The sequence below is a fragment of the Erpetoichthys calabaricus genome, chromosome 11, assembly GCF_900747795.2.
Source record: "Erpetoichthys calabaricus chromosome 11, fErpCal1.3, whole genome shotgun sequence".
Taxonomy (NCBI): Eukaryota; Metazoa; Chordata; class Cladistia; order Polypteriformes; family Polypteridae; genus Erpetoichthys; species Erpetoichthys calabaricus.
Genome location: NC_041404.2, coordinates 143209271 through 143323202, shown reverse-complemented (window position 1 = coordinate 143323202; position 113932 = coordinate 143209271). Strand labels below are relative to the sequence as shown.

Genomic DNA, 113932 nt, shown 5'->3' with positions numbered 1-113932 from the left:
AAGTGTCAGTAAGTACAGTGATGTGCTACACAATTCAAAGGAAACTGGAAGAAACTCTGATAGGAAGAGATCTGGCAGAGCCAATGTTACAACCCAATCAGAAGACAGGTTTCTGAGGGTCACCAGCTTGCGTGATGGATGCCTCACAGCACAACAGCTTCAAGCACAGCTTAACAGTGCAGGTCGACAAAAGACAAGTTAAGTTTCTAAGGGAAAACTTTGTGCTGCAGGTTTGACAGAGTGAGTCGGAATAACAAAGCCATTCCTTAAAGGACAAAACAGGGCCTGGAAATTCCGGCTGTGGACTACTGCAGACTGGAAGAAAGTCTTGTGGACTGATGGATCAAAATTTGAACACTATGGTTCATCCCACAGGGTGTTTGTACGCCGTCGAGTTGGTGAAATGATGGTTCCTCAGTGTGTGACACCAACTGTCAAATATGGAGGAGGAAATGTGATGGTCTGGGGTTTTTGCTGGAGGAAGAGTTGGTGACTTGCATAGAGTGACTGGCATTCTGATTCAAAAGGGTTACAACACTTTGGCTATTACATCAGCAAAGGTTGGCTATTTTGATGAATCAAAAATTAATTACATTTTGTACACTTAATGATTCCAAGACTTTTTTTTGCCATTGTTTACTTGTTCTATGCCTAATTCTTTAAAGCATTTAAGACATTAAACTGTGTGCATTTCCATAAAAAACTGAGGTGTTTAAAAAACGTTTGACCGTCAGTGTACCTCTGTTGATCAGGTTTCATCAAGGCCAATAATCTGATTTCACTAACCAGAATATGGGCATTTTAGAAATGATCAGGGTACTGTGAATAATCGGGTTATAGAAATGCTTGTAAACGCACGGACTGTTAACCTGTGAAATTTGAAAAACAGAAGCATTCAGTCTTGATTCAGTCTGAAAAGTATATGCACTTGGATTAAACCGCGATATATACTGTAACTATAACAATTGTTAATTATATCGGGATATAGGTTTTGTCCATACCACCCACTCCTACCAAAGCACTAGATAAAACAAGTTATTTGTAAGTTGGCAGTCATAGGACTTTATCTTTCTTGTAAAAGTGTTTTTTGAGACACTGTGCAAATTATACAGGAATGTAATTAGATGAGACAAAGCAGCAGAACAGGCAAAACAAACGACAGCAGAGGCTTTGAGAATTTGCAAACAAGAATTTAAAAAATGTCCTACACAGATATGCAGAAATGATGCCAGTCGGCATCACGCTTCATTACAAAATAATTAAGACAGAACTTCACCTAAGCCCCAGGCACTCGGTGCTCACACACACGCCACACGTGTGCACACTCAAACAGGCCTTGCATTTTTCAGGCTTGTTATTAAGGCGATGAATATTCAGCAGACACCACTCCTCTGTCGCTTTTCTTTTTTAATTGTAACACGAAAGCCAACAGACTAGGGGGCGGGCACACTCACTGTGGATTTTTAAAGGAGTTAACCAGATGTAGGGGCTCCCTGCACCTGCATCATGGCTACGGGGAGCAGGCACAGGCCACAGCACTGCACGCACCACCGAGCTGACAGGACACAAGCACACAATAGCACATGTATTCCACTAATTACCCCTCGACTCCTATTCTAACTGTCCATTTCCTTTGATAAAGTCCCCTAAGTCACACCAAAAAAAAAAAAAAAAAAAAGCATCAAGCTGATTTGTCCCACGCCGACTCTGAACATCCTCAGGGGCTTTCAACGTGACGGTTTTCAAAGTCGGGCAGTGGGGCACAACGCAAGTAAGCATCCTCTACACGAAATGTCAAGATGTCTTCACCCACCTCCTGCCACACCAAGGCAAAATTCCCCACTGGCATCCTGAAGTCCTCTCCCACAGATTGTAATAGGATCACTCGTGACACTCCTCCGTGCCAGTTGGGGTCGGGAAAGCTGCTGCCCTCTGGTCAGGTTCCATTCGGTCTCCAGGGTACAGAGAGGGTCAGTGGATTTCGATGTGAACCTGTAAGAAAGAAAGAAAAAATCAAATTTGATCAAAATACAACAAATACAACAGGGGTCTATTTGGTGTGAACATCTCGGGAGCTTCATCATTGTTATACCGGTACCAAAAATGGTACTACACAATTTTTAAAACAGCATTATGCAAAAATTGCTAAGCTTACTGCTAGAGCTTGAAGTGGACCAGAATTTTACCATTTCAACACACCTCTGATCAGGGCTGGACTAGGAAGCTTCTTCAGGCCGGGAATCCCAAGTCTACCCCAGGCCAGGCCACACAATATGCATCAGTTTTCTTGTACAGGCACAGACTCAAAAAACCAGCAAACACCACTTTATCTTGGAATTTGTTAAGAATGAGGAGACAGTAGATTCCGCTTGTATACAGACATTTCACTCTTACGTATTAGCCTCAAAACAACCTCTGATAAAGTGTGGGACAACAATTCATAAATAAATAAACCATAGTTTAATAATATTTATAGCAAAACAAATGTGCAAAAAGCACTGAACCACAAAAAGTAGTTGTCAGTGGAATCCCCTGAGCAGAGATTAGGTTTGCAGTTTCAACTGTGAGTCTGGAATCTCCACAGCCGAGCCACGGTCAGTGTCTGGATGGTAATGCTGAATACTCTTCCACAAAGTTTGAAGTGTTGGTCAAAAATGACCACTTTGAATTTCTTCAATAGACAAAAGACTCAAAAAACATCTCAGTGCTGCAGAACTCTGTCAAGCATTTTTTAAAGAATGTACTTGGTAAACAAAAAATCATTTTGTGTAGCCTGTTCAGTCACTTTATCATAGCACTAAGGTTTAACTATCAGAATGTGAGAGACGCATTTTAAAAATATTAAAATAAAGTCAAAACAAGGCATGTTCATTAACTTATCATGAAATAAAGAACAACAGATACATTTAACAACACAAATCATTCCACTCACATACATGTTTCATTAATCCATATTACTAAACGAGAATGGTAAACTGGAAGGCACGGACCCAGGTACACAGCGATGGACGCAGGAGACATAGTGAGCAGGCGCCTACAGCGCGCGTCTCATAAACCGCAAGTGATGTCTGATCCACCGCGAACGAAGGAGTGACAGCTCAAAAACGAAAGAGCTCAACTAACGAAGGAGTAACGGCTCAAAAACGAAAGAGCTCAACTAACGCCACACAGAAAAGAGGATTCTGCACTGCACCCCAGAGTCAAACGGAAGACACTACGGAGTCCGCAAAGGTCCACAAAGATAGTACGGAAGGCGCGAGAAAGTACGAAAGGCGCAGGCGCCTACAATGCGCTTCTGAACTAAACGTCCACACTACACAGCGTGGTCCGGGTAATAAGAATAAACGAACTCTCTGTATTAAACGTTCGGCATCCTCACACGTCCAAACCATATAGCGTAAGTGAATCACATTACAGTGATGCATTATTAACAGTACACCCACAGAAAACGCTCCGTATTAACAGTAAGTGCAATTATCCATATTATGAACGGTAGACAACGGATAACTAATGGAGTCACGGTCACGGCTCCAAAACGATCGAGCTCAACTAATGGAGCTACAAAAATGAGCCCGCATGGAGAAAATCATTAAACGTGGGCGCCTACAATGCGTGTCTGAAACCGCAGAAGCAAAACTATCTCGGCTCCAAAACCAAACAGCTCGACTAACGGAGCTACAAACACGAGCCCGCATGGACAAATACAATGAACATAGACACCTACAACGCGCGTCCGAAACTGCGGAAGCAAAGCAGGCACGGGTTCAAAATGAAAGACCACAACTGACGGAGATACACAAACAAGCCCGCCTGGATAGAATCAATGAACGCAGGCGCCTACAACACGCGTCTGAAATGCTGCAAGCAAAGCAGGCACGGCTCCATGACGGACATACAGAAACGAGCCCGCCTGAATACAATTAATGAACGCAGGCACCTACAATGCGCCTCTCAAACAGCAGAGGCATTAGATAAACAGCAAAGAAAGGAACGACAAACAGCCGCTAAACAATTCCGCCAATTAGCTGACAACGCATTCTGTAATGAGTCCACTATTAATGAACATTCATTAGGATTAATGAAGATCATTTGCTGTCATTGTCATTCACTTAACTTCCCTGAAGAAACAACTGGCACTACAACTAATGAGTTTACACGTTGTTGTCAAAAGGGTCAGGTCAGACTGCCTCCTTTAGATGACTTTCCTGAATATCTACGGAAGCTTCTAACTAACAATGTACCCGAAAGTAAAAACTTTATGGACTGCATTGGATCCTACAATAGTTCATTTGCTTTTGCATCTACCGGGGTAAATATCAGGCCACCAGCTGGCAATGGCCCATACTGCTTTCACGTATGTGGACAACTATTACATCGGATTGGAACAGTGCACCCTGAGCCAAATCACGAACGCAAATATGCACAAATCTACGTGTTAGATCCAGATGTCGCAATCTATCAACGAATGACCCTTCCTGAAAACAAGCAATGCACAGAGCTGATAATGAGAAACGTCGCTGAAGTCATAAACAGTCACCCATTAGCTAAGTCTACACAAGTACTTACAGGATCACATTCTAACAATACTGTTTTGATTCCTACAGTTGACCTTCCAAGTTCTGACCTGGAATTACCTTTTACACTTAAACGATGCCAATTTCCCATTAAAGCTGCATTTGCCATGACAATGAACAAATCCCAAGGACAAACCATGGACAGAGTTGGCATATACCTCTCTAAGCCTGTATTTGGACACTGACAACTTTATGTAGCCTTCTCAAGAGTTCGGCGTTCATCTGACATTAAGGTTAAAGTTGTAGGTAGGTAGGTAGGTAGGTAGGTAGATACTTTATTAATCCCAATGGGAAATTCACAATAGATACTCCATACCAAGGAAAACTCATTCAAGGACAACACACCATCTTTACTACAAATGTTGTGTATAAAGAAATATTCCAATATATCTTTCTAATGTGGCATGCTATGGGTTCTTTACTTCCTTTGTTCGTCATCTACACCTTTACACTCCAATATATCTCATACATACATCAATGTATTTCGGGTTACCCAACACCAGGGGTTGGCGAGCGAAGCCCCCTAGTAAAAAAATAAACATTTTGTGTAGCCTATTCAGAGACCGAGAGAAAAAGGAAAAATAAAGTTAAAAATGTGACCATATGCTACACTTCCTTACAATGTAAAACAAAAATAAAACTAAATACACAGTAACAAATACCAAAAACCCATACAATATCCAAATATAATTCAAAGTATATTATAAACTTTTAAACAATCTTCATACATAACTTATTATAAAAGCACCAGACGTATGCACCTCTCATAATAGCGCTCCTGTTTAACACAAAGTCAAAACTTGACTTGAACAAAAACAAGAAACCATCTGTTGTAATGTGAAATTTTGCATACAGGTTGATAAATATTTTGTATGTTTTTACTTGTAACTTAGACAAAGCAATGTAATATTAGTGTTACATTATAGATAATAACAGCACTGGTTTGATGGTTTAAGAACCCCTTACCCTCTTTTAGGACCGAGTCTTTGTAATTTTACGACAGGGTTGGGGTTAAAGTGCCTCACACAAGTTTGGCTAATATTTCTCTGCAGGACTCCCACTCAACACCCACAAGAAAGTCAGGCTGCCTAACTGCCAAGCTTTACCTTAATGTATGGTTTGGAGGGCAGGTGTGAAGTATGGCTGTTTGGAACTGTCTTGTATCAGAAGCCTTTAAGTACCATGATGCCCTATTGGCTGTAGGGGTTGGACAGAAAACCTATAAATTTGCTTGCTTTACCTCACTCTCTCTCTCTCTTACCAAACTTACCAAAAGTGCCTCAGGTTGTGCAATATCATAACTGTAGTGCAAGTTTACAGTGAGGTAATTGTACTTATAAGTACAAACAGTTCTACAAGGAGCACTTGATGGACTGATTGAGTATGTTTATAGTTCTTGGGATGAAACTGTTTCTTAATCGCGAGCCCACTCAGATACAGTGATATAAATAATCTGAATGGTGCAGTAAGTGTAATATGGAAAAAGATAATCCGCTGTGGCAACCCCTAACGGGAGCAGCAGAAAGAAGAAGAAGAAGGTGCAGTGAGAGTAACAACGCTAAAGCAGCTATTGTATTTAGAATAGTTTGACCATTCCGTGGACCATTATATTGTTACTGGATAATTACAATCAGATGCATTAAACTAATAAACGATATGCGGTTAATTTCAGTGCATTTATAAAGCCGCGTCAGGGATGTGGATCTGAAAAAGAAAGGGTAACCAAACAGGAACAGTAGCACTGCTTTGACGCTGGGTGCCGCCAGTCTGCAAAACCGAGCGGAGAACTTGCGTACGCCAGGGTATGAGGTACTGTGGAAATGTGCGTGGCTTTACACCAAGTTTAGGTTTTATACATCGTGATTTGAGCATGGAAACGTTCATACGTAACATTTCTGTGCATATGCACCATTTATACATGAGCCCCCAGACCTTCTGGAACAGATGAATCAATGACAAGAGTTCTTTGGCCACAGTATCAATAGACATAGTTTGACAGCATTTCAGGAAAAGAACCTCACACTAACTGTGAAGCATGGTGGTGGAAATGTTCTGATTTGAGGTTGCTTTGCCGCCTCAGTCATTGAGTCAACTATAAAGAATAAGCCAGAAGTAATGACACAAACAGGCAGGGACAGGGATAAGCAGATGAACAAGGCGACCCATTGAGAAAAGACACACTGCCTGAGAGACAACAAACATGGGGCTCAGTAGTGACATACAAAATAAACAATGAGAAGCAGTGACATACATATAGAGCCAGGGATAAGTGGTGACAGATACACAGACAGGTAGGGACAGGAATGAGCAGCTGAACAAGGAGACCATTGAGACACAAACAAACACGGGAATCGTTAATGACATACACAGAGCCAGGTGATGAGATGAATGGTGACAGACACAGACAGGCAATGTCATAGCAACAAAGGGTTACAGACAAAAGCCAGAACTGAAAGGTGACATACAAACTGAGCCAGGAAATTAATGACACAAAAAGATAGACACGAGAGGTGAGTGATGCACAGACGCAGAAGAGTTAGTGGCAAGGATTAGCAACTGAACAAAGAGGATCATCGATACACACAAGCAGTCGGAGAGCAGACATCACACACACACAAACTGGACAAGGGGCAGCAAACGGGGTTCATAGTGACATACAACCTAAACCAGTGGTTCCCAAACTCGGTCCTGACCGACCCACTGTGGCTGCAGATTTTTATCCCAGCCAAATTCACAATTAATAATAATAATTGATCTCATTTATTTAGCTGGTCTTTTTCCCCCTTCTCTTATTCTGCCTTTAGAAAAGCACAGCAGTGTGATTTTTACCTTTATAAGACATTTAGAAATATTTCTACTTTTGCTTTAAAACGCTTACCTCTCTTTTGTTATTTTTTTGTGCAGTTTGCACCGTTCATTGTATCCTAATAATGATAATTAAAAACAAATGGAACGGACAGGCAGGTAAACAACACTGAATGATGAAAGGCTGCAACAACCTTAGCATCAAACTCACTAATTAGTAGATAATAAATTAAACAATCAGAACACCTGGAAAAGCAGAATGAAAATCAGGCTGAAAATTGTTACAAAAAAACTGCCCCCTTATAAATGCTTAGTACATTATAATAAAAATTTACCAAAAATTAGTTTTGTTATTTCTCCATTGAATCCAAAACACAGAAACTGGGAAATAACAGCTCACTTAATTGGGCTAGGAGTCCAATTAAAAACAAAAGTTGGTTGGAACAAAAACCTGCAGCCACAGGAGGTCCGGTCCCCAGGTCTGAGTTTGTGAAGCACTGACCTAAACCATGAGAAGCTGTGACATACATACAGAGCCAGGGATGTGTGATGGTGACATACAAAACAGAGACAGAAGTAATGACACACAAAATGAGTCAGGGAAAGGAATCAGACACAGACAGACACAAACTGAGCAAGACACACGCACAGGAATGATTAGTGACATACAGTACAGACTGAGCCAGAAATAATGACACACTGTGATACGCTTGAATGGTGACAGATACACAGTCAGGTAGGGTCACGGACAAGCAGCTGAACAAGGAGAACCATTGAGAAAACACATGCAAACCAAAGGAGAGACAACAAACATGGGGCTCAGTAGTGAGATATGAACTAAACAAGGAGAAGCAGAATTTCTAGGCGCAGCCAGGGTGTTGAGGGGGTCCGGCTTGGTGGACTCAGGATTGGGTCACTGCTTTTTGCAGATGATGTTGTCCTGTTTGCTTCATCAGGCCGTGATCTTCAGCTGTCTCTGGATCGGTTCGCAGCTGAGTGTGAAGCGGCTGGGATGGGAATCAGCACCTCCAAATCCGAGACCATGGTCCTCAGCCGGAAAAGGGTGGAGTGCCCTCTCAGGGTTGGGAGCGAGATCCTGCATCAAGTGGAGGAGTTAAAGTATCTCGGGGTCTTGTTCACGAGTGAGGGAAGAATGGAGCGAGAGATCGACAGGCGGATCAGTGCGGCGTCCACAGTGATGCGGGCTCTGCATCGGTCTGTCGTGGTGAAAAAGGAGCTGAGCCGCAAGGTAAAGCTCTCAGTTTACCAGTCAATCTATGTTCCTACCCTCACCTATGGTCATGAGCTATGGGTAGTGACTGAAAGAACGAGATCGTGAATACAAGCGGCTGAAATGAGTTTCCTCCGCAGAGTGTCTGGGCTCTCCCTTAAAGATAGGGTGAGAAGCTCAGTCATCCGGGAGGGGCTCAGAGTAGAGCCGCTGCTCCTCCGCATCGAGAGGAGTCAGATGAGGTGGCTCGGGCATCTGATCAGGATGCCTCCTGGACGCCTCCCTGGTGAGGTGTTCCGGGCACGTCCAACCGGGAGGAGGCCCCGGGGAAGACCCAGGACACGCTGGAGGGACTACGTCTCCCGGCTGGCCTGGGAACGCCTCGGGATTCTCCCGGAAGAGGGAAGTCTGGGCATCTCTGCTCAAGCTGCTGTCCCCGCGACCCGACTTCGGATAAGTGGAAGAGGATGGATGGATGGATGGATGAATGAATGAATGAATGAGAAGCAGTGACATACGTATAGAGCCAGGGCTAAGTGGTGACAGATAAACAGTCAGGTAGGGACACAGATAAGCAGCTGAACAAGGAGAACCATTGAGAAACCAACCACACGCAAACTGAAGGAGAGACAAATCGACTGCACACACAAACATGGGGATCAGTGGTGAGATGCAAACTAAACAAGCTGAAGCAATGACAAACACAGAGCCAGGGATAAGTGGTGACAGACACAGAGAGGGAAGCCAAAAAGGGATATAGACAAAGCCAGGATAAAAAGGTGACATGGACTGAACAATTAATGACACACAGCGATAAACGGTGAAGAGCAAAGGTACAAGGTACACACACACACAGAGCTGGGGTGACTGGGGGCAGACAGAGAGAGGCACACACACAAAGAGGGACGGGCAAAGACAGCAATGGGGACATAAAAACTGAACAAAGATAGGCAATGACATACAAAGTCATTTAATATGATGCAGGGGCATGCAAGCATCAATCACACACACACAGTGGGAGCACAAAATAGCAATGATATACACAAACCACCATATTAAAAAACAAAAAAAAAAAAAAAAGTTGGATTAATGGTGGCGTGCACTGAGTGGCCAGTTTATTAGGTACACCCCCACTTTCACACCAGTGCCAGGAGGTGGGGAAAAAAAAAATCACGCAGGTTAATTATTTACTTATTATATTATGACAAATGCACTTTGGATTAGAAAAACTGAAAGTATGAAAGCAGACTACCGCTTCGGGAAAACGGCACGACGAAAGACACAGAGTGGCTAGGCTTCGTCAGCAAGTCAGTTGCCTTGGCGACAGTTGGACTTTCCCTTGATCGGAAGTCCCGCCTGGAGCTCAGTGCTGATGGGGTAAGCACCTTGTAAACCCTGAACTAGACAAGCAGGTTAGAAAATGGACGAGAAATCAAACCAAATGCTGTGCCTTGTAACTGACAAATACAACTGATGCTCCTAGAAGGCCACCTCACGTTCACCAGCCCATCTTTCCCATCCCTGGCGGCAGTAGGTTCCTTTTTGAAGCCTACACAGAACATCTACAGGGATGTCGAACTCCAGGCCTGGAGGGCCGCAGTGGCTGCAGGTTTTCATTCTGACTCTTTTCCTAATCAGTGACCAGTTTTCACTGCTAATTAACTCCTTGTCCCTTCATTTTATTAGCCCTGTTTTTAAGGATTCAGTCCTCTGAATTGATTTGTTTCTTTATTAAATGGCAGCCAAACAGAAATGAGACGTGAAACGAGCCAACAGATGACCAGCTAAACTGGGATTTCAAACTCCAACCAGTTTCTTAATGAGAAGCCAATTCTTGCTGTTAATTAAACCCGTTATTTAATTCCATGGCTCGCTGCTGCTCTCATTTTGCCACAGCAGACATTTCCAAAATTATTGATGTTTCTGTTGTTTCTAAGACCACCGTCAAAATGTTTTGGTGACCCGAGAGATCAATCTTACGAGACCTTCACATTTCTTTATTTTCAGATATTGTGCGATGGGCACAGGTGAGCAGGTCATGTGGCGGCTTGTTTTGTATCTCATTATTGTTTGGCTGGTAATTAAGGAAAAAGAGACAACTAAGGGACCCGAGTCAAGTTAATTAAAACTGGGGCAAAAGAAGTTCATTAGCAGCAAAAACTGGTCACTAATGAAGAAGATGGTTAGAATGAAAACCTGCAGCCCTCCAGGACCGGAGTTCGACACCCGTGATCTAGAATTTAAAGGCAGTGTAATTAATGAACCCCATAATTCAGTTTTAGGGTTACGGAAAAACTACAAACCATCCCAGCAGTACTGACAGGGGTGGACAGGCCTGGATGAGAGTTCATTTCAGGGTGAACTCACACTTACATCCCCACTAACTCTCAAAGTGTCAATTCAGTGGCACCAGGGTACATGGGGGTGGGGAGAAAGTCAGTGTGTTTACATGCACACACAAACCCAGGATAAGCTGGCAGAAGTGGGATTTCTTAAAAATCCACGTTTACATGCACAAGTGCGCTTATGGAGTTCTGTTCTGGCAAAATGCTCCAATGTCAGACTGCACAAAAAAAAAAAAAAAAGTCATCATGACCCCCCAAAACAAGAAGGCAGCCTGTGTTCATTTTCTTGTGTTTTATAAATTAGTTTAGTCCTTCAGGTAGTGGGAAGTAAATAACATCCATCCCACCATCCCCTTTTTACATCCTAAGCCACCAATAATTAGCTGTATGAACGCTGGGCCACTCTGTCACCTGATCACATGGATTTAACATATTGATAGCAAACAGCTGGATGAAAACTAAATTGACTCTTTATTAATATGTTTCTGTTACCAGATTGTATGCAGCATACTCATTTCTTGGCTGTGTGACTGAGCCCTACAAAGAGGCAGCATAGCCAGTGCTGCTGGGATGATCACAACACACTTTTATTGAAGTAAAAATTATTGTGTTATGTTACTCATTACTTTAAAAAGTAATCGGACAAAGTAAGGCACATTACTTTTAACGCAGCAATTTTTACTTCAATAAAAGCAAGTATTGTGTTATGTTACTCACTACTTTAAAAAGTAATCGGACAAAGTAAGGCACATTACTTTTAATGCATCACTTGCAGCACCGCTCCTGAGATAAAGCTGTTTAACTTAATTAGCACTGCACACTCGGCTTATCAACAAAAATTCATAGATTTCTGAAATATTGAGACATTAGTTCAACCAAGGTAAGATATAATGCAGTTAGTCGGGTGAGCATTTGCCTTTGGAAATTTATCCTCAGGAATCTTCTAACTTTTGCTGCTGAAAGCATGCGCGAAGCTAAGTAGGCCAACAGAGTGCAACGGACATGCGCATTTTTACTTTCTCGACTTCAAGCATTCACACGATTTTAGTAGTAACCTCATTTTTTACTTTCACATTGGCAACTGCACACATTTGCAGGCTTCACGGCTATGGGCATGATGCACACAAATTTACGGAGTGGCTAATAACCTCCTAGGCACTCCACCGGTTTTATTTACCCTACTGTTGTAAAGATATCCATGTTCATTTGCTGCATATTTTCATTATTTTGATTTGATATTAGCTTAAAAAAAATAATCAGGTTTTGGGTTGCAATTATGCCCATCAAAGTGTAGTGCAAGTCCATTGGACTCCCAAGCCCAGGCGTGCAAAGTCAGTGATGCAGCTTAGTGAAAAAATAAAGGTGTTAGAACTTTGTTCCAGAATGTTGGTCGCGGGTTTGGTTTTGAAGAATCGATGGCTCATTACACCAGCAAATAGGAGGGAAGGAAAGACTGACTAGAGACCATTGAGAGGGCTGAAGCCATCATTGATCGCACTCTCTGGGTTAATAGACAACTCACCTCCACTATGCTCCCATACTCTAAGGGCCTCAAGCCCTTAGCAAAAAAGGTCACAGAATTCTAGGGAATGACTAGTGATAAAAAAAATGTTATGCATACTACCAATTTTATTTTGTGTAGGGCATCTTATGGGTTATTTCATGGTTATTGTGTTATGAAAAGTGCACATTATCAGAATATAGAGCTGTAAAGAATTTTTATGCAGTAAAGTGTATTTTCAGCAATTTCTAGAGAAAGATGACAATTTTTGGTGGTTGTGGGTACCCAACACCCTGTTTTCCAAAGGTTCAATGTGTAGGTTGGTCCACCTTATCCACAGGATATGGTTCCAGGCTTGAGATCCATCCCCCCCCGATGCTCAGGACCTATATAAAATAACAGACTATTGAGCTCACAGAGCAAACACAAGGGCAGGCCGTGACTCGGCAGCATCAGCCTGCACAGGTTATTTAGCGGGCATGTGCAGATTTCAAATGTTTTTTGTCGAGAATATTCTGGATTAATTTTATTTATTTTTTTTAATAATTTCAAACCACAGTTGGTCCAAACTGCAGATGCAGATGACAAACCCACGAATAAGATGGGACGAATATAGTAACATTCACATCTTTGATTTCTGTGACATTCTTTAGGACCATTATCCATCCCCATGAAAGCAGAGGATTTACTGTACACACACTAATTATATATCATATACATACATACTCATTTGTAATGTGTTTGAGTCTAGATATAGGCATATAGCAAATAAATAATAATAAAAATAATGAAAAGGCACACCCAGAAAAATGGAACGATGTAAAGTTAATAACTTGTCTCCTGCCAGTACAACTTTTTCTGAATAGTCACTCAAGAGATGCCACTCAGGCAAACCAGAGCTGAGCCCCTTGTGTGTATTGGGCAGGGCGTCAAAAGTTTCTTAACCCAAAGCAAGGGCCCAGACCCCTAAAACCACCTTCTCCAATCAGTCTCGAACTCCTGCTTCTACCGTCTGTACGGAGGGGATGAAAGCGCAAGCATCAACTACCATCTTCCGTTTTATCCACTCACCCTCAGTGTGTGAGGAGAGCCTGACAACAAGACCTCAATATTTAATTTAACTCTTCTCGCCTTTGCCAACACGGCCCCTGTTCCACGACGCTGATCGGACTCGAGCCGCATCCGACTTCAGCAACACGGACGGAAACAAGACAAGCACGGGCCTCGCACCTGTAGTCGTACGTTGAACATCATGGAGGCGATGAGGTACAAATAGGGGAACTTGATCCGGAGTTTCCAGGCCAGCTCAAAGAAAATAAGCAGGGTGCGGGTGAGCCCTTTAGAAAACGCCCGGTACGATCTGCCGGCAGGTCCCGAAAACCGGACGACCAAATCCATCAGACCCGCCATGCAGGACCGCACCAGGTGGGACTGGGTGGAGGAAACGGTGCCGTTTTGCCCCACTTAACTACAACTACCGAACTGGACACAGATGGCCATTTAACGTGAAAAGTATCCGGGCCGATTAGCAACAACGAACTAGACACCTGACGCGAAAATTCAGGAAGTCGTGTTTCGTCACTTCCACTTACGGGACAGCCCCCTAACCCGGAAGGCTGGTGTTAACGTTAGTCTCGATTCTTCTATTTTATTTGATTTATTTTGTTCGTTGTGTTTTCATAAATGGCCGAAAAGAGCAAAACACGTCCCAATATTTTAAAACGAGACCCAGATTTTGTGTTTGCCCTGCACTGACTCTTGGCAAGAAACTTAGGGGCCGTGCAGGGTGGCTTAACGAAGGGAATATGGGCAAGAGCAGAGAGGACTTAGTATAGCCTACAGTATGCTTTGGATTTGATGAAGAGCTACGTAGACATGCATCTGAAAAAAAGTGGAAAAAGAAAATAATTTTCCCAGAGGTTTTCATTCTGCAGATTAGAAACTCTGCGTTTATAAGAATGCCTTTTGAAAGCTTCGAAATCACTTTTGACTCACCGGTACGAGAACGCCAACCCGACATCTTCTTGATGTCTGATTATGCAACGAGTCGATCTTTTTGGAGTACCCTTCTATTTTTGGCCCTCTAGACCCGAAAAAACAATTTTAGGCCATTTTTGAATCATATTTTGTATAGGAATCTTATGACAAAGAGTAAACCAATACGTGTCTCCCAACAAATGTGATCGGAAGGACTTGGAAGTTGTGCACACCACATCAACCGAATACAGGGGTTCACCCCCTAATGGCATACGCGAACAGTAGAGGTAGAAGGGGGCCGTGCACAAGCATGTTTCTATGAACTGATCCCATTGGGGTCGTTGGCCCCCTTAGGGTTTCCAGATCAATTGACATTCTTTCAGGGGAGCCCCCCCCCCCTTGGGGCTTCCACTTCTATGTGCACACTTTTGGAGGGGTTACGTTTAGGATTGACTTCCAGGAGACTGGGACTTGATTATAGGAGTCTGGGGCTGGTAATATAGTCATTTGGAGTGTCGTTTTCTGCTATGTCATATACATGTGCCTGGGAGACAACTTCAGGGCTCGTCAACTTGTAATTCCATCCGGAGTCAAGGTTGCCGATGTCTTACTAACGCTTCTCCTCTCATTCCCTCTGCAAGGTATTAGAAATACAGAATAAGTACACTTACTTTCAAAGATAAATATCATGTGGCTTTGTAGGACTACCACATCATCACACTCCTTCCGATCACTCACTTCACTCCAATCGTGGGCTGCATCAGGAGTGGGCAGGAGGAGGAGTATAGGGACCTAATCAATGACTTTGTTAAATGGTGCGACTCAAACCACCTACACCTGAACACCAGCAAAACCAAGGAACTGGTGGTGGATTTTAGGAGGCCCAGACCCCTCATGGACCCTGTGATCATCAGAGGTGACTGTGTGCAGATGGTGCAGACCTATAAATACCTTGGAGTGCAGCTGGATGATAAATTAGACTGGACTGCCAATACTGATGCGCTGTGTAAGAAAGGACAGAGCCGGTTATACTTCCTTAGAAGGCTGGCGTCCTTCAACATCTGCAATAAGATGCTGCAGATGTTCTATCAGACAGTTGTGGCGAGCGCCCTCTTCTACGCAGTGGTTTGCTGGGGAGGCAGCATTAAGAAGAAAGACGCCTCACGCCTGGACAAACTGGTGAGGAAGGCAGGCTCTATTGTTGGCATGGAGCTGGACAGTTTGACATCTGTGGCAGAGCGACGGGCACTCAGCAGGCTTCTATCAATTATGGAAAATCCACTGCATCCACTGAACAGGATCATCTCCAGACAGAAGAGCAGCTTCAGCGACAGACTGCTGTCACTGTCCTGCTCCACTGACAGACTGAGAAGATCGTTCCTCCCCCAAACTATGCGACTCTTCAATTCCACCCGGGGGGGGGGGGGGGGGGGGTAAACGTTAACATTATATAAAGTTATTGTCTGTTTTTACCTGCATTATTATCAATCTTTAATTTAATATTGTTTTTTGTATCAGTAAGGTGCTGCTGGAGTAAGTGAATTTCCCCTTGGGATTAATAAAGTATCTATCTATCTATCTATCTATCTATCTATCTATCTATCTATCTATCTATCTATCTAACCTTCCGTTTTAAATTACATGACTCAGACACGGCAATCAAAATTTTGTCATACAAAAAAATAAAAATTCACGGCGTTTAAAATCTGTAGGGGGCGCCTTTTTTACCCCAAGGTCAGCTAGTTCTGCACGTGACAGGGAACGGGAGCCGTGATTTGTGATAGCAGAGCCGCCCCCACCAAGTGATGATGTGCCAGGTTGGTAACATCACGTCAAGAGAGGACTACTGAGTCAACAAGCTGATTTAAACTGGAGGCTCAGTTATGGGATGTCCTCTGGAACTACTGGAGGTGGTAGTGGAGCAGAGAATGAAGACAAATCTGGGTACCATTATGAACAGCGCTGACATCTTCTCGGTGACACATGAGCATTGTGGAATTCCAGTCAACACAACTGTCAAGAAAGGCTAGAGGGTCTCCTTCGTACCAACGAGAATGTGCCTCACTAGGACTGCTCTCTCATCTTTTGCCAAGCAAGAAGATTTTTTTTTTCTTTGTTCTTGTGTGTTTGAGGGGTGGTTGTTGCTTGTTGCAATATTTACAGTTCTTCTGTAAAGTTTTATCCATCTATCTGTTTTATAGTGCCTTTCACATGCATCTATCTACTATATAGTGCCTTTCACATACAACTATTTCTGTCTTGTATAATGCCTTTCACTTCTATATTGCTAGTGAATACAGCACATTTTGCAACTTTCATATCTGTCTATCTATTATATAGTGCCTTTCACATCTGTCTATGTCTTAAGACAACATAGTGAAATATTAAAGGTGCTGCAAATTAAGTGAATATAGCACCTTTTGCATCTTTCATAGCTATCCTTTATATAGTGCTTTGAATATCTATCTATCTATCTATCTATCTATCTATCTATCTATCTATCTATCTATCTATCTATCTATCTTATATAGTGCATTTCACATTTACCTGTCTCTGTCCCATATAGTGCCTTTCACATCTATCTATCTATCTATCTATCTATCTATCTATCTATCTATCTATCTATCTATCTATCTATCTATCTATCATTTTATACTACCTTTCATATCTTTCTATCTGTCCATCACTCCTGCCTCTCAGAGGTACACCATTGTGTTTCTTTTGTGGTTCACTTATTTAATGAAGGTGTATTATACTTATTGTAAAATAATTTATGATAATAAACTACAATATAAAGTATAGTATAAAGACGCTTTATGAATTTAAATAAAACCTGATCAGCAGACAGAGTGTCTCTAAGCCAGTAACGTCAGCTGAAGGAGCTTTCTGAAATGTTGAGGCTGCCAGTCCTACTTCTTTGTCTTAAAGGCCACCCTGCCTGCTGGTTTACGCAGGTCAGTCAAGTATCAATCAAAGTTAACATATCATCAGGTTATATTTTATATTCATAAATTCTTTATACAGAATATTTGTTGCCTAAACAAAAGTCTCGACATAGAAATGAAACAGACATTCTTTGATTAATTTAAAGGCAAATTGGTTTCACTTCACAAAATCTGAAATAAACACAGAGAAGCGGAAGCTGAGGCGTTCCTGTGAACTTGGTGTTACACCACTTCAGGGAAATTTGGTTTCTTTTAAGGGGCTTTGCTAGATGACAGGGCTCTTGTTGTTCTGCGGCAGTCCCGAAACTTAAGACCACAAATTTGCATGTCGGTTCTCCTGTGCACTCAGCTGTGGTGCTGCTGAATTAGGTTTAGGGTTAGGGGATCGTCGCCTAAGATTGATGTGGTGGCACAGTGGTTAGCGCACTGCCTCTCCTACTCCAGCCTGGTTACTGTCTGCGTGGACTTGGCATGTTCTCCCAGATACCCATGAGGGCCTTTCCCTGGGTAGTCCAGGAAATTAGAAAATATTAAATTATGTGAAAACTATTTTATTTAAGAAAATATTTGTAATTATATAAATATATATTGTGACTGGTAGGGGCATAACAGTACGCTAAACACAACCTCACAGCCCCAGGTTCAAAATGAACATTTATTTCACAGATTACCTTTGACACGTTTCTCTCTGTTATCACAGGACAGTACACCAGTGTAGTTCTTTCTCTTTCTCTTCTGAATCCCATCCTGGTTCGAATCCCATAAATGCCAATAGGGACTCTGCTCTGTTGGGCCCTTGAGCAAGGCTCTTAACCTGCAATTGCTGAGCGCTTTGAGTAGTGAGAAAAGCGCTATATAAATGCAAAGAATTATTATTATTAAGATTTCTGTCCTCCACTTCTCCCCGGTGAGTATCGTCCATCTCCTCTCCTGACTCCGACTCTTTTGGATGAAGCAGAGCTGCTTCCTTTATCCAGGGCCCAGGAGTACTTCAGGTGCCACAACACTATTCCTTGGTTAGGCAGAAGTTCCTTGACGTAGGGACTGTTAATCCCTGCACCGCCCCCTGGCTGTTACCCATGGAACCCAACAGGCCTGCCCCCATGGGACTACAGTTCCCAACATGCCCTGTGGGTATCTGTAGAGGTACTGCAACTCAGGGACACTGCCATCTAACATTTAGGGGGTGTAAAAAAAACTCAGGTAGGTTGCTAACCTCCCAGCCAGTAAAGGATCTTTCATCAGCTACTTCCGGATGCCAGCATATCCAGTTCTGTCCATTTCCAGGCTACAGGAGGGACCACCCTGCCTATTTGTTGGACTGGCCTTCTGACCAGGTAAAGAATCTTGAACTGACCCTACTGGAATGCCAGCTCATGCCTGCTGTCCATTTCAGCAGTATGTATTTATGAAAAAAGATGTAGTGATGAAAACTTTCATATTTCAGTGATAAATGTAAATGAGTGGGATGTGCTGCCAGAGTACAACACAAGTCATCGATATTTGGCTTAAGGTTTGTTAAAGACGGCCTCAATGTAAGATGTCATATAGAAAAGACTGAACTTTATGCAATGTGCACTTTAATCACGTCTGAAACATTCGATTTTTAATTTTAAGCTGTGGAGTGGAGGGGTAATTCAAAGAAAAATGTGACTTTGTCCCAAATGTTATGAAGGGCACTTTAAGAGAAACCAAGGGCTCATCACCACCCCTGACAGAGCGTAACCTAAATTGCTGCAGTTTGTTGCATTAACAATCACTGGTCATTGCTCAATGTCAGTAAACAATAGGACAACTTTAGCAAAGCAGTACTCAAACTATTTCAGTCATTACTTACAGAGGAGAGACCAGGTGTACAGGTTAGATATGAAAACATACAACCTGAATGATTCAAATCAGGTTCACACAGCAAGCTTTGTATCCTGTAGCTTTGGTTGTTGCTCTTTGTTTCATTAAACCAGGGTGTGATGCCTCAGAACGGAGAGGCACTCTGTAGGTGGCACAATCTGACCAAGTGGTCTACTCTGTGACAGTTGTTTCTCTACTCCTCCTCCTCCTCCTCATCCTGCTTCTTTTAAAGTCCTTTGAATTTAAAGTGTCATACTGGCTGCCTTATATAAGATCAGTCAAAAAAACTGGGACAACTGATATGTTTCCATGGTCTGCTTTGATTGTTAATTAGGTTATTTTTGAAACATGTTCTTCTTAAAGGCTCAAGCCTCCACTTCACATATTCTTACAAGCATGCACACACACACTGGTCGCCTTATCTAAGCTTAAACATATACATTTTAATAAACAAAGACGCTCTGTAACAATTTTATACTTACTTTCCCAGAATTCTTGTTGGCCTTTTTTGCATACACTCAGAATTTTATCGACTCCCAAATTTGACCCTCTTGCAAAATGACCTCATGAATGAATATTCATGAGCCCATGAGCTCATTTGTACCTGCTTGCTATTTCAGTTACAGAACATTTCCCACATGAGCTCTGAGTCATTATCTGAATACTTCTAGAATAAAAAACACACTGAAATAAAACACACAAATGAAATATTACGTATCGTGTTTTGCATACTGTAAAAGCACCATTTTTCAATGGCATTACAGTGAGGACAGCAGGGGGTGGATACCCAGAGGTCTGTGTGTTGATCCCGGGTACTCCGTGCTGTTAAAACATGGTGTCGTCCTTTGGAGGAGACGTAAAATCGAGGTCCTAACTTGGGGTGGAAAAGATCCTTGGGCATTCTTTGAAAAGAGAAGGGTTTATCCCGCTGGCCTAGCTTAATTGCCCACCACAGCCTGCTCATGCTGGCCCCCTAATCGTCCCTTGTCTTTAATTGGCCGTTTCTCTCAGCCCTTCACCATCTATTGGCTAATGTGTGCTGAGCAGACTGGCACAAGAATGGCTGCCGTCACATCAACCAAGTGGATGCTACACATTGGTGGTAGTTAAAGTGGCTTCTCACTGACTATGTAAAGCACTATAAGTAGTTAAAAAGGTGCCATATAAATGTCATGTGTTAGTTATTATTGTGCCTGAGACATTCCTCCGTAGATGGCACAGTGGTTAGTGCTGCTGCTTCACACTTCCAGACCCCCTGAGTTTGAATTGCAGTCTTACATTGAAAGTCTGTGCGGGGTCTGCATCTACCACATCAAAGATGTGTCTGTTAGGCTAATTGGCATCTGCTGAGTTTAGTGTGGGCAAATGTGTGTGACCTGGCATGGGCTGGCATCCCCTCCAAATGTTGCTACTTAATCTGATACCCAGTCCCACAACCCTGAGTAGTAATGGATGAATGGACATTTCATATCAAGAGCAGCAGCTATCAAATAACGCAAGAATAAAACACAATACGAAGAAAACTGGTCCGACGCATTATTGTATATAGCGCCTTTCATAGTGAGCACTTGCACATAGTAATACAATAAATGGAAAAAGAGTGAAACATTCTTTTCTGCAGCATCCTTTAGGTCTGTCGTTGTCACATACTATTTTAAACACCAAACACGGGTGCGATACAAGATAAAAACACGTCATATACAAACCCATTTTATATAGTGCCTTTCTGTGGTAGTCACCGTAACAGGTTTTTTTTTTGTTTAAAATAATAAAACTTTAAAAAATAATTTAGAAATTTGAAGTAGCCCATACATCATTTAACTGTGTTGTTTGTTTTTATTTTAATTTTTAGTCTATCTTCCTTTTAAGTACGTAGTTTAAGATTCGTTATAACATAGAAACAAATAAATGTTTTACCAAATTAAAGTGTAGCGATTGTACACTTACACAAAAATTTCCATCCATCCATCCATTTTCCAACCCGTTGAATTCGAACATAGGGTCACGTGGGTCTGCCGGAGCTAATCCCAGCCAACACAGGGCACAAGGCAGGGAACCAATCCCGGGCAGGGCGCCAACCCACCACAGGACACACACACACACACCAAGCACACACTAGGGCCAATTTAGAATCGCCAATCGACCTAACCTGCATTTTTAAAATAAAACTTTAAAAAATAATTTAGAAATTTGAAGTAGCCATCCATCCATCCATCCATTTTCCAACCCGCTGAATCCGAACACAGGGTCACGGGGGTCTGCCGGAGCCAATCCCAGCCAACACAGGGCACAAGGCAGGGAACCAATCCCGGGCAGGGTGCCAACCCACCACAGGACACACACACACACACCAAGCACACACTAGGGCCAATTTAGAATCGCCAATCGACCTAACCTGCATGTTTTTGGACTGTGGGAGGAAACCCACGCAGACAACATGCAAAGCGAACCCGGGTCTCCTTACTGCGAAGCAGCAGCGCTACCACTGCGCCACCGTGTCGCCCTTCAAAAAAATTATTTTTCTTATTTTTTTTCTATAAAAAAACTCGCTTTGAGTTTTAGTCCTTTGAAATAATATCACGGGGCACAAAATTTCAGTGTGGTATTTGTTATATTAATCCGTAAAGATAGTTAATTGGTCGCGGGTCTGAACACCCTTTTTAATTGAACTTTCAATCTAAAATGGATGACTATTTCGTATTTATTAGTTAAACAATAAATGATTCATTTTTTTTGTTTTTGCTTGAATAATGATACTTTTCAAAAAAATCCGAGCTCTTGAGTATAAATGAATCGAAAGATTAGGAAAGCGGCAAGCACGCGCGCTCCCGGGAGAGACGCCGTGTCAGGAGCGTGCACGTCCCTGAAACGTAGAAGCGCGTGCACGGACCCCTCGCGCGCCGTTCCCGGGATGCCAGGCAGCATTCCTAAAGGAGAGGCAGGAAATGACTGAATTGGGAGCTTCGCTTCCGTTGCCTGCCCCGCTCTCCGAGTGTGTTTTTGGGTGGTGGCTGTTTGCGAGTGAACTTCTAGTTCTCAGACTGCGGAAAGACTGTATGTGTGTGCCGGACTCGCCTGTCTTTATAAACACGCGTACACATATTTAAGTTTTTTTTGTCTCCAGCTTTTATATTTTTTTGTTCCTGTCGTCTGAGGAGCTACTGCTGCTGCGTTGGTGGACGACGCGAGCGATAGCGAGGACCAATGCAGGCCATCAAGTGTGTCGTCGTCGGCGACGGGTGAGTGAGTGACTGACTGACTGACTGCCTGCCTGCCTGCCTGACTGAGTGAGGGCTCTCGGATTTTTTTCTCTTTTTGCCTTTTATTACGCTGTTGTTTTGTTCAGTTTAAGCGAGGAGGCTTTGTACAAAGTTGACGCCGGCAGTAGCGAAAAGTTACGGCGTTTATGTTTTCGGGAGACGTGGAGGGAAGCCACTCCTTTCAGCCTTGCCGGCTGCGTTGGGACTGGGCGCACCAGCCGGCTTCCGTGTATCCATCTAGGAGAAGAGGCCGCAGGAAAGTTCGCGGCCTGAAAGGTGGGCTCATCGTCACCCAGACGCCCCCCAAATAAAAAGTACGAGGGAGTGTGTGTGTGTGGCTATCCCAAATACCATAGGACACACACACAGAAAAAAAGTCGAGGTTTGGGTGGCGGGATTAGGATTATACTTTATTTAAAATAAAACGGATTGTGTCATGTATGGGCACCTCAGCTTTGTGATCGTTAATTTTAATTGAATTTCCCCGTAAGTGCGGCATTGAAATAATAATACATATGTTATTTGAATGGGCCTGTTTAAATATGGGAAAAGTAGAAGGGAATCGGAGAGGGGCGGGCGGGCCACCGGAGTCCATCTAGTGTGGAAAACACAACGCCCATAAAGCGCATGAGTGAATGCAATCTGTGAAAGGCGCTATACACACCAAATTTGTATGAAAGAATTTATATTCAGTAAATATACTGTTCACCAAATATCGAACTGAGAACTTGTGCGATGTGTTTTTTTTTTAATTCTAAAATATATTGGTGAGGTTCTACTTGTTTCATAGACCCCGGGGTCTGGGTTTAACTCCTGTGACATGACTGTCCGTCCACCACCTTATTTTACGATTACTGCAGGAAGATCGTGACACAAATCGACATCTTCTAAAGCTACTAATTACTAGGAAGATAGTGACACAAATCGACATCTTCTTAAGCTACTAATTTTCAGAGCCATTGGCAAAGCTAGCTTGGCACCACTACGGTAAAAAAAATTATATAGCGTTTTATTGGATGGTTTAGACTGGGTTAATAAATTTCAGTCGAGGGTTACAAACTGGAAGTTTGCATGTCTTACTGGAACATTACCTTTTTATCTTTTGTTAGCAAATGCCTTTATTAAGAATACTTACAAAAGGCAATTCAAATCAAGTTTGTCATTGTTTTTCCACAATGAAATTACTTGAGTCAATGCCAAATGCATTTTAAACACTTATTTAAAAAAAAAAAAAACATTCTGTAAACCAGAGTATAAATAAGTTAACAAGTAAAACAGTACCTGTCAGCTGTTAATTTTTAAAAACTGTGATTTCATAAACATTTAATGTTAATATATCTGTTTCTCTTCCAGTCACAAGTCTTCCAATTCAGTGATGAAAGGCTTAAAGTTGTTTGCTCACCACCTTTCTTTCTCTAAGGATATATATTTTCTTTAACCATTCGCATCTATCTCGGTTTCTACTGACTATTTTACTTTTGCTTAGTCCAGTGGTCCCTAAACTTGGTCCTGGAACCCACTGTGGGTTTTTGTTCCAACCAGATTCACAATCGGTGATGATTGATCTCCTTTAATTAGTTGGTCTTTTTCTCTCCTCTTATTCTGTCATTAGAATTTTTAATTATTTTTTTTTACATTTGTAAGGCATTTAAAATATTTTTATTTTTGGAATAGCTTTAAATTTTTAACTTTTTCTGTTTTCCCATTATTTTGCCATTTTTCTGTGTAGTTTGCTCCCTTCGTTGTACCCTAATAATGACAATTAAAAAGAACCAGAGCAGACACCCAGGAAAACATTGAATGATTAATGGCTGCAACTACTTGAGTCTCGGACCCCCAAATCAGTAAATAAGCAGAGAAAAAATTGGGGTGAAACTATTGTTAAAGTAAAATATACATAATCCCACTATAACTGTTTAGTACATTTTAATAAGAATTTACAAAGACTTAGTTTTGTAGTTTTTATATTAACCCCAAAACACAAAATGGGAAATAACAGTTCACCTGATTAGGCTGGAAGTCCAAATAAATGCAGAAGTTGATTGGGACAAAAACCAACAGCCACTTTGGGTCCCCAAGACCAAGTTTTGGATCCTCTGGCTTAGTCACTAGACATCACACTTACCATAATGTTTCTTTTGCAGCATTTATTTTGCCCACACCTTATTTGCTTTTTAACTTTGTGTGTTCTCCCCATGTCTGTGTGTGTTTCCCTGGGTGCTCTGGTCCCCAATCACTAATGTGTAGCATCCTCCAGGATGAAGGAGGGATGAAGTGCTGTAGTTCATGACCATGGTAGTCAATCAGTTACCATAATGTTTCTTTTGCAGCATTTATTTTGCCCACACCTTATTTGCGCTTTAACTTTGTGTGTTCTCCCCATGTCTGTGTGTGTTTCCCTGGGTGCTCTGGTCCCCAATCACTAATGTGTAGCATCCACCAGGATGAAGGAGGGATGTAGTGCTGTAGTTCATGACCATGGTAGTCAATCAGTGGTCAAATTTAAATTGTCTGCTTAAGTTGTGTATATTTGGAGATGTATAGTGCTGGTCTCTGACTAATACATTCCGTTAATTTATGCTCTTGTGACTTATTTTGAACTAGCAATTACCCAGTTTCTCTGAAAATGTACACATGCTAATAATGTGCATTGTATAGTTCTCGTCTTTGTGCTTGTGGTTGCTACTTCTAGTTTAGCGATGTTATTCCCACATCCCTTAAAGTACAGGTTTGTTAGGTACACTCAACAATTTAGAGTTAACAATGTGTTTAAGTGGCGCAGTTAACAATGTGTTTAAGTGGCGCACTGTGATGGAATGATGCCATGTGTAGGGTTGATCTCTTGTGCCATTCTGTGCTGAATAGCCCTCTGCAGCCCTAAGTTACAATTAAAAACATTCATTTAATCTAACTAACAACCTGTTGCATTAGTCACTTTGTCAGACAGGCTATAAATAACTATGTAGAATATATTTACGTGACACCTTGTCTATCATTGTGTTAGTTTGTCATAAGCTTTAGTTGAAGAATAGATCAAAGGAGCATGTTGCAGATAAACCGACACATTGTGTAGCACAAGTTCACAAAATTTAGTCACTTCACATTTATTTAGCTGATAATTTTAAAAGCAGCGTATGTATCTGATACTTGCACTACTAATGCTTCCACATTTTTTAAGCACTTGTAGAGTGAGTGACTTGCTTGTGGTCCACCCATGATGATTATTGGTGAGTGATGAGCAGGGCTGTGGTTTCCAGTCTAACAGTTACTGTTATCGGGTTGTGAGGAGAAATGTATCGACTCTGACTAAATGTGAATTGGACTATAATGTTAATTTCCAATTTCATCTTATTTGGCTAAACCATTTTTTTTCTGCTGCCCTTTTGATAAAAATATAGCCTTTCATTGTGCAAGTTTGCCTTTTGTTTAAATTTACTCAAAGTAACAGCATCACTACAGCCTTTAAGCCTAACCTTTAATAGGTTAGAGCAGTCCGATTCACGTTTGACAGTGATAAAATGTCTTGTATTTCGTGCTATGTGCCTTAAATCTGCATTGTAATTATTGCAAATGAGTAATTGCAAAAGGAGGAGTTGGTGGTACTATAATTTGAGGAGATGGAGTCATAGGTTTTGTGTACTCACTCCACAGCCCTGCCGAGGAGTACTCAACTGTTACTCGATTTGGTAAATTGAGCTTTATAAAAGTAACATGAGATGCTTAATCCAGCTTAGGGTCGGGTGGGAAGAACCCTATTTTCTCTGCATAGGCTTTCTTGCTTTGAACCCTTTTTCCCCATTTTGCCACTACTTTAAAACTGTAACACTGTTGTGGATTTAGGATAGCTTGGAAAGTCTGGATCACTTGAAAAGGTTCACTAGTTTAGCTTTTAGTTTGGTTGTTTAAAATGAGTTTTATAAATAAAAAGTAATGTTGACCAAAGTGCTTCATGTTAGGGGGAAAAGAACTACATTCTAAGACAGGATAAGGTTAAACAAAAGACAAACTCCATGAAGATATAAAATGAACCAATTCTAGCTAAAAAACTAAAGGGAAAATGTAATATGTTTGACCTGGATTTAAAATAGTCACAGTTGTCAGACCTGATGTGTTCCAGAGCCTTGGGGCGACTGTTGCAAAAGCATGCTCACCTTTAAGCTTTAGTTGAGCCCTCGACACCACAAAGGGTGTCTCATCAGGTGACCTAAGCTGGTGAGATGGAATGTAAAGGTGTAAAAGGTTGAAGAGATGGGAAGGTGCTAATCCATTTAGGCACTTAAGAACAAAGAATAGCACCTTAAACCCCAGCAATGTACTGGAACTCAATGAAGGACGGATAATCACTGGAGAAATATGATCATGTTTATGTGTAACCGACAGAAGTATTGCAGCAGGGTTTTGGACCTGAAAGGGACTGCTGGGTGACACCAGTGTATGATGAGTTACAGTAATAAAGGCACAAGTTACCTTTTCAAGGTCAGCAGTAGACAAAAAGGGTTTGACCTCCGCTAACACTTGTAGCGCGGGTTGTGGTTTGGGAAACGGGACTTAAAAATGGTTTATCTAATTTAAGGTTACCATCACATCCCAAGTTCCTAGCACAGCATTTTATCAGTGGTGCTAGTGAAACAAAATTGCAATTGGAGGCACTACAAAAGTTAGAGAGCCCAAACATCATATTCTGTTTTCTTTACAGTTCCAGGATTTAGTGTCTTCCACACTGTCCTGTAAGGATAAGTCGGAAGCGATACCATATTTTTTTTTTTTTTAAAGATAGACCCTGGCAGAGGGGGCATGTGCAATGAAAACAACTTGGGGCCCAGAATGAGAGGGGCAAAGGCACACCAAGAAACTCCTGCCTGTCAGATAGGACCTGAAACAGACCAGGTGGTTCTATATACGTGGTTTTCATCAGATAGCAAGTTGTGTTCATAGTGGTACTTTTTTATTCGTATGTTAAGTTTCTAAAATTTATGATTTGGAAAGTACCAAACAGTTCTAAAGGTTGGTTTGTCCGGTACACTCCTGTTGACTTTAAAAAGAAATCTTCAGCATTATAAAGTTGAAATAAATTTTTTTTTTTTTTTTTTTTTTTTATATATATATATATATATATATATATATATATATATATATATATATATATATATATATATATATATATACAGTATTTCAGAAAATTGTATCAAGTCAACTTTTAATATTTAGAAACGTTGTACTTGGAAATGAATCCTTGAATGACACAGAGACTTGTGATCAGAAGACATCAACATGGGTGAAGTTTGCTCAATGAGTTAGACATTTTTTCACAGAAATAGTGTGCATCCTGTAGGTGTCCTAGAATATTGCATCACATAACATCAAGACGCAAACTCAAAAAAGGCTTTGATGGTTGGTTACGTCTGATACAGCTGGCTTACCCTCCATCGAAAGGTGGGAGCTCTTAAAGGCAAATGTGGTGGGTATTCAAATAAAGGTCATCAGTCTCTACATTTAGATTATTACACTAGAGTACTGTGGGCAGTCCTGGTGACTTTGCAGCTCCCAACACAATGCAGTGGGGGGGAAAAAGAAGCCTACAGGCATTAGAAGCTTTGCACAGGAAGAGCAGCTATGTGTATGTATGTATCCTTGGCCTTGCAAAAGAAATGGAGCCTCTTTAGTCTGGGACAGAAAAGAGTGGGGGAAGTAGTAGTATTTTCCAACTTATTCTCCCTCTTCTTTCTCTTCTTTTCCTTCTTCTATGTTGGGTCGATGTGGTCAATCGGCCCCCTCTAAACTGCTCAGCATTGCACCTCCTTGCCAGTCAGGCTCTTTTCCATCAAATCTGCTTTTACTTTATCCATCCACCTCTGCTTTGGCCTCCATTGTTTTCTCTTCCCCTGTACTTCCATTCCCATCACTCTTTCTCACATATTCCTTGTCTCCTCATCACATGTCTGTACCACTTCAGCCTTCTTTCCTGGGCTTTCTTAGATACCAGATACAGTACATCTCCCACTTTTGTTGTACCTTGAATTATCTCATTTATTCTGGCCTTTTTTTTGTAAAACTCATTTCTGCCATGTCCAACAACTTCTCCTGCACTCCCTTTACTCTCCGTGTCACAGGTCAACACATCATTGCTGGTCTTAACCACTGTCTTTAACCTTGGTATTCTTCCAACTAAATATTTGTGTTCTTTGTGTACATTTAACTGGCAATTAAAGAAATACTCCACCCCACAAAATGTTTTTAAATCCTGTTTTCATGGAGAATGGAGCATATAAAATTCCTAATAAAATAGGCTTCAATGAACAACAGAAAATATAAAAACATCCATGAAAAGACTTAAGTTACTTGTGTACCTAAATTCACAGATATCTAGTTGTACATTCACAACATCCCAAGCAAATGTATTTTTGGTAAAATGTTAAATAAAGCACTTCTGGAAAATCCTCTTGTGTAAGAAAGTGTGTTTAAGTCGGATCAGGCATTTAAATTGAAGATCTGCGTGTCCCCTGAACTTGGCAGCCTTTTGATTTCAAATCAAGTTCCTTGGTCTGGACTGTACTGTACTTCCTGTCATTTTTTTGCTTGGATTCGTGATTCATCTAGTGTAATACTTCTCAGTGATAGTGTCTGTGGTTGTTACATTCTTGGGTATTGTGTAAAGGCCCTTTTTGTAAAATTCACATTGTAAGCTTTATGCATTTCATATGTTGTTCATTGCTTAGACCTCATTTTAATTTATAAGAACGTATGACTTCAAGATGAGACCAGTTTTGTCCATCAGGCTTGTTTAGTTAGCTTAGAGAGAAACTTGCCCAATTCCCTTTAAATATTCATTTAAAATGTTAAGAAGATGTATGCTTCAATGCCAAAACTATGCTCCATCTTCAAGATTCTCATGAACCTTTGTGAGGGAAAACTCCTCCTTTCATGAGTGGTGCTCTCCATAATTTCAATATGGTATCTTCAAGTAAGAGTGTATTTAAATAAAGAAATCTGATTGGACAGTTTTTATTAATGCTTTTGAGAGTTTTGAAGAAGTGAATTAGATTCTTATGTAGACTTTCGTGCTCAGGAACCAAACTTTTTAATTTTTATTTTTTTTAAAGTTATCAGAGGTGGAACAAAACAAGCCTTTTGGACCAGGGATGGACTTGATTGAACTTGTCTTCAAAACATCCTGAGCTGTACCATCTTCTATTTAAAATAGTAGTATGTTATGCAGAATTGTGCACCATGGCACTATAGGTGTCATCTCACCTGAACATTATAGTGTCTGAGAGTAATGTCTTGATTTATTTTTGACAGTTTTTAGAAAATTTTAATTGTTCCTATTCATTACCTGTATAAGACATTTTTGACAGCCCCTAAATGTTTCTTCCCCGAAATTTTCTTGCTTTAGAAAATGCCAGTCACTATGGCATTGGATGGTTAAACTGCTCCTTCCAGGGATTCATTTTAAATTGTGTAAAATCTCAATTTCCTATTCTTACATCCCTCAAAAAAATGTCAGTTGATCATTTGTGGCTACCGCCACTACTACCAGGATGAAAGAATCAAGGCAAATGAAGTTGTGTTCTTTTGAGATGTCTATGCAAGTGTTGATTTGGCTTATCATATGCTGGTCTTTCTGGCATCGAACCATTATCACTCAATTTGCAATTTTAATTATTCTAATAAAGCATTAATTTTTTATAGACCATAGTTGCAGTGAAAAAATGTAAACCTTTTGTTTTAAGCAAACAGCAAGAACAGGGAGCAGTTTTTACTTTTAGAAGTAAAAAAAAAAAATGTTTCAAGTTTTCTGTAGCAAATTCTCAAATACAATAAATGACATTTTTCTAGTCTCTTTTTTCACAGACTTTTCCTTTAAATTGAGTTCTTCAGTCATTTGCATAGTTGTGATGATCATCCAGAGCTTTCTTTACGAATTGTTTTGCTGCCACCTCGTTGTTTGATATCCCCAACACATTTCGCATGCATCTCCACTAAATCAGAATCTTGATGATTAATTTATGTTGACAAAGTAAGGGTCTAAGGACATGACCCTGAGGGCTCCACTGCTGACCTCACCACATGTTGGAACATTCTTCTGTTATCTGTACTCCTCTCCAGCTGATTCAAGCAGCTTGGAATTCCTGAGTGGGGCAACTTCTGTGTTACGTTTTTATGCCCACCCTCTGTTTGTATCAGTTTGTTTCTTGCTCTAACTTGATTAGTCTGACGGTATTCCTGTTCTGAATTGGTGGATGTTGTCTTGTATTTTATTACAAAACATTTTTCCTGTGTGTTTGTCATACAGCAGGGTTGCATGCCTTCCTGGAGAACATTGCAGTGAGATTCCCATTTAATATTGTAATTGCAATTAAGTCAGGAATTTGACCAAATATACAAGTTCAGGGTGCATTACAGGTATTTGCTTGCATACACACATTTAGTTTGCCTGCTTCCATTTGGATCTCATGAAATTTCAGATGGCTTGCTTAGGGGTCACAGAGTAAATGAAGTGTTAAATAGAAGGGGACTGAACCAGGAGCCATAGGAGTTTTAGACGTTAGTTCTTTAGCCGCTGATACCTGAATAGTTTATCTGCCTCATTAAACAGTTGGACACAGTGCAGAACTACCTTGTGTTACTTAATCACAAATTTTGTTTGCTTTTCACATTTATTAAAGAGAAAGTGGCTAGAGGCCTGAAACATCCATGTGAGGAGGTTAAATTAGCTTGAGGAATCTTTAAAATGACTGGTGTTAATTGTTGCTTTTTAGAGAATACTAGCTCCGGGATGTCTTTTTTTTTTGGAAATGGTTATATGAATGAGCCCATTTTGGGCACCTCCAGGAGGTTGTGTTTTGTTGTTACATGCTCGTGCCTTTTGACATTGAGCTTTTATTGCAAAACTAATAGTGGTAACTTGGAATAAAGGCACTGCATTTGCTAACATACGCAAAAAGGTTAAAACTTGACAAAGGCTAATAGTGTTTTAGGATTATCAAATATAAAACTTAAGTGAAGTATGTCCTGCAGAATTTGTCACTTGAAATTTTGCTTTTTTGGCCATTGGTATTTAGTTTCAGTTTTATACATCTTGCTATCAAAATTAAATGCACGGATATTATTTTAATTAAAAAAAAAAAAAAAAAAATATTCATTGCTGCTATAGCAATCTGTAAACAGAATAGGTTTTAACTATTGAGGGATATCAGATGAAGTCTGTTTAAATATTTTCAACTTTTACAGACTTGTCTTAATTTGAATAAAGGAGGTGTGGATCTGTGCAGACAAAATGAAGTCTTAGGCCCCTGCACTTTCCAGAGAACTGTGTGCACCAACAAGTTATGTCTGCATAAACTTGTTCACATTGCCTGTGCATTAGAGCTGTCAAATTAACCAAAAAATATTTGAATATTCCAATTAAAAATATGCAATTGTATGAATTATTCGAACTTAGGTTAACAATTCTGTAAGATATTAAGAAAGCATGTACAGATATACATGTATAATTCATTATACTAGCAGCTGCACAGTCAAATGCCACCAGCCCAAAAAAAATCCTCTCCGCAGTACTCGGGCAATTTTTACTTCATAAATGTCACAATATGTTTGCAGTGTAGGGACACCCGCTGAGCACTACATGACCCATGCAGCATTGTTGAAAGCACTTTGAGTTATCAAAGGCACACGTTTGGGGGTTAGGGGAGAAAAATAATGTCATGGTGCCAACACGTGTGGATCGTAAGTGCTCTTTAACGGCTCATGATCATGAGGAATATGGGTCATTTAGTAAGTCCGGTGCTGGAAATTCTACTTTTTTCCTCCCGTACAGATGGCAGTAATATTTTAATACAAGTGGACTGAATATTTTTAATTACACCTCATTGTCTTAGGCATTTTGTGTCAAACAGGCAGCCATGCAAGGCAGAGACCACGACTAGTTCACATTAATATTAGGCCCGAAGTGACTCTAATTCAGTACCCCCCACACCCCGTGTATATGGACACACATGTCTGATCTTTTCAAATCAGATTTGTAACCATGCAACATGAATGGGAATTGCCAGATCAGGGTTGTGGTTTTTTTTTTTTTTTTTTTTTTTTTTTTGCGCCTATACACCGCACTGCTGTCATCAGTGAGTGCCAGTGGTGTGACAAAACAGTGGAGAGCCACAGCTGTTACCACAGTCACTGTCCCATCATTGCTGTTGTTTCTTGTACTGGTGCTGCTGTGCCTGCAAAAGCTAGCTGTTTGGCTTTTTTGTTTTGCCTTATCGACCTAATTGTGCACAATTGACAAACTGTTTGCTGTCCTCCAGAGCAAAATGTGATGCATACACTAGCTGCTTGCATGTCTGTACTGTCATTTTTAATCCAAGAGTCGTCCCTCAAATCTGACTTTTTTTTTTTTTTTTTTTGTTTGTGGTGTTGCAGGTGACTTGTGCACAAGCGTATCCGTGTTGCACATGTTTTCTGTTCTGTAGGACAGATGCATTCCCATTACAGTTGGATACGGGTCTCTTGTACTTAAGAAGGTGAACTGTCGAGATAGGCAAATCCGATCTAAGCCAAGAATTGGAATTGAACAATGAGGCTTTTAATGTGAATCTTGCATAATTGTTGGACACCGCACTTTTGACTCTTTTAAAGTGGGGATTTTAACCCTTTGTACTGAAAAGCCAAGCAAAATGACACCCATTGTAATAAAAGGAAAATCAGAATTTTGATTAGTTTCCACTTGTTTTGATGGGAAGGTGTTAGCATTTAAACAATAGTCTGGGATCTCCAGTTTAACAGTGAATGGGTCAGAATCGGATATAAAATTCTTTCAGAACACTGGAAAGGCATTTGGAAAAACTGCTCCGCATACACTTGTGGATTTGTATGTTTTACTATTAAACACGACACGCTAAGCCTTAAAAACTATGAATTGGCTGATCCTGGAAGTGAAGTCCAAAAAAAAAAAACCTGGAAAATTTCACGTCTGGAGTAACTCGCTGTCAAACAACTGTTTTGCAATCGAATGTCTTTTTTTTGTTTTTTTTTTTTTTCCCCACCAAATAAGACTTTATATATATATATATATATATATATATATATATAATGTTCAGTCTTTGAGCCCTACTGTGCATGTGTTGTCAATGACACTTGATACCATTAATACTAGCCATTAGTGTGAAAGCTTGCACACCTGTAGATACGGAAGCCTTTTCTCTTGGTAGCAATAATTGAACTCTTTCGAGTTTTTGAACCCCATAGTATAGCAGGTAAATCATTTTCTCTTGTCAATGAATATATATCTTTTGTTTGATTGCCACTAGTTGCTGGTGTAGGACTGAGGAAAGATGTTTCCAGATGCCGTTGTGTGTTAGTACTGGCATTTCAGATGTTTTACAGCTTTATTTTATCTTTAGCTGTACTTTCAACTACTTTGCGTATCCTGATAACTTTAAACCTGTAATGTTTCTTTGCGAATCGTTACTTCCTGGTATGATTGCACCATTGCTTGGGGGAATGTACAGCATAAACCAGTCAAGATAAAGAAATGGAAAACACTTCCTTGTTCAGTTCTTTCTTTCATGTGGTTGTTAAGCTGGGAGCATTTAATTTTTATGTATGTGTTTTCATCAGAGATAGTAGGTTCTAGTAAAGGAGATCTGATTCTGCAAAATAACTGTGTGTACTCTCATATGTTTTTGCTTGTAAGAGAGCAATGTGAAAGTTTTGATAAGCCTATCCTAGGATTATGTATATTTGAAGACCAATCTTCATAATGCAAGCTAGACCTGTCCAGGAGTGCCTGAAGAATGCAACATGATGCTCTGAATTTGCTGGTGACAGGTTGTGTCACTGTGTATGAGTGAATCACCAGTTGCCATTGGTATATAGCCATGATGTTTCTGTTCAGTTTGTACAGTATGTGTTATATTGTCATTGATGGAACATTTGGAAGGTTCAAGAATACAAGGCATCACTGGGTATTGGTAGCTGGTTTTTATTCCATCTACCCTTGTCACTTGGAGACAGTTAGCTGTTATTAAATGAACTTCTTGTTTAACAAACATGCATCTTTTTGTGCTTCATAATGTCAGAAATGCACCTTGAGCTATGCAAAAGTGGATTCTATTTTTTTCTTAAGTTTATCTGCACTCACGATATCAGTATTCCTTTTTAAATTTTTTGTGTGTTGACAATTTCAAGTGAATCAACACAAATGCATAAACTTTTCCGAAACAAGAACTATTAATGTACTTCCAAACTTCCATCCATTGGGAGCCTTTTTGCAACCTTCACTGAACAAGACGCCAGTCCTTTATCACACAAGGTTAGAGTTCAGTCAGTTGATAATAGCATCACTTTATTAGATAGATAGATAGATAGATACTTTATTAATCCCAATGGGAAATTCACATTCTTCAGCAGCAGCATACTGATACAATAAATAATATTAAATTAAAGAATGATAATAATACAGGTGAAAAAAACAGACAATAACTATGTATAATGTTAAATATTAACGTTTACCCCCCCTGGTGGAATTAAAGAGTCGCATAGTTTGGGGGAGGAACGATCTCCTCAATCTGTCTGTGGAGCAGGACAGTGACAGCAGTCTGTCGCTGAAGCTGCTCTTCTGTCTGGAGATGATACTATTAAGTGGATGCAGTGGATTCTCCATAATTGATAGGAGCCTTCTGAGTGCCCTTCGCTCTGCCACAGATGTTAAACTGTCCAGCTCCATGCCAACAATAGAGCCTGCCTTCCTCACCAGTTTGTCCAGGCGTGAGGCGTCTTTCCTCTTAATGCTGCCTCCCCAGCACACCACTGCGTAGAAGAGGGCGCTCGCCACAACTGTTTGATAGAACATCTGCAGCATCTTATTGCAGATGTTGAAGGAAGCCAGCCTTCTAAGGAAGTATAACCGGCTTTGTCCTTTCTTGCACAGCGCATCAGTATTGGCAGTCCAGTCTAATTTATCATCCAGCTGCACTCCCAGATATTTATAGGTCTGCACCATCTGCACACAGTCACCTTTGATGATCACTGGGTCTATGAGGGGTCTGGGCCTCCTAAAATCCACCACCAGCTCCTTGGTTTTGCTGGTGTTCAGGTGTAGGTGGTTTGAGTCGGACCATTTAACAGAGTCATTGATTAGGACCAGTATTTGGATTGGGAACGGGGCACATGTATGCACTTCAGTGTTCTGGCTGGGAACTGAATTCAGACCTCTGTGGCTGAAAGGCTGTAGTGTGATCCAGTGTGCTGCCTGGCCCAGCTTAATCCAATTTAAAGAAATGACACCACCAGAACAATTATGTAAAGAATTGAAATGATGTGATTGTAAGATTTGGAATTCTAAAGAAACATGGAAGGACACAGCAATGGATTTGGTGCCCAGTTTTGTGGACACACAGTTGGACCTCCTGTATTTTAAATTTTAATGCTTTCAAACAAACCTGTGGAGTTGGAGACAAAAGCAATTGTTGTTACTGGAGTCTGTAAAAATGTACCAACTCTAACATATGTCACAATTAACATTTAGTCAATTTCCAGTGTCACATACTAATATGATTAAACTGTTACGTTTAATGGGACTTCATGACCATCGTACTGCATCCTACAAGCCTGATATTGACAGCAACAGCTCTCCAGTATTCAACCCAGACGTTCTGTTTTTGAGGGGAGGTCTTTTGTTTTATTAGATATATAGAGAGATACAATATGTAAATATATTTTTTGTCTCCCTTTTGAGCTTTTGTAGAGTTTCATTTCCTCTCTGGGACAAATACCCATTTGTTTGTCTATCTAGGATTAATTCTAGACTTGTATTGACTGCTGTTGGGATAGCGTACGGACTACAAGTTTAAGAATATTATTTTAGTTGACTGAAGTATAATGGCCTGGAAGAGCCTAGTCATGTGATCCCCATTCTTAGCAGTAGCCCCTTTTGCTTTGGGGCTCCCTCTATTCATTCCACTCCACTGTGCAAGTTGGTTTCACTGGAAGGCTGTGTGGGTGGGGAGTTTTTCAGCTGTGTGTTGGTCAGGTCTGTACTTGCTTAATCTGCTTTGTTGAAGGTGCTGAATCCTTTGATAGGTTTGTATATTTTGGAGCAGAGGCCTTTCCTAGATTCCTTATGAGCTATCAGAATGACTATTTCACATTCCTTTGTATGTTATAGAATTTCTTTCTTGATTGCACTTCATAGGGTATAATACTGAATTTTGTCGCTCCATCATTGTTTGCTTGTTTAATTGCAACATACAGCCAACCTTCAAGCCTTCTTGTATTTGTTAGAAGCAAAATTAAACCAAATTTAGCAGTAGTCATGAAGCAACCACTATTCCTGAAAATTTCAGTGTCGGAATGTGGAGCGCTGTAACCAATATTAAGTAGTGAAATGAAAACTTGAGATTTTGGGACAAGTAGTAAGTTTAGTTTGTGTATCGTTGACTGTTTTGCTGCCAGATTCACTGTAAAATGTAATATTTGTAGTAGTGTGTTTCCCTCGTTTCATGATCAGATCATACTGTTTTTTAATGTCTCTTTTGTAAAGATTTATAGTGTCAATGTTTAACATAACATCTTGTGACCATTCGTGCTGGCAGTACACTCTCTGCTTGAACCTGGAACCATTGATAAAATGTAGCCGGGTTGAGTGGGACAAATGAGGACATGTACTTGAACACTTTGCACCATCTCTACCTTTGTTCTCCCAAATAAATAAGTCTCAGGTTACAAAGCCAAAAGTACAGTGCTCAAAGCTCTTCAATAAATAAATAGTATAGAAGGTGGCACCTTATTAGGGACTAACATTTCCTCTGCTTACCCTTCTCAAAGGTTCTCAGCATGAGGGGACATCAAAAAGTGCATGTTAACCTTTTACCGGCTTGTGCCCAACTGCTTCCCTTATTGTCTGTGCAGCTCATGAGCCCCGCTCCCCTTCTTCTGCCACCATCCCATGGTGTCTATGTGAACTCTCGGCGCACCTAGTTGCTCCCTGCTCCCCTGCATTGCTCAGGCAGGCAGTGACCCTACTCCTTAAGCACTGTACGTCAGCTCCTCTTGGGGCCATTCCATTCCTGACCGCCTGGATTCCCACTATGGCATCTGCTGCGCCATGATCCTGATTCCACACACTCCATTTTCTCTTACCTTCGTTCTGTTCTGGTCCTCCTGCTGTTTCCTCTTCCAGTCTTCATTCCTCACTGCCCACTGGCTTACCTTCGGTGATGACTGTCAATGTTTCTGGGTTCAAGCTGCCAGTTGATGTGAAGCCAACCCAAACCATGTCAAATCTCTATTTCATGTTTTCAAGCTAAGCTAAATGGGCAGTTTTCTGGTGGTATGGGCAAGTACAGTACATTTTAGGCTACTTGTCAGTTTTTCTAGACTTTCTGTTTGTATTGTAGGGTTGTATGGCATCACAACATTTTGACTTTGTCAAGCTCTCTTGCTTTTTAATGACGTTTCTGTAAGGTGTGGGAGTGCTTCTGGAGGTTGATATTCGACTTCTGTTTAGGAACAGAACATTTAATGCCTCTTGTCTACGTACCATGGGCAGATTACTGCAAGATTTGTGGCGTAATCCCTTGGAAACACCTACTGCTGCATGAGTGCTTTGGAAGCATTGAGTCATTTGACTTAACAACAGATAATCTGCTGAAGCACAGGCCGGCTAGCTCGAGTCAGTTAACTTGCTGGTGTCCCACTTTAGCTGCACACTTAGATATCGGCACCTGAGAAACTTGAATAGGCAAAATGTTGAATCATCCAGTTTTCTATGCCATAATTAATTTCTTAGCCGAAGGACTGAGTACAAAGAAGCAAAGTTTTTTTATTACAGAGCTCTGAATGCTTAGTCGTGTGCTCTGTTTGAATTACTGACTCATTTTGCCGGAAGAGAGCAGCGATAGGGGCTAAAGTTCATAACTTAGTACTCTCCCTCCATAGGCTTGGTATACATGTGGTAGAGACCAGACATAATTAAATGAAATAAATTGTATTTAAATTTTTCATGATCTTGTTCTGTAGCAGTTTTCTATAAAAACTAGCCATGGTACCTGTAGATGACAGCAAATATTTTCAAATTTTTATTACCTGTCTGTTCTGTGTGCACCTTAAGCACCTTTCTTCTGTATTCGCGTGTGTGAATGTCTCTTAACGGGTGCTCCATCTCTTGAGCATGTTCTGTAAAACTTGCTTCTCAAGACTGTCATAATTTTCAAAGCACCTTTCTCGCCTCCTCTCCGATTTTATACTTGCCGTCTTTGAAGGTGACACTGTTCAGCGCTCCTAATACAACTTCACTCCTCCTCGTTCATGTCACTCTCCCTTCCTTTTTTGATTGCATCGTCAAAGCCAAACTAATTGAATTGTTCAGAGTGATGGGTCACAGACCTTAGTGTTTCTATTATCCATATTACTAACCGAGAATGGTAAACCGGAAGGCCTGGACGCAGGAGACATAGTGCGCAGGTGCCTACAGCGCGCGTCTCATAAACCGCAAGTGAAGTCTGATCCACCGCGAACGAAGGAGGCACGGCCCAAAAACGAAAGAGCTCAACTAACAAAGGAGTCATGGCTCAAAAACGAAATAGCTCAATTAACGCCACACAGAAAAGAGGATTCTGCACTGCACCCCAGAGTCAAACGTAAGACACTACGGGGTCCACAAAGAGAGTACGGAAGGTGCGAGAGAGTACGAAAGGCGCAGGTGCCTACAACGCGCTTCTGAACTAAACGTCCACACTACTCCCTATTAAACGTACAGTATCCTCACACGTCCAAACCATATAGCATATGTGAATCACATCATAGTACAGTGATGCACTATTAACAGTACAACCACAGAAAACGCTCCGTATTAACAGTAAGTGCAATTATCCATATTACTAACAGTAGACAACGGATAACTAATGGAGTCACGGTCACGGCTCCAAAGTGAGCCCGCATGGATAAAAACAATAGACGTAGGCGCCTACAACGCGCGTCTGAAACCGCGGAAGCAAAACTGTCTCGGGTCCAAAACCAAACAGCTCGACTAACGGAGCTACAAAAACGAGCCCGCATGGACAAATAGTGTACATAGACGCCTACAACGCGCGTTTGAAACTGCGGAAGCAAAGCAGGCACGGGTTCAAAACGAAAGACCACAACTGACGGAGATACAAAAACGAGCCCGCCTGGATAAAGTCAATGAACGCAGGCGCCTACAGCGCGCGTCTGAAATGCCGCAAGCAAAGAAGGCACGGCTCCAAAAAGAAAGAGCTCGACTAACGGGGCTACAAAAACGAGCCCACCTGGATAAAACAAATGAACGCAGGTGCCTACAACGCGCTTCTCAAACAATGCAACCAAAGGAGTCACGGCTCCAAAACGAAACATCTCAACTAACAACAACAACAACAACATTTATTTATATAGCACATTTTCATACAAAAAGTAGCTCAAAGTGCTTTACATAATGAAGAAAAGAAGAATAAAAGACAAATAAGAAATTAAAATAAGACAACCTTAGTTAACATAAAAAGGAGTAAGGTCCGATGGCCAGGGTGGACAGAAAAAACAAAAAAAAACTCCAGAAGGCTGGAGAAAAAAATAAAATCTGTAGGGGTTCCAGGCCACGAGACCGCCCAGTCCCCTTTGGGCATTCTACCTAACATAAATGAAATAGTCCTCTTTGTAGTTAGGGTTCTCACGGAGTCACTTTATGCTGATGGTTATACAGACTTCTGGCTTTTAATCCATCCATCATTGTTGGAACATCATGGTGCTTTGGGTAGATGGTGGTGGCACAAGCCACCACCAATAGGACACCGGAAAAGGAAACAGAAGAGAGAGTAGGGGTTAGTACAAATTTTGAATGAATAATGAATAGTTATTATAATGAATTGGATATACAGAGTGTCAGGATTAAATTACAGTGAAGTTATGAGAAGGCCATGTTAAAGTAATGTGTTTTCAGTAGTTTTTTAAAGTGCTCCACTGTATTAGCCTGGCGAATTCCTACTGGCAGGCTATTCCAGATTTTAGGTGCATAACAGCAGAAGGCCGCCTCACCACTTCTTTTAAGTTTTGCTCTTGGAATTCTAAGGAGACACTCAGTTGAGGATCTGAGGTTGCGATTTGGAATATAAGGTGTCAGACATTCCGATATATAAGACGGGGCGAGATTATTTAAAGCTTTATAAACCATAAGCAGAATTTTAAAGTCAATTCTGAATGACACAGGTAACCAGTGTAGTGACATCAAAACTGGAGAAATGTGTTCGGATTTTCTTTTCCTGGTAAGGATTCTAGCAGCTGCATTCTGCACTAACTGCAAACGATTGATGTCTTTTTTGGGTAGTCCTGAGAGGAGTGCATTACAGTAATCTAGCCGACTAAAGACAAACGCATGAACTAATTTCTCTGCATCTTTCGATGATATAAGAGGTCTAACTTTTGCTATGTTCCTTAGGTGAAAAAATGCTGTCCTAGTGATTTTATTAATATGCGATTTAAAATTCAGATTACAATCAACGGTTACCCCTAAGCTTTTTACCTCCGATTTGACTTTTAATCCTAATGCATCCAGTTTATTTCTAATAGCCTCATTGTATCCATTATTGCCAATCACTAAGATTTCGGTTTTTTCTTTATTTAATTTGAGAAAGTTACTATTCATCCATTCTGAGATACAGGTTAGACATTGTGTTAGCGAATCAAGAGATTTGGGGTCATCAGGTGCTATTGATAAATACAGCTGTGTGTCATCAGCATAGCTGTGGTAGCTCACGTTATGTCCCGAGATAATCTGACCTAATGGAAGCATGTAGATTGAGAAGAGCAGCGGACCCAGGATAGAGCCTTGTGGAACACCATATAGAATATCATGTGTCTTTGAGTTATAATTACCACAACTAACAAAGAATTTTCTCCCTGCCAGGTAGGATTCAAACCAGTTTAAGACACTGCCAGAGAGGCCCACCCATTGACTAAGGCGATTCTTAAGAATATTATGATCAATAGTGTCAAATGCGGCACTCAAATCTAAGAGGATGAGAACAGATAAATGGCCTCTGTCTGCATTTACCCGCAAGTCATTTACTACTTTAACGAGTGCAGTTTCTGTGCTGTGATTTGTTCTAAAACCTGACTGAAATTTATCAAGAATAGCATGTTTATTGAGGTGCCCATTTAACTGCATAATGACTGCCTTCTCTAGAATTTTACTTAAGAAAGGCAGGTTAGAGATGGGTCTATAATTTTCAAGAGCAGAGGGGTCGAGATTATTTTTCTTAAGTAGGGGTTTAATTACCGCAGTCTTAAGACAGTCTGGGAAGACCCCCGTATCTAATGACGAATTTACTATGTCAAGAACATTATCAATAAGCACACCCGATACTTCTTTGAAAAAATTTGTTGGTATTGGGTCAAAGGCACAGGTGGATGGTTTCATTTGAGAAATTATTTTATGTAAATCAGGTAAATCTATCCTAGTGAGACTCTAATTTATTTATTATGGAGTACTGGGGTTTCGGGGGATCCTTAGTGTTGGGGAGATATACTATGTTATTTCTAATATCATTAATTTTTTGATTGAAAAATACAGCGATAGCCTCACAGGTTTTACTGGAAGTACTTAGGAGGCATTCCTTTGAGTTACCTGGGTTTAACAGATGATCAATTGTCGAAAATAAGACTCTGGGATTACTAGCATTGTTATTTATAATCTTAGAGAAATAGCAGCGCCTCTCAAGACGGACTGTGTTATTGTATTCTGTTATTTTAACTTTTAATATCTCATAGTCAATAGTTAGTTTAGTCTTCCTCCATTTACGCTCAGCTCTACGGCATGTTCTCTTTAAATCAGACACTCTTTGGGTCTTCCAAGGTATAACAATGCTAGAAGATTTTTTAACTGTCTTTTCAGGTGCAACTATGTCAACAGCAGCCCTCACTTTAGTATTAAATCTTTCCACCTTACTATTTACATTCTCCTCGCTATTATAGTTGGCACTATAAACGGACTGATTGGTTAGAATGTTTGTAAGTTTTAAAGTTGCTGATGAGTCAAAGAAGCGTTTTTTAACAATATGCTTCTCATGAGTGTTTTCTATCATTATTTCTATATTAAAAAGTAGAAGAAAATGGTCTGAAAGACCCGTATCAATGACCTGCTTTATATCAACTTTTAGTCCTTTAGTAATTACTAAGTCTAACGTATGACCTGCTTTATGTGTAGGCTGATTAACGAGCTGTCTCAAATCAAGAGTCCAGGAGGTTCATAAATTCTTTTACTTTTTGGTCACATTGATTATCTACATGAAAATTAAAGTCGCCGACTATTAAGAGTGCGTCATAGTTCGTAATTAAGATTGACATCAAGTCAGAGAATTCCTCAAAGAAAGACGCGTTGAATTTAGGAGGTCTATACACGGATAATACTAGAACGTGAGAATCTCCCTGAATAACAATGGCGAGATACTCAAAAGACTTGAACTTACCAAAACTGATATTTTTACATTTTAACCTGCTAGAGTAAATGTTTGCTAGCCCTCCACCTCTCTTTCCTTGGCGATCAGCACGAGTAAAACTGTAATCCGGAGGCGCAGATTCGATTAAAACAGCTGCGCCATCTGAGCTAAGCCACGTTTCACTTAGTGCAATAAAATCTATTTTTTTTTCACTAATAATGTCGTTGATAAAAAACGTCTTGTTAGTTAAAGCTCTAATATTTAATAGTGCCATATTCAATGTTTCGGAGGAGCAGAGATGAATACTATGTGCGTTATTGATATAGGGAACCGGAATTAAGTTATTTTTATTAGCGCCGCTCTGTGTGTATTTTTTGTTTAATCTATGATCTGTTTTTACAGTTTTAATACATTGTTCATCTAAAGTAGTAACTTTAATTAAATTATTGGCGTTTATGCCGTATTGCCTAGATTTTCTATGTGCATTAAGATTGGTTATTACAGTATTTATGTTGCGCACTTTTATGGAAGATTTTTTTAAACAATTATCATGACCAAACACAGGATTGGCATTTCGGAAGGGGTTAAAAGCAGAGATAGATAGTCAAGATAAACGAATTACCTTCGATATGTTTTCGGAGAGGACCCGGGCGCCGAAGCTGTTCGGATGCAGGCCATCTCGCTTGAAGAAACACGGTCTTTCCCAAAAGAGGTCCCAGTTGTTAATGAACCCGATGTCTTGATTCTTGCAGAAGCCCTGCAGCCAGTTGTTTAAACCAAGCAGACGACTGTAATACTCGTTTGATCGTCTGACGAGAGGGAGTGGACCCGAGATGAATATCTTTGCCGATGGGGTCCTCTCCTTTGTGTCTTTAATTAATGCAGTGAAGTATGCAGTAACGGACATATAGAAGCGAACCCGCCTGAATACAATTAATGAACGTAGGCGTCTACAACGCGCCTCTCAAACAGCAGAGTCAATAGATAAACGGCAAAGAAAAGAACGACAGACGGCCACTAAACAATTCCGCCAATTAGCTGATGACGCATTCTGTAATGAGTCCACTATTAGTGAACATTCATTAGGATTAATGAATATACTTTCTTTGTTCGTCATCTACACCATTACACTCCAATATATCTCATACATTCATCAATGTATTTCGGGTTACCAACACCGGGGGTAGGCGAGCGAAGCGAGCAGGGGTCAGAGCCCCCTTGTATAGTAGATGCAGGTGTTGATTTACTGTACTTTGTGGCATGTAAGAACTCATTTGATTGGTTTCCAGATGGTCATTAACTTCTTTTGTTTCAGCCCTTACTGTATAAATGCCAGCATCTGGGTTTGCCTCGTCCAGCCCTGTGTGAGTCACACAGTTCTTGAAAATATACAAATGCATGCTGAAAGTTTGTGTGAGGATGGGCCATTTATCACACATGCCCCACCAGCAGCTTTGAGATAAACAGAACCTTTTGTCTATGGTGTGTAATGAAAAGTGTATACTCCAGTACAATTAAACATGGCTTTACTTTCATTTGTGGTTGTATGTGTGTCTCAGGTTGGCCCTCATTACACTCTGTTTCAGCAATTTATAACCTCAAAAATTCAGCATGTGTCCATATAACACACAGATAATTTAACTTTCTAATGACTGTTTTCTGGATGGCTGCATGTAAAGCTTTTATTCACTAAATTTTGTTTTGCTCTGGACAGTTTCATTGTTTATTGTTCACTTGGCTATTTTATCCAAGGTGACTTGAAACATGATATGATTTTGTTACACGATTGATTACATTTTTTTTTTTTTTTTTCCATTTGAAGCACAGGTAGGTGAAGCGACTTGCTCATGGTCACTCATTGTCTTTTGCAGGGTATGAACCCATGTGCTCAAGTCCAAAAGCCTTAACCATTATGCCACACTACCTGTCGACTTGTGATTTTTTGATTAATTTCTGAGTCATGTCTTCATCACACAAATATAAAAGAAATTTTACTGGGTGAATCTTGCTGGCTTGCTTTAAACATTTAGAGGTATTTTGAACACAGGAGCATCATCCAGGTAGGCCTTCTCATTTCTGTAGTCAAATGGCTGTACCCATCATGCAAGAAAATTCCAATTTCAGGAAAAGCTTTAAAATCTGTTTGTCTTAGTATTTATACAAGACAGTTTATATTTTAACATTGAATATTTCAAAAGCTTTTGTAGCACCTTTTTTTCTGCACACAGAGAAAAATGCAAGGATAAATATGGAATGTGATCTTAAACACTTGTTCAACCGACAGTATTAAAATTTCTATATTCACTGTTTTGGCTTTGAGTGATGTATTGTCTCATCAATGTTGTGTGACAGTCAATATCATAACAGGCAGGAAATGACAGAGCAGGGTGTCACTCATGAGTATACCCATAAATGAGTGAGGATTGGGGTGAAGAGGTGGGAGATTGAATCGAGCAGGGGGCTATGGATATGTTTAACATTAGAGATTGCAGCCTTTACTAAAGTGATGGATTGTGTGTATAATAGTTATATTTACTTTCCTAGTGAATATGTGAATTTCCCCTTGGGATTAATAAAGTATCTTATCTAGTGGTACAGTGGTAATTCTAAGATCAATGAAAAACAGTAATAAAGGATACATGTAGCTTCTTTTAATATTGGTTGACATTTACAAAGGAAATCTCCTGGCAAAACGTATAGTCATGGGGTTCCTTCTGTTGGCTCAAGTTACTTTGAAAGAGTCCAGGAGGCATGGTTCCTGGGCAGGGGTGATGTCCTCCATCCATAGGTGATCTTCAGTTTTTTAGTGCAATGCCAGGGCTTTTATACTTTTCTCTCAGTCTTTGGTTCCAAAATAAGATCAGGCAATTGGGATACAAACTTTTGGTAGCAGAGGGTAAACTGAATTAGCACACAGTAACTGTTGACCATAAACCTGAGCGTCCATCTGTGGGCTGCAGCTACTCTCAATTGCCTGCCTGAGTTGTCTCCACTTGTCTCTTCCCATCTCATTTGTGCCTTCTCCCTGTACGGTTGCTTAAATGGCAGTATGCTTTGTTTCTATCATCTGGTTTGCATGACTTAAGCTGTCTATTCATGGCCTCAATTACCCATTTTAAGTAAAATAATGTGGGATAAAATGCACAGATCGCTGCGGCCACACTTCAAGCTTTTGTCTACAGAGACAAAAGCTGCCTTCTGATATCTGATGGCTATAATGATATAGTCCTGTCCAAATAAGAACACTGCGTGAAGGGCTCTGTGCTTGATGTCTCAATGAAGCAGTATATCATATACAAGGGCTGCTTTAATAATAAATCCTTATTCACCATAGTCTCTCCTCTTCTTTCCTTACAGGGCTGTAGGTAAAACATGCCTGCTCATCAGCTACACCACCAATGCCTTTCCAGGAGAATACATCCCCACTGTGTAAGTAGAACAGCTTTGCACTGACAAGTTCAGATGACCTGGCCTTACCAGACCCTTAGAAATCAGATTGTAGGTTTGAAGTAGACATTGGATCTGGGTCAGTGGACTGGGGCACCAGTTTAAAAGACTGTACATATTACAGTGGAGCTGGGTAATGGCATCCACCAAAGCAAGCTAGAAATACATTATCAGATTAATTTCCCTATGATGTCTTGTTACAAAACATGAATATCTGTATATGAAAGTTATGAACATTATTGTGTTCATTTTTTAGAGAGGTTCGTCCTTGACTTAAACCTTAAAGCCTGTGATTAAAAACGCACACAAATGTAAATCCAGGAACTTTTTTTCTTTCTTAGTTTCGACAACTATTCTGCAAATGTCATGGTCGATGGAAAACCAGTTAACCTGGGGCTGTGGGATACAGCAGGACAGGAGGATTATGACAGACTGCGTCCTCTGTCTTATCCACAGACGGTAAGTAAGCCTGTGTCAGGTTTGGATTTGGTGTTTAAAGTTATCAGCCAGCCAACCACATGGCTCTGTAGTCATTTCAAGGCTGACTTGGATGTGTTTGCATCTTAACAGGTTGTTTCCTTCCTTAATTGTATATGAAACGAACAGCTTTTCTAGTTTAGATGAGAAACATGACAGCATTGTTAGATTTAGTCCAAGAGTGACTGCGAATTTGCAATTGGGGGACACTTTTCAGGTTTAGTTCCCTTCCCCCTCACTGAAATCTGGTGAGATTTCATAAGTTAAAATTAAAAAGTCTACGCTTCAAATGGACATGTAGAGGTTTACATGTCCATTTTGGAATTTTGCAGGATTCCTCTTTAACAGTGATGACAGTGAGTATTATCTTTTCTGCAATGAGGCTTCAGTTATTGTATTTTAACACAAAACAAAAATTGCCGCTACTCTTCTGCACATAAAGCTACTGTCATCCTGTACAACCTTGCAGATTGATTTTCCTGCTGTGTTTGCCACCTCTAAGTAGTAGCAATAGCAGTAGAACTTCTCTGTGGCTTTCAAAGATTAGTGCCTGGGTAAATGATTCATAGCATTCAAAGGGGATGAGAATGAAGTTTGTGGTTTTCTTTGCTTTTGGGCTGCATGTGGGTACCAGGGGAAGCTAATGCTATTAACCAAATCACTCCTTGCCGTTTATTTCCTAATCAGTGTGAAGATGCTTAATAGAAAGCACTGTGTTGCCTTTTCTGTGGAGAGTGCTGCATGCTGCCTTTAGTTCTTAGTTTTCTCTTGTGGAACTCGGCTCCTTCCTATGATGTTTGTTTAGAAGGAGGATGGTGTAAAATGTGTTTGCTTCATTTTCTTAAAATACTGCCAGTGACATCCGGAGAGATTTTACACACAAGTGAAGTGAAAGTTGGTTTAGTGCTAGGGGTGTTAAATGCTGGCTGTGAGAACATGCAGCTACCAGACAAAACAATTTTCCATTAATGGCTCTTAAAACACACATTTTAGAAGCCAAATAAGATGATGGCACTATCGTAAAGAAATTTCCTATTTAAATGTCACTTAAATATAAACTGGAATGCTAGCTGCACTTGAGTCTTAATTCAACTCAAAACCAAACAAAACCGCTTTGTTTTTGAATTCTTGGGCCTTCCTTCCACATCTATAGATGTGGTGGCAAGGTGCTCCATGGAGTAATGCCCTGCCATGTACTGTCACTCTCTCATAGGACGTTTTGTGTGTTAGAAAGTAGCCAGTGGTCGACAAATGTGAGGCGTTCAGTGCCGATTCTTAAGTTGTTATAGACTTGTACTGTGCAGGCCCAACTCCAGACTACCTGCTTTTAGCTCAGACTTGCTTTTCAAACTGTAACCCAGGTTTTCTCCATAGCAGCTGTAGAAAACCGTACATCTTTTCAATCAAATGAATTGATTTCATAGTTCCCAAAATTCTTACAGCTACACCTACACATCCACTTCCTCCCATACAGTGGGGGAAATAAGTTTTTGATCATCTACTGAATTTAAGTTTGTTCACTTACAAAGAAATGAACAGTCTCTTAATTTTTATAGTTTCATTTTAACGGAGAGACAGAAAATTGACCAAAAATCCAGGAAAAAAAACATTGCATAAAGGAGAGACAGAAAATTGACCAAAAATCCAGAAAAAAAACATTGCATAAGTTAAATTGATTCCCATGTCATTGAAATAATTTGATCCCCTACAACCCAGCCAAGACTTCTGACTCCCACAGATTGGCAGTCAGTCGATTCCAAATACTCCTGATCTCAACTCCTTGTGTGTATAAAGCACACCTGTCCACAGAATCAATTTCTTCCATTTCAACCTCTCCACCACCATGGGCAACACCAAAGAGCTGTCAAAGGACGTCGGGGACAAGATTGTGGACCTGCACAAGGATGTCTTAAACATCCGGGCCTGTACATGTGCCTTCTTGAGCAGGGTGACTTGGCGGGCACTGCAAGATTTAAATTCATTACAGCGTAGTGTGTTACCAATGGTGTTCTTGGTGAGTGTGGTCCCAAGTGCTTTCAGATCATTAATTAACAAACTCCTCCTGTGTAGTTTTGGGCTGATCCCTCACCTTTCTCATGATCATCCTCACCCCATGAGGCAAGATCTTTCATGGAGCGCCAGACCGAGAACGATTGATCATTTTATATTTCTTCCATTTGTGAATAATTGTACCAACAGTTGTCACCTTTTCACCGAGCTTCTTGCTCATGGTCTTGTAGCCCATTCAGTCTTGTCCCCGATGTCAGCAGGTGATCAAATATTTGTTTCTCCCACTGTATTTATAAAAGCCCCATCCGCTCTAGTTTGGATTAGGACTGCAACGTTAGTCTGCTTTTCCTTCATAATCTGCCTTGTAGGCAAGCTGAGGCAGATTACTTTGATACACAGGTGGTCTGTTGGTACACCTGCAGAGAGGTGTCTGCCGTAGATCTTTGTGTTCTTCCTTCCTGGCATACCAGTCCTACAGTCTTCTTGTAATCTCTTTTGTGCCACTTTTATTTCATCTACCATGCATACAAACTGCAATTTTATTGTCATGTCTTTGAAGCTGTTCTTTTTTCATTAGTCTCGTGAGCAAAATGTATTGAATGGCAATACATAACAAGTAGTTCTAAGCCATAATGCACTTACAAGCTTTTTTGTGTCCCCCACACCAGACATTAAAAGATAAGCTTGGTATTTCTCAATTTGAAAGTTAATCAAAACAAAACCAACAATGTGCCACAGACGTACACTGTGATTTCTTCGTTCAAGAGGAAACCACACCAACAGTTTTCCCAGGAAGACCACAAATGCTGAAATGGTGTGCGTACAGGTCATCCTTTAAACTGGCTGACTCATACTGATAGTTTATAAGTCATAATTTAACAAAATATTTTAGAATATGTATATGCAATCGCAAGATGTAGCTTGGTACTCTGCATCTATCTTTGATGTATTTTGTACGTTTTCAAGCTTTTATTTTATTGATGCCCCATTAGCTTCTACAGTATAGCTTTTTTTTTTTTTTTTTTTTTTTTTTTTTTAAGTTTGAGAAAATGCTTATGTTTAGAACACAATTTCCTCTGGCAAATGCATATACCTTCATGTTTGTGAAAAAGTAACTTTGACTTGAGAAATACCAAACGAATCCTTTAAACTTGTACTGCTGTGCTGGTAAGGGTTGAGGCACACTTTTAGCCAGCACAGCCCCTTCCTTAAAAAAAAAAAAAAAAAAAAAAAATTGCGTCTCCCCTTCGGTGGGGGGGGGAAATGTATCTTTATATCCTTTTTAAGCCAACCAGACTCCTGTAGCCGTAATACATCTTCAGCCTCAATGTGATTTGATTGTCCTCACGGAGTTTGATTCCACCGTTTTCTAATGCAGTGGAAAATCAATGGGTCAATTTTTGGATTACATTTGTCACAGTGCAGTCTTGACCCCTCAGTATATGTTGGTTAAAATTAAGCCAGTCTTTTTTTTTTTTTTGGTAATGTACAAGGCAAACAGTTACTGGCTGTTTTGTGACGTTTCAGTTCATAGTAATATATGTCAAAAACTTAAGGATACAGGTGTGAGCTGATCAATGCCATCAAGGTTGGAATAGTACAGCATTACATGCATGAGTAGTGTGACTGATACCTGTGTCCCTTCATTTCTATGAAGATGTGACGACATTCAAATGTCCCCATGAGTTATCTGTACATGTGTGGGGAAAATCCTGTGGTGGTGGCCAGCTAGTGGGTTCATTCCTTTTATAAATCATTCCACCCCATTCCTTTTAATAGACTTGAACTCAAAGAGGGCACATCTGATCGTGTTCTTAAGCTTCATTACATTCATCCTCAGCTGTGTTTACATGGAGCTGGTGGCGTTTGTCATTGTGCTTGAGGCTTGTAAACCTCAGATAGGACAAATGAAGTAGAAGAATCCGATTCAGTGTGTGATTTTTATGGACTTGAACCAACTGTATGCATTGAGGGTTTGTTTATTCTTTGAATAATTAAAGAATTCCTTTGTTAAAACGGATGAATGCAGTTAGATTTAACAATGCAATGTCTTGTTCACATCAATGACCACATCCCCTCCCTAACCCATAAAGAAAAACTTTATTTCTTTTCTTTTTTTTTTTTTTTTAAAGGGATATGTAAAATAACTTGAAACTAGACTGTTTTAGAGCACTTGTAGGTAAAAAGTCACTGAACATGCAGGGTGTTTACATTTTAACACTTAGACGCGAAGGGCCTAAAAATTCTTATTTTCAGTCTTTCATGTGACATTGGGTGTGTTCTTCACTTTAGTGGCTTGAAGGTGCACACTAACCCTCAGTTTAACATTGTGAACCATGTTGGGGTTGAGGCAAGGAATTTAAGTTTAGATTAAATGTGCGGTGCTTATGAAATTTATGCATTTTCACTCCCAGGTCAGCTGCTATGAGCAGCTGGGCTCCTCTTTCGCAATTTTAATATTAAAGCAGATAGTTTTATACTAAGAACCACTGGCTTAAGAGGTTTTGTGCGACTCTCCCCCTTTTCATTGTGAAATGATCACGGGTGCTTCAGATTTAACATCTTGTTTTGTAAGTGGATGGTACTGAAGTGGCTGCTAAATGGATGGTAAGTAGTTTTTTTTTTTTTTTTTTTTAATTATTCTTGTATAAATCACAACCTACACTTCGTGTTTTCTGTGCACCATTTTCACTTATTGATAAAACCCAGGGAGAGAGAAACATGGCTTGTGGCCTGCATGATTTTAGTATCTCCTTAGTAGTAGTTTATTGAGTTGGCAGGTTTGTCTTGCCTTTTGCAAAATTTCTTGACACTCCAGATGATGATGTTTGTGTTTCTTGCTTGTTACAGGATGTATTTTTAATCTGTTTTTCACTGGTGAGCCCTGCATCCTTTGAAAATGTCCGGGCCAAGGTAAGCAATACTTAATTTTTTTTTTTTTAATTTAGACTTAAGTTTGCTACTGATTTTAAAATAAAACACTTGTACTTCTACACCACCGCCAACTGCCCCCATTTACGTTTTCTCAAATGCTGTTTGTGAAAGAGGGCGGCACGATGGCGCAGTGGTAGCGCTGCTGCCTCGCAGTTAGGAGACCCAGGTTCGCTTCCCGGGTCCACCATGTTCTCCCTGTGTCTGCGTGGGTTTCCTCCGGGCGCTCCAGTTTCCTCCCACAGTCCAAAGACATGCAGATTAGGTGCATTGGTGATTCTAAATTGGCCTTAGTGTGTGCTTGGTGTGTGGGTGTGTTTGTGTGTGTCCTGCGGTGGGTTGGCACCCTGCCCGGGATTGGTTCCCTGCCTTGTGCCCTGTGTTGGCTGGGATTGGCTCCAGCAGACCCCCGTGACCCTGTGTTCGGATTCAGCGGGTTGGAAAATGGATGGATGGATGTTTGTGAAAGCTTTATAAAAGCTGTCTTTCGTCGCAGGCATGTTCCTGTTGAGCGTATCTTAAGTCATTTGACTTTTTCTTTGTCTTTCAGTGGTATCCTGAAGTCCGGCACCATTGCCCCAACACCCCAATCATTCTTGTTGGCACAAAGCTTGATCTGAGAGATGATAAAGACACCATTGAAAAATTAAAAGAGAAGAAACTCACTCCAATCACCTATCCTCAAGGACTGGCCATGGCTAAGGAGATTGGTATGAGCATGCATGCACTCTTGACTGTTCTGCTGTAAACTAGTTGGAGGGCAATATGTTTGTCTGCATGCTCCCACTCTGCTACACTTTCCTCTTCTCCTATCCTTATGCAAGCCTTTCCGAATTGTGGAATACCGAGAACTCCTCTGTGTGAATTTGGAAAAGCAGAACCCCCCCTTGCACAGATGTGTACAAGCTCCCAGTCATTGCCTGGTTTAGCTAGGAAGTTGGTTGTAACATCCACTTTGGGGCACTTGCCCAACTATACAAGGTGTTGCTGAATATTTGCACTCGTCTCCATATGTAACAAACCTTTTTGGAAGGTTCACTCGGTGCGTTTACATGCATGCGCACACAACCAGGTGAATAACCCGGTTAAAGTAGAAACCTGCTTTCTTAATAATCTGTTTTACATGCACAGGTAATCTTCTGGAGTTCTCCTTTAGCAGAATATTCCAATGTCATTAAACTTCACACCAAAAAAAAAGTTAAACTTCCTCATCAGCTGCTGTACATCCATAAATAAGCGTGACGCCAGTGATAATTTTCTTGTTTTATAAATGTTCAGTCAGATTGCTGGTTTATTTATAGGTTTATTACTAGATTGCATGTAGCACACTCTTTTGTGTTTTGCTGTGTGATTGAACCCTGATTAAAAACTTGCATATGCGGATGTGTGCTGCTTGCCTTACACATAATGCAGGTGTTTTTATTTTATGAAAGTATTGTGTTGGTCCAGTTACTTTTAAAGTAACGAGTAATCTATGGAAGGCATGTTACTTTTAATGTATTGCCCTACTGCTCTCAAGATCGTGTTGTTGAGTTCAGATCAGTATGTCAGCTCAGCAACAGAAATTTAGCTCTTTCTGTAATATTCAGCAGATTGTTTCAGCCAGAAGGAGTAAGGCTGATTGCCCAAACATTTGCCTCTGGAAATTTGTTGTGGACATTCTACCCGTGGCTGCCGAAAATGAGGGTGAAGAAAATACATATGCAGGCTGACCAAGTGCATCGGGCATGTTCAGACTACAAAATCCTTAACAGTAACACGGATGAGGTTTTAGGTGGCCACATAATCGGATTATTTGTGGAACAATCTCCTTCCGTTAATCAAGTGTCTGAGGCTGACAACCTCATTTCTCCAACCAGAATAAGGGTTTACATGGCGTTATAGAAACCAGGTTTACGTGAGTAACTGGGTTATTGAAGTGCATGTAAATGGCTGATTTATGTGGTTGAGTTTTAGCTCACACAGAACCTGCAGAGACTGCTGAGTTAGTCCTGAAATAAAGTAAATCGCTACAGTGTGATACAGGCAGAGAGGGTACTTTATTAATTTGTGCTGTATTACTGTGTGTTACGTGAATTTCCCTTAGGGATTAATAAAGTGTAGATTATCATGCAAGTGCAGGACTCTGAACCATAGACAATATCTAATTATGTTCGACTGGCCAGAGTGAAGAGGCGCACTATAGGAGAGGCATTAATACAGACTTCATAGTGCATGATGGAGGAAAAATCTAGTGAATAACGGTGCCCCATTATTACTACACACAAAGTGAATGGGCCTCTAATTTTATCCCGTTTTTTACCCCTGTCTCCATTGACCTTTGTGTGCATCTGGTGTTAGTCCCCCGGCAGAAAACTACACAGCTTTGCCCATTGGTTACTGTGAACTAGAAAAACCAAATACCCAGGAGCTTGTCTCACACCTGTTAACGGACCTGCTCTTCTTCAAAAAGATGAGCTTGTTCTGGCCTTTTTTATATACACAGTAGGTCTGTGATTTCCACCAAATCCAGGCTACTGTTCAGAAGGTCCCAAAAGGTATTTATAACCCTGCTCTACCTCTTCACGCGTTATGGGAAGTGATCTCTGGGATTTGTTGGCATGCTGATGTCCTCCACCAACTCCTCTGTTTAGGTTACATTCCGTTTCTGGTTGTTCCAACTCTGCCACTTGATAGTCCTCCACTACTATTCTGTGCTCATTCTAGTCTCCTTTGTTGAGTTAAGGTTGTATTAAAGGAGTCCTCTAGGAATTGGACTTGAAGTCAGTGGCATAATGGGTGTCAAGAGCCTGGGATAAGACGAGAAGAGCTCAAAGTGTTGCTGATCACCATCTCTGAGCCTCGGATTTTTGCCTGTTGGGTATAGAGTGCAGGGTGACTTGTTGAGATGTAGCATTTTAAAGGCCAACAAGAAATGCTGGTGTATGGAAGATGGAGCCTCACAGTTCCAGTGTCCAGGGTTTTATTTTATTTTTTTTTCCCCTCCTCCTTTCTCCCATGTTTACATTTTCATAGTTTTCTGGTATTGTGTGCCTTTACCCTATAAACTGTAAATCTTCATGTCCCAGAAGGTTGCTATCCCAACATCTATTGCCGCTCTGACTGGACTGGTGACACAGCCCCCTTCGCCTTAAGTCTGAAGTCGTGTATAAAAACCCACATGGATTTAACAAAAATGTCAAACATTTAGCATGATGTGAATGTGGCAGGTTTCTCAGGTCTTTATTGTCTCAGATGTGGAGTATGTTGAAGTGATATGTAAGACATGGGGGGGGGGGGGGGGAGACAAATCGGTAAACTGTTTAGACCACGGGTGTCGAACTCTGGTCCTAGAGGGCCGCAGTGGCTGCAGGTTTTCATTCTAACCATCTTCTTCATTAGTGACCAGGCTGCAGGTTTTCATTCTAACCATCTTCTTCATTAGTGACCAGGCTGCAGGTTTTCATTCTAACCATCTTCTTCATTAGTGACCAGGCTGCAGGTTTTCATTCTAACCATCTTCTTCATTAGTGACCCATTTTTGCTGCTATTTAACTACTTTTGCCTCAGTTTTAATTAACTCGGGTTCCTTTAGTTGTCTTTTTCCTTAATTAGTAGCCAAACAATAATGAGACACAAAACAAGCTGCCACATGACCTGCTCACCTGTGCCTATCGCACAATATCTGAAAATAAAGAAATGTGAAGGTCTCTTAAGATTGATCTCTCAGGTCACCAAAACATTTTGACTGTGGTCTTACAAACAACAAAGATCAACAGTTTTGGAAATGTCTGCCGTGGCAGAATGACAGCAGCAACAAGCTGTGGAATTAAATAACAAGTTTAACTAACAGCAGGAATCGGCTTCTCATTAAGAGACTGGTTGGAGTTTGAAATCCTAGTTTAGCTGGTCATCTGTTAGCTCATTTCACTTCTGTTTGGCTGCCATTTAATGAAGAAACAAATCAATTCAGAGGACTGAATCCTTAAAAACAGGGCTGTTGAAATGATGGGAAAAGGAGTTAATTAGCAGTGAAAACTACTCACTGATTAGGAAAAGGGTCAGAATGAAAACCTGCAGCCCTCCAGGCCCGGAGTTCGACACCCCTGCTTTAGACCCTGAATTACAGGCCTGTTCCTCTGAGGACACACACTGATGTCTGTTGCCTGTTTGTTTATTTGTGTTTGTTTTTGTTTGTTTTCCGCTCACAGGTGCCGTCAAATACCTGGAATGTTCTGCATTGACACAGAGAGGCCTTAAAACAGTATTTGATGAGGCAATCCGAGCCGTGCTGTGCCCACCTCCTGTCAAGAAGAAACATAGGAAGTGCAAGATTCTGTGATTGCTGGCCAGAGAACAAAATGGAGCATTTGGATACTTTGGAACAGGCCATTTATTTCTTCTGTTGTAATTAATCTTTCTTATAATCTGTGCATTAACCTTAACCTTTCCAAACCCTAGTTAGATTTCATTTAGGTTTTGACAATTACGCTGCCTTTTTAAAACTTTACATTTTATAACTTGCTTAGTCCAGATTATTAGGGGATGGTGACCCACTTTTTTTTTTATTTTAATTTTTTTTTTTTTTGTCCCAGTTGTTGTTTTATCCCTGTTTACAGTCTTCAGATGTATTAAAGTGTTGCCAAAATATCTGCTGTTAACAAGCTATATAGAGCTGTAACGCATATGTCAATTCCAATTCCTAGTTTTCATTAAAAAATGAAAAAAATTAAAGGAGCGTTAACGTTGGTCGTGTTCTATGTATTCTTGTCTGCTCCTGGAAGTCATCAGGGGATTGGAGACCCCTGGCTGGCACTGACCCCCCCCCCCCCCCCCTACCATAACACCACCCGGGCTGAGCCTTCTGTGTTGGCTATGCACCTACTAAGGTCTAACTACAAAAAGGAAAATTGAAGCAGGGGGATGATATGTACTTCCATTATGTGAGATTTTACAGTTGCAGCCAACGTCCATTATGTGAGATCTTTTACAGTTGCAGCCATATTAGAACTGATGTTCACCCACACCCTGGTAGCCACGATGGCAAAAGTAAGAAGAAGAATCGGGTACAAGAGAGGAGAGGTGTCACTTGCTGTGAAATCCTGCATTTGCTCTCCTAATCAAACCCCTGAGGACGCCTGTAGGGCAGCAGACGTGTCTTTAAGGTCTTTAAGGCTAAAAGAACAGTCGTAGGGAGTGGGTGCCCCCTGCTGGACACAATACAACACCCCTCAGTTCCATTTCTGGTCTTGCATATTCATATTTAAGATTTCAAAAAGGGCTGTTATGTTATAGGCAATGCATGTTAAGACCTTACGGTGTCTGTCCCTGGGCCTGATCCGAACCACAGCAGTGTCACTTCTATAAGCCGCGGGTGTCGAACTCCAGTCCTGGAGGGCCGCAGTGGTTGCAGGTTTTCATTCTGACCCTTTTCCTAATCAGTGACCAGTTTTCACTGCTAATTGACTTCTTTTGCTTTAGTTTTAATTAACTCAACTCGGGCCACTTAGTTGTTTCTTTTTCCTTAATTAGCAGCTAAATAATAATGAGACGCAAAACAAGTCACCTCACGATCATCTTACCTGTGCCCATCACATAGTATCTAAAAATAAAGAAAGGTGATGGTCTCAGTAAGGTTGATTGCTCCGGTCACCAAAACATTTTGACGATGTTCTTAGAAAAATCAACAGTTTTGGAAACGTCTGCTGTGGCAGAATTAAATAACTGGTTTAATTCACAGCAAGAATCAGCTTCCCATTAAAAGATTAGTTGGAGTGAAATTGGTAATCTGCTAGCTCATTTCACATTTCATTTCGGCTTCCATTTAATGAAGAAAGAAATAAATTCAGGGGACTGAATCCTTAAACTCAGGGATATTAAAATAAAGGAAAAAAGTTAATTAGCAGTGAAAACTGGTCAATGATTAGGAAAAGGGTTAGAATGAAAACCTGCAGCCACTGCGGCCCTCCAGGCCTGTGTTCGACACCCCTGCTATAAGCAGTACAAATCGGAGCCATTTATTTTTTTGTTAATGTTCTTACTGTTCGCTCGCTCGCATTGGCGTCACACAAAGTTATTTATGCTTTTAACTCCTTCCATTCCTCTACTTGTTGCTTTTGGTGAATGTGCACCCGCAACGAAAAGAAATGCCTTAGTAAAGATTTCATCAAAGCTACAGAGGTGTAAATAAGAAATTCAGAGTTAGTCAGAATTGTGCAGCCGTCTACCCAGGCTTTGGTTAGAGGTGCCATCTTTAAGAAATGGACGCACCTACAGCCAATAAATTAATTCTGCAAAGAAGTCCGTGTGCAGTTTTGTTTATAAAACAGGGATTTCTAAATTACCTGCACATTGGACGAGTCTCTAGTGCCGTGTGTGTATAACACTTCATCTGTGACACTTGGCAGTCTACAGCGTACTTTCCATTAACAATGTCACCCTGTGTAGCGTTGAAAAGCACAGTATCACGCTGTGTCTGATGTATGCCTCACCCAGCAGTGACTATTCATGCGTTTTGCATGTTTTGAGCGTACAACTGGGTGGGTATCTGACTCAAATGTGAGTTTTGGTGGTTTGCTGTTGTGCAGCACTGATCACCATTGGCTTCTGTTACATCAATTTGTGTAAAAATGAGATTACATTTTTTTTTCCTCTGCCATCACTGCAAAGGCAGAGTGGGGAGCTCTGAGGGTAGGGAACTGTGCCAGCAATCGGAAGGCCGCCGGTTTGAATCCCATAAACGCCAGAAGTGATTTCACTGTTACGGGACTGCAGCTGAAGGGCCCAACTTGCAGGGAGAACTTGGCGGGTTAGGATTGGCACTCCGGTCGCAGTGTTCCACTCAAGCTGGTGTGGTGCCAAAGTGTCACCTGTTGCACAGCTGCACTCGGGTCCTAATTTGGTATCCTGAGGTGGCTCATCATGTGGTGGGTGCAGAAGTGTGTGCTCCATATCACTACAGACATAGAGAGGGAGAAGTGACCAAAAAAAATAAAAAGTTTTTGGGTGAAGTGTTTGTTCTTTTAAATGCAGGGTTTCTTAAAAGTGTTTTTTTGGTCACAACCCAAGTTTGCTCTTTTTAGTGTCGGTGAGAACAGAATTGCACATGCCTAAAGAATGAGATTAATGAAAAGTAAGAAAGCCCCAGGAGCTGAGCTTAACGACGGGTGACTCCACATGTTATGGGTGATGCTTACACCACAACAGTTGCTCTTTCTCAAATGTCATTTTAATCTGAAGTTTCATTTTTTTCTCTGTGAGGTGATTGCAAGTCCTGCCTGCTGGGGTGGCCCATCAGTGTTGTTTATTCGTTTGTTTTTGTCTATCTGTTGCCATTGTGCTCTGCAGTTTGTTTTCATTCATTCCCTGGTTTGAGGCACCTGCACATTTTTAGATCAGTTCATTCTTTGTGACTGGTAGTCCTGTAATGATAAGCAGAGGAGGAAAACCCGAGTCTTCATGCCTTCTTGAGTGGTTGACTTTCTTAGGGGTGGCAGGCCCTGCTCTGCATCCAATTTTGTCATTTTAGGTGAAGGTCAACTAACACATCCCTGTTGCCCACAAAGTCAGCAGCGGTTGACCCCAGTGCTGAATGTTCATCTTTTATTACTAAAACGAAGTGCACATCGGTTGAGTAGAAGCTCTTGCAGAATAGCACAGTGCTGGGCAGATGATTTCTGTTTGGGCTGGAAAAGCTTGGAAAATGGTGCCATCTAGTGGGTGACAGAAGTCATAGCAGCTGTGCCCTTACCATAGCCAGCTACTCTCTGAGCCAAGAACACTCGGGATGCTCATTTTAAATTTAAGATAATGCTGTCCTCGTTCGGCCTAAAGCCGTAATTTGTGAATGGTGTACTTGTAGCACCGCACCACTGCTCACCTGTGCAAAGTGCCAATGGCTTCTCCCTCTTCATGTGACTCACTAGTCATTAAAAGCAACTGTGGAAGAAATTCATATTTTCACACAATGAGTTCACAAGCAGTCCCAGTTTATCCACAAGTGTCCTTTTTGGTTAAAAAAAAAAAAAAAAACACCATAAACTCAATGCAGTAAAAGTTCAAAAATGAGTTTAAAATATGAATAAAATTATCACCACTGTATAGAGTTGTAGTTGTGAATTTTGTGAACGTTACTTTTTTTTTGTTGACGGTTTACATTTCCAAAGACCAGAACGTGACCAGTAATACTGCCATGTTATCCGCAGGGGTCTTTTATTTTGAACCGCACACGTACTACTTACCGTTTGTGAAGTCAGGCCGCAGCCATCCAGGGGGCTCATTTACATGTTAAATCATTAAAACAAATATGTTTTCAACTTTAGCGTACACTCCTATTCTTTTTTTTGTTTGTACGGATTCACATGATTCTGGTCTGTTCAAAGTGAATCAGTAGCCGAGAGTCGTGTGTACGATTCGCCTTCATTTGATTCTTGAACCAGTCATTACCAGCAGACGAGTCTCGTGAAGTGAGTCAGTACACACAATGCTTGTTCACTTGGGAATTAGTAATGTAATGGTCTTATTTGTGCATTTTAAATATGTTGTCATGCATTGTGTACAGCAGTGGTCCCCGGCCTTTTTGACAGCAAGGACCACTTTATTAGCTGCAAATTTTTCCATAGACCAGTCGGGGGGCAGTTTTATACACAACTTACATAACATTTCTTTTATTATTAAGTTATTAAGCAGTTCGCATACGTTTTCAACCTGAGGTGTTTCTTCTTTTTTTGCATATAACAAAGACATATGTTTTACATTTGTCATTCCTACAGACTGCACATCACAAACATTAACACTGCTATCTTTTTTTCGTGTCTAACGTTTCTATAGGAGGGTGATAATGAGTTTAATTCTAATGGATGATTTTCAACTGTTGACAAGCAAAAAGCAAAAGGTATCACTGAAAACCACAGACAACAAAAACAGCTGGATGATTCGTTCAAGCATTTCAAGGTCACTTCGTTGTAATGAAAGCATCTGCTGAATGTACTTCGTAGTAACGTGATTTCTATAGACTCGTGTCATATGGAGAAACTGTCGGGACCACAACAATAACTTTGTTGTAATACTCTCTCTCCTCTCTCTGCGCCGCTGCAAAGCCCCGACCGCCAAGCGTTCTGAAAAGTCTGAGCGAGTCTCCATTGCCAGCAGTTCTCTCTTGGGGACCCCTGGTGTACGGGACACCATCATATGAAGAATTCTTCTTCCCTCAGCTACTCTCATTAACAATCACCTCAGCAGATCATCTTCTTCCATATCTTTCTGTCCTCGTCATCTCGTTCTGTCTCACCCATCACCTGCATGTCTTCTCTCAGCACATCCACAAACCTTTGCTTAGGCCTTCCTCTTTGTGCCTGGCAGCTCTTGCATAAAAATAATTTTAAATATCTTATATATAATTCGCCAGCCTCCTCACTCACGTCCATCCGAAGCCGAATGCGCAGTCGCCTTCTGCACAGCTACCCGAAAAACCTTACGAGGCCGACATCGGGTCAGGCGGTGGATTAACGGCTGCGAAAATTCAAAGAGAAAGGCGACTTTGATTAAAGCTCTAGAGGCTTGAAGGGTGATTTCGACTACAGCTCGAGACCTAATTACGCATTCTGATTCAATACAACTATATCAGGTTTGTGGTGCTTATCCATATTACTAACCGAGAATGGTAAACTGGATATGGAAGCAGGTATGCCCGTGGACACAGGAGACATAGTGCGCAGGCACCACACAAATCCCCCCCCAGACTATGGAGTGAAACGGGAGAGACTACGAACCGTCTGACATGCCACAAGCAGGATAACGCGAGGTCAGAAATAAAAGACAGAGTAGGAAACAAAGTAAAATGTCAAAGAGGTTAAAGAACGGGGACAAACACATGGAGAGCAGGTTACAGATGATGAGAACTGGAATGCAACAGCTACAAAAAAACCTAGGCACGAAACACATGCACACTGAGATACAGAATATAAAAGCAGAAACAACGACAGTTAAACGTCCACAGCACACAGCGGAGGAAGACCCGGAAGGTGCAGGCGCTTACATCGCACGTCAGAAGGCGCGGGAGAGTACGAAAGGCAAAGGCGCCTACACAGCATGGTAAAACCCGACATAATACGGAAGGCGCATGCGTTGCCGCCATATTGTGAGTGGCACTACTGCGTAGTGAAGGCGCAGGCGTCCCCGCCATATTGTGCGTGGCACTACTGCGGAGTGAAGTTAGGAATAATGTGCGGCTTGGGGTCGTACAAAACGCCGAACACGACCCACCGTCTGAAACTGTGGAGGCAAAGCAGGCACGAGTTCAAACCGAACGAGCTCGACTGACGGATATACGCCTACAACGCGCGTCTCAAACCGCAGAAGCAGGGCAAGCATGGGTTCAAAACAACGCAAGCTCCTACAACGCCCGTCTGAAACTACGGCTGCCCAGCGGGCACGGGTTCAAAACGCCGGGGGTAGGCGAGCGAAGCGAGCAGGGGGCGGAGCCCCCTTGTACTTATTACTATTCCACTCGTGCCCATTTCATCTTATGTTGTCGAAACGGGCTCTTTGTCTAGTATATATATATATATATATATATAAATAAAAATAATGTGTGTGTATGACAAGTTTCCCCTCCCACCCTGGACTCTACTTATGTATCTAACCCTAAAAACAAATCAGAAGAAATCGATTCACATAAAGGGTACTTTGAAAGAATCCACCGAGAAACCCACTAACTTACTAGAGTCGGTGTGACGACACGTATGCCGTGTGTGTGTTTGTGTGCTAAAAAGAGTCAACAACAACAGAAAAACAAATTCTGGGACTTTAATAAAAAGACCCAACAGGCCACCGTCTGAATAAATTGCAGCTTGAAGTACAAATCAGGTGTGTATTGACATGAACTAGAAACACCTCCATGACCACCATGAACGCACTTTTCTTCCTCGGGTGTCCGCCCGCCCGCCGTTTCCTTCATCTTTAGTGTTTGTTTTTTTTGCTCTTTTTCCAGTCCTGGTAGTTTGCAGACTGCTGGCGCCCACGGCGCGCCGCTCGTTACTTCAATTGCCTTTCTCCCCAGCGCCTTTTTATTTTCTCCTCACTTTTCTTGCAGTGAGTCACACCAGCTGTTCAAATTACCCAGCAGCAGTTCTGCCTTGACCTCTGCAGACGGGCCAGGGTGCGACGAAGAGTCCTGTCGGGACGTTAAAAGTCACACAAGTCTTGAAACTGAAGAAGGGGGGTTGGGGTTGGGGTTCGGTTCGCTCGTTGCTTCACATGCACAAGTCATTTAGGTTTAAATGCCAAACTCTGAGCAGAGTCTACCAGCCCGTCATATGAGGAGGCAGGGGTCTCGGCCCACCCTGGCAGCTCTCTCATAAAATATATGAAACTAAAGTGCTGTAGCACACACAGTGTCCTCCTTACGCAAATCCACTCAGACCACATTTAAATTGTTCCGAGGGGTCGGACAAAAGAAGTAACGGCCGTCCTGGGTCAAGCCGGTTAGGGCCTTGAGGACGACGTCCGGCATGTGATCCGTGATCATCTTGGGGCTGATGAGCACGCTGCAGAAGGACTGCTGCTCAGCCCAGGCGGCACGGTATTTCACATCCGAGAAGCAAGACCTTGGCACAAAGAGAAAAGATGCAACGTCTGAACATCGATGAGGTCAAACCTCCACCCCAATCCACCACCGCCACTCACTAACTCACCGTCCAGAAGAACCTTCCTCTGTGATGTGCAGGATGCGACCCGGCAGGTACAGAGGAGGATGCTGCCCGCTAGAGGACGAGTCATCCGATGCCAGGCTCTGGTAAGAGGGCGATGGGTGGTCGGCCAACAGAGGTAAAGTTAGGTCCTGCCGTCGGCTCTCCAGCTCCGTGGGGAAGTCGTCAGGCATTCCACCAAACATCTCGTACCAGCAGCCCCTCAGCAGGATCCGATACTGGTGGGTTAATAAAAGGGAGCGTATTTAGTAACTTACAGCAATGAGCTGCACACCATGTGCCCACAATGCTAGGCTACCTTTGGCTTGTTACAGTTGGCGACCATTCTTAGAATCCTCTTCTTCAGATCCTCCATATTTGGAATACTCAACCTGTAGGGTAACAAACAACCAAGTTCTTAAACACCTTCGACTACTAAGAGACTTGCACCTACCGAACAATGAAGACGTATCGGCCAACTAACGAAGGCCCTCCAGAAGAGGAAACCGTGCTACCTGCCTTGGCACAAGGTCCTTCCCAAGAACCACAGATACTGTGAAGCCTTTGGAGTAGTCGGCAAGAGATTTGCTAAATTAAAAAAAAGAAAGAAAAACGTCAGAAATATCAAAAAGCTCCGCACTACTAAGATTTAATTTGGAAATTTAAGACGTTGCTCTCCGTTTCCACCTTTCGTCCACACCACCCCCCGACATTTTTAACCTCTAAAAATCCATAGATCCATAAATACAGGGTGAGCCCAAAAGAAGCAACACATTTGAAACGTTTATTGTATAAAAATGCTACAAGATAAAATAAATGTCATTACGACACAAGAAAAGGGACAGAAAATAGATTTTTATGCAGCGCGTTTAGTGAAAACGAGGTCTTCAAGGTGGTGGCCATCATCGGCGAGACGATTTCTGAACACTTGCATACGACGCATTCGGCGATTTTCTGGCAAGCAGCGTCCTTGAGGGCTTCACGGTTTTGAGGTTGGTGTGTGTAAACCTTCAACTGGAGCGAGATTAGGAGAACGTGAAGGCCACCCGACATGGCCGCGCAGGGAGATCAGCAAAACTCGCATGGATCTCCGCGTAGGCTGTATGAGCTGTCGCTCCGTCCCGTTGACACTTCAGTGTAACATTCTGAAGTGCCGGTGACCGTTGCTCCCTCACTCATCAAAAAAGTAAGGGCCTACGATGCCAAATTCTGCAATGGCACTCCAAACTGTAACACGTGTGTAGCAAGGCTACATAACGGACAGTCGTGTTAGCCTTCTGGATTGTTCCGTCACTTTATAATATTGGCTGGGAGGGTGTTTTAAATAGCCCTTCAGGCACCTTTGGTGACGCCCCGGTCTAGAAGGATCCCGCCCGAGTAAATTTTCCAGCTGCCTGTTGCTGGCGTGAGGTTCCCATGACAACCGTGAGGGGGCAAGGATTTTCGGCAGGAAACTTTTTCTTTTTAAGGGGAATGGCGGAACAAGTAGAGAGAGAAAAAAAGAAAGGATAATGCTGAAGGCATCGCGGCGACTATCCACGCTCAAAGAACTATTCAGGATTTTACTTCACCCAGGGACGTCTGCTATTCATGGGTGGCCACCCCGAAGAAATATTCAAGTGACTAATCACCGAGAAGAGGCCAGGGTCTGGTGTTCTCCGGGTGCTCCCGTCTGGTGAGTAGGAAACAAATGATTCCTGAGTTTCATTCTTCGTGATAGTCCGCGGAGAAGCCGTTCCGCCAAAGGACGGTTGTGTTTCCTGCCTCCAGGAGGAACTAAACTGCAGTGTTTCTTGTTTTCGGATATTTTGGACTAAGTGAAATCTTCCTTTTGCTTTCTCAAAGAACAGTATTTCTTATTATTTATTTATTTTCTTTTTATTGTCTGTGTCAAACCGGGGGTTAGTATTAGGGCGCTAGGGAGGGCGTCTGGGGAAGGGGTTCACTAAGGAGCACTCAGGCACTGGTCAAGTTAATGTAAACAGCAACTGTTAATATATTTTTTCTGTTCCACTTCCTGTTGCGTTTTATTTGCTGCAAATTATTAAGAAGGGAATCGTGGCAAGAGGGGACGAGGACCGAATATGGTTGTGCTATTATGCTTTCAAACATCGTCCACCCCCCTGTACGGGTTGTGAAGTGTAGGAATCGCGTTCCCGAATTGTACGGTTGCTACACGTGTGCTGACTGGCCGGGGGTCTCTGATGAAGTTCACGAGGGTGGGTTTCAGCCCAGTATTGAAAGTTTTGCTTATTCATGCAACTCTTTCATTTGGAAATGTGACTCATGGCCGACATCTCGAACGGTTTGCAGAATGTCCCCCCAGTCCCTCTCAGCGAGTCCCTGCACTGCCATCATTGTGTATGGATGGAAATGAAGGTCCTCGTGAAAAATCAAAAGACGTGTTGGAAACGCCGAAGGCTGAACGTCCAGGAGATGACAAAATGGATGCCCTTACAGCTTGGATGTTTTCGGGCGTTCGTACAGTCAGAGGACGGCCTGGAGATTTTCTGTTTAGTGTTGTACCCGTCTTGTCTAAATTTAAAATTGTTTCCCCGATTTGGGATGCTGCTGAAGTGCATTGCCTAGTGGTGATGGACTCGTCGTTTCTGAAGAACACTTCTGACCGCGCAAGCACGGTGTGCACTGGACCAAGGCAAGTGGCCGACCGAAAACTACAAGCCACTCGGCTGGGTCCTTCATTTTGGCTCACCTTGTATTTATGAGAACACCGGCTCATGGTTGTTGCAGTGTGGATCACGCTCTGATTGGCTTGTGCTTATTATGTGGCCCTGTCTCTGATTGGATGCTCGTCATGACGTCTCAATCCCTAACTGGTCACCCTGCCAATCAGCGACTGGATTTACTAACGGCGGTGAACGTCGTGGGCCAGCACTTGGGAATGGCGAGCGAATGCATGTTCCTTTCCTGATTTGTGGACGACACACTAAAGCAGGGGTGTCGAACTCACGGCCTGGAGGGCCACAGTGGCTGCAGGTTTTCATTCTCACCCTTTTCTTAATCAGTGACCAGTTTTCACTGCTAATTCACTCCTTTGCCCTTCATCCATATTACTAAACGAGAGTGGTAAACCGGATATGGATGCAGGGACCTGCCCGTGGACACAAAAGACATAGTGTGCAAGTGCCACACAAAGGGGCCCCCCCCCCCCAGAGTGAAACGGGAGAAACTACGAACTGTCAGAGTAGGAAACAAAGTAAAACGTCATAAAGAGGTTAAAGAACAGGGACAAACACATAGAGAGCAGGTTACAGAACAAAGCCCCCCTGCCCAGAGTAAAACGAGAAAGACTACGAACCGTCTGACATGCCGCAAGCAGGATAAAGCGAGGTCAGAAATAAAACACAGAGTAGGAAACAAAGTAAAACTTTATAAAGGGATTAAAGAACGGGGACGAACACATGGAGAGCGGGTTACAGATGATGAAAACTGGAATGCAACAGCTACAAAAAAACCTAGGCACTAAACACATGCACAGCGAGATACAGAATATAAAGGCAGAAACAACGACAGTTAAACGTTCACATCACACAGCGGAGGTACACAGCATGGTAAAACCCGACATAATACAGAAAGCACAGGCATCGCCGCCATATTGTGAGTGGCACTAATGCGTGGTGAAGGCGCAGGAGGAGACATAGTAAAACAAGAGGAGTCAACGCCCCCTACGGAGTCCACAAAGGTTCATACATCAAACCCGAGATGGTACGGACTCGCGTCTGAAACCGCGGAAGCAAAACTGTCTCGGCTCCAAAACCAAACGGCTCAACAACTAACACAGCTTCGACACCGAGCCCGCATGGACAGATCTAATGAACATGGACGCCTACAACGCGCGTCTCAAACTGCGTAGGCACAGCAGGCACGGATTCAACACGACACAGCTCTAGTGACCGAGATACAAACACGCGCCTGCCTGGATATAATTAATGAACACAGGCGCCTACAACGTGCGTCTGAAATGCCGCAGACCAGGCAGGCACTGCTCCAAAAAGAAAGAGCTCGACTAAACGAGATACGAAGTGAAACGGGAAACACTACAGAGTCCGCAGTGCTCCACAATACACCGCATAATAGTTTGGAAAGAGCTTCGTAGTAACAGTGGGGAGACCCAGAGTGACACGGGCGAACGCTCCGTATTAAACATACGTAATCCTCACACGTCCAAACTATACGGCATAGGTGAATCACATTACAGTGATGTATTATTAACAGTACGATAAACATCACAGGATCGCAAACAAATGAAAATTATTAGTCGAAAAAGGGAAAATATATTCACCACGGACCAGGTGTCATTGAAACAAAAGCAGAATAAAGCGAGATCAGAAATGAAAGAGAGAGTAGAAAGCAAAGTAAAACGTCATAAACAGGTTAAACGAGGGGGCCAAACACATAAACAGCAGGTTACAGATAATGAAGACCAGAATTCAAAAGCTTCAAAAACCAAAGCTCGACTGACCGAGATACAAACTGAAACGGGAAACACTACGGGGTCCGCAGTAGTCCACAATGCACCGCATAATAGTATGGACGGAGCTCCGTATTAACAGGGGGGGGGGGCCCCCAGAGTGACACGGGCGAATGTGCGTCATCCTCACACGTGGCTGCCCAGCGGGCACGGGTTCAAAACGCCGGGGGTAGGCGAGCGAAGCGAGCAGGGGGTGGAGCCCCCTTGTTTTAATAGATAGATACTTTATTAATCCCAAAAGGGGAAATTCACAAATATAATAGCCCTGTTGTTAAGGATTCAGTCCTGTGAATTTATTCCTTTCTTCATTAAATGACAGCCAAACAGAAATGAGACGTGAAACGAGCCGACTGATGACCAGCTAAGCTGGGATTTCAAACTCCAGCTAATCTCTTAATGAGAAGCCAGTCCTTGCTGTTAATTACGCCCGTTATTTAATTCCATGGCTTGTTGCTGCTCTCCTTCTGCCACAGCAGACATTTCCAAATCTGTTTTGGTGACCTGAGCAGATCGGCCTTACTGAGCCCCTCACCTTTCTTTACTTTCAGACATTGTGTGACGGGCACACAGGGGAGCTGCTCAGGTGGCGGCTCGTTTCGTGTCTCATTATTGTTTGGCTGCTAATTAAAGAAAAAGAAACAACTAACAACTAAGGGGTCTGAGTCACGTCAATTAAAACTAAAGCAAAAGACGTTAATTAGCAGAAGAAACCGGTCACTAATGAAGATGTTGGTTAGAATGAAAACCTGCAGCCACTGCGGCCCTCCAGGACTGTGATTGAGGACCCGTTGCTCTAAAGGAAGTCTAACACGTCACTTACCTCCATGCACTTTAAAACGTTTAAATCAGTTTTCATTGAAAATGTAAAGAAAAAAAGATTTGTAAGAGAACTTGATGATGACCAGTGCTGTACAAAACAAATCTCACGTGTGCCGTGTGATCCACATGTCGGTTATCCAGTCGTGTGCTCACAGTGAGCAAAAAATATAAAAACACACAACAACTCCCAGAAAAGTCAAAGTGAAGGTCCACCTCCCCTCCACATTCACTGGTCCAGAGTCCTATCTTCAGATCAGAAGCTAAGTATTATGGGAATGCGTTTCAACTTTATGATGTGTACAGACACTTTTGGGGAAAAAAAAAAAAAAAAAAATCTGTCCACCTCAATAAAAGGATAAGCGTCTGTGTGTCTGACAGTCCATCTGGTTGCTATGTGTCTGTTATTCCAACAGATGGCGCATTATAAACATGGAACACGGCTTTTATGAAGCCCATACCCAAAACTGTATACTGAATACACTCATGGATAAGTTGGGACTTGATTTTATCGTATAATTTCCTGTATTTCATAATGTCGATCGTATAAGTCGAATGCGGAAAACTCACGCTATTGGTCGAGATTCTGATACGCCAATGCCCACCTGAGAGAGTCACCACCGAGCACACGGCCTTGTTTATTGTACGTATTGTGCCTACATGACCACACAGTGATACTCAAACTATTCTGAAGCGACGTTTGCATTGTTTTTTGTATCTCAAACACCTTTATCGTAACAGCGTCCCTTATCTACGATCAGAAGAAAATATGAAGCTGGTTTTAAATTAAAAAAAGTCGTTGAAGTGGCGAAAGAAATTGGGAACTGCGCTGCTGCAACAAAATTCGATGCGTCTGAGAAACTTATGAGAGATTGGAGGAGGCAAGAAAAAAAATAAGTCACATTTTTGAACGGGCGTATAAGTCGGGCCGGATTTTATGATCAATTTTTCGGGTTTCAAGATCCGACTTGTACACAAGTACATACGGTGTATCAGAAACATGTGCTTTGCATTTTTCATTCCAACAGATGGCACATCACAAATGTTCAGGGTCCTTTGAGGAGTCCCGTACCCGATGTGAGACGTGCGCATTGTGAACGTTACTGCGGAGGCCTACGTTGATTACTTGGACTTCAACTCGTCTTCAGACTTTTTTATTTTTGGTTATCTGTCCTTACCATGGACAGATCAACATGACGTTACATTTTTTTCTTGGCTATCACTACAGCGGTGGCTCTGAGGCTACAGAGCTGTGCTGGCAATCAGAAGGCTGCTGGGTCAAATCCCATAAATCCCACAAGTGATTCCACTCTGTGGGGTCCTTAACCTGCAGCTGCTCCCTCCTTGTTATATAAACGTCTCAAGTAGAATGGAAAGAAAAGCAGGAGATTAAAGAGGTGTCCTCAGCTACCACTACAAAGTACATGGGGGTAACAAATACTGTATAAAAAAATTATAATGTATATTGTATAAAAAAATGATTATATATATATAATGTATATATTATATTTTTTTATACAATATACATTATATATATATATATATATATATATATATATATATATATATATATATATATATATATATATACGGCATTCGAAGTCTGTGTCACAATCTGATTGTATGGGTGGTTACCGACAGTAAAGTATTTCAACCATATATATATATTTTTTTTATATATATATATATATATATATATATATATATATATATATATATATATATATATATATTTTTTATATTTTTTTTTTTTTAATATATTTTTTTTTTATATATATATTATAGACTTTTGGGCAGAGTACTCCATTAAAGATGGGCCCTGTGGCCTAATGTGCCCGAGACCCCACAGCCACTTCACCTCTCTATGCCCTCCAGAGGTGACCACGCTGCTGATAGTCATCTGCCAGGCCGTGGCCCCGAGCCACATGACAGCCTGGTGGGCTCCAGCGGAGGCTGTACAGATAAAAGGTTTTGAAAAAGACGAGACCCTCAAACTGTTCTGATAAAGTCACCTCCCACCTGCTTCCCCTCAAAGTGGTTAGTGGCCACCAAGATGGCACAAGTGGGTGGCCTAGTCAGGCCTTTGGATTACATAGCAGCTACCTGAGACCCCTCTGTGGCTGAGGGGGTAAGCAAAGTGGGCCTTGGACTTCTTCTGCAGTTGGGGGGGGGGGGCTCATATTACACAGGAACTGATATTCTCTCTCTTTTAGTCTCATGTGCCCCCCCCCAAATGTCTCTCTTACCCAAACACCCCCCCCCCCCAACAGCCAGTTGGGTTTCCTGCTGTGAGGGTCTCTCACCCCCCCCCCCCAGTCACATCAGCGCTGGCCTTGTCTTTGCAACAAGAAGCCATGCCTCCCAATGGACCCCCCAACACGTAGCCTACCTTAGCAGACCCCCAGGGGGTGAGAAGGCATAACACCTGAGCCGTGGGAAAGCGCTCCGCAGCAGGATGGAGAGCACCGCGGCCGTGCCGGCGCCCAGACTGTGGCCAGTGATGATCAGGCTGTACTCCTGGAATGAGGAGAACAAAGCGTCCATTGACGTGAGCTGAATTAGCAGCAGCAGCCGCCTATCAACACCGAAACAATCAAAACTTAATAACTCGTTTATTACACTGATGACATTTTAGCTACAAATATTTGTAAAGGGAGGAAAAACACATATGGAAATATTACAGAGTTAATCCTGTCGGTCCACCAATTCTGCAACCCACGCACCCCGTTCTGAGTCACAGGATTATCAATCCCATAATACTCGCTAAACCCCGCCCTGAAGGGGGAGTGCCAGCCCATCATAAAGCCTGCCAGCCTGCCAACTTGCCATCCAGTCGGACACAAGAAGAACGACTGAGCACAGGACACTGGATCCATGGACCACCCTGTTGCCCCTTAACACCGATCAGAGCAATTTGGAGGAGGAGGACGGGCCGCTCTGCCCAACAAAGTCTGCCCATCCCGTTCGCAGACTCTGAGTGAAGATTTGCGCCTGCCGCCCTCGAGTTTCCAACGGTGTCCCCGTGTTCTTGCTGAGCTCATTTCAAGGTCACGGCGTTAATCCGCTGGCTCCGTTCTTTTCATAAATTTTAAACGCTTCAGTCAAGCCCCCTCCCCCCTTAGTCTTGACACGTTCGGCTCCCTCAGTCTCCCCTCACAGCTCAGACCCCTCAGTCCTGTAGAGGCCTCACCAGGGTGGTACAACTTTAGAAGTAACTCGCAACATCCGACTGGCCTTCCTAATGGCGTCTGAACACAGCTGGCTGGAGTGCCAGTCCACTGGGACTCTCGGGTCCTTCTAATAAGGCGTATACAGCTTGAAATATCATTAAGGCTACTGTAAGTTTAAGAAATATTGTAAATATAAAATCACCAGGCATTGGATGGAGAGACTCACCGGTGCGATGGTGAACGCTTGGTTCAATATGCCATCATTGACGAGCTTCCTGTAAATGTAGTTGGCCGCTTGAGTGATGCCCTGCGGACGAGATCAGGTTAGTTAGCCACACGTGACCCTTCATGCCCACATCCTCAAGTGCAGTCCTGTGACGCCCCCCCCCCGACCCCACTAATATGTGGCTGGAGAGTTTCATTCTAGGCAAGTTCACCTTTACTTGGACTGCACTTGACAAGTCCAGCAGTAGAAGAACGCGGACCCCTCACTTCTCAAATGTCAGAGCTCCTCTACCTCTCCAATGAAATGAGGGGTCGTCCTGAAAGGAGCAGCTTATGTATAGACAGACAAACAGGAAAGAAGGCGCTATATAAAAGTTAGACACACACAGGGACAAATAGGAATACAAAGACACAGACAGGACGGCACTACAGTTAGGTCCATAAATATTTGGACAGAGACAACTTTTTTCTAATTTTGGTTCTGTACATGACCACAATGAATTTTAAATGAAACAACTCCGATGCAGTTGAAGTGCAGACTTTCAGCTTTAATTCAGTGGGGTGAACAAAACGATTGCATAAAAATGGGAGGCAACTAAAGCACTTTTATCCCTTCATTTCAGGGGCTCAAAAGTAATTGGACAATTGACTCAAAGACTATTTCATGGGCAGGTGTGGACAAGTCCGTCGTTATGTCCTTATCAATTAAGCAGATAAAAGGCCTGGAGTTGATTTGAGGTGTGGCGCTTGCATGTGGAAGATTTTGCTGTGAACAGACAACATGCGGTCAAAGGAGCTCTCCATGCAGGTGACAGAAGCCATCCTTAAGCTGCGAAAACAGAAAAAACCCATCTGAGAAATTGCTCCAATATTACGAGTGGCAAAATCTACAGTTTGGTACATCCTGAGAAAGAAAGCAAGCACTGGTGAACTCAGCAACGCAAAAAGACCTGGACGTCCACGGAAGACAACAGTGGTGGATGATCACAGAATCATTTCCATGGTGAAGAGAAACCCCTTCACAACAGCCAACCAAGTGAACAACACTCTCCAGGGGGTAGGCGGGCGTATCGATATCCAAGTCTACCATAAAGAGAAGACTGCATGAAAGTAAATCCAGAGGGTGCACTGCAAGGTGCAAGCCACTCATATGCCTCAAGAATAGAAAGGCTAGATTGGACTTTGCTAAAGAACATCTAAAAAAGCCAGCACAGTTCTGGAAAAACATTCTTTGGACAGATGAAACCAAGATCAACCTCTACCAGAATGATGGCAAGAAAAAAGTATGGAGAAGGCGTGGAACAGCTCATTATCCAAAGCATAGCACATCATCTGTAAAACACGGTGGAGGGAGGCAGTGTGATGGCTTGGGCATGCATGGCTGCCAGTGGCACTGGGACACTCGTGTTTATTGATGATGTGACACAGGACAGAAGCAGCTGAATGAATTCTGAGGTGTTCAGAGACATACTGTCTGCTCAAATCCAGCTAAATACAGCAGTCAAATTGATTCATGATACAGATGGACAATGACCCAAAACATACAGCCAAAGCAACCCAGGAGTTTATTAAAGCAAAGAAGTGGAAAATTCTTGAATGGCCAAGTCAGTCACCTGATCGTAACCCAACTGAGCAGGCATTTCACTTGTTGAAGACTAAACTTCAGACAGAAAGGCCCACAAACAAACAGCAACTGAAAGTCGCTGCAGTAAAGGCCTGGCAGAACATTAAAAAGGAGGAAACCCAACATCTGGTGATGTCCAGGAGTTCAAGACTTCAGGCTGTCATTGCCAGCAAAGGGTTTTCAACCAAGTATTAGAAATGAACATTTGATTTCCAGTTATTTCATCTGTCCGATTACTTTTGAGCCCCTGAAATGAAGGGATTGTGTTCATAAAGTGCTTTAGTTGCCTCACATTTTTATGCAATCGTTTTGTTCACCCCACTGAATTAAAGCTGAAAGTCTGCACTTCAACTGCATCGGAGTGGTTTCATTTAAAATTCATTGTGGTGACGTACAGAACCAAAATTAGAAAAAAGTTGTCTCTGTCCAAATATTTATGGACCTAACTGTATAAGTAAGAGACAGACAGTTAGGGAGATTCAGTAATTAGAAAGACAAGAAGGCGCTATATAAAAGTTAGACACACACACAGCCAAATAGGACGGCACAATAAAAGACCAACAGTTATGGAGATTCAGCATAAAAATTAGAAAGAGAAGGTGGCACTATATAAAAAGGTCAAGAAAGCACAATATGGCACAATGGTAGATAGGATGGCACGATACAAAAGACAGCTGGAAAGGTCCTAGAATAATAATACATTTTATTATATAGCGCCTTTCCCATGCTCAAGGCACTATATAAAGAGAGATAGGTCAGCACTTCAAAGACAGACTGACAGACGGGGAGATTCAGTATAAAAATTACAAAGATCGACAGGAAAGCACAAAAAGGTAAATAGGAAGGTAACTATATTAGGGGTCTCCGACTCTGGTCTTGGGTGGCCGCAGGTTTTCATTCTAACCCTTTTCTTAATTGGTGACCAGCCTCTGTTGCTAATTAACTCCTTTTTCCTTTCATTTTAATCGACTTGTTTTTTTAAGATTTGTCCCCCTGAATTTCTTCATCGTTCCTCTGATTTGTTTCATTTCTTTCCTTCAATGGCCCTCCAAACAGAAATGAAATGTGAAGTGAGGGAGCCGACAGAAGACCAACTCAGCCAGGGACTCCAACTCCAGCCAGTCGCTTTATTAGGCGCCAACTCTTGTCGTTAATTAAACCCGTTCTTTAACTCCACGGCTTGTTGCTGCTCTCATTGTGCCACAGCAGACACGTCCGACATTGTGGATTTTCTCTTTTCTAAGAGCTCCGTTCAGATGTTTGGGGATCCTGAGCAGATTGGCATTCCTGAGACCTCCACCCTTGTTATTTTCAGATATTGTGTGATGGGCGCCAGTTGTTTTGGCTCATTTTGTATCTCGTTATTGTTTGGCTGCTAATTAAGGAAAAAAACAAAACAATGAAGGGGTCCGAGTCTTCAACAGCAACTCAATGAAAATGAATTCAAAAGAAGTTAATTAACAGACGAGAACTGCACAGAATTTATATCCAAACAAATCAGCTTCTTCTTAGAGACAAATACATCCTCAGAGGTTTCTGCAGGAATACTCTACAGGCCTTCTTAAGAGGACAGATTATTTCATTTCTTTCCCACAGGAATAAATTAGAAACCAAGAAAGTGTCAGAGCTAAGAAGCGAAATTACTAGAATAGAGGAAGAACATGCCAGGCGTCCAAGTGAGGCTCTGCATTCAGAACTCAATATCTTTACAACTAAAGAAACTGAACAACTAATTTATAAATCAAGACATCATTACTATGAACACGGAGAGAAAGCGAATAAGCTTTTAGCTCAACAAATCCACAAGCAAGAAGTTTGCAATGCAATCCCAGTAACCACCAACAGAAACAGATGAAATCATTGACCATAAAAATATAATGCACACATTTAGAGACTACTATAAATATAAATCCTTATATTCTACTGAGTCTAAACAACACACAATCTAATGCATTTCTGGATACATTATAGTTACTACAAATAGATACATTTAGTGTGGAGGAACTGGATAAACTTCTGGCGCTATCAGAATTACTAGATGCTATAAAGTCACTTCAAGGCGGGAAAGCAGCAGGCCCTGATGGCTACCCTGCAGAATTTTTTAAGGAATTCTCCACTCAGCTAGCTCCCCTCTTATTAGCAACATTTACAGACATTTAGTGCGGAGGAACTGGATAAACCTCTGGCGCTATCAGAATTACTAGATGCTATAAAGACACTTCAAGGCGGGAAATCAGCAGGCCCTGATGGCTACCCTGCAGAATTTTTTAAGGAATTCTCCACTTAGCTAGCTCCCCTCTTATTAGCAACATTTACAGAAGCTAGAGACAAACAAATTCTACCTCAAACTTTTTGCCAAGCATCAATCACCGTCTTTCCTAAACAAAATAAGGACAAAAGAAGTTAATTAACAGCAAAAACAAGTCACTCATTATGAAAAAGGTTAGAATGAAAACCTGCAGCCACGGTGGTCCTCAAGGACAAGAATTGGGGGCCCCTGCACTCTATAGAAGTCAGACAGACAAGAATGCACTATATAAAAGAAATATGGAAAGGCACTATATGAACATTAGATAGACAGGAAGGCAATATGTAAAAGACGGATAGATAAGAAGGCACAACATAAAAGAACGGTAGAGAGAAAGGCACTATATAAAAGAAAGACAGAAGGAGGCCATTACATAAAAGACAGGTAGGCACTTTATACAAAACAGATAAGGCACTATACATAAAAGGAGGATGGAGTGACAAACAGCACTTTATTTGGCCCAAGAGGGAACTTTCACATTTTATGGAAGATCAAGAAATGGCTGCAACGACCGAGAAAACGACGACAGGTGAATGAAGCACTTCAAGGAAATGGAGTTCCGATTCCTGGGGCTGCCTACCGATAAGGAGAGACTCACCTTGTGTGCATAACACGGTCCGACCACACCTTCGACGTGCAGAGTCTCGCAGTCTGCCGACAGATCCGTCAGGGCGTCCTGTAGGAATTGCACAGACGTGTTAAGCGCTTGCTGGTAGCACACAAGCAAATTGGCCTACAAGGCAAGCTGCAAACCCTAAGTGACTAAGTTGACTACCTGAACTCGCACCCCTAACGTAGGGGGCACTTACCCGCAGGGACAGGGTCCCTCTCACGGCTACCAGCACCGCCTCCTTCTGGTGATCCAGTGCCACAAAAAAGGGAATCTCGTAGATCTGCAGGGGAAAACAATAATTTAGTTGGCTGCAAGGTTATGGTGGTGCAGTGGTTGCGCTGCTGCCTCGCAGAAAGGAGACCTGGGTTCGCTTCCCGGGTCCTCCCTGCGTGGAGTTTGCATGTTCTCCCCGTGTCTGCGTGGGTTTCGTCTCACAATCTAAAGACATGCAGGTTAGGTGCATTGACGATTCTAAATTGTTCCTAGTGTGTGCTTGGCGTGCGTGTGTGTGTGCCCTGCGGTGGGCTGGCATCCTGCCCGGGGTTTGTTTCCTGCCTTGCACCCTGTGTTGGCTGGGATTGGCTCCAGCAGACCCCCGTGACCCTGTAGTTAGGATATAGCGGGTTGGATAATGGATGGATAGATAGTTAGCTGCATATGGTGGAAGGGCCAGACACGGCTCAACGCCCCCCTCAAACAATTCATTCATAACCTCACTGCTGACACAAGGCGACCGTGTGTCCTCCGTGTGTACTGCTCTGATTTTTCTGGGAGTATTTACTTAACGATACTTTAGCAAACAAAGCAGGTATCTTGCCTAGTGGGGTAACTTCACATGTGGATTATGAGAGGCAAGTCACATGAGGTTTTTTACAGACGCTTTGATTTGGTTTGCTGTTGTCTAGCATTGGTCACCATAGACACTCGTTCTGTTGGAAAGTCTGTTACCTCCATTCTGAATGAAAACATGAAGAGGAAGGAGAAGACCCGAGGACTGGAAAGTCACAAATGTGACTCCAGTTTTCAAGAAAGGAGACAAAAACGGATCTAGAGATTACAGACCAGCAAGTCTTACATCTGTACCATGCAAAATTATGGAAACTATCATAAGAAATAAATTAGGCTGGGCATCTGCACTGGCAATCGGAAGGTTGCCGGTTCGAATCCCGTAAAATGCCAATAGGGACTCTGCTCTGTTGGGCCCTTGAGCAAGACCCTTAACCTGCAATTGCTGAGCGCTTTGAGTAGTGAGAAAAGCGCTATATAAATGCAAACAATTATTATTATTACTTTTCTAACATATAAAGTTCAATGACGTGTTTCTGTGGTTGCTCTTTATACAATTGCAACAAACTTTGGCACAAATATCCCACTGTGTCAAGAAGACCCTGGTGGTACTGGGGTTGGGGTTTCCTTTATTACAACAGTGAGTTTTAAAGATGGTGTGTTCTCCTAAATTTGAAGCTCTGACATACAGTGTTGTGAAAAAGTATTTGCCCCCTTCCTGATTTCCTCTTTTTCAGAACACTTGCTTCTGATCTCTAAACAAATTTAGCCCAACACAAAAGACAATTTGAGTAAACACAATATGAAGCTTTTAAAAGATTTGATTAAAAAAAAAAAAAAAAAAAAAAAAAAATCACCAACACCAACGTCATCCATGTACAAAAGTAACTGCCCACCTAAACTTAATACTTGATGTGCCACCTTTACCAGCAACAGCTGCAATCAAACGCTTCCGGGAACAGAAGGGCAGCCTTTGGTTTTCAGAGGTTGCTTTCTTACTCCGTCCTGCTGATTTATTTTAGTAAACACTCTCTCTCGGGTCTTCTGGATTTTCTTTTTTGTTTGTTTTCTTTGAGGCATGGTGGGCTGCTTGTTGAGACCTTGTAGCCGACTTCACGTTGCTGCAAAGCTTCTATGGAAGTGATGTGTGGGTTCAGTACGGCTGGCGGCTTGAGTGAGTCTAGTTGGACTTTTAAATTGAGTTAAACTCATTGATTGAGTGACTAAGGGGGCAATTACTTTTTCACATGGGTGAAAGCCGTGATTTTGTCTTTCAATAAATCGATATTTGAAAAGAAAAAAAAAAAAACTGAATTGTGTTTACGGATGTTGTGTTTCGTATTCTACTAAATATATTTGTAGATCAGAAACAGTGAAGTGTTATGAGTAAGCGGTCAGAGGGGTGCAGAGTCAATAAGCTGCTCCTCAACACCACAAAAAACGAAGGAGCTTGTTGCTGACTTTAGAAAAAACAAAACTGACATCCAGCCACTCATCATTGGCACGGGGGGTCTGTGTGGAGAGGGTCCTGGTGTTCAGGTTTCTGGGCATTGAGCTGAAGGATGACCTGACCTGGAGTGCCAACACCAAGGAGCTGCTGAAGAAGGCGCAGCAGAGACTGAGAATCCTCAGAAAGAACCATCTCCCCAAAAATCTGCTCCTTGCCTTTTATCGTCACTGTTCCATCGAGAGTGTGCTCACGTACGGACTGTGTGTGTGGTACGGCAGCTGCACCTCCTCAGAAAGGAGAGCGCTCCACAGGGTCGTCAGGACAGCGGGGAGAACAACTGGCCATACCCTCCCCAATCTGGAACAAATCTACACCTCCCGATGACGCAAAAGACATTTCACAGGATTCATCACATCCCGGTCATTGCCTCTTCCAGCTTTTGACATACCAAAAGCAATCATGGCCCTGAACTCAGAATAAAACTGCTCCAGATCATTCTCCCAATGTGCAATATTAGACCTTACATTTAACCATTCATCCATTATCCAACCCGCTATATCCTAACTACAGGGTCACGGGGGACTGCCAGAGCCAATCCCAGCCAACACAGTGTGCAAGGCAGGAAATAAACCCCGGGCAGGATGCCAGCCCACTGCAGGGCCCAAACACACCAAGCGCACACTAGGGACAATTTAGGATCGCCAATCCACCCAACCTGCATGTCTTTGGACTGTGAGAGGAAACCCACTCAGACACGGAGAGAACATGCAAACTGCACACAGGGAGGACTCGGGAAGCGAACCCAGGTCTCCTAACCGCAAGGCAGCAGCGCTACCCACTGCGCCACTGTGCCGCCCATTTGTACATTTAACCAGTGCAATTTGTATATTTTGTAAAGTACTTTTATTACTATTCGGTTTGTTATTATTTTCTATCTTCTAGTCTTTAACTCTTATGCCTCACACTGAGTCGACTGCACCTTCAATTTCGTTGTTCCTTTGTAAAATTGATAATGACAATAAAGATCCATCTATCATATCAAATCCAGAGGGGGTAAATACTTTTTCACAACACTGTACATTAAACAGAGGCAGCTTCACTACACCCCCACCTTACTTCTGAAGGCCATGAGGATCTACAGCACCCCTCCGTTGTCTGAGCTCTTGTCGATTCAAATGTCCGTTAGCTGCACGTTCCTGCCCTTACCTTGTTGTGGAAGCTGATGTAAATGAAGTCCCTGTACTGCAGGCCGGTGGTATACAGCATGGACGTGAAGTGACATCCCAGGTGGTCACCTCCCACAATGTCATACTCCGGGGAGCGCCTCCTGCAGCTGAAGAGAAGATGTGGACAAGTGAGCCAGATGAAGCTTTCCAATTCTACAGTTGACCCCTTAATGCCTAACAAACTTTTTAGGGGGGGGGGGTACACCCGATTATCCCAAACCAGCAATAGGAGCCCATCAATGAAAGCTCTGACTTTCAGCTCATTGCGTGCGGGCAGAGGAGATGTGGCCTCTAGGGTGCAAATTCAGGACTGCATGAGCTCCGGCCGCCCCATTGCAACAAAAGGTGGACAACAAAGAGAAGCCGTCAGAGCTCGTTTAGGACAAAGGCTGAAAAGAAGGTACAGAGTAACTGCACTGTAGAGAAGAAATTAACAGCCACTTGACAGCAGTCAACAAAATTTTTGTGGTGCCCCCTTTACCCTTGATGCCCTAAGCATGTGCTTACTTTGCTTATATGGTTAATCCAGCACTGCCTGCAAGACTGTTCAGCTACACTCACTGAAACACACACACACACACACTCACCAGTCTCCGCTCAGCTTACACACTCCAATCAGAGGCTGGCTGAAGACGAACATGGGCCAACCATAGGCAGCCACAGCAAATCGCATGTAGTGTGCCGAGCGCTCAATCTCCAAGTCCAGGTCTTCACTCTGTGAGGGCGAGAGGGAGAAAGAGGGAGATGGTGAGGATTGTCTGATTGAAGGAAAAAGCCGATACGAGATCACTGCCATACCCTGAAGCCGAGGGCAGACACGACACGACGCATCTGCCGCGGGAGGACAAAGCCGACCCAACCGTGAATACACGGCACTCGACTTTCTTTTGAAATTTGGACCGATAAGAGCAGCATACATCCGGTCAAACTCGTTAATGGAATTTACAAAAGTAGGACAAGCTTTTTAATACAGGGTGGTGGTAGTGTGTCAAAGGTGAGAGACCACCCAGGGCACCACTGTCTCCATGTTAAATACTCACACAGATGGGCCAGACGTCAAATTGGGGAATTCCGAGTAGTGATGTGCAGCACAGCCATTATCACTATAATGCATGTTTTTAAAGTATCAATCAGGTCCTAATAAGATAAGAGGGCATTTGTGCCAATGAGTGGAAAGGAGGCAGGTGCTTGAGCCGCCGTAGCCATCCCGTCGTGCCCACCCATGCCTCTGAGTCAGTAAGTAGCATCTGAAGAGGTGGGCTTCTGCTGCAACAGCAATGATGTCACATTACACAGTGGCAGGCCGTCTGTAGCTCTGCTGCCTCCTCTCCCCTCAGTAATTCCAGGCGAGCTCCCAAAATGCCACAGCACCGTTCGCTTCTGCCTAGGAGACACCCACCTGTTCGCTGTTCACTCTGCCTAAGTCCCTTTTTGGAAAGGAGATGGTGTAAAGTCATTCTCACCGGGGGACCCCTGTAATTTTAGATCCGCCCGAATCCCTCACGTCAGTAACCTTTTATGGACTGAGTGAGTGTTCACGTCTCTGTAAAGATTATGGAGCCTTTTACCTTCTTGTTCAAAAATGATCCCAGGCTAAACTTGTCCTGTGCAAATCGACATGTCAATTGAGCGACTTGGACGTGAATAAAATTACAGAGGTCTTCTGGTAAGAACTACTTTACCAAATGCCTGAAGTGAAGAAGAAGAAGAAACAAAAGACGACAAACTGCTGGTACTGCGTGTGCTGAATAAAGGGGGGGGTTGGGGTATCTCCTCAGAAGAGTGAAGGTGTGCCGTCATCCACAATTTATTACGAAAAGCAAGTTGGGGGACAGGTGTGTCCCTGCTGTTGGTGTGAATGGACATGTTGTTGTACATTTGTGTTGCTAATGTGATCCGAACTGACCGTGTGCATACATTATCAGCTGGCATCCATAAGGCAAGAACGAGTGCCGGCCCACTTCCAGCAGCGACTTACCTCGTGGTGTAAAACTAATCGTGTCTGAATCAGGCTTTAATAGTGGGACTAGAATTTAGGGCCTAAAGGCCGATTTATACTTCTGCATCAAGCTACGCTCTGGTCTGACACACACCTCCTCAAAAATGTGACTACGCGACGGGTAAACATGAACTCTACAACTCTGATTGGCTGGTTTAGTAACTACACGTTTCCTGAATTGCACTTCTGTTCATCGATTTCGACGTAAACATGGAGCAGATCAAGAAATGTCGTAGAAGTTACAAAACATATATATGTATATACTGCTCAAAAAAATTAAAGGAACACTTTTTAATCCAAGTATAACATCAAGTCAATGAAACTTGTGGGCTATTGATCTGCTCAGGAAGTAGCACAGGGGCTTGTTCATCAGTTTCAGCTGCTTTGGTGCACTAGAGGGGGAACAATGAGAAGACCCCCAAAACAGGAATGAAGGGTTTAACAGGTGGAGGGCGGCCACTGACATTTTTCCCTCCTCATCTGTTTTGTCACTCGTTTTGCACTGGGCTGCGGTCAGTGTCACTACTGGTAGCATGAGGCGATACCTGGACCCTACAGAGCTGGCACAGGTAGTCCAACTTCTCCAGGATGGCACATCAATACGTGCCACTGCCAGAAGGTACATGGAGGAGATTCCAGGAGATGGGCAGTTACTTTAGGAGAGCTGCACAGGGCCCCACGTAGAAGGTCCTTAACCCAGCAGCAGGACCCACCGTTTTCCACTCCTTTGGGCAAAGAGGAACAAGATGAGCACTGGCAGAGCCTACAAAATGACCCCCAGCAGGCAGGCAGGTCACTGGTGTGAATATGTCTGACCAAACAATCAGAAACAGACTTCATGAGGGTGGCCTGAGGGCCCAACGTCCTCTAGTGGGCACCGTGGAGCTTGATTGGCATTTGCCATAGAATACCAGAATTGACAGCTCCATCACTGGCACCCTGTGCTTTTCACAGATGAGAGCAGGTTCACCCCAAGCACATGTGACAGACGTGAAAGGGTCTGGAGAAGCCATGGAGGATGTTATGCTGCCTGTAACATTGTTCAGAATGACCAGTTTGGTGGTGGGTCAGTGATGGTCTGGGGAGGGGGCATATCCATGGTGGGATGCACAGACCTTTACAGGTTAGACAATGGTACCTTGACTGCCATTAGGTATCGGGATGAAATCCTTGGACCCATTGTCAGACTCTATGCTGGTGCAGTGGGTCCTGGTTTACTCCTGGTGCACGACAATGCCCGGCCTCATGTGGCAAGAGTATGCAGGCAGTTCATGAAGGACGATGGAATTGATACCATTGACTGCCCCCCACACTCACCTGACCTCAATCCAATACAGCACCTCTGGGTGAGACATTATGTTTCAGTCCATCCGATGCCACCAGGTTCTAGTCCTTGCAGTCAACTATCAGCCATGACAGTTTGAAATTCTTTCCCTTTGGCCCAAGCGCTTACCGGGTAGCTGAGAGGAGTGCTGGACACCACCTCGTCCAGATCTCGGCACTGTTCCATCTTGTCTTGCTCCTGATGAATCAGAGAGAGGCCGGCAGCGATGTCACTGGCCACCAGGTCGGTATCCTGCACAGACATAACATGGACACATACAGTGAGTGGGTGAGATGGAAAGGCACTAGCTCACTCCCAAGTACTGTTGGATTGGTACTAAAATTTCAACTTGGGTATCGATATCAGTTTTCAGACTTTAGTACCCTTACCAAAACGGCACTGAAGCAAACAACAGATAACTCCCCACCTCATCGCACAAACGTGCGCCTCCCTGCCTTGCTAAAAAGCTATGTCTTTACTTTGAATTCTCCAGTGCGTTGCAATTGGCTGTCGCCTGAAGTGGTCTCCAGCACATTGGGGATGGAGATGGGTTTGTCCACAGAGTACGAAACGCGTCTGGGACAGGATGGTTAAAGACTAGTTTATACTTGATGCACTCACGTTGGGTGCGAGGGCCTTGTGGCAAAAACGACATCAGATATGGAGATGCGCCAGTGCTGGGTTTTCACTGCGTGTTTGTGTCCTCTGTACAAACATTATTTTATAAATGTTCTTTTCTTTCTACTCGCATGCACAGTGGACACAGATTTAGCACAGGGGCTCATCATTTAGAACTGCTAGGCAAAGCATAAGACAAGACAAGATAGGGACAACTGCGAAATGGGCAGTCAGACTGATGACCACTGTATACTATTTCTGTGTGTCAAACTCACAAAACTGTATCCTCTTTGCCTTGTTTGGAATGGCATCATTCACCGAAGTGGGGGCCTGCACAAGAAGAAAGAGCATAAAGCCTTGGAACTTTGCCCGGCACACCTTTGAAGCCGACAGACAGATGGGAGATAACGTCATCCAATCCTGAAAATCTTTCCAACGCAGCGACAAAAATGGCAGACTCTACACATCGGGCCCCCACTCCTGAATTGGGTTCTTGTCATGGCTTTCTTCATCTGTTATGCAGCGTAAGCTGTCATTAAAGAAAGTGAAGTTATTTCTCCTATGTGACTTCTTACCACCGTATCACTAAGGGAGGGGTATCGCCTTTTAATATTATATCTATTGTAGCAGTAGAGGCTTTTATCGACCTCTTGAACCCTCAGGTACCATGCCAAACACCAGGTAAAAGTCCAAGACTCTTTATTTTTATAATAATACAGAGCACAAAGCACCCTCCACTCCACACTACTCATATAACCAATAAACCAAATACAAATACCAATCCTCCTCTTCCAGACACTTTGCCACCCTACCTCCCAGCTCAGCTCAGTGTCGGGGCTTTCCCAGAGTCCTTTTATACCCCCTGACCCGGAGGCGTTCCTGCCCAACAGTCTACAAGTCCTTATTACTTCCGGGTCAGGGTAAAGGTCCTTTTCTTCAACCTGGAAGTACGTCATTTCTCCTGTTCATGTGACCAGGATGTACTTCCAGGTTATAGGGCACTAACAGTCCGACATCCTCCCTAGAGCGACTCCTGGTGGCCCCCATGGTATCCAGCAGGGCTGTGTATACAAACTACAAAGTCCATGAGGCCCTGCTGGAATTCGGGGAACTTCCATGTTGTCGGGAGAGCTCCACCTGGCGGCCTGGGGGTGAGGGCCGGAATATTTAGCCGGCCATCCACCACACTATATAGATTCGGGTTATGTAACACGCCGCAATCACAAAAGAACTCATTCCAACAAAGGAATGAAAGCCCCCTTCTGGATATAGCTTGCTCATGGAATTTGTTTTACCTAATTACTCAGTGATGTGGAGGAGAGGCTAGTTACGTAGGTGCTAGAGTAACGAAAGAAGGGCTGAATATGACACAACAGGTCATCAAAGCCTAAGACAGACATGCAAAAATATGTAAGTGCATCTGTTCATCATGTAGGTCACCTACTCACGTGAATATTATATTCGTACCACATTTACTGGTTGTTGACGCTCCACCTTCTTCAAATGTCATTAATAATAAGCACAACTCTCCTTCCATCAGCAGAGTCTCACTTCCTCTGCTGTGACATTGTTAGGTATGCGACACTGTCACCTACTGACTACAAGAATTTCAATGCGCTGATCAAAACACAACAAGCACGAATGTATTTTGGTCGCTGACCACGTGCACGCTTTGCGTTGCAGCCTGCACACTGGCGTCTACCCAACTAAAGTTACAAATGGCGGCGCTATTTCCTTGTGCTTTGTGGGTATTTGAGGAGTTCTGAACCGTCACTCTAAAGAGAAGTTTGCTACTAAATGGTTCCAGAGGCCTCGACTTCTCTGACTGAGGGGAAGGAAACGGCTTTCAACAATGCAGAGGTGACAGTATATATATAAAAATATATTTATTAAATCAACACAATAGGTTATATATAAAAAAAAAAGCTTTTTTTTTTTTATGAAGTAGATATTCAAGATCACCCTTAGATGCCCACCGAAAAGAAGTCGCTGAAAAGCTGACCGATGTTGGAGAAGGCAGCCCGGTGGTCGTCGTCTTTCATGATGCAGCAGCACAGGAGCCGGATGCGGTTCTCCCAGACACGGGCTGCCAGCGAGCGGGCCGTGTACAGCAGCTGGGCCGAGTCGCTGCTCTCCAGGTTGTGATCCTCAGAGACGCTGAAGTATGCTGGCCTCTTCCGGCCCAGTGGGTCAAAGACAATCATGATGGTGACTGCCGTTAAGAAGAGGACGATCCAGCTGCAAAAGCACAAGACTTGATTAAACTTGATGAACTCTTTCAAGGCGGATGTCGACATAACACGACATACAGGAGTGTCTTCACGCAGCTGCCGGCTGCCACATGAACGTGTTCAGCACTACGGTCAGCTGATGCTGGTACATCACTTTCATTTTTGATGTCCAGATCACTTGCATCAAAATCAAAGTTGGATAAGTCGGAGTCCAATTCAGCAATTATATGCAAAACATTGTCCATGAAGGATTTTGCTTTGCGCATTCGCTTCGCTCTCTCACCAGAACTGCCTTTAGCTCTGATGGCCAGTGCCTGCGTGAAGACCTCTCTGGCAGCCGCTCTGCCGTGTGTTCCTGCCAGCTAGGACCTCGCAAGTAGCGATGTGAGAACCCCGCTGCATTTGCGTGGCCTGGAGTTTGGTGGAAACACAAAAATGATCAGGAAATGCACTCAAGTCAAAGGGGAAGGAGAAACTGGACTAGATTTAAGTGGAGGTATAATAGTACAATGGTCTTTTAAGTGTTCCTAAGGGTTAGGGACGAGTCTGGCAACTATGCTGGGTGAAAATGTGATCAGAGCTGTGAGGCAGCTGTGCCGCCGTGCCTCTCAGAAATAAAAGGCCGAATTGAAACATCCACCTCCAAACTTCTGCATACACTGGCAACAGCGGCAGGTCACAGGTAGCAGCTAAGCGGACTGCTGCATTCATTTCAGTGATCTGTGATCTTGTCGAGAGAACCTGTTTATGGATTTGTATGCAGAAAGATTCTTTAATACATCCCAAGAATAAAATTATTACTAGTGATGATGTCACTGTTGTGTCTTTGAGGCAGCACTGTAACCTAACAGACTTCCACAATTCAATTCCCATCACTGCATTCAATGCGTCACTCTGGCCTGTTTATTTGATACGTTTTGCACTCACACACATAATCTGTTTATGAAATATTTTTATGTGACATTTTTTTCCTTGTTATTAACATTGCTTTCTTTTCCTTTTTATTAAGCACTCTTGCTTTTTGTTTTCACGTAGAGTTATACTCTGCCAAATGGAATGGAAGGTGTCACTTTTAAATAGATGGGTGCTGCCCTTCCGTTTCCAAATCTGCACTCCAGCTGCCCCGGTCACAAAGGTCACTCACCTGGCTATTACTGCTCCGATCACGGCTCTGACGACGGACACCTCACAGCCCAGGCTGGTGTCAGACACCCAAACGGCACCCAGGCAGGCCCAGACCAGCTCTGGGATGTACAGGATGGCCCGGATGTAAATAAGAGTTGGGATAGACCTCCGCGGGCCAGGGTTTGTGATTGTACCTGGAAGAACAAGAGGAAATGTGTCTCTTTGTGAAAGTAAAACTAGTTATAAACTTAGACCACGGAGTGTTCAGAACTTAAAAAAAAAAAAAAATCTTCGTTATACATGTTTAATTATGCCATCCATTCAGGGTTGCACCCATCCCAGCAATCACTGTGTGCAAGGCAGGAGCAAATCTCGAACGGGACGCCAGCACATCGCAGGGTGAATACGAGCAACAGGTACACTAGTAGGGTCAATATGGCATAACAAAACCCCACATCCTACATGACTTTGAAAGGAAACTGAAGCACGCCGAGTAAACCCACCAGAAAAACATGCAAATTCAAGGCAGGGAACACCCAGGACCCTCATGCTGCGACGCAGCAGTGCACCCTCCATGCCACCGTGCCCCCACATGATTAATACATGCTTTAATGCATTTCATCATGAAAATGATATCAAGTATTTATCTTAGCATTCTAAATGCTCAGGGAGCACGAATATCATGAAATTAATGTGTTCTGTGTGGTGATCGCTGCCTGCACCTCCTCTTAGTGCAAGAGGAAGTCAGTTTAAGAAGCACGTAGCGATTAACATGGCTCAGGGAACACTTAACACATAAGCATAACTTATGATGGGGCTTGAGAAAATCTAGTAAATTAAATATTCATTTTAAAATGAAGTTTAGTTTACGATGTTCTACTTTAATGACAAATTACGAGAATAAAGTCAACATGTTGACTTTATTCTCGTCATAAGCGTCGAGATTAAAGCGGAAATGTCGATAATAAACTCAACATGTCATCACGCTATTACACAGTACCCAGGCACATTACACAGTTTTGAAAAAAAATAAATAAAACAAGTACAACTATGGCTTGCAGTATTATCCAGTAATATAGAAACAGTATTTACACATTTGAACATAATGGTCCACATCCGACCTTTTAAAACCAAAGTATCTCCAGACAACAGACACGGCTCCTTCTTTCGGCAAAAGTTCTTCTGCGTCATCACGTTCAACTTTATCATCTGCTACAGCTTCAGCTTCTCTGTCCATTTTCACCGTTCAATACCTCCACTAATGCATGTACTCCATTGCATGCGTATTTAGCGGTGCAGCAGTGAAAAAGGTCCCCCCCCTTAAACCGTTTCCCGCTGTGCCACGTTCTGAACGTTGTTTAGGCTATTTAAACAGGTGTTGCAGTATAAGAAAAATCCATATCAAAACAAAAATAAAAAACGGTTTTTAGTATGTACCAGTATACCACCCAGCACTAGACAGGAGTATAAAAAAGTAATCAGGAAATTCCACTAGAGCCATAAGCTAGTCACACAATTTAACCCCAACAGATCACTAGACTTTAACCGGTGTCACAGTACACAGCTTCTAATTGGAGGGGGTGCTGACCTTGTCACTGGAGTACATCAGATTACACAACTAGATAGCATAAGGGACGACAAATTAGTCGACTCTGTCATGACTTTCAAGCACTGGTTCACATTTCTAAAGTATAGCAAGCTCGCCCCCTTTTTCTGACAGCCAATAACATGCTGCCTGAATAAACGGTGCCCATGTAAAGGGTTTATGGGTATGGCGAGTTCTGCCACAACCTCTGCGATTTTTTTCTCCATTCTTTGGAATGTAAAAACATGATAAAAATCAGACAAACCAGACTACTCCCTTCTGTTCAAGAGGTCTAAAACTCCAACTTTCATGAAGCCTCATTGCTGCCATCTATGAATTGTACTTCTACTCACTGGCTGTCACCTCTTATTAAACCTGTTTGGTTTTATTGGGGTGAGACGTTGATTGGTTGGAAGAAGTCGCTGGATATGTCAGACTATGCAACTGGCAGTCACATAAGTGTGCTGCGACTGGCCATGACTGACTTAACTAATGTAAATGAAATCTATGATTGAAAATCTCTGAAAAGGTCACGTAGTGTGTCAGGGCATTTAAATGAAATCAAATATGAGGCCTTAATTTGGAGGGGAAAGCTGGATTTGGCTGTCAGGGATTTCACATTGTAAAGGTTTTGCTTTGTCTTCCTAAGGTTTACCTCCAATTGTTCATATATGCCTCTCAGAGTCATGGCCTCTGGTCTGTTACAAAATAACTTGTATTTGTGTGTATTTTATGATTTGCTTTCAGTTTTGAATGATCACTTTCAGGTTTCTTTGTTTTTTTTTTTGTTTTTTTTAATTACTATTCTTGATTTTGTTTACAATTGTTTATTTACGTACAAGTAAGCCCGCGATTCGCTAGCAAATCGGAAATCCTAGAATGGCAATCAGTTTCTGTTCCGTCCGATATGTGGATGGATGACATATCATGGAGGACGGGTGCGTCTGGGCAAATGTCATATAATCCAATAAGCATATCTGTACTAAAGCGGTTTCGTTTTGTGGACACATGAGTCTGTTGCCTTCGCTGACACCGACTGCTTGAACAGGTTGTGTTGTTTGGGGGCCACCTACTGACTCTGGGAAGCCGCTGCGTCTGGCTGTGGGGCGAGCGCCACAGCGCATTATGCACCTCGGTGGGAAGCCGCTGCGTGAAGACATATCATGGAGGGTATATGCGGTGGTGTGGGTGGTCACGTCCGGGCGGCTGTACAACCTGGCGTGCACGCTTTACCTCAGGTGTAGTTCACAGGTCGTAGTCTCGTTTCTGTGTTTTCTTTGGTTTGAGCCGTGACTCCTTTCGCAAGCGCGTTGTAGGCGCGCGTTGCAGTTGCCACAGCGTTTTGGGACGCCGCTGCGTTTGACTCTGGGGCAGGCGCCAAACTGAATGACCGTTATGTGATCTACATTACTGGCACAGTGGATTAGAGCAATTGTAGCTTACAGGTGGCGGGCTCGTTGCAGTGTGGCAGTGCGCGTGACATCCGGTTTACAACCTTCTCGTTTCTGTGTTTTCTGTGCAGTGCAGCAGTGCGCGTGCGCCTCGATGTGCCCAGCGCCCATATCCGGTTTACAACCTTCAGTTAGTAAGATGGATGGCCTCTTATAGCTTACCTATACTCCTCATTCTCTGCGAGAGGAGCCCCAGAGGCAGGACCTCCCTAACTCTTTATGCCAGTGCAGAGGAGACTCAGTCAGGAGTAGAAGACAGTTTAGTTTGTAGAGGAGCGTAAGAGTATTACGGTTTTCATTGGATTTTCTGGTTTTCTTGGTTTATTTTGCTTCTGTTCCTTGCTATCTATTTTGGATTGTGGTTTTGGATTTGTTTGCTACAGGACTGCCTTTAAGGTTATTTTTGTGCATTTTTACTTCTCTTTTGGGCAGTTTGCCGTATAAAATCCTTTATTTATAAAGATTCTTTATTGTGCACAAACTGGGAGTTTACAGTCATCCTCCTTCTTGTGGGGCTTTTGCTTTATTTTGTGACATTTTGTGAGCTGCAAACTGTTGCAAGACTAGCTAGATTTAGGATGAATCTCCTCGGGCACAGCAGACCTTCCTTTATGATACTTTTAGGAGGCCTCACACTCATTTTGTTTTGTTTGGGACCGTGAAGGCCTGCTCCGTATATTGTGCCCAAATTTTGCTCAGATAAGCTTCTGGCTCTCAAAATCCTCATGAAATACAATTACACCATAATAAAAATTTTGTGAAAGTGGTATGTGATACCAAAATCCACCACAGTGGCAGGCTAGGTCTAATTTCAGTGCTGAACATGAAGCTGATTTTGAGAAGCAGAGTAGCATGGTAGACCATAGAACTTTAGGGAGCTTCAAATCTAAGAATTAAGTGGACAGGACCGGTGAGCTTTGTTGGGCAGAATGGCCTGTTCTCGTCTAAATTTTGTTAATGTTCAAAGAAATAAAAGTGATGTCAGGTAAAAGATACATGGATAAAACAACAGGCCTCTCACCTTGCATGCTGACATAAATGATTGCCATAAGCGTGAGGATGATCAGTGCCAAGAGGGACAGAAGGACGATCAGGTAGCTGTGCAGGATCCCACCGCCGATGCAGTCAAACTGCCCCTTGTGCATTGAGTACAGCACAAGGATCACAATCCACCTACAAAAAAAACAAGAACAGCATGGCTATTATATGGCGTTGAACTAAGAGACAAAATAATATTAACTGCTAAGTTTGGAATTTGCCATTTTAATCAATTCAGTCCAATTAAGCCTTACCATTGGCACAGGTTTGTGCAAATGCCGACACAAAATGTCACCTTCTCAAATCTGTGTAATGCAATTCAGGATTATGGGGTGCTAGAGCCTAACTGGGCAGCACTGGGCACAAGGTAAAAACTACCAGTCTGTCACATGGCCTGCTTACACTTACGTAGGGCCAAATAGGAATTCTCAATTCGCCAAATTTGTGTTTAAAAAATTACAGCAAATTGGAAGGTAATAAAGTGTATAGGGTTATTAGTGGGGGAAAAAAAAATGACACACAACTGACTAACGGGCCAGGTATCAATTTATTTTCATTTTGTATGGTACCACGAGCCATTACAAGGTGCTTTATGCAGCAAGTTAAATTACAAAGCTGCTGCAAGGCCACGTGTATTAAAACGGCAATATGAGTCAGAACATGAACGACACACTAATGAAGATTAGGGGCACTTAAACCTCGTGTCGCCTTCACTTAGTTTATCCTGACTATTGTCACAGTGGCAGCATATTCAGCTCGATAGACCAGGCCATGCTAACGTCAGCAACTTCTTAACAGCTCCTCCTGGGCAACTCGCAGACATATCAGGGCCAGCTGACGGATCAAATGTGAATTTCCCCTTGGGATTAATAAAGTATCTATTTATCTAAATTCCTCCAATGTGTCCTGAGTCTTCTCCTGGTGGGCTGTATTGGGTACACCTAATGAGGGAAGTGCCAAGGGGCATCCCAACTACCTTCCCAAACCACCACAATTGGCAGATCCAATATCAAGAACAGTACATGGGGACGTGTGGAGAGAAGCAGAGGAATCAGTTGAACCTCATTAAGCTGTAGGATGCTAGCATCTATTTGATCATCTTGATTGGGTGGGCAGAACTGATTGAGCAGCCCAGTGGAGAGAGTACAAAGAGTGAGGGCTATAAAACCAGACTTGACATTGGAACCACAAAAGTCCAAATAGCTTAGCTGTCTCATGAGTTGCACACAGATAAGCGGCTAGTGGCAGTCAAGAGTGTTTTCTAGAAGGTTCCATATTTGACCAGTGGCCACTGCAGCTAAGCCAGCCGAGATAAAATATGGTCAATGTTCACATGATAAACAAGACAAACATAACATTGTTAAAACCTGCTTAATCCAATTCAGGGTCGGGGCAGAAGAGGCTATAATGGCAGCACTGACCAGGAAACCAACAATGATAGGCACCAGGCCTTCATAGGGCCCACTCATGTCCTTGCAAGGGACCAGCATTTTGGAATGGGTGGTTTGTTATTAATATGGGAGGAAAGACCACCCTTTGTGTGTGTGTTGGGGGGAGTGTATTGGGGGTGTTTGATATATTTGTCTGTGTTTCCTGAGCTTCTGTGAGGTCTTAATTTTCCCATAAGGTATTACCTATTGCGAGTGCTGTCGCAAGCAGACGCTGTCGTTCTTCAAAAACTCCCTCTTAAAAAGTATTTCAATGGGAAAGAAACACACTCTTATATCTCTTTGTGGGATCAGCTGCAGACTTGCATGTCACGTGGGTCTTTGCACATTTAAAAGAGTGAGCTGTGGCCATTCTGAGGTCTCACTCTCCTGTCTCTCTTTTCCCCCAGACTCCCTCTGCTCTGGCCGCTGCTTCTGAACCACTGTACCCCTTGGATGAGAAAGACTTTGTGTTCTTTTGACCAGGAATCGGGGCCAAGGTGTCAAGTTTGAAAACTATTCCTTGTGTGGCCGGATCACTTGTGAAAGAGACTTGTGTTTGTATCTGCCAGAAGAGCAATTATGTTTCTACTCCTTGGGAATCCTACTGTACTCTCCTGTGCAACACCCCACTTCTGGTACCACTTGTCAAGCTTGGGTCACAAACTCGCCTCCTGATCAAAAGAACATAAAGTCTTTCTCATCAAGGGGGTACAGTGGCTCGGAAGCAGCAGCCAGAGCAGAGGGAGTCTGGGGGAAGAGAGAGAGGAAAGTGAGACCTTAGGACGACTTCGGCACAGTCTTTTAAATGTTTGAGGAGCACGTCGCGCAGCAAGCCTGCAGCTGATCCCGCAAAGAGGAGGTGTAAGAGTGTGTTCGTTTCCCATTGAAATGCTGTTTAAAAGGGAGTTTCTGAAGAGCGGCCACATCCACTTGCGACAGCGCTCACACTATCTGTAAAGCAGGACTTTATGGACCTTCAGATATCAACTTGATGCAACTTAGGAGAATCGAGGTGAATAGGATGGACAAGCTTGTTGAGATGAGTGGCTTCTTCTTGGATCAATTGTTTTTATGTTCTAATACTGCTGATAGCCTTGAAAGCATGAAGCTAATTGGTGCCATAATGATGAGGGGTGATCAAGCTGAAAATGAGGAGACTAGTGCTAAGTAAGGACTGCAGCACAAGTAAAACACCAGGGCTTTTCAGAGGTGATGATGTGATTTGACAGGAGGATTACTCATCCATCCATTATCTAACATGTTTAGTCAGCACCCTAATGATGTTAAGTTGCCTAATAAGAATGAAGTGAAATTAAATTAAATTAAAGCAAGGGTGACTAAAATGTCACCAACATCCACAAACATAAATGCACAAATCAGCAGTCTTTGTTTCAGGTTAATGCACAGGTTGGCACTTTATGAAATTAATTTTACGGCCCTGTGTCTGCTCCTTATAAGCAGTTATCACATTTTTATAAAACATTGTTACCTTAAGCAGACCTAAACCAAAATCGTTTAAGGACAATCCAGAATTATATGAACTCAAAAGGAGCCAAACAGAAAAACGTGCCCAAGATGTGACATTAGAACAATCTGGACGAGAACAGGCCATTCAGCCCAACAAAGTTCGCCAGTCCTCTCCACTTATTTCTTCCAAAAAAACATCAAACCCCTAAAGTCTTACTGTCCACCACACTACTCAGTCGCTTATTCCAAGTGTCTATCGTTCTTTGTGTAAAGAAAAACCTTCTAATGTTTGTGTGAAATTTCCCCTTCACAAGTTACAACTGTGTCCCCCATATTTTGAAAATGAGTCCATCAAGAATAACGGTCACAATCCACCGGACTAATACCCTTCATAATTTTAAACACTTCAATCAGGTCTCCTCTTTGTCTCCTTTTGCTTAAACTGTAAAGGCTCAGCTCTTTTAATCTTTCCTCGTAGCCTGTAGCCCTGAATCAGCCTAGTCGCTCTTCTCTGGACCTTCTCTTGTGCTGCTATGTCCTTTTTGTAGCCTGGAGACCAAACCTGCACCCAGTACTCCAGATGAGGCCTAACCAGTGTGTTATAAAACTTGAGCAGAACCTCCTGTGACTTGTACTCCACACATCAAGGCGCTATATAACCCGACATTCCGTTTGCCTTCTTAATGGCTTCTGAACACTGTCGGGAAGTCGATAGCTTAGAGTCCGCTACGACTCCCAAATCCTTCGCATAAGGTGTAGCAGCACAGCGGCACACTCATACTATCTATCAATCTAATTAAGCACTTTCTACACCTAATTATATACCGCCTAGCAGAGTGGTGGCTCTGAGGCTAGGGATCTGTGCCCTCAATCGGAAGGTTCCTGGTTCGAATCCCATAAATACCAGGAGTGACTCCACTCCGTTGGGCCCCTGAGCAAGGCCCTCAACTTGCAATTGCTCCATCCTGGGTATGACATTAATATGCATCCAGCCCTGCAAACAGGTCCTCCAACTTGCAGGGAAAACCTGGGGCTTGGTGGCAGAGTTGGCACTCCAGCCACTGTAAAAAAAAAAAAAAAAAAAAAAAAAAAAAAAACCTCACAGTGTTCAGTGTGGTGCTGAGGTGTCACCCACTGCACTCAGATCTCAAATCGGGTGGTTTGCCGTGTAATCGGCGTATGCTCCCAAACTCTCTCTCTCTTTCCCATTTTTCTGTCTACCCAATCAGTATTGCTTCTTGCTAATGAATTGAAACCCATGCTACCATGTTGCCCAAGTACTGTAAATAAAATAAATGAAAATAATAAAATACACAAAGCAATACAATAAGACTAACAGCCCTGGTACTCACCCTGGATTGTTTTTATTCTGCTTTGCCGTTCATCCCTAACAGGCCACAGGGTGTTGTGGCTACGACCTTAAAGCACAAGACTAGCGGTTTGTTACCTGCCTTGGTTTAGCCACTTAACTTGCTAAGATGCCAACTGTAAAAATGTGTCAGTGGCTGCAATGTTTCCTAACTCACACCAGATAAAGGCTATATAATAATAATAATAATAATAAAACCCCAATGTTATGTGAAGTTACACAACAGAAAGAACTGATAGCCATTATGAACAGAGAGCTCATCCCCTCTCTGACACAACAACATTGAGAACTTTTAGTCAATGAATTTCTTAATTACGAAGAAACTACTGGGGGGGGGGAAGTTCATGACACTAATGGCAATACACCTTCATGGTGCCTCACTGGGACTGCTCTAATATCATTAACCAAGTTAGGAGCTTGTCATTCTTGTGTGTGCTTGAATTGTGTTGTTGTTATAAAATTTCAGTTCTACTTGGGACATATAATGTTCTATAAATCTATCTAACCAGTGTAAACTCCAAGATGGTAGGGTGTGAAAATCTGGCCCCAGCCATCACACCACAGTCAAAAATGCACAGATCTCGACCACTCTAACATTCAGTCATCAAACAATGACTACATGCAGCCTCTGACCACATCTGCAGCATGCTATACTGACTGAGCTGCAGCACCATTCTTGCTTCTTCAGCACGCCAGGCTATTTGCACTACTGAGCAGGCGCACACTCCGGTAGGGGACTTGTGTAGTTGATTTGCTCTCACTGCAGCGTGTCCTCTGGCTGACTGCAATCACATGGCGAATGTCCTCGTCCCATCACAACTGAGGGTGGGTTACAGAGAGGGGGACCCTGTACAAGGTGCCCACAGTGCACCTAATCTCCATCCCTTCCCTTCATTTCTAGAAGGTCCATGATGTGATAAATTCACTGTATACTTACAGTGCATCCGGAAAGTATTCACAGCACATCACTTTGTCCACATTTTGTTATGTTACAGCCTTATTCCAAAATGGATTAAATTTATTTTTTTTCCTCATAATTCTGCACACAACACCCCATAATGACAACGTGAAAAAAGTTTACTTGAGGTTTTTGCAAATTTATTAAAAATAAAAAAATTGAGAAATCCCATGTCCATAAGTATTCACAGCCTTTGCTCAATACTTTGTCGATGCACCTTTGGCAGCAATTCCAGCCTCAAGTCTTTTTGAATATGATGCCACAAGCTTGGCACACCTATCCTTGGCCAGTTTCGCCCATTCCTCTTTGCAGCACCTCTCAAGCTCCATCAGGTTGGATGGGAAGCGTCGGTGCACAGCCATTTTAAGATCTCCAGAGATGTTCAATCAGATTCAAGTCTGGGCTCTGGCTGGGCCACTCAAGGACATTCACAGAGTTGTCCTGAAGCCACTCCTTTGATATCTTGGCTGTGTACTTAGGGTCGTTGTCCTGCTGAAAGATGAACTGTCGCCCCAGTCTGACGTCAAGAGCGCTCTGGAGCAGGTTTTCATCCAGGATGTCTCTGTACATTGCTGCAGTCATCTTTCCCTTTATCCTGACTAGTCTCCCAGTCCCTGCCGCTGAAAAACACCCCCACAGCATGATGCTGCCACCACCATGCTTCACTGTAGGGATGGTATTGTCCTGGTGATGAGCGGTGCCTGGTTTCCTCCAAACGTGACGCCAGGCATTCACACCAAAGAGTTCAATCTTTGTCTCATCAGACCACAGAATTTTCTTTCTCATGGTCCAAGAGTCCTTCAGGTGCCTTTTGGCAAACTCCAGGTGGGCTGCCATGTGCCTTTTACTAAGGAGTGGCTTCCGTCTGGCCACTCTACCATACAGGCCTAATTGGTGGATTGCTGCAGAGATGGTTGTCCTTCTGGAAGGTTCTCCTCCCTCCACAGAGGACCTCTGGAGCTCTGACAGAGTGACCATGGGGTTCTTGGTCACCTCCCTGACTAAGGCCTTTCTCCCCCGATCGCTCAGTTTAGATGGCCGGCCAGCTCTAGGAAGAGTCCTGGTGGTTTCGAACTTCTTCCACTTACGGATGATGGAGGCCACTTTGCTCATTGGGACCTTCAACGCAGCAGAAATGTTTCTGTAACCTTCCCCAGATTTGTGCCTCGAGACAATCCTGTCTCGGAGGTCTACAGACAATTCCTTTGACTTCATGCTTGGTTTGTGCTCTGACATGAACTGTCAACTGTGGGACCTTATATAGACAGGTGTGTGTCTTTCCAAATCATGTCCAGTCAACTGAATTTACCACAGGTGGACTCCAATGAAGCTGCAGAAACATCTCAAGGATGATCAAGGGAAACAGGAGGCACCTGAGCTCAATTTTGAGCTTCATGACAAAGGCTGTGAATACTTATGTACATGTGCTTTCTCAGTTTTTTTTATTTTTAATAAATTTGCAAAAACCTCAAGTAAACTTTTTTCACGTTGTCATTATGGGGTGTTGTGTGTAGAATTCTGAGGAAAAAAATGAATTTAATCCATTTTGGAATAAGGCTGTAACATAACAAAATGTGGAAAAAGTGATGAAGCGCTGGGAATACTTTCTGGATGCACTGTATATTAGAATTCTAGATAGATAAACAGATAGATATAAAAGGCACTATATACAAGAAAGACAGACACACGTGAAAGGTGCTATATGATAGACAAGTGTGAAAGGTGCTATATAAGTGACAGACAGATGGACAGGTTTGAAAGGTGTGAATAAGAGAAGGACAAAGATATGAAAGGTGTTATAAGAGGCAGACATACACTGAAGATATACAGTCATGGCCGAAATTATCGGCACACCTGGAATTTTCCCAGAAAATGCACCATTTCTCCCCGAAAATTGTTACAGTTACAAATGTTTTGGTATACATGTTTATTTCCTTTATGTGCACTGGAACAACACAAAAAAAGGAAAAAAAGCCAAATCTGACATCATTTCAAACAAAACTCAAAAACCGGGATGGACAAAATTATTGGCACCTTCTCAAAATTGTGGGTAAATCGTTTTATTTCAAGCATATGATGCTCGTTTGAACTCACCTGTGGCAAGAAACAGGTCATGATTGTATAAAGAGATGTAAAAGGTGCTATATAAACGAGACATGTGAAAGGCTCTAGATAGACAGACAACACATGAACAGTTCTACATAAGAAACAGGGAGATAGGTAAATAAACAGGTGTAAAAGGTGCTATGTAAAAGAGACAGATAGGCTTGAAGGGTGCTAGACATGACATGACACTGATGGGTGTGAAAGGTGCTATATGAAACACAGGCAAGTAAGTGTCAAAGATTTTATAGAAGAGATAGATGAGAAAAGTGAGACAGACAGACAGGTGTGAAAGGTGCTATATGACAAATAGATATGAACGGTGCTATATAAGAGAAACAAATATATAGGTGTAAAATGTACAATATAAAATCTGTATAAATTGATACATGTGAAAGGTGATACAGAGGACAGACAGACAAAGGTGTGAAAGGTGCTATATAAGACTTAGATATGAAAGGTGCTTTATGATAGACATACAGATGGGTGTGAACGGTGCTATATAAGAGATGAACAAACAGACAAATGTGAAAGGTGCTACATAGGAGAGACAGATGGATAGGCATGAAAGGTGCTACATAAGAGACGGATAAATAGATGTGATATGTTCTGTGTAACAGACAGACATTTGTGAAAGGTGCTATATGACAGAGTTATGAAATTTGCTATATAAAAGACACTGTATAACAGGTGTAAAATTTCCCCTTGGGATTAATAAAATATCTATCTATCTAAAAAGTGCAGATATTTTATACGCACTTGCACTTATGAGTCCAGTATGCTCTACAATGAGTTCCAAAAATGAAATGTGCAATGCAAAAGAAACATCATCCATTCGTCCACGCTATACTAGTACACATACACAGGATCTCCAAGAGTCTCTACAATAGCAGAGCAAACTTTCTTTTTCTGCTTTAGTTTGGAAGCACTGGTCTGGAAGCACATCGGGGTCATCAGGTAAAGGTAACCTTTACTTGTACTTGGGAGTGTTTTTTTGGTTCCTGACAATGTAAAGTGTTGACATTTCTACAGAGGCCAGCTCCCATGGTGCATGATACACAAAAAGAACTGGAAGAATGCCTTCAGTTAAGTCAGGCGGCAGTCCTTTTCATTAAGGAAGAAACCCCCCAATAAAAGGGTTTGGGGGTGTCTGACGTCACTTCACTAAAGGCAGCCCAGATCAACCAGCACACCTAGTAGGTCGCTGCCCTTTACGTCTATCACTTATGCCCCCCATCAGCCAGCCCCTGAACACATTCGCTCTTTCTTTCACTGCTGTGAATTTTCTTCTGCTTAAATTAAGTACTGTAAAGACGCATTAACGTCTAATTTCTACCTTTGAAAAGAATTATCAATGACAAAGTCGCCACAACTGACACGCCCAGTGTGAACAACTGAACAGCTCATACGCCGTCAGCTGGGTGGTCTTTCGGGGCACCGCGGATGGCCGCGCCCGCCAAGCTATCAAATAATTCAAAAATCCAGCGAGTAATTTAAAGCAGCACTCGAGCGTCAAGGTTTAAAATGCGATGTCGGGGCCTACCATATTGTCCTGCCGAACAGCTCAAAAGCTCCAGGAAATACCAGGTCATCGCTGGCAATTCCCCAACGCCTGCCGAACACGACCAGACCCGGCATGTCCGCTGGAGGTGGCCGCGCTTCTCGCTCTCTCAGCAGTCACTTAAGTCACTCGAGTCCGAAGCTTATCACGCCAACCAGGCCGCACTTCGATTAAAGTTCTTCACCGCCGCAACGGGCGGCTCATCAGACCGCGACTGGCAGCCCTCGCTTCACTTCCACCTACTCGGTCTCTCTCTCTGTTTTCCTGTCGCCTCAATGGCGTCTTTCTCCTTCTTGTTTCACAATAACCAACTCGAAGTGTTGTGTCACTGCGATGAAGAACAGAACTGATGGAAAACACCACAGTCTGTCGAGCGCTTCCAAAGATCCACCCAACCGAAAGCCGTCAGACGAGGTATCACGCAGGTCTGAAAATATTAGCTGTTTTCCTGAACTTTTCCTCCACCCAAGAAGCGTCTCCAAGCAGATACAACACTGCAGTAAACAGCCGCCAAACCTCGGATTTGTGGCGTGCAGCGATAGAATGGCTCCCCGAACGGCGGGGAGCTGCGAGTTCAATGGTTCCGGCTTGACAATTTATTATTATTGTTGTTGTTACAATGTAACCGATTATTATGAATATTTTTATAATATTTGGCTAAACCTTTTAAGCAGTGTGACATTGCAAGTGTTGATAAGAGACGGGTCAGGGTGGGTACGGAGAGCCTCGTGCTTTAAGCTCGTATGCAGCCTGTGAGGGATGAACAGCAAGTCAGAACAACCAATCAAAGGCGAACGGCAGGGCCGCGTAGCTGATTGCGTCACTGGCTTTCTATTCGATTGTTGGATTTCTTTGTGATTTCATTTAATGCGCTCGGTGAGCATCGGAGCACAGCGCCTCACAGCGCTTGGGTTCAATGCTGGATCCGTTCGCAAGAGGAAGAGGTAATACTGACTGGGGAGACAGATCGACATGAAAGGCACTATATGATAGAAAGATAGATAGGAAAGGTGTATAATAGGTGTAAAAAGTATAATATTAGACAGATATGTTGTGCCTTTCACATATCCAAGAAAAAGCACTGAGTAGACAGACGTGATGCTGTTAGATGAATGTACAGTGGCATGCAAAGGTTTGGGCTCCCTTGCTTCAAATGTCTGTTGCTGTGAATAGTTAAGTGAGCAGAAGGTGAATTGATCACCAAAAGGCATCAAGTTAAAGATGACACCTTTCTTTTCAGCTTTTTATGCAAGATTATTGTATTGTTTTTATTTTGTACAATTGTACAGCGAAAAAAGGAAAAAGAGCCCAAGCAAAAAGTTCAATAACGTTTAAAAACAGTATCGTTTACATACAACAGATTTTGGCGAATCGTTTAAATGCAATTATTTATATCCATTTATACACTAATAATGACAATTATTAAATAATAATTATTATTATTAAATAATTCCTCCCATACAAGTACCATTTCTCGGACTGCCTTCTTCCATCTCCGAAACATTTCTAGACTTTGTCCTGTTTTTATGCAACACAGCACTGAAGTATTGGTTAATGGCCTAGTCACCTCACGTATAGATTACGGTAATGCTATTCTGTCTGGCATCCCACAAAAACTTAATCCATCGCTTACAATTTATACAAAATTCTGCTGCCAGGATAATAACCTGCTGTTCTAAATCCACTGAACATATTACTGTACACCTATTCTCTCTCAACTTCACTGGCTCCCTGTTAACTACAGACAGGGCCGGATTTTCCTATAGGCTAACTAGGCTTCAGCCTAGGGCCTCAAGATCAAGAGGGGCCTACATTCAAATAGTTAGCAAAATTAAAATTACACTATTCTAAAAACAGTGAACACTAAAACACTGAACCGAAAATAAGGAGAAATTCTACGCATATGACTAATTTTATTATCTCTCATGTAATTTACAAACTTAAAAATGGAAGGTGAAAGGGCCTCATAAGTGGAATAGCCTAGGGCCTCTTTTCATATAAATCCGGCCCTGACTACAGAATCTATATATATAAAATTCTTTTCGCGTTTGAAACAGAAATTACGTGCGAGCGTTTGAAATGGAAATTACGTATGACCACAGAGGAACAGGAAAAACATTCTTAATAAACCGGATTCTTGCCAAGAGAGCGAATGGTGACATAGCTCTGGCTGTAGCGTCATCGGGAATCGCTTCTACATTATTAGACGGAGGCCGTACAGCACATTCGGCATTGCAATTACCATTAAACATCCATCCATCCATCCATTTTCCAACCCGCTGAATCCGAACACAGGGTCACGGGGGTCTGCTGGAGCCAATCCCAGCCAACACAGGGCACAAGGCAGGAAACAATCCTGGGCAGGGTGCCAACCCACCGCAGGCCATTAAACATCGCTCACGACGAAAATCCAATTTGCAACATACGCAAGGGCTCTGGAAAGGCAAAAGTCTTGCAACATTCAAAGATAGTAGTTTGGGATGAGTGCACCACGGCACATAAAACAACTTATGAAGCCTTGAACCGAACAATGCAAGATCTCAGAGATCCTAACAAAATAATGGGAGGTACTGGCATTTTACTCGCAGGAGATTTTCGTCAAACATTACCAGTTATTCAAGGCGTGTTTAAAATCCATGCTTCTCCCACGGTCAGTTATATAATAATACATTTTTATTTATATAGCGCCTTTCCCATGCTCAAGGCACTTACAGAATATAATAAAGAATGGCAGAATATACAGTATATAGCATTGTACAAACCAGATAATAAATAAAGAAGATTAAGACAGTAAATTCTGAAAAAAAAACAGACAACATAATTGATGGTCTAGCACAGGGGTAGGCAACGTCGGTCCTGGAGTGCCACAGTATGTGCAGGTTTTTGTTCCAACCCAGTTCCTTAACAAGAACTCAATTATTGCTGATGAAGCACATATTGCTTAAGTGACATTTTAATGCTTCATTTTAGTGGTCTCGCTTGTTAAGGTTCTCCAACCTTAATTGCTTATTTCAATCTTAAACTGCTGCATTCAGTGTTTTAATTGCTCCTTATTAGCAATAAGATGTAAAAGACAAAGCAGCCAGCAGTTCTCCAGCTAGCTTTTTTCCAATTACATCTGTGTGTGTTCATCATGCACGGTTTGATTTAATAAAACACTTAATAGAAAAATGTGACAGACTGAAAATGATCTGTTTTAGGCTTCAAATCATTTGGATGATATCCTTGGAAAGGAAAAAAATCTACGATATAAAAGCCTTACATTGCACAGACTAACAAGCCATAAAATTAAATAAGGTCTGAGACTGGCAATGATTGGTTTCTAATTATGCAATTGGGTTGAATGAAAACCTGTAGCCACTGCGGCTCACCAGGACCGACATTGCCTACCCGTGTTTTACATCTTACTGCTAATAAGGAGCAATTAAAACACTGAATGCAGCAGTTTAAGATTGAAATAAGCAATTAAGGTTGGAGAACCTTAACAAGCGAGACCACTAAAATGAAGCATTAAAATGTCACTTAAGCAATATGTGCTTCATCAGCAATAATTGAGTTCTCGTTAAGGAACTGGGTTGGAACAAAAACCTGCACATACTGTGGCACTCCAGGACCGACGTTGCCTACCCCTGGTCTAGCACACACACACAGGTTACATGAGCATCTTGACAGAGAAGTAAACAGAGAAGGGTAATAAAGTCAAGTAGAGCTAAAAGCCTTAATGAACAGATGAGTTTTGAGTTGTTTTTTAAAAGAATTCATGGAGTCAGCTGACCTGATTAATTTCGGTAGGTCATTCCAGAGTCTGGGCGCTATACAGCTGAAGGCCCTATCACCCATGGAGTGTAGATTAGTGTGGGGTACAACAAGATTACCAGAATCAGAGGACCTTAGTGGGTGGGCAGGCACATAGTGATGGAGAAGGTCACTGATGTAGTTTGGTGCAAGGTTATTTAAAGCTTTGTAGGTTATTAGTAGGATTTTATATTCGATATATGTCGCGTGTTCTCGGGTAGGTACACCAAAAAATGTATACATTTATGCACGTAATGGGCAAACAAAAAATTGAGTACTACTGCAGTGCTTTCGGGTATACTACATGTATCTTTACTTCTTAAATGTTAATAGATAGATACTTTATTAATCCCAAGGGGAAATTCCCATACTCCAGCAGCAGCATACTGATACAAAAAACAATATTAAATTAAAGAGAGATAACAATGCAGGTATACAGACAGACAATAACTTTGTATAATGTTAACGTTTACCCCCCTGGTGGAACTGAAGAGTCACATAGTGTGGCGGAGGAACGATCTCCTCAGTCTGTCAGTGGAGCAGGACGGTGACAGCAGTCTGTCGCTGAAGCTGCTCCTCTGTCTGGAGATGATCCTGTTCAGTGGATTCTCCATGATTGACAGGAGTCTGCTCAGCGCCCATCTCTCCACCACAGATGTCAAACTGTCCAGCTCCGTACCTACAATAGAGCCTGTCTTCCTCACCAGTTTGTCCACCCCCATGCTTTACAGTAGGTATGGTGTTCTTTGGATGCAACTCACGGCGAGTAGAGTTTTTATCAAAAAGTTCTATTTTGGTTTCATCTGACCATATGACATTCTCCCAATCCTCTTCTGGATCATCCAAATGCTCTCTAGCAAACTTCAGATGGGCCTGCACATGTACTGGCTTAAGCAGGGGGACACGTCTGGCACTGCAGGATTTGAGTCCCTGGCGGCGTAGTGTGTTACTGATGGTGGCCTTTGTTACTTTGGTCCCAGCTCTCTGCAGGTCATTCACTAGGTCCCCGCATTGTGGTTCTGGGATTTTTGCTCACCGTTCTTGTGATCATTTTGACCCCACGGGGTGAGATCTTGCGTGGAGCCCCAGATCGAGGGAGATTATCAGTGGTCCTGTATGTCTTCCATTTTCTAATAATTGCTCCCACAGTTGATTTCTTCACACCAAGCTGCTTACCTATTGCAGATTCAGTCTTCCCAGCCTGGTGCAGGTCTACAATTTTGTTTCTGGTGTCCTTTGACAGCTCTTTGGTCTTGGCCATAGTGGAGTTTGGAGTGTGACTGTTTGAGGTTGTGGACAGGTGTCTTTTATATTGATAACGAGTTCAAACAGGTGCCATTAATACAGGTAACGAGTGGAGGACAGAGGAGCCTCTTACAGAAGAAGTTACAGGTCTGTAAAAGCCACAAATCTTGCTTGTTTGTAGGTGACCAAATACTTATTTTCCACCATAATTTGCAAATTAATTCTTTAAAAAATCAGACAATGTGATTTTCTGGATTTTTTTTCTCATTTTGTCTCTCATAGTTGAGGTATACCTATGATGAAAATTACAGGCCTCTCTCACCTTTAGTGGGAGAACTTGCACAATTGGTGGCTGACTAAATACTTTTTTGCCCCACTGTATGTATGTATCCATCCATCCATCTGGTACAGCATCTGTTACCAAACTAGCACGGCACACATCTCAGGACAGCTTCCTCAAAATCCCGTCTAAGGGCTACTGTACCTCCCCCTGCTTCCTGAAGTGGATTTCTTTGGGAAACTTTCAAAGTTTGAAAAATGTTAACAGCTAACAACAATCTACACAGTTAGTGATTAAATACGTTTAGCCAAAACGCTGTTTGGAGGCTCACTTGAGCACATACAGTAAATGCATAGCTTTGCTAGCTTAGCCTGACGTAGCTAAAGTTAAGATTATAAAACGGGATTTTCTAATGGTGCCTCGCAGTTAGGAGACCCGGGTTCACCTCCCGGGTCCTCCCTGCGTGGAGTTTGCATGTTCTCCCCGTGTCTGCGTGGGTTTCCTCCCGCAGTCCAAAGACATGCAGGTTAGGTGCATTGGCGATCCTAAATTGTCTCTAGTGTGTGCTTGGTGTGTGTGTGCCCTGCGATGGGCTGGCACCCTGCCCGGGGTTTGTTTCCTGCCTTGCGCCCTGTGTTGGCTCCAGCAGACCCCCGTGACCCTGTAATTAGGATATAGCGGGTTGGAAAATGGATGGATTTTCTAATGGCCAAATATAACCAAAACAATTGTTCAGCTTTAGTTCTGAAATGTAAACCCCCAGGATGTGGTTGGAAGCGTACAGCGGTTTGTACAATCCCAAGCAGCACATGCGTGAGGCATCTTTATCCATTACTTCACTCCACTCGCAATATGGCAGCAACGTTGACGTACGATGCTGCTGGTCATGAGGCGTCTAGTAATTCTATGTCTATGGTCCCAACAATCAGGAGGCTCCTCTGAGCAGCTACCTTGCACTCTGAAAAATAAAAATAATTGATGCTCACCAAGGAGGAGAAGGCCACAAGAAGACAGCCAAGCATTATCAGGTCATACCTTCCTCAGTTTTTGACATTATTAAGAAATGGGAGTGAAAAGGAATGGCGGAGATCAAGTTGAGGTGTGGAAGTGTGGTAATGTGCCTTACTGGCATTACCTAGAATTAAAATTTGTCAAGTGTCCTCTGCAGTGTTGAGAGGCATTTGTTTGTAATAAAAAGTTAAAGTTTAGCGAAAGGAAACTTGCCTTTTCCTTTTGTATAGAATGCAGATGGACATCTTCACTGACCTTATTAGCGCCTTTTGGAGAGTGTCGCGGTAGGTCTCGTGTAGTATGGAGAGACAGCCTTGCCATTAACCGGCCGGGATGGCATTAACGGTTTTCCACTCTCGCGTTTGCCTCCTGCGACCCCATAACTCTAAAAGTGTAAAAGAGAGGGTTAAGCGTCATAATATTTTACCGCGGTTTAGAAAAGGGATCCCATGTGTGTAGTTGTCTGGGCAGTAGCTCAGGGGAAGGACGTTAAAAGCGCTTACTGTAACTTAAGGCAGGAGCGCAGTTGCGCCTCAAAAGCCGGCACAGCCATGCGCGCGCCGGCTGCTCGATTTAATACTGTATAGCATTTGTGCAGGGCAAGAGACGCCACTTCTCGCCGACGAGTTCTCGTCATCGCGCGGTTGTAGAGGGATGACAATGGACAGTTTAATTGGTCGGTACAAGGGCGCCGATTATAAAAGGAACGCATTGCCCCAAAGCATAGTGCTTTTCTGATTAGACCCTCTACACTGTAAAAAGTAAATCTTGCATGTGTGAAAAATAATAATAAAAAATAGCTAACTATACGCAAAATAATCATTACTTTAATTAATAAAAATGGGTTTTACCCTTTTTATTGATTATTTAATTCTAATTCAATAAAAAAATTATGAATAATGTTAACTTATTATTTTTCTTAAAATGTAAACATTTTTTATAACTTATTCTAAGTAAAAAAACTATACTGTGAATTGAACACATTTAAGTTAAGTTAAATGTAATGACACGGCACTTCCTCTCACATCGGTTTCTTGGTCTTTACAACAACGCATTCAGCTGTAACGCTTATCCATAATGAGTTATTTTACTACGAATGTGTAAGTATAAAGCATATTAATTCCGTAATGAATAACTAGTATTTCATTTCGTATAGTTACAGATGTAAGCATTTGTTATTTTCACGAAACCTTTCTCTTCATGTGGGAAACATGGCCGGCAAGGTAGCGTCTTTCTAACAACCTACCTCGTTGGTTTGCTTTAAAAAGCAGGCACATTTCTCGGATAGTTACATATGTTCATTTTTTTTTTTAAATCGTTTAAAACTTTATTTTACACAGAAAAAGAAAAATGTGCACTTTGAGATAAGTTTGAGAACGCTATGGCGTTTGTCCTAAAGTACGACCTGTAAACAACATAAAAAGACGTTTGCCTAACCGTCACGGTATTATTTGACTTCTTATTTAATTAGTGTTCTACATAGGTAATGTATTTACTGGTTAATTTTTAATACTGTGATTTATTTAGCGATGTTTGATTTCCTACGTCCTATTTTATTTCAGGATTTTCGCTATCGCATACTGAGAAGTAGTGGAAAAGGCGGCCATTGATTTAAGCGGATATGTTGGCGTAAAAGCAGGACATGTTTGAAGAGCGCCATCTGCGTCAGGCTTTCACTCTCTACGTTTCCTTCCCGTTTAGCACTCATTCCTGGGACATTATTTGATTGAGATATACTTTTTGAAGAAAGACTAAATAAAGAAAAGAAAATTTTCATTGACATTTGAATGTCAGTAATTCAGTAAAAATTATCCTCAGACATTTGATTTAATTTTCCTTTGAAAATACAACTCCGTTGTTGTGACTGTCTGTGTATGATAGATAGATAGATAGATAGATAGATACTTTATTAATCCCAGGGGGAAATTCACATACTCCAGCAGCAAAAAATATTAAATTAAAGAGTAATAAAAAATGCAGGTAAAAAACAGACAATAACTTGAATAATGTTCAACGTTTACCCCCTCTGGTCGAATTGAAGAGTCGCATAGTTTGGGGGAGGAACGATCTCCTCAGTCTGTCAGTGGAGCAGGACGGTGACAGCAGTCTGTCGCTGAAACTGCTCCTCTGTCTGGAGATGATCCTGTTCAGTGGATGTAGTGGATTCTCCATAATTGATAGGAGCCTGCTGAGTGCCCGTTGCTCTGCTACGGGTGTCAAACCGTCCAGCTCTATGCCAACAATAGAGCCTGCCTTCCTCACCAGTTTGTCCAGGCGTGAGGTGTCCCTCTTCTTTATGCTGCCTCCCCAGCACACCACTGCATAGAAGAGGGCACTCGCCACAACCGTCTGATAGAACATCTGCAGCATCTTACTGCAGATGTTGAAGGATGCCAGCCTTCTAAGGAAGTACAGGCGGCTCTGTCCTTTCTTGCACAGAGAATCAGTATTGGTAGTCCAGTCCAATTTATCGTCCAGCTGCACTCCTAGGTATTTATAGGTCTGCACCCTCTACACACAGTCACCTCTGATGATCATGTGGTCCACGAGGGGTCTGGTCCTCCTAAAATCCACCACCAGTTCCTTGGTTTTGCTGGTGTTCAGGTGTAGGTGGTTTAAGTCGCACCATTTAACCAAGTCCTTGATGAGGTTCCTATACTCCTCCTCCTGCCCACTCCTGATGCAGCCCACGATAGCAGTGTCGTCAGCGAACTTTTGCATGTGTTCAAATAAATAAAGATATATGGAATTTTAGCATATATTTGTTATACAGTCATTACTGTCCAGCGTTGCATTATTACTCTTTTTTTTAGTACTGTAATTCAAATGAAAATCGGAGTAAAATAAACCATTTTTGCCACTACTTATATTTAATCAAACTCATTTCTTTTAGGTAAATTTGAGTAAATTAATAAATTAAGTTTACTCAATAGTGCAGTATATTAAATCTACTCAAAAATATTGCTTGTAATTTGTTGCCTTATTTTTTTTAAGTACTTTTAACGCGTTATGTTTTACAGTGTAGGAGAAAGGTACTCAGTAGAACGACTTAGATTTACCAAACATTACGGCTTGTGCATTGTTTAAAATATCTCTGGAATACTTTTTGGTGGAGGTATTTATTTGGGTTATGGGTTTTGGTGCACTGTTTATTTTTGTATATAGTCACTATTTTTGAACATCATTTATTCACTGTTTTTGTGTGTCTTTTGCGGTATTGAACTGTGTTTTAATATATAAATTCCGCAGGACATTATTTTTGTTAAGTGCACCTGTAAATAAAACTTCACTTTATTTTTAAAAACCCAACCTTTTTTGTGTCCGTGTCTCCCTGTCATCCATTATCATCCTGGTCACGCTCGGTCCCATTTACTAGACATCCAGAGTGTAGACTGGTGTTTTGATTCCCACTACACGGGGTGTCACAGGAAGACCAAAAAAACTTTCTAAAAACAGCAAAATATAAACTCTCATTTAATTGAAAAAGACCTTCAGGAAGTTTTAGCAGACTCTGGAGTGGTGGTGCACTGTGTGACACCTGAACAGATAGGACCTTCGTGGTACGTTTCCTGCACCCTACTAGCCACAACATTCAGTGCCTGAAGTTTGCAAATGAAGAGCTAAACAAGCCTCTTCAGGTGCATTTCGGAAACATGAAGTCGAAACAGAACTGTGCAAAGGTGTGCTTGTTGAAAAAAGAAAAATTATTAAGCATGGCGGTGGATCGATCAGAATGTGGGCTTGTGTTGCAGCCATTGATAGAGGGAAGAACGGATTCAAATGAATAGCAGCAAATTCTGGAAGCAAACATCACACCATCTGTAGAAATGGTGAAGTTAAGAAGAGGACGGGGGTCCTACCACAAGATAACGAGCTAAAACAGCACCTCCATATCCACAATGCAATACCTCGAGAGGCACAAGCTGACAGTTTTGCCCTCACAGTCCCCCGACTGAAAATCTGTGGCGAGATCTCAAAAGGGCAGTGCAGGCAGGACGGCCCAAGAATCTTGCAGAATTAGAAGCCTTTTGCAAGCACGAATGAACAAAAATACCCCCAAGTAAGAACTGAAAGACTCTTAGCTGGCTACAAAAGGGTTTACAAGCTCGCCAGAGGGGGGTCTTACTAAGTACTGGACCATATCAGGGGCCCAAACTTTTGCTTCAGGCCCTTCTCATTTTTTTTTTTGTTGGTATTTTCTAACTTAGAATAATGGAAATAAAAATGTAATCTTGCTTAAAATATTGAAGAAATGAGTCATCTGGAACTTGATGCCTTTTGGTGATCAGTTCATCGTCTGCTCACTTAACTATTCACAGTAACAGACATTTGAAGGAAGGCGGCCCAGACTTTTGCATGCCATCATGTAATGACCGATAAATGTGAAAGGCACTATAGAACAGACATTAAAGGAGATGTACAATAGATGGGTACCATACAATTATCCATCCATCCATTATCCAGCCTGCTATATCCTAACTACAGGGTCAGGGGGGTCTGCTGGAGCCAATTCCAGCCAACACAGGGCACAAGGCAGGAGACAAACCCCAGGCAGGGCGCACACACACACACACAAACACATACTAGGAACAATTTAGAACCACCAATGCACCTAACCTGCATGTCTTTGAATTGTGGGAGGAAACCCACGCAGACACGGGGAGAACATGCAAAGTCCACACAGGGAGGACCCAGGAAGCGAACCCAGACGGGTCTCCTAACTGTGAGGCAGCAGAGCTACTCACTGTGCCACCCACCTTACAATTGTAATATGTGTAAAATGTGCTATCAGATACCTAGATAGGCCTGAAAGGCGCTATATATTGGAAAGATCGCACTTTACTTGTCCCCAGTCGTGTTTCATTCACACGCTTCTGTTGGTCGACAGGCCTCAGTGCTGGTGTGCTGCTTTGGTCGTGATGGCCGTCACTGTCTACATTCTGTCCTCTCGTAATTTTGTCGATTGGGTGGTCCTCTCTTTTGTGATGTTACCTGCCCAGCACAGAGCTGTAGCACATGAGTGTTCTCCACCCCTGACATTCTAGAACTTTACCAGTTGTATGGAGTCTCATTTGGTGAAACATGGCCAATTTATTCCCCGTGTCTACGAGTCTCCATGTGGAGTAAAACATTGTGACATTTGCATTATATTTCCCCCTCACAAGTTTCCATCCATGTCCCCACTGAAGAACTCATTTTTTTGTGAGAACTAGGATGTGCCTGATTTTGAACCCTTCAGTCCTTTTAATCTCCATTTGCTTCAGGTTTAGAGGATCAGCTCCTTCCGTCTTTCCACAAAGCTCATACCAGCACTTCCCAATTTCTTGGAATATGGAGACCCTTGTAACAGACACATAGCAGCCCGACAGACACACAGATACGCACACAGGCACTTCTTTTATTAAGGCAGATGAGCCCATTTATGTCCGTCTGGTGGTTACTCTCTTTTGGACGCCTTCAGTGTTAAAAGTTTGCAGTACCCTGTAGCCACCTGGCATTGGATTTGTAAAAAAACTGACAAATATTTGTGATACACCATCTGTTGGAATGACAAATGCAAAGCATGGGTCTCTGTTACATGCCACTTGGTATGGGATTCGCAAAACCTGTGCTGATATTTGTGATGCGCCATCTGTTGGAGAACAGAGACATAACAACCGGACGGATACACAGATACATCCACAGACACTTCTTTTATTAAGGCATATGAGCCCATTTATGTCATCAGCATAAAAAATTTACAGTGCGGTGTGTCTGTCTGCCGGCTATGTCTCTGTTATATACCACTTCGTATGGGATTTGTAAAAGCAGTGCTAAATGTTTGTGATGCACCATCTGTTGGAGAACAGAGATATAACAACTGGACAGATACGTCAACACTTATCCTTTTATTAAGGCAGATGAGCCCATTTATGTCGGTCTGGCGGTTACTCTCTTTTGGACGTCTTCAGCATTAAAAATTTACAGTGCAGTGTGTCTGTCTGGTGGCTATGTCTCTGTTATATGCCACTTCGTATGGCATTTGTAAAAGCAGTGCTGTTTGTGATGTGCCATCTGTTGAAATGACAAATGCAAAGCATGGGTCTCTGTTACATGCCATTTGGTATGGGATTCGCAAAACCTGAGCTGATGCTTGTGATGCACCATCTGTTGGAGAACAGAGACATAACAACCAGACGGACACACAGATAACTTGTTCCTTTTATTAAGGTGGATAAGCTTGTTGGACTCAAGATTTCTGTTTTACGTGTAAACTTGTTTATCAAGAAGATGCAAGGCTCACATGCTTAACACCTTATGAACGTTTGGTTAAAATTGTGGCTTGTAATTACGACAAGCATTTTATTTTCTTTTATGTTGTATGATAGATAAGATTATGTACACATTAACTTTTCCCCTTTATTTAATTATTTTGGTAATAATGAAGGATAGCCAACACAATTACATTATTAGTTAAACTGCAGACCACAGGTTTTACTGTTTTTTAACTGTTAAAAATAATAATAATAATAATCAGGGTTAACTAGGGTTGCCAGAAATCCCTTATATATGGGACATGTCAAAATTTTGCAATTCAAATTTTGTAATAAAAATATATTTTTACTTCCTACTTACTGTACTTAGTTATAACTTTATAAGTACAGTAATTATACATTCTTTTCTCAGATTCTCTTGATGAAAATAACCCAAATGTAATGAGGAAATGAGTGTTTGCACCTTGTTCAGTTGCTGTGGTTGGCCGAAGACAGCGACACTCTTACTGTTCTGCTCTCCAGCCGCGCTGCTCTGCAGTGTCGACAAAGTGTGTTGTTACCACTTGCCACGGCCCACTTTTTGTCTAACTTAAAAACTAATCCAGCCATCCAAAGATGCCAAAACGTACGTGTAAATTTCGTGATGAATATTCCAGCGAATGGACATTTAGCAAACAAGGCAGAAGCGCTTTTGAAGCCAACTGTGCTGTATGTAATTGCACTTTCAGTAAATTTTGAAATGATTTTACTTTTGTTTTCCTCATAACCCATTAAAATTCTTGCTTTATGTTTTTAACTTATGTCTCTACTTTTATATATTGGTCTGGGTGTGTAGGGGGCATATATAGATAGATATATAAAGATTTTATGGGTGTCCCATATTTCTAATTTGCTAATCTGGCAACCCTAGGGTTAAC

General features: G+C 42.3%; 3 protein-coding genes across 4 annotated transcripts; 1 reads left to right on the top strand and 2 right to left on the bottom strand.

Annotated features, from left to right (window-relative positions):
- Positions 1–1477: 1477 nt before the first annotated feature.
- LOC114661079 (small integral membrane protein 10-like protein 2A) lies at positions 1478–14025 on the bottom strand. The gene is made up of 2 exons (XM_028814198.2): positions 13687–14025; positions 1478–1992 (listed from the first exon to the last, which is right to left on the bottom strand). Exons 1-2 carry the CDS (start codon positions 13864–13866, stop codon positions 1972–1974), a joined length of 201 nt encoding a protein of 66 aa, XP_028670031.1. The 5' UTR covers positions 13867–14025; the 3' UTR covers positions 1478–1971.
- An 8143-nt stretch (positions 14026–22168) lies between these two features.
- LOC114661078 (ras-related C3 botulinum toxin substrate 1) lies at positions 22169–56512 on the top strand. Of its 2 annotated transcripts, XM_028814196.2 has the most exons (7): positions 22169–22465; positions 46288–46359; positions 46719–46836; positions 47187–47210; positions 51715–51777; positions 52346–52505; positions 55986–56512. In XM_028814196.2, the coding sequence occupies exons 1-7, from the start codon at positions 22431–22433 to the stop codon at positions 56114–56116; spliced, it is 603 nt and encodes a 200-aa protein (XP_028670029.2). In that variant the 5' UTR covers positions 22169–22430; the 3' UTR covers positions 56117–56512. The 2 variants fall into 2 exon arrangements, with proteins under 2 accessions (XP_028670029.2, XP_028670030.2); XM_028814197.2 differs by lacking the exon at positions 47187–47210 and having other exon boundaries at positions 22174–22465.
- Positions 56513–62564: 6052 nt separating this feature from the next.
- Positions 62565–101180, bottom strand: daglb (diacylglycerol lipase, beta). The gene is made up of 15 exons (XM_028814195.2): positions 100413–101180; positions 91526–91677; positions 87488–87662; positions 86089–86350; positions 83624–83746; positions 80759–80886; positions 80152–80278; positions 76906–76989; positions 76695–76772; positions 72166–72246; positions 71159–71286; positions 63981–64049; positions 63781–63853; positions 63468–63700; positions 62565–63380 (listed from the first exon to the last, which is right to left on the bottom strand). The coding sequence occupies exons 1-15, from the start codon at positions 100505–100507 to the stop codon at positions 63191–63193; spliced, it is 1998 nt and encodes a 665-aa protein (XP_028670028.1). The 5' UTR covers positions 100508–101180; the 3' UTR covers positions 62565–63190.
- Positions 101181–113932: the final 12752 nt, after the last annotated feature.

What these genes read in the sequence shown, in the direction of transcription:
- LOC114661079 (XM_028814198.2), bottom strand. Translation starts at nt 13,866, where the DNA reads ATGGCGGGTCTGATGGATTTGGTCGTCCGGTTTTCGGGACCTGCCGGC. An exon ending in TGTTCAACGTACGACTACAG is followed by an intron (nt 1,993 to 13,686) that starts GTGCGAGGCCCG and finishes TCTTTCTTACAG; the next exon opens with GTTCACATCGAAATCCACTG.
- LOC114661078 (XM_028814196.2), top strand. Translation starts at nt 22,431, where the DNA reads ATGCAGGCCATCAAGTGTGTCGTCGTCGGCGACGG. An exon ending in CTCTGTCTTATCCACAGACG is followed by an intron (nt 46,837 to 47,186) that starts GTAAGTAAGCCT and finishes GGAATTTTGCAG; the next exon opens with GATTCCTCTTTAACAGTGAT. An exon ending in TTGAAAATGTCCGGGCCAAG is followed by an intron (nt 51,778 to 52,345) that starts GTAAGCAATACT and finishes TTTGTCTTTCAG; the next exon opens with TGGTATCCTGAAGTCCGGCA.
- daglb (XM_028814195.2), bottom strand. Translation starts at nt 100,507, where the DNA reads ATGCCGGGTCTGGTCGTGTTCGGCAGGCGTTGGGGAATTGCCAGCGAT. An exon ending in AAGCGTTCACCATCGCACCG is followed by an intron (nt 71,287 to 72,165) that starts GTGAGTCTCTCC and finishes TCCTCATTCCAG; the next exon opens with GAGTACAGCCTGATCATCAC. An exon ending in CCAACTGTAACAAGCCAAAG is followed by an intron (nt 63,701 to 63,780) that starts GTAGCCTAGCAT and finishes TTAACCCACCAG; the next exon opens with TATCGGATCCTGCTGAGGGG.